At 28.3% G+C, this 144,179-nt stretch overlaps 2 protein-coding genes across 3 annotated transcripts; one reads left to right on the forward strand and one right to left on the reverse strand.

The window, feature by feature from the left end:
- The first annotated feature begins 13,324 nt into the window (after positions 1-13,324).
- On the forward strand, positions 13,325-68,663 carry LOC136978186 (endoplasmic reticulum transmembrane helix translocase). Its single transcript, XM_067273833.1, has 25 exons — positions 13,325-13,763; positions 21,487-21,576; positions 26,938-27,122; positions 27,776-28,004; positions 28,088-28,157; positions 41,089-41,195; positions 41,276-41,405; positions 41,481-41,663; positions 41,727-41,864; positions 41,935-42,055; positions 42,334-42,488; positions 44,191-44,366; positions 44,437-44,547; positions 45,354-45,479; positions 46,498-46,606; positions 47,647-47,753; positions 47,828-47,920; positions 50,509-50,605; positions 54,490-54,686; positions 57,310-57,427; positions 61,324-61,520; positions 63,875-64,017; positions 64,103-64,214; positions 67,976-68,119; positions 68,196-68,663. Exons 1-25 carry the CDS (start codon positions 13,521-13,523, stop codon positions 68,301-68,303), a joined length of 3,489 nt encoding a protein of 1,162 aa, XP_067129934.1. The 5' UTR covers positions 13,325-13,520; the 3' UTR covers positions 68,304-68,663.
- Positions 68,664-69,777: 1,114 nt separating this feature from the next.
- Positions 69,778-88,884, reverse strand: Fdx1 (Ferredoxin 1). 2 transcript variants are annotated; one of them, XM_067273815.1, is made up of 6 exons: positions 88,730-88,884; positions 88,554-88,608; positions 80,540-80,646; positions 80,373-80,460; positions 70,038-70,090; positions 69,778-69,971 (listed from the first exon to the last, which is right to left on the reverse strand). In XM_067273815.1, the coding sequence occupies exons 1-6, from the start codon at positions 88,866-88,868 to the stop codon at positions 69,868-69,870; spliced, it is 546 nt and encodes a 181-aa protein (XP_067129916.1). In that variant the 5' UTR covers positions 88,869-88,884; the 3' UTR covers positions 69,778-69,867. The 2 variants fall into 2 exon arrangements, with proteins under 2 accessions (XP_067129916.1, XP_067129917.1); XM_067273816.1 differs by having other exon boundaries at positions 69,778-69,914; positions 70,037-70,090.
- Positions 88,885-144,179: the final 55,295 nt, after the last annotated feature.

Here is a 144,179-nt window from a genome sequence, read left to right on the forward strand (position 1 = left end):
GGTTTCCTTGATTTTCGAAAATCTGTCTACGACACATAATCCATTAGCTTACAATGGTCTGCCTTGGTTTCTGAGTTATTAACAGGAATATTTTATCTCCCGCATGTGATTTCCTACGCGACAAGGTACTGACAATACTCAAACCAGGAGCAAGCGAATATACATTTTAAAGTGCATATCTGCTTGCTTTTCAGTTTAAAATTTTTGGACTCGGGAGACCTTGAAACCTCGAGAAATGAAAAAAGTTCGATTTTTTTTTCCTGTATGTATAAATATTAGCGTTTATGTGTGGAAGGGCATGATTTTTCACTCAATTGAAATGTTAATAACTTCTTTTGTCGAAAGTTTCTGGAATTTCGCAGGGAGGTTTGAGTATTAGGGAAAATGTTTCTATAAATTTTCAGGAAATCGTGCAATTGGTTCGAAAGACATTAAGGAGGTGGAGGCCAAACTCAAAAAGCTTTTAAGTTACGAAATTTATTTACTCTTACAAATGTTTAGTTTACCAAAACTAAACGTATATGTTTCGAAATTTTTAAAAAAATTTATTTTAATGAATATAAAAGATATTTTAAAATACTCTCATAAAAAATGGCGCCATACACAATTTTGAACGTTGCTAACGTGCTTCTTAAGTGTAAATATTTTTCAATGGGAAAGTTAGGCAAATTGTTGCTGGATTTATAATATTGTTTTCGCAGTTAAATAACTGTCAGGTTTATCTAATTCAACTCATTCTAATAAATATTATTCACTTTATTATTTAAAAATAATTTCAGTTTGTGTGAAATTGCGTGAAACTAGTAAATGAGAACCTTGGTGGAACAGAGAAAAAAGGAAGCAGAAGTGGATGTAGCGAAAGAACCTGTTGTTTCTTAAGCAGAAAACCAATGATTAATTGATAGGTTTATCATCTACATAAAAAATCATTCTCAAAGCAAATTTTCTTGTCTAAACATATTTTATTCTAGACAGTTCATGCGAAAGACTTGTATCTTTCTTAGAAATTTTTACATTTTTCTGCTTAATTGATTAAAAATTTAAAAACGACAACATACGCTACTCAAATCCACAGTAGAAATTAAAAAATAAACACTTTGATTACAATAATGTGGTTTTGGTAAGATTACCGATTACAGGAATTTTATTTTAATCTTTTATGTATTAAATTGCATCCGGATAAACACAATATCCGATGGCAAATTTTTTAAAATAATACGAATCTAATTTTCGTTTAAGTTATCTCGAAAGTTGATTCTAATGTTTGAATTATATTTGGATGGTTTTAATTTAATGACAATTGTTGGAAACAATATCATTTGAATTTAAGAACGTCAGCAGAAAACACAAAATATTTAAAAAATATTACAATACTCCATCTATCGGACTAACGGGGCGATATAGCCGTATAGCTTCTGCCCAACCGTAACCCGTACTCTCGTACAGATATTAAATTTTAAAAAGCTATTTTAATACAATACATAATGTGTCGAAATCAGTATTTTTTTTAATCGAATCCGGTTTCCCATAGCCCAAGGTAAACAAACCGCTGCAGTTATCTGAACCACTATCAAGATTCTACTACAAATTTTTAAAAGTAATAAAATGTTTCTGACAGATACGAGATCAGTGATGAAGCATTATAACAAAATTTTTTGTTATGTAAGTAATTACCGGTAATTAGTGCATTTAAAAAATTCTTCGTATGATTAAACTGTTTTATTTTGTACTTAGACTAAATAATAATCTCAAATCCGTAGTCATTAGATAGGGGTTTCTGAAGAAGAATTTCACGTTTGTTTTCCAGGATGTCGATACCACATAAACTAATATTGACTTTGGAAGGGTTTGTATAGTCCTGCTGTATTTCAAGGAATGAAGAATTATAAATTTATTGCGTACATTAAATAAAAGTCAACGGCTCATGTGTTTAGAAAATAACAAAAGATATTATTTAATAAGACTTTCGATACAAATATTTCAAATTCCACAATGATTGACTTTAAGAAAAATACAAAGATCAAAATCGAGCTTTCGTGATTTTCGTGAGAAATTCGGATTACCCATTATTATCATTAATCGTATTTATGTTATTCAATTTAATTAAAAGTCAGTCTTCCGTTATAGACAAAATAGTTGTTGGCATTATATATCATAGAAATTAATAATAATTTTTGTTTGTTAAAGCAAATTAATAATAATTTAATGTTAGAAAAGAATTTACCAATATTTTCCTATTCATTTTCTAAATATTATTTTATTGTCTGTTTGAAATGATAAAATAATACTGAAATGATACTTTATTTTTTTAAACGATTTATATTATTTAACCGATCACCCAGTTTATTTAATTTACAACTTCACCCCTGTTTCGAGGCCATATGAAATGGGTATTAGTACATATACTAAGGCCTATTTTAGGTACTTTAAGCCATTGGCTAATGATTCTATTACCAAAATAGTCTTATTTCAATAACATACAATTAAAAAACTGCATCGATTCTGTTGAAAAATTCATGCATTAAAAGGAAGTTGTTTCAGGGTCTCAATTTCTTTCGGGATTATGAGCCTTGAAACTTAAGCTTCATTAATTTCTTAATAGATCTGCCACTGTATACGTTTCCATAATCTAAAAATAATTTTGAAGAACCGTATTTTTGTAATAAATATCATTGTCAAATCTATAACTTTAAAAATTCTAAGTATTTAAAAATGCTTACAATTAGAGGTGGACAATTATTTCCATTCTTTGATAATTGAATGCAATTATTATTTGAGGGTGATCTATTAAAGAAATAAATTTTTTAACTTTATTATCACTTTGACTCTCAGCACATTCACAGTTATTTTAGTATACTATAAGTAGGGTCGAATCTTGGTTTTTCGGGGCGTAAAGCATATTGAAGTCCAATGAAGCCCCATTTTTTGTTAGATACAGAATCTTTAAACTGGGTTTAAAATTCATTTTTAATAACATTAAAATCAAAGTTGAGATAAATTTATTTATGAAATGGCGTTGAATGACAAACTTTACATCTTATATAAAAAAAAACATGAGAAATAAATAAATATTATTAACAAAAACGTATAAATAAACAAAATTTATAAATAAAATAAAATAAATTAAAATTATTAACATTAACTATTTTTTACTGTACGATAAGTGAAAATATATTAAAAATTTATGATAATAATTCAATTTTTGTGGGCCCATGACACTCGGGGGTCCAGGGCTTAAGTTCTATTAGTCCCTATGTACTAACAGCAGGCCCCTGACTGTAAGAGTAACAGCACTAAATAGAATGTTCAATTTTTCATTTTAAAATAAGCCTGTCTTCCTCCGTAAACCACGTGCTTTCTGTTAGAGGGAGCTGTCTATAATTTTGTTTATTATGCGGCTGCGCTGTTTATTAGAATAAATACGGTGTATATAAAACGCGAACGCCCAAAACATTTTATTTTATATTTTATCTTCGCTTCAGCTTCTCAATTCATCTGCTATTACTAAAGCCAATAATTTTCCTACGCTTAAAATGAAAATCGCTGCTTTGTTGGTAATTTTATTTATAATATGTTTGATACCAAGTTCAAAGTAAGTATTTATATATGCAAGATAGTTTATATTACAAAGAAGTTTGTTTTAATTTAATGGATTTTTAATTTCAAAGCGGAAGACGAAGACCGGGTAAAGGTAATTATAATTACACCTATTTCATAGATTTGTATAGTGTTTGTTGCTTAATATCGTCTTAATATTCTATTCCATTAACAACTTTTTTCACAACTTGATAGTTCCCCGTAAAGCATGACGGGGTACGTTGTAATTGATAATCCCGCCTTTTGTTCCAGTCAAATATTTTTCCCATCCCCTTTCCCTAGTTAATACATTATGTTTTGATCGAACTCTTCACTTTTCATACTGACCCGACAGGGACAACGTGATGGATCGTGACGATATTTACGCTTCCACCGTTTTCATTCCAGATACGGAACACCAACATCTCTATTACACAGATTACAGTCACGGCTATAGAATTTTTGGTGTACCAAAAATTCTATAGCCGTGAAAAAGATTTTCTTACTATTTTTTCTGTTTAATAGAGCTGTTGGTGTCCTTTTGATTTCTTAAATGTGATAACGCAAATTCTAGATTACAAAAATCTAGCAATGAGTTGCATAACTTTTCAGACAGTTAAACATCCACACTATATTTTTAATTATAATATTTATATTGACACTTAGAGAATTGTGTTCGTTCTCAAAAACTATTCAATCGATTTTGATTAAACTTTGTTATTTTCTATTAATTGCGACGAAATATTAATTGAAACATGCAATAAAAAATGGATTCCATGACTTCGTTTTTGAGATATGAGGTCGTTTCACGAACACGCGCGTCAAAGCGATATCAGTTCTATAGTTTCGCTATAGAGACGAGTTCGTTCTCAAAATTTAATGGGCCGATTTTGATAAAACTTTGCCATTTTCGTTATTTGAGACGAAAAATCCAGACATGTAAGGAGGGTCCACTTAAATTTAAAATTTACGGTTTGAGGGTTTTCGAGTGGAGTTAAACTGACAATGCCCATTTTCCATGATGGACTGAGCGAGCTAGTGGAATTTATTCCTAAGGGTAAAATATAATAACAGCATTCTGTGAGCCTAACGGAAAATAGGCGCGAAAAATGTACAAAATACGAAAACAAAGCAATTGATGAGGATTGCTTTGTTCTTGGATCACTCTCCTTGTCGGCAAGTTTAAGGGTCGTTTCTCTGTATCCTGCCAGTGCAAGGATCGTGTCTCCCGTAGCTGACAGGTACAAGCATCACCTCTTCTCTGCAACAAGTGCCGGAATTGCTTCTTTCTTTCCGGCTCCGTTTCAATTTTATCGCGATAATACAATGTCGCGCGATTTCATAGTATTTTTAATTATTATAAAATTGCAAAAGGGCATTTGAGGGCATTTTTATGAGTTTCATAAAAAAAAAAAAAAAATTGTAAACGTTACTAACAAATAACATCTTCATTAAGTCCGATCCCTGTCGAGATATAACTCGTGCACTCCTTTATACATAATTCCTTTGCGTTTCATCATCAATATTAATTAGCAGCAATGCCCTTGCACACTTACTGCCATGCTAAATTTTGTTTCTTAATCATTACCGCATTTTGAGATATTAAACGAAATAGACGTCAACACGCGCAAGATTTGCAAAAAATTCGGAGATAAAATTTGACACGATTTTAACACTTTCCCTGGTTACGTATACATGACGGCAGAGAAACTAAAAAGCGCATTTGAAAAATATCCCTCTTGGAAAGGATAATTTCACGGATATTTCAATATGATATAGTTCGGCTAAAAATCTTGATATTTTTAATGAGGTTTAACTCAATATCAACGTAACGTAGAAACTTTTGGGTTGGAAAATCAGATAGAGCATCAAAAACTACTACTAGTGGAAACTTGACTAGAATGCCGGATAAATATTTTTTGTTATAATCGCGCTCCTCGTCGAACAAAAATTTTCATCGAGACTGGCTAAGTAGAAATTGCTAAAAGTGAGATCGAAAGCTTTTCAGGAAACGAGATATATGGATAAAACATATACGAAATGTGGCTGCACTGCCTATGATAAATAAACCTAACCAAACGTTTTCTTTATTGTTATTTGTCTTTGCCTCCTTTTCCAACGTTAAGTTTAAAATGAAAATAAACTTTCTTCCGGAAAACAGTGCCAGAGCTATATTTAAGGAGCTATAGTATATAATTGGAGCTGCTGCAACAGAGCGCTGCAACTGCTGTTAGACAAGGAAATCTTCGTTAGTTCGAATTTCAGGGGTCTAAATATTCTCGACTTCGAACTATCCGAGATTTACATATTTCTGTACAATGTGCCTAAGTAACTGAAGTAATTTATTAAGCAAACGGAATACAGTTACTTATACAGAACGCTGTTTTTGTTAATTAATAAATATTAATAATAATAATATAAATAAACTGCAGATAAACAGCACATGTCTAGTGAGAACCTCACAGGTTGCCAGATAGGTTTTATAAAAAGTAAAGCTGAATTGTTCGAAATGTTTCCCAAATTATTTTTAAAGTTGCCCAAAAATAGTCTAGAGCCTAGAGTCCTACCAATCTACTTGTGGCCCAATCTCGCAATCTATAGCCTAGTCATATTTTATGAAATAAGAGAATAAAAGGGTAGTCCATATGTAATGTGACACCCGAAAATATGTTACTGTAAAAGCAAAGTCATGTTGACTGGATTAGGGGTTTTCTTTGTCTATTGTAATTTTGTAGCATGGAGGCAATTCGATCTAAACGAACGAGTTAATAATAATAATAATGATATAATAAAAAATAATCATAAATAATAAATATTATTGATACAATGTATTATGAAATATTTCCATCTGTTTAGAAAGAAAGGCGATAAATGAAGCCACAAACAGACGTTGGATAATATATTAAAAATTGTTAACTTTGACAAACTTCAGTTTTTGGAATTATTGTAGAATTAATAGATAAGAAAATCCTATGAAATGCTTATGATAAATAAACCTAACCCAACGTTTTCTTTAACGTTTATTCTATAATCTCATTGTATTTTTATCGCGTTTTGTATTGCTTATAAAGTATCTGTTTTATATATTGAGAAATATGGAATTTTGCAGTATAAAGTTTTATATTATATTATCTGATTATGGCAGGAAAAAAACCTGGACCTCACCCTGACACAAATAAGCCTCGACCAACTTACCCACCTCGTCCACCCAAAGCCACTCGTCCACCTCGTCCAACCAATGTCACTCACCCAGTACGCCCTCGTCCACCCAATGTTACTCACCCAGTACGCCCTCGTCCACCCAATGTCACTCACCCAGTACGCCCTGGTCCAATAACAAAAGGTTCTGCCAAGCACGAGGTAGAAATTGTCATTAACGATCATCCAAGCTCTTATGATCCTAATGTAGAAAAGTATCCTAAACCTGATGAAATACCAGAAGAAAGCTCGGATTCTCAGCCTACTATTGACGATGATAATGAATCAGGTGAGACAATGATTAATATTAGAGTACATTAGAGAAAGGCCAATTCACTCAAATGTTTAACTGAGTGAATTGGCTTAATATTTTATTACACAAATCAATAAGATCGAATCGTTCTGATTCTTTAATGGTTAATGATAATTTTCGAATGGTACGTTTAATATCGATTTAAACACAAAGTGGAATTTAATACCGAAACTAATCTCTAAGTGCTGGATACACGAACGCTTTTTTATATAAGGTATAACGACGTTCGAGCATACTTGTTAATCCGTGTCGTTGTTTTAAGACAATAACAATGGCATAATTATCTATCATTTCAATATGACTAATGAGACAGCTCACAGTCAACGTCGAGAATAAACATTCATGCCAAATCTTTCTGCTTTTATACTTATTAGATATTACTGATTGTAAAATAATAATTTTTAAATTAATTGAAAAAGAGCAATTTCATATATAAAGATGTATCCTAATGTAGAGATGTATCCTGAACCTGATGAAATAACAGAAGAAAGATCGGAATCTCAGTTTACTACTGACGATAACAATGAATCAAGTGAGACAATGTTTAATATTAAAGTAATTAGAAAAAGGCCAATTCACTTAAATGATTAAAATGCATAACTGAGTGAATTGGCTTAATGTTTTAGGATACAAATTAATAAGATCGAATCGGAAATTTAATGATTAATGTAAGAATCTGGAGACAGGATAATTTTAGTTTAGTAAGAAAAATTTTCAGTATTAAATCGATGTTAAAAACAACACATTTATATAATTTTTGTGAGAAAAGGGAAATCAAACTTCTTTTCTCGAATTACGATTTCTAGTGGCGAGATGGTATCGCACATCTTTCCGACGAACATTTGTCCATATGAGTCAGGACGAATATCCCGTCAGATGATACAAATCCTAAACACCCGATTGGAAGGGAATTTAGAATAAAAAGGGGAGAACTCGCAATTTCGGCACGGACATTTTCCGAAAAGAGGAATTCTACCACAGCTGAAGGTGACCCCCTCAGACTTCTGTCCCGACATGCTCCTCTTACCGCTGTGAGGATCGTCTTCCCGACTTTCATATTACTCGGATCTAGAGCATAGCATAGAGATATTTTACCCAGATTTGTTGTAAACTCTCTCTCAGTATTTAGAGATGTACAGGTACATAGGTTCGATTTAGCGATAGATTATTTCTTCATGTAGTTAATTCTTATATACATTAAACTCTCACTTGTTATCTCTTAACCTGTCTATTCATATTAATTTTTTACGGACATCCCAGCTTACCCACCGCTCTCCCCACTCAAACGCTAAAACCCTCCTATTTAAAGCCATCTACTGATAGAGTGAGCGGATCCTAGCGATTCGACCACTTGAGGGTTAAACACTCACTCGTATTCTCACAGTTAATGATAATTTATAGAATATTCGAATGGCATGTTTAATATCGATTTAAACATAGAGTTTAATTTAATACCAAAACTAATCAATAAGAGCTGGACACACCAACATTTTTTAACAAGGTATAACGACGTTCGAACCTTGTTAATCCGTGTCGTTATTTTAAGACAGAGGTCACCAAACTTTTTTCACAGCGGGCCAGATAGCTGAGAAAACGACGAGCGCGTGCCGCATAACCATTTTGTTCAATACAACCAACATATTTATTTACCAATACACGAACACGATGGCTGCAGCAAGCTCGTAATGGCATTTCTTAGAAACTTCATTGCAGATACTGCGCTCTGATATCCAAAGTCGCAAAACGTCGCCGAATTTTTTATTTCACCGATTTTCCTAAAAATTATATTGTCAGATGCAAAAATTAGATTAGACCACTTCTGGCATTTATACTTACACTTATTTTAATTTTTTATACATAGTTCTACAGACTATAATATTTCCATAGAAATAATTATATTTTACCTCATTTGTTACACAGTGTGGTGGCGGGTCGGATGAACTGACCTCGCGGGCCGTAGTTTCATAACCCCTGTTTTAAGACAACAACAGTGGTATAATTATCCATCATTTCAATATGGCTGATGAGACAGCTCACGGTCAACGTCGAGGATAAATATTAATGCCAAATCTGTCTGTTTTTATACTAATTAGATATTACTGATTGTAAAATAATAATTTTTAGATTAATTGAAAAGGAGCAATTTCATATATAAACATGTAAGAGACGACATACTATACTAGAAGATAGTCATTGTATATAGTGTTTTAAATTTTTCGTAGCGGCAGTTAATCCGTTATCGGAGATGCTCGTATCAATCAATTAGCATTATCTAGAATAATTAAACACATATTGTATATTATTGCTTACTAATATTAAAATTTATTTTATTTAAATTTTTAACAATTTTAAGGAGAACAACAACAATCGGACGATGAAGAACTTGAAAGAGCAAAAAGAAATTTTGACATTTGTAAGGAAATTATACAATTTTGAATTTGAATTAATATAAATTAATGTTAGTATTCAAAGTAAATGAAACATAAAGTAAATTAAACCTGTAAATTATTTTTAATCACTAAAATGTTAAAATAGTTTTTAAATAAAAATTATGACAAGAAATTGATTTGAGATAATAAATTAAGCTCATTAAGTATCCTTTTATTGTAAAATCGAACTAACACGATCTGATTTAATTTATTTTTATCAATTATTTTAGTATTAAAAATGATTTGTATATTATTTTTCGTTTTTACAACATATAAAAAGTTTCAATGTAATAATAACGACTATATTATTATTTATTTTTTAGCGTTTCATTTATCGAAAAATAATAAACGAGGGCAGAAATAAATCGATTCTGCATTAATTCTGAAAAATAGCAATTCATAGAGAGTCAAGAGAATATAAACGTGTTAACATAGAAATGTATTTGGAATAAATGTATTAATTTTCTTTTGTTAAGAAATTTTGTAAATTAATTTATCTTAAATGAATAAAAGTTAGGTTTGGTACGTATATTTATCTGATTGGAAGTTTGTAACGTAACGTTTGTAATGCAACGTACTCGATTGTACGAAACAACACATCCATCATTGCGCTCCATCGATTTTACATTTCTATTTCTAAAGTGATAAGTATTAATTCTGATAATTCAAGAATATTAAACGTTTCTGCAAAAACCAAAATAACAAGAACCAGCCAACACACAGAAAACCAAATTTGGATTTTTATATGACATTTAATCGAATGCATACAAATGCATTACAACGCAATGGTTCATTTTTCAGAATATTGCAGTATCCCAATTTTTTGGATTAGCGACACACTTTGAATTTAAGACGCAATGTAATTTTTAAAATAAAAATGTTTAAAATTTAAAATATATTACGGTTGATTTGTAAAAATTTTGATGATAGGTTAAGGGTTACGTAAACAAAAACTCATAATTTTACAAATGTACGGTGCTATAGAAACAAAAATACTATTTGAATCAATGCACAAAGAGCTCGGTCTCTAAGCTGGTAACCCGCAACGTTTATACAAGCTCCACAGAGTTGGTACGACACCGGTTGGGAAATACTAGTATACTTTATAGAATTAAAATTATTGTGAAAAAAATTTTTAGATACTAAAAGTTATACAAGAGTCAAAAGTTCAGAATACGCATTCCGATTATGAAAACACAATTAAACTGAATAAAGAAATTTTAGGAAATTTTATATTTACAATAAAGATACTCACATGATAACACGAATAATCATTAATCAAACAACAAAAAACACTTATTAAATTGAAATATTACACTTTGTAACAACTATAAAGGTACCTTTTCTCATTATATTGTGTGAGGTATATTGTGAAATATTACATCATTATTAAATAAATAAATATCTAATAATAGTATTTCATGAAATATAATATTACCCCTTACGACTGTAATTTCGCATTTTAATGATAAATCATTTTCTATAAATTAAAGATTTTCATTAAAGATTTTCAGATAACTCGAACGGAAAGAACTATCGTGATTTCCGGTATACTGTATATCCCATAGTGGCTTCTGCTTCCGAAATAATTTTCAAACACAGATAACCCCCGGATTTTTTGCTGGCAATTCTTCTAATTTTTATATATATTTCTCCATTCTTATATATAATTAAGTAAAATTTGATTATTTGATTACATAGGTGAAAACAAAATACAGTGTAACCTCGCTTAACGAGCATCTATTATAACGAGGATTTTGTATAACGAGCAAATCACTTTTTAAATGTTTCGTTTAACGAGAGAAGTTTCGCATAACGAGTGACGAGGAGAAAGAAAGTCCCATATTGTGCGCATGCTTTATCATGCTATTATCTCTGATATTTTTTTGCAAATCGAATTCGCATTCCAGGTTGGTTCATTCTGTGTTAGAAGAAAAGATAATGATGATTCATGCTCCTTAACAATGTATATTGTATAATAATTTTCTTTGGATAAACATTATATGTAAAATACCATATTCACTCGCGTATGAGACGATCTTGCATATAGGAAGAAGTGTAACTTTAAAGATCAAAATAAATAAAATTAAATTTATTAATACAGTTTTAATTTTATTTCGTTTAATTACAAATAAATTATCATCAAATGCACGTATTAAGGCAAACAACCATGTCTTCTTGACGCTATCAACTTTTGTCTACTGGGACTCGCCCTCCGAAGCTTTGTTACAATTCTCCTCTTTTTCCCTATTAGTCCACAAAGCATCGTCCTCTGATCCGTCGAGTGAATTTAAAATGCAGTATTTACTGAATGACTTTGGTATCAGCTCTTGAGGAATGCTTTTCCACGCATCTGATATCCATGTATCAAAACCAAAACATTATAATGCACGTGACAGGAAAAAGTTTATTTTTAATGATTCAGAATGTACAAATATTCACGATAGTTCTTTATTCATTATCGTAAAATACCTATTTAACAAATGTAAAATAGCTATATTTATAATCACTGCTAAGTGACCAGCTATTTTCGAATCATCTCTTTAAAAGTGACATTCACCTTGACCTCGATAGCACTCTGTTATAATGACAGCATGAACTATATATGGTTCACAAAAATTATTGCAAAAACACAAAGGATCCTTCGCTCGCACGTATAGGACGACCTGCGTTTTTGAAGCAGTGAAAAATGAATAAAAACCTCGTCTTATAAGCGAGTAAATACGGTATTTGAGTATTTTTCGGCATGGAACGCATTATCATATTTTACATTAATTTCTATGAGAAAAATTGTTTCGCTTAACGAGTGTTTTACGTCACGAGTAAGGTTCTGGAACGAATTATGCACGTTAAGCGAGGTTTCACTGTACTTATTATATATTAAAGAAACAAAATATTTTTCTTTCGTTAGCAAGTATGAATATAAATGCAAAAAAAAATTTAAGTACATGTTTTAAATAAAACATTTTTATGTTTTAGAGAATTTTTATTCTTACGAGCATTCAAAATGAAAAAAAAAGAAAGAATGAAAGAAAGAAAATAATACTTATACATTAAGACATGAAGTAATGTTTAACATTATGTTACTAGGACACGCACGACTTTGTCGTATCGCGATAGAATTGAGCCAGAGCCGAAAAGAAAGAAGCGAAACCTGAACTTGTTAGGCACAGAAGAGGCGATCCTTGTACCTGACGGACGTGGACAAGTCAACTTTTTATTTTCCGCTATAAAAAAAGCTTATTCTTGTACCTGCCAACCACGGAGATGATTCTTGTAACTACCGACAATGGAAGACACTGCCGGCCGAATGGCCGAGTGGCTACGGTGGCAGCCTACTGCTCTGAAGGACCAGGGGACCTATTCTGAGCTCTTCTCATAACTCAACGAGAGCGATACGCGGAACATTCCATAAGTCCCCTTAGCAAAAGGCAGTTAACGAACCTTACACAAATCGTTATTCTGTGCTCCACGTTAAGTGGGTTTCGCTACAGGTAGTCGGTCGAGGTGCGTTTGGGTTTCTTGTAGGCTTGACCTAATCCACTATGGATATGGAAAAATGCCCTCTCAGTCCCAGAGGACATAAAGAGTAGAAAATGAATAAAAAATGTGTTTAAGCATCACAATGTGAAATGGGATTTTCATATATTTATTCAATATTTAATTAGTGTAATTTAAATTATTTATAATTTAAAATTTGATTGAGTACGGTATTAAAATGCTTTTAAACAAATTAAAATTTCTTTTTTTTATTTCAAAAAAAAAAAAAATAATATTAATAATAAATAAAACCATAAAAAGTTGGCAACCTGATTTTAAATTATATTTCCTTTTTATTTTTAAAAGTTTTTAGTATTTTATTAAGAAATGGATAAAATTACACTTGAAATTTAGCTCTTTGTTTTCTTATTAACATTTCAGTTTAAATTATTAACGTTTCCGAAGATATTAATAAGCAAATGAAAGAAATCGACGTGTTAGATGCGGTCCTGTAATGTTTCAAGATGGACGAACTGATTGCAAGTGTGACTTTGTATAAACCAAGAAATGTCTTATTACACGGTTATATTGGACCTTTTATTCTTCTCTATTTCTCTTGGTTATATTTATGGGTATCTATTTACGGTGTGCAAGAGTATTACGAAGCTGGACTGATTGTTTTCTCATTCATCGGTTTCCTGCAGATTCTGGCATGTTTATTCTGTCATTGGTCTGTCAATATAAAATCTCTATTTTGCTGTAATAAGGTTAGTATATAATGAAAATAATGCTAAAAGTTTACTGATAAAAATAACTTTACTTTAATGTTCTTTCCATAAACATTCATTCATTATAATATGTTATGAAATGGCAATTTGATCATTCATTCACCTTTGGATCATTTTCAAGTTTTTGAATTTTAAGCAAGCTGTTAAATTTATTTACAATTCGTCATGATTGAGTCTCGTTTCATTACTCAAAAAGATGCCTAAGTTAAAATTTTTCTTTTATTCCATATCTAAATTATTTTATTTAACCATAAACTTTATTTTAATCTTCCTCTATATATGGAAATAAAACTCAAGTTTGAATTGACTTGAAGCATATTATTTGTATTATTATTATGCTCAATAATTACAGTAATTAAAATCATCAAAACTATAATTTCTTATTTTGAGTCTTTAGAGGTATTTATAACAAATTAATTTAAATAAATTCTTCCAGACCATATACCATATGTTATATAAAAATTTTAGGTAATATGTTTTGTTTACCTATCACAGCCTAGAAAAATTTAGAAGAAAACAATATTTTTTCACCGTATAATCATTGTTTATAAATCTAATTAAAATGTTGAATTTAAAAACTAAAATTCATCATCATAGAGGTTTTTTGATTCGGTTCTGGAACTTAATAATGTTGACAGCCAGATAGCTGAGATGATGACACAATTAGCCTACCATTCTGGGGACTGGGATCAAATCCAGGCAAGCATTTAGGAATTATTCACGGGCAATAAATCCTGGATATGTTGGGCTGTATATCTCACCACTCAGCTGTTATCATTATGGGACTTGCCAGACCTACGATGCTGCAATACAATAATTTGTAATACAAGTACAATCATTTGTATTAAATGCAGTACAAATATATATATATAAAGTTTTTCAAATATAATAAATGCATAATTGGTACTATTCTATAGAACTGTATTAGCATTTCTTTCTAAGTTTGAATAGAGATTGTAGTGATGGTGAAATGGATTAATTGATCAATGTATATGACATTATATTTAAAAATTTGTTTCTGTGATAAATCAAGTCCTAAGCTTGCACTTTAAAGTTATATTTGTTAGTTTCCATGAAAGTTAAGAACAGGATGGCAGTTATTGCTTTATGTTTAAGTTTGATGATATGGTATTTCTTTAATTTATAAGTGCTTCCAGAATTCAAAAAATAAAATTTATTACAAGTTTTTATATAAACTAAGTACTAGGGTAGATGTACCAGTTTTGGCCAGAAAACAAATTTAACTTAAAAATATAATCACAAATGAAACAAACTTTTATTGTTAACTGTGTGAACAGTTAACAATAAAAGTTTGTTTCATTAGACAGATTTGAATATGTGGTGATTATATTTTTAAGTTAAATTTGTTTTCTGGCCAGAACTGGTACACTGGTCAAAACTGGTACATCTATCCTATATGTAGAAGTACTTAGGTACTGTACAAGATCAGTTGATGTTACACTGTGAATGTATGGATATATAAATTGAGATTATTATTGATTAAATTTGAAAAGTAGTTATATAAAATGTACAGTTTATTACAAAATTGAAAGTTTTTATTTTTATAGATATCTTTATATTTACAAGTATTAAAGTATAAAAAAAATGTTTATATTTACACATATTAATGTATAAATATTTAAAAAATTATTATTATTTTTCTTTTATCGATAAATATTTATTGATTACAATATTAATCCTTCCTGTATGATTTCATTTATGATTAGTTTTAATTATTTAATGTATAATTGGAAGTAAAAAAAAAATGTTATACATACATGAATCATTCTCAGATTCTTTTTCAACTTTAAAATTGTTCAGAAATGCAATGTTGTGAAATTTTCACAACATTGTGTTTCTGATATATGATCTATAAGAATAGCTAGATCAAAGTGTAGATTTACAAAATTTCCTTTTGAGATTTAGGGGATACTATAGATTACCATCTATGGAATTTCGAGTCTTTGGGTATATATCTGAACTCAGGAGACCGAGACGAGTTCAACGATAACCTACTTTTGGACCGGAGATGAAAAATAAAAAAGTCATCATACTTTTTTCCAGCGATCGTGCGATGATAGGGAGTTGCGTTGCTCTCTCTGCTAAGTTGGTCTCACTATCGCGATCAGGAGTCGCGTCGCTTGCCATTAAAATTGCCTTTAGTAGACGTTTTCCCCCCTTTTTTTTACTTTGTTCAAGAACTACCGTGAATCAATAACTAGTGACGTTTAGCACATGGCGGCCTGCCGGCAGCTCCCCTCCGGGAGGTCAGTCAGGAGCACGAACAGTGGGAACGGCCGCCATGTTCACTGCCATAAGTAACATTAACCGAAATGGCGATTGCGCGATGATCGGAAGTCGCGTTGCTTTCTCCACTCTCGTATTGCGTGTTTAACCCTCCTGGAGATGACCGTAGTCTGACGTCATGGTTTGCAGACTTTATCGCAAGATGGCAGTACTAGCAACTATGGTGCTGTCTTCGTGAAAGCATTAAAAATGTATAACAACTTTTTTATTTTTCGTCTCCGGTCCAAAAATAGGGTACCGTTGAACTCGTCTCGGTCCCGAGTTTAAATATATAATCAAAGTTCTGAAATTCCATAGGTGGTAATCTATAGTACACCCGAGATTTTTTTAAAAACAAGTTGGAACAAGAAAATCTATATTTGTTTGGAACTCCTGCTCTTGTATATTTCTTGTACTGATCGATTGGAAAAAGAAAATGTGCATTGTAAGGAATTGAATGTATCTGTAAAGCGTGTGTGTTGCTGAGATAGAATTATTTTATCATTAATTGACTATCTTTCCAATTAATTGTGACATAAATTTACATTTTATATTCAATATTTACATTCTTTTTGCCTTGAATCAACTTGTAGACCAAATGTGCATTTTCTGTAACAATTATCTTTTTCATATTAAAACTAAGAAATTTCATTAAACAGCATTATTCATTTACAATTAGATCTAGGTATATGTTGATATATCTAGTTCATTTATAACTTGTATATGTAAGATGTAATATTAATTAATTACTAGAAATATTTACTTATTTATTTATTTACTACATCTGGAAATGTCAGAGATGATTCTATTACATACATAACAAGAAATAAAAGATCCCCAATAAAATATTAACAAAGTATAAAAGACATAATAAAAATTATAAACATAGAAAAACAACAATTACATTATGTGTTATACAAAATGGATTTACACTTAATTTTAAAAAAGTTAAAATCACAATATAGATACTGTTCCACAGGCTATGTGAGAGGCTATTTGGTAAAAAAAAATCTTTGTGAGAGAGAAAAGCGAAAGTATGGGATGAAGAAGCATGATGTATTGCAGGTTCTTACTGTTGAAATGCAGAGACCTAACCAGTACTTTAAGATTTGACCATTGAAATATTTAAAACAGAGAATGTGATCAAAGTATTTTAAGCAATCTGTAAGATTAGGGAGACCAAGTCAAACTCTTCCTACATTGTGGTTATCAGTATAGGGTAGGTTGCAGAATTTATATATTAGTAAATAAACTTTATCTAATTCAGATTGTACTTTATGAAACAAGTAAGGGGCAGCCATTGCCCAGACATGTAAACAGTAGTCAACTATTGATTGAAAATTAGTAAAGAAAATTGTTCTGAGTATGGATTTTGAAGAAATATTTTTACAAAAATGCCAGATGAAGCCACGTCTAATGGCAAGTGATATGTTTGTGAAAGATTAATTTTTTGTCAAATATGATACCAAGGTCACGATAGACTGAACATAATTTATTTTAGTGGAGTCAATATATATTCAAGGGAAAAGCGCACACTAACAGTTTTATGAATATTGATTTTTAGATTATAACTGTTAAATGTGGAACATAAAGAATTGATATTAGCTTGAAGGAAGGAGGGATCATTGGATAAAATTTTAATGTCATTGGCATGTTCAGTTATTTTAGAGTATGGATTGATTAGTAATTTATCTATGTAAGCTGAGAAAAAAAAGCATGCTTAATACAGAACCCTGTGGTATGTTGCAGATAGGGGAGAAAGGCAGAAATTCAAAATCACCAAATAAAACATAAATGTAATGTTTAAATGAGCTTTTTAAATATTTTGTTTGCAATTCATTTTGCCATTTATATTCTTCTTTGAGTTTTATACAGAGCAAAGGAACAAATCAAAAAATGACTAATGTCATTTTTATGTGAAATGTTTCATTTTTACTCAATTGAACAGAAATACATATTTTTGTAAATGTAGTTTTTTTATCCTTAATGATATTTGTCTTAACTACTATATTTATATTATGCTTTGCACAAATGTCTAAGTATGACTGTTATTTCAATTAATGCAAAATAAACAATAATGTTTAACTTTTTAATTTTAAGCCATTAATGATTTATCTATCTATATTCGGTTTATGGCGTCTGATGCCTTCCAACCCTAACTTTACTCCATCATACCAAGTTTGTCTGGGTTTTTGTCTTTTTCTTTTTTTGTGGAATGTATTCCATTGACATTTTCAGGAATCTCTCATGACTCATTCTTTTCACATGTCCAAACCAAATAAGTTGTTTCCTCTATTTCTTCCAAAACCATCTCCTTCAATCCCATTTCATTAGTTATTCTTTCTCTTTTTGAGATTCTGTACGATCTTCTCAATGCATCCATTTCAACTGTTGTTACTTTTCTCTTCTCTTCCCCTGCCATTCTCCATGCCTCCACCCCATATAATGCTTTTAACAATAGCATTATATATTCTTCTTTTTCTTAATCTAGTTATTTCTCCACTCCACCATATTCCATTTAATCTTTTGATTGCTCTCTTATCTTGTGCTAATCTTGTAAGGACGTATTTGGTTTCCTGGCTTGTGCATCTTGGCAAATGCAAAAATTCTTGGTGTTTTTGGTGCTTGGACCGTGGAGCTATGCATATGTAAAAGCCTTGCTATCTTGGAGGTGAATCTCTTAACTTTGTTGTACTGATTCTAAAAAGTTGATGGGTGCCAACTGGCATTCTGTGGTTGTAACATATTCTCATAATTTCTCATTTTAGGTAAATCGTTTGAGTAACACCACTCCTTTTGATTTATCCTTTGGATTTATTTTCATCAAAACAATGTTATTATGTTCCAACCATTGGTGTGGTTTGTTAGTAAAATGCTTTTACTAGTAAAAATTTTTTTTTGCTGTATTTTTAAAGGTGTTTTTTTCTTATTGTCATGTGACATCTATGTAATAGTAGGTATATAAAAACATGTGCATATTCGAATGCAACGTTCTGTCAAAATTTCAAAGCAATCGGTGAAGAACTTTCGGAGATTTAAGATTTTGAACAAACGAACATTTACATTTTTATTTATATAGATTATAGTATAACCCTGATTAACTGAGATTTACATTATCTGAGGTGAATCTTTAAATGAATATACTGTACTACTATTCATATAATTTATATAATTTTTTCTAAAATTATTATTAAACTTTTTGAAACTGAATTAATATTAAAAATACTGTAATACTGATGTTAAAATTTTTAAAAACACTTTTAAAAATCCAATAGGTACAGCAAACAAGCAGCAAATTAAATATGTGCAAGTTAGAAGTTGCATTTCTACCTTGGTTTCTATTGGATTTACTGCTTGTTGTTATTACGGGATTGTTGTCATTAATGGTTGAGTAGTTGAGACTTGTACCTCAGCCTTGTACTTGTTTCTGCACTTGCATTTTTACAGTGTTGAACATTTCTTTTAATTTTCTCATTTTTCACTTCTCATGTTTGATATTCAATAATTTTCACTCTCTCTTTAATTAGATGTCAGTGATTTACATACATCCTTATTGACACACACAGATTCTTTTTCAACTTGGAAATTGTGTTCTATTTCACAACAAACATCAACTTTTTATTTTTATTTTTAGTTTTTAGACTTGATTTGAGTTCATTGTAACCACAAACTCCAAACAAGGAGATTGACTCAGTGATAAAATACTACATTTATTAAGAGAGATTTAGAATATCAACTTTATTATATTTCACATGTCTGTATCAATAACAGATAGTATCTGCCAGAAAGTTTTGAAAATTAGGTTTTAACCTTCCAATAAAACCACAGTTGTCCTTACAAAGAATACTATATATTGAAAGAGATTGTTTATCTACTTTAGAAAAATCAGGCATTTACTTAGTTCCCTTACAAGATGAAAACAGTGGTGCAATGATGATTTATATCAGGGATGCAACAAGAAAATTACAAAGCCAACAATAGAGTACTGCCAAATATCAGTTATGGTAGCTGTCTTTTTCCTGTTCTGTAAATGTATGTCTCTTTAAATTGAATTAAAAATTAATTTTGGTAGACTATCCACACAGCTTTCAGGTTAGGTACTTCTTTTATTTTTACAGAAATTTTATCAGCATGTGCTGGTGAAAAATATAAAAGTTGGTGTACCCTAGAGCAGTGATTCTCAACCTTTTTTTCGTCACGGTACACTTCTAATAATTTTAAAATTTGGCAGCGCACACAGTTACTTCGATAAGTCCGCAGGTTGCCATAACAGTGATTTTTAAACGCAGTTGGTTATTTAGGTCACATTGTCTAAACGCTTTGGTAACTACCGGCAACACTGGTTACAATTTCCAAATGCGCCTTAGGAAGGTAGAACCTATTGAACTACTTGTCTGACGTCGCTTATGTACGAGTATTCTCAGTGGCGGCACATTTCAAAAATCTCGTGGCACTTTAGTGTGCCGTGGCACAGTGGTTGAGAATCACTGCCCTAGAGGATATACATGTCAAATGGAAATAATTTCATTTCAATGTTATCTGTTATATGTACTGTATAAGTGTAACAAAAATTAAGAAAGCAGTAACACCTTCTTTGTATTGCACTGAGGAGGGGCTTAGTGATTTAGATAAGCCCGAAATGCATATGAAACAATAAAAGAAGTACCTAACCTGAAAGCCGTGTGGATAGTCTATTGAAATTAATTTTTAATTGATTAAAGAGACATACATTTACAGAATAGAGTATTGAGATGACATTTGTAATAATAAACTTTCTGTAGAAATATCTAGGAGGGTACTTGGTGTCCTTATGGAATGAGTCTTGCTTCATTGTACAGTGTGTGGACTGTAACTAGTTATTTATCTGGGAAGTATTTATTGAGAAAATACTCTTGTAATAGACCCACCCTAGAGTTCCTAAAAATATAGGCGTTGCTATTAAATAATTTAAAAAATTAATTCCTGGCTGAGAATAATTTTGTTCTGTTTGATGTTAACATTAAATTTAAGATTTTATATCAATGTTCTAAAATTTATTTCTTTTCACCTGAAGATGACATTCTATAAATGTTGAAAGTATTTGCGTGCTTGGTTTTGTGTGTTTTAATTAATAAAGTTTATTAATGCCAATAGACAGTAGTCTTAATTTTTATCTGTTAAGAGAGTATACATTTAAGAGAAGTTAATTGTAATGAGGTTATATACTTTTTTATACTGTATCATGAAAATTGCTTATTTATAAAGAAGTCTCTATTAAGAGAGGTTTCACTGTACTGTTCTTCTAAAATTCATGATTAATATTTTAAAAATTCAGTTTTATTTATTCATTTACTTTAATGTAAATGAGATAAATTTATTAAATTGATTTTATTGTAATATTAATCTAAAGAATTTTATTCTTTATTAAAAAATTTAGGTTATTGATCCAAAGAAAGCTGTATTAGTCAAAGTGAAACCAACTCCAAATAATGGATCTGCTGAATTGGTTAAACTTCATCATTCAAAAGTAAGTTTAGTAATGTTTCAAAACATAACAAATTATATTTTTATATGTTATAGTGATAAAATAATACTGTTGTTATAATATATATATATATATATTATTTTAATTAGCATTTTATTTTGTACAAATCAAGTTGAATATTTTGCATCAAGTTTCATAAAGCCAATTTCCTCAAAATTTATAAAGATTATCCTACTTAAAACTTTGTCATCCAATGATCAGTCATACATTTAGTACATTCATCTTAATTAGTCTTATTAGTGCACCAATATTATATTATAAACAAAGTAAAGTTAGCATAAAAAAAATAGGACAAAACAGACCTATAGATTTTAGCATTTAAGCTTGTTAACACATCGCTTTGGTTATTATATTATGTAGTAATTTGACTTATGATCATATTGATTTACTGTAGGATTATCAGAATGGAGCTTCTTCATCAATTGAGAACTGTCCATGTCTAACTAAAATAAAATTGCAAATTTTTATTTACTATAATAATCAAAAAATTGGACAAATCAATTAGGACCAGCTTGATGATCTTGATTAAAATATTGAAGCCATCACTCTCGTAATTTTCACTGTTTGTGTTTAAAAAACTTCCAATCAAAATTTATTTTATGTTTGATTTACTTTTTCAACAATTTTTGCACTGTATATTTAAGACTAAGTGCAAACTAGTCAATATTGCAGCAAACCTGTTGGATTCAACATCAAACTAAATTTGTATAATCGTGAAAGGTTCAATTATTGATCATGTAGTCATCAATTCATCACTCTACATCATACCCTTTGATGGAAAGTAGGCAGTTTCTTCAAATACTCTCAGATCTAACATGTTGGATTTTTTGTGCAATGGTTGTGAGAAGCAGTGAAATATTAATGCCACTCATTTCAACTACAAATTGTGATTTCAAGACAAAAAGTTTCTTGACTGATTATCATTCATATAAGAACATCATAATTATTTCATTAAATTATTGAAACTAAAATATATATATATATATAAATGTATAAAATATCTTTAGCGATACATTGGTTGTTTATTTATTAATTATTTGCTAATAAAAAACTCACAAGATGATCTATAAGTAACACATTTTAATTACTGAATTTCATCATTTTATCAGCAAATTCTTCCAAGCAGTAGTTCGTAGGATAGTAGAGGAAATGTTTGTTGATTTTTTAAAACTACATCATGAGTGACAAGCTGTTGGCATTGCAAAATTGCTGAAGGAAAGTAGTCACATGGCTGTAGAAATATCATCTGATATCAAGTCAACAGTGATGGTATTGACTAGTTTGCAGCAGGCTTAATACTATATTATGAAATTTTAAATGTAAAATGAGCCTAAACATAAAAATAATAATGAAGTATTGTCACAATATTTATCATTATTATGACATTTTTACAAGTCATATTCAGTTTTACTTTCTTTATATTTTTAAAATCTGATTTGAAATAATTAGTATAATCTGCCTAAATTATCCTAGTTGATGAGACTTCATCTTTAGAACATTTCAGGTATGATGTATTAGAATTTGAATGCAAAAAACAAAAATTCAAGTTGTTGACTTTTCAAAATTGTTGAATTAGTAAATCCAAGCAGTTATTTAAACTTATAATGCACTGTTTTGATTAAACAAACAAGTTTACCCAGATTTACCTGATGGGCAGTGATATATATAAAAATAAGAGGAGTTTAACTGATTGCCAGGCTTGGACTTTCAGACACACAGGCAAGAGAAAATTGTGAGCACTCTTGTCCACAAATAAAACAAAAAAGTAATTCACAACTTGTCAAAACTCAATAAATATATTTAATAAATACTTAGTAAAAATTTGAATGTAATAATTCCATGAGCCAAGAAAAAATTCACAAAAGCAATACTAATTTGCACTAAAAATATTATATTTTAGTAATTCAACAAACAATAATTTATAAAATTTTTAAACTATAATTAGTCAAAATCATCAAAAAACAAAACAAAATTACAAATGTTCCTGACAATTAGAAATCTTAAACTAATCTTCACAAAAACCAACAATAACGTCATATCACTTACAAAACATTTTACAAGTTAACTACCTGTCACTACAAGGAACACAAAAAAAATCCAATCACTCTACCTTGCACCTGGAAGCTTCACCTCTCACTCTACAGTTGTTTCATACACATTGAGGGTGATGTCACAATATTCTGTGCCATTCCATCCTATTTACATACATACTAGCATTGTAAAATTAATTCTCAGCAATCTTTTTCTGACAAAGTCAGTCCCAATCTTTTCATTAATTTATTGAATTTTAAAACCTGCAACAATGTGATTAAGTGACCACCATTATATATTATACAGTATATACAAATTGAGTGATGATGAATAGTTATTAAATACGTCTTTTAAAAACCTTACTTTAAATGATATTTTAGTGTATTTAGAGAGAAACACTGTTTTATTGGAGAAGAAGCCATACTTGATAAAAAAATTTAATTGTGTGGACTGTGATTCCATACAGAGGAATATGTCATAGATGAATGCTTGTGTTTTAGACTTAAAAAGACATTTTATTAACCATATGTTATTAGAACTAATATATTAGAATTTATTGGTGCTTTGTTACTTTCTGGGTTCATTTGTGTTATAAAATAATTTAATTTATTTACATAAAGATACAAATTAAATAATAGCAGTGACATTAAACCACCTGTTATAAGTGCTGTTTAAATAATAATAATACATTTGTACAATACCATACTATACTTTTTAAAATGAATCAATTTGAGGGAATAAAGAGAAAAACAATATTTTTACATGGCATTATATAAATATGTAATAATGCAAAGAGCTTAACAAGAGCTGATCAAAAATATCTGGGACAGAATTTATTGTAGGAAGATAAAAGTAATTACCACTTATCAGGCATTATCTTTTTCAAAGTACATTTCTCTAGATTGTTTGGAGAATTTCCAGCAATTTTTCCATTTTTCTGTGTCTGTCTGTTAGGGTGCATTTGAGTCTGGATACAGAAGAATTTGCAGGATCCCAAGTCTGGTTTGGTGTATGGAACTATGGAGATGAAAGATGAAACTCAGGGCTGTGTAGTATGGTGCATTTTCATGGTACAGAAGTCAGTTACCAGAGGACCATTTGTGAGGGCATTTCCCCAAACTACATTTTGAAGGCCCTGTGGAATTGATCACCAAATTGTATGTAGTTAGTATCATGGTCAATGGTCTCATAGATTTGTACCATTGATGGATGACCTGTGTGTGTGTCATCATCAGTTGAAGTACAGCCAACTTGAAATGTGATTACACTGAAATGTTCTGTAGAAAATTTTGATAGTCTATGTATAAACTTTTAAACTGAAAAAATTATTGATTTAAAATTATATTTGGCAGCAATTACAGATTTTTTTCCACACACTAGGTTGGGAAATACTGTTCTAATATCTCATAAATCACATTTTCAAATTAGAACAATTAATCATAAAATTATAAAATATGTAAATAAAAGTTTTTCCAAGCATTAATTTAATTATATGTATAGAAAGTTTTGAATTTTTGTTGTGATTTGAAATATTTAATGAATTATTGAAAAGGAAGTAGATTTTTAAATTAAATTTAAAATATTCAAAATCTGTGCTATGATTTTCTATAATTGATACATTTAATCACTTATTAATAGAATGAAAAGAAAACATTTATATATACTTGATGCATAAATATAATTCTTAAAAATAGTAAATGTTAAAATAAAGTAAAAATTGAATAAATATTTTATATTTTTTATAGTTCAGTATAAAAGTACTGAATTTATATTATTGTGTTAAATAAAAAATTTAAGACATTTTCAACATTTTTAGGTTATTTTTAATGAAGTTTTAATCACATTATTAATTTAATTACATACATTTCTTTTTATTAATTTATTTTCTTTAATTACATACATAATTGTGGATAAGCTATATATATATATATATATAACATCCAAAGAATAGATAAAAATACAGAAGTTTAACTCAGACATAATCTAAAATATCATTTTTTGACAATATTTAAAAAATTATCTACCAGAACAAACTTATTTAATGGAATTCCTAATTTTACTTTAGGAATAAATATGAATGTGAAATTTTTTCTGCATTTTCTTAGCTTATTTTTTTTTTTTTTTACTTTGTTAGGGCTAGCCATTTTGGATATTATTTTTTTGTTTTTATAATGCTATGTTGTATTTTTCTAATCTATTTTTAAAAAAAATTTATTACACATTTAGTATGATGCTTCATTATCTTGTTTTATTGGAATCATATACCTCTGCCTTTTTTTCCTGGTTATCAAATTAAGTTGTTTTTAATTAGGTTGAAGGTTATTGAAAGTAAAAATTGTACATTTCCTTGTTAACCATGCATTGTATTAACCAGTCTTATATCTTATTTCTTTACCCAATTAAGTTTACCATGTGAAAGTTTTTAGTTTTGTTTTACTTTTCTATTGATAAACTTTACTTGTATTTTAATTTATTTCTTTTTTGTACAGGATATGCTAATGGAATTAATTTTTTTTTGTTTATGCACATAAAGTACATAGTTAATACAGCAGACTGAAAAAATCTCTTCCCTTTTCAATATAAAGCATAAAATAATTGCAATTAAAACCTGACAAAAGATATACATGGAATAATAATTAGAAAATACTAAAACCTTATTAAATATAGACATTTTCCAATGATTTTATAAAACTTAATATACACATACATAAAAATTTTTAACATTAGTTAAATTAAAGAAATCAAGAGAAAAAGATTCTTGTATAAATAAATACTTAAAAGGTTGTTTAACTAAATAAGAAAGTAGAAATAGGAGAGTGAAAATAGGAATACAAATTATGACATTACATGTCATAACATTCCCTTGAAATAAAGTAGTAATTCTTCAAAAATAAATTATATGGTATTTTAAATAAGAAAGAATTTTGTAAATTTATAAAGATTTTAAAATTAATTTTATTATTAATACATAAAAAGCCTTACTGCTTTGAATTTCAGAATTATTTAAATCTGTAAATAATGAACTTTATGTAATAATTCAATATTCTATGTACAGTACATCAAAACTTAGATGCTCTTGATTCATTATTATTTATTGTTTTCTTTATCAGAAAACCAAATAATTTTTTATGACTTGCTTACGAGATTTACTTATCAAATAATGATATAATTTAATGAATTCAAATTTTATATGCATAATTTAATGAATCAAGCATTTGAATATGAATGCAAATCCATATACAGTATATCTAAAACAATAGAAAATATATAAGGAAAAGTATATTTCTATTAATAATAAACTTTTTATTTTAGGATCATGGTATATGGGATATTTGGTTTATGTTTCAAAAAACAAAGTATGTTTATAATGATGAAAAGAAAACATTTGTTGGATTAGAATTTCCTGTTGATTTGTCTTTTGGCTATTATCAACAATGGAAGGGATATGCAGATGAAGAAGAAGTTAAAGCAGCAGATAGGAAATATGGAAAAAATGAGTAAGATTACTTGTTTTTTTTTAAATTATAAACATAAGGTAAAACAAACTGTGTAATAATTACAAATGATTAATTGCCTGCATATTCTTGAGTAACTAGGATCAATGAATTAGTGTTATGAATGAAACATTACTAAGTTATTTATCCTCATAGTATATATACTCACAACAAATATAAATATATCTAGCATACATATTTATAAACTATTATTAACCTAATAATAAATTATCATATTTATAAGAAAAGCCATTGTTGTTGAAACTTTTATCTTAAAGTTTAAAGTTAAAGTAAAAAATCTTTCAAGTAATAATTTATGATGCATTGTTATAAAATAATGAAATGGAAAGTGTGTGATAAATTGTAATTTATGATTTACAGGATTTCATTGTAGATGAATAAAATTAAGAATGAATTATTGTTTACTATAACTAAAATTTATTAATTCATACTATCCTAGTATTAAAATAAAATTCTTTAAAATCAATATAAACTGAATTTTAAAATGATTTTATACACTTGTCCTTTTAGTTTAAATTATTAATATTTTTAATTTATAAATAATAATTAAATTGATAAATATTCATGAAATTACGTAATTTATTACTTATTTAAAATTAAAGTATGTAATCCATAAAGTTACATTTTAAATTTAGATTGGAAATGGTAGTTCCTGAATTTATCGAATTATTTAAAGAAAGAGCAACAGCTCCATTTTTTGTCTTTCAAGTGTTTTGTGTTTTACTTTGGTGTCTGGATGAATTTTGGTATTACAGTGTATTTACCTTAGTTATGCTCATAGCATTTGAATGTACATTAGTTCATCAACAACTTCGTAATCTCTCAGAAATTCGTAAGATGGGAAATAAGCCATATATGATACAGGTATTGATATATATATATTTTTTTCTAAGAATCACATATATAAAGAAATTTTTAAATGGGAAAAAATAATGTTCTGCTTACAGGTGTATAGAAATCGTAAATGGAGACAGATTGTTAGTAGTGATCTTATTCCTGGTGATGTTGTATCTGTAGGTGAGTAAAATTCAACTTTTCATTTTATTAAAAATTTTATTTCAGAATAAAGGCTATGAGCATTGTAACTAACTCAAAATAAATCTATTAATGGCAATAGGATTAATATTGTTTGAGCAATATAGAAATTATCTGATCCAATTTGATACCATTTTTTTTTCTATGTGTTCAGATCCAATATGTATTTAATATATCTTGACAATCTAAAGATTTATTTATTATATTTGAATTTCTAATTTGCCATACAACATTAAACTGATAATAATAATAATATAATTTTTTAAAATAAGTGAATATTTTACTTTAAGCATGTATTATCATTGTAGGATAGCATAAACAGGTGTAAGTATAAACTTGATATAATACTATGATTAATTAATAAAAATAAAATAGAAAATAACTAAAATTAAATGAAACAGGCATTCTCATCAATACCATGATCCAGATGATCTATTTTTAGCATGTTGCACTTCTTTATAGTAACAATGATCATGCATATTTTCTGAAAAATTATTTCAAAAATGCACAAATATTTCTTCTGAATACCAATGAATCTAAATTTTTGCAAATGTTTTACTTTTTGCAATACATTTTTCTTTCAATAATGTAACTATATTTGAGGTTTTAAATTTATTAGAAAGTAAAAATATTAATACATTAAAATATATCTATGAAAAAAATATGAGAAACAAAGAAAAATATGTTTGCAAAAAAGATAATAAAAACTTCTATTTAGTTATTTTATCAAGACATTTCAGAAAAATTTTTAAATGCAATTCATGAATATGCAAATTTTCTGTGGGGTGAATGAGTGAAAATTTTATTTTATTCCAACAATTAACTATTGTTGAAAAGAATTTTGAAATAAAAATAATTTTTTTTTCATGCTTTTTAAAGCTCTGTTTTGTATTTTATATACAAACCAAAAATTTAGGTCAATAATCAAAACAATCTTATTCCTAAAAAATATTCCACATTTTGTCTGCTGGCGAGCCAGACAGTTTGGCACTTGTTTCTTTTGCTAAAGGAAGTATTGAGGAGGCCTAATTAGCAATGTACATGAGAATATAAAAACTTAAAATATCAGTAAAATGAGCTGTTACACAAGATGTATTCAGCCATCCCTATAATATTGGAAATATTAGATATTGATTTTAAAAAGAAAACCAATTGATTATGTGATATCCCAATACTGATATTAAAATTGGTCAGTCATTAAAGATTGACAATAATAATGTGTATGATTTCAGTAATGATTATTTTAAATTCAAATTATTTTGAGTATGATTTAATATTCACTAAATTAAAAACAATTGTTTATTTTAATAATTCAATTTAAGTTTATTAGCAAAAGGGAAAGATTTCCCTGTTACGGGGGGGGGGGTGATACATAGAAATGAAATTAATTAACAATTTTTGTTTACAAAGGTATTATTTATATTAAATAACAAACAATCATAATTTAAGAAAACCGTACAGTTATTTTGCCTTGTATCTTATAGACACGAACATAATAAGTAAAAGATACTGTATTAGGACATTGAAGTTTTATAATAGTTTTTATTTACTATTAATAACATTTATTTAATTTTTTAAAATTTTTCCGTGATTTTAACAAAGTAATTATACATTTTATATAGATCCTTTTTATTGAGAAAGTTTAAGTTTATTTTGAGTTCAAGTGAACTACAGTTACATATTCATATGATATCATATTGTTCACACAAAGTTGTAATTTCTTCACAGTTTTTTAGAAGATGGAATACTGAGAAGTCTTTGGATTGACATAAGCAACAATGGGTATTTGAAAAATTTATGGTTATGTTTTTGTCTTGAATAAGTTGTTGTAGGATTGTTTGACTTTCTTGTAATTATCAAAGTTAGTATCATTGGAGTTTAGTCTGAAAATTTTTAGTTTAGATTACTTTTCCATTTTCATTTTATGACAATCAAAATCTTACCAGATTTGTCGGAATCTATTATGAAAGTTTCTTTTTTCATTATTATCGTATATATAATCATTCATTATATTTGTCACTAATTTATAAATTTCTTCACTATTGTTTTCTGTTATTATTGGAATGTCAGTAAATCGATTTTCAATTTCTGTTGAATATCTTGAGGTTTTGTACTTTCTTTGACTTTTAATTGATAAGTTGTCTGATTTCTTAGGTGAAAATAGTAAAAATTTTGCTACTGTAGGTAGGTGATCAGAGATGTCAAAAGTAGTTGTGGTGAAGTCCAGACAGCAATACAGTAGTAAGTCTGAGCAGATTGTATAATCAATAGTGGATTTTCCGGCATATGTTAAACAGGTGTATTCTGCAGGAATATCAGGTCTGATGTGTCCATTTATTATATACATTTTAAGATCCGTTATTATTTTTATTAGTTTTTTACCCAGTCTATTCAGCTGTTTTCTTTCAACTTACAAGTATTTTGTATTGAAGAATTAGGTCCATCATATTTTGAGTCCATTGTTTCACCAATTCTTGAATTAAAGTCTCCTAGTATAATAGAGTATGGAGTCATATGTTGCCAAATATCAATTAGTTTGGAGGTTTCATTTAGATTTGTTAAATCATCAGGCAGGATGTAAACGAGCATTAAGGTCATTAATTTATTAGTTATATTTGTAAGTATAGGTTTGTTGATTGAAATAAGAAGGATGTAGTTGTTGGATTTTTTTGTTTGTATTATTTTACAAAAATCTTTTTTTATTAATATACAGAGACCACCGCTCGGATGACCTGGACCTATTGGTTTATGTGCCATTACTGATTCAATTGTAAATTTATCAAAAAAATTTGACTTATAAGTCAGTTCAGAAGTTATCCATGTTTCTATTATAGCGAAGATATCGGGTTCGTGCTTGGAGTAAAAAGAATTGATTAGTGGAATTTTATTTTTAAGCCCTTGGCTATTCGAGTTGACAACAGTAAATAATTAGTTGTTCAAGTAAGTTTTATTGTATTGAATTTTACTTTGCTTCTTAGTATATCAGCTTGTTGTATTTGTTAATCTAGAAGACGGAAGAAAGGTATCCACATAGACTAATTTCCCAGTATTTAGACTGTAAGTTAATTTTTCGCATTCAATTATTAAAGTGTTATTATGTAGTTTGACCAAGGGGTTATGTTTGCGCAATTCATAGAAAGTTGGGAGCAGGGCCGGATTTACCAATCCAGGGGCCCTGGGCACAAATTCGATGGGGGGACAAATTCGAATTGTTCCCCCTTTAAGAGTAGGCAAATTTGATGATTTAGAAAGTTTACACAATATACTGTACTTTCAATTAGATTTGAACTAGGAAGTTGTAAATTTTATTTAAAAATAAGGTTATTGTAAACATACATATATTTTATAGCGTAAAACTAATTATTTTAATTTAACTGAAAAATACCTATGTGAAATTTTTTCCCGAAATTTTCCGATGTTTCATAGGTTTTTTCCCAGGTTTGGTTTTCTCTGCCTCTTGCCCTCATGATTAGGCTACACTAGGCTGTCACGGTAATAGAAAAAAAATTATGTTTAAACATAATCTTTTTTTAGTTTTGTGGGGGCCCTGGGCACAGGCCCCAAATGCCCTTATGTAAATCCGGCCCTGGTTGGGAGTAAGTATTTACGTCTAATCCTTGAATTTTTTGTTCAGTCCATTGATATTTGCATATTTTTCCATTCTTCTAGCAAATTCTGTTGTTTCTTCTGTATAAAGGTAGAAAAGATGCAATCACAAATATAATTATTGCCAAGGGTTAGTCTTATAGTTGAGTTTGGTGGTTTAGTTAATTGGACTATTTCCAGGATGTCTTCTTCAGCTATATTTTGCAATTTTAATGAGGTAGTGATGAAATTATGAATTTCTGGGTCTAGAAATAGTTTTAGAATTGGGACAATTGTATATAATTATATTATTGCAGTGATGATCATTAATTAAAGAGTCCATTCTAAATTGAATACAGTTCTTTTCTGCTTGTAATTTGTCGACCTGTTGTTTTAGGTTATTTATTTATTCTTCCATTTTTTTCTGCTATTCTTTAGTTTCATGGATGTTTCATGTATAAGGTCAAGATCTTTTATAATAATCATTTGGCTAAAAAGTTTATTGTTAGAAGTGTTAATCAAGTTGGAGATTTTGTTCCATAGAACTGTTGTAGAAGTGTCTGGTGGATTGTCCGGATTATTAAGTAAAGTAGGAACGAAGTTAGTTGACTCACCTGAAAGACTGTGAGTGCTAAGGTGACAAATTCAGGTTAGGATTCATGTCTTCTATAAAGTCTTTGTGAGAGTTTTTTTTTTCTGAAGTTAAGTTAAAATCTGTTATTAGTCTAAAGTTTGACGAGATTGGTTGATTTCTTTTGGCTTCTGGTTTAGAACGATTCATTGGTGGTCTTCCCCACTTTGGTGGCAAACGGTGCATTTTTACTGAAATTATTATTACCTCTAGTGATATTAGTTAAAATAAATATAAATTTTTTGAACAATTTGAGTTAGTCAGAAGCAATCAACACTTAAACTTTATACAGATAACGAGGTGCTTAGAAATAGTTACCAGCAGCCTTGACTGTTGGAACACGCCTCCCAATGATTAATTTTAATAATTGGGTATATTTAAATTGACATAATGGAGTATTTTATCCTTAAGTTAAATATATATAATAATGAAATATTTGTTTATTATTATGAATACTGAATGATGTTTGCAGAAAAGAATTTTTTATGTTGTATAATTTAATTTTTTATTAATTTAAAAAATATATTAAATTTTTTATTAATTTAAAAATATATTTTTTAAATATATTTTTAATATATTTAAAAAATATATATTAACAGTATATTAAAAAAATAGTAATAATTTTTGCATAATAACTCTTGGATGTCTTCTGTTTTGAAGTTTAATGACGATACAAAAATACTACATTTTTGAGTCCATCCTTTCATCCAATTTTACACTGACCACAGAAGGAACAGTTCACAGAAGTAACTGTTACTTCTGTGGTTGGTGTGAAATTGGATGAAAGGATGGACTCAAAAATGTGATATTTTTGTATTGTCATTAAACTCAAAAAAAAAAAAAAGTGATAATTTTATGCTCAGCAAAAATTCAGATGTGTTGATATAATTAATAAAAGTTTAATATTTATATCTGATTTTATACATTTATACGAGGAGTGTTCAAAAAGTATCAGACCTTTATTTTTCCTGCGTAAACCAATGACATGAGGGAGGCCTCCTTCAGTGGAGATGTGGAGGGAACAGTCATGCACAGTCCTGAATTTTTTCCTTCCTGCAGGAAGCATCAGTCGCTGGCAGTCGGCCTATGAGTGAGGACGTGTAGTGAGCGCTCGTCGGATTCCATTAAGTTGGAAAATGACTGAACAACATGAGCAGCAATATTGCATCAAATTTTGCCAAAAGCTTGGCGTATCGCCAAGCTTTCGGCCAAGTGGAAACCATTCGCAAGATTCAACAGGCTTTTAGGGGACAATGCCATGAGCAACACATGAATAAAGGAATGGTACAACTGCTTCAAAGATGGCCGCACATCAGTGGACAGCAAACTGCATTCAGGCAGACCCTCAACAAGCCGAAATGAGACTGTCATTGAGCAAGTGCGGACTTTGGTCATGGTGGACTGTCATATCACAGTCAGAAAACTTGTGAACGAGACAGGAGCACATCAGTGGACAGCGAACCACCTGAACGCGATTCTCTGTCCACTGATGTGCAGCCATCTTTGAAGCAGTTGTACCATTCCTTTATCCATGTGTTGCTCATGGCATTGTCCCCCGAAAGCCTGTTGAATCTTGCAAATGGGTTCCGCTTGGGTATCGTCAAGATTTTGACAAAATATGATGCAATATCGCTGCTCATGTTGTTCAGTCATTTTCCAACTTAATGGAATCCGACGAGCGCTCACTACACGTCCTAACTCATAGGTCGACTGCCAGCAACTGATACTTCCTGCAGGAGGGAAAAAATTCAGGACTGTGCATGACTGTCCCCTCCACATCTCCACTGAAGGAGGCCTCCTTCATGTCATTGGTTTACGCAGGAAAAATAAAGGTCTGATACTTTTTTGAACACCCCTCATATGTAAGTTATAATTCAAAGCTAATGAAGACCCTCTTAGAATATATCTATGGTCAAACCTGTTAATATATTTTTCAAGGGAACTGAGGAAAACATACAGTTCTTAACAAAGTTTCAATTTACTGTATGTACTGTACAACACATTTGAGCAAATAAAAGTAAAACAATTTGAAATTAAGTCATACACTTTTAAAAAATTGATCAAGGTTTGTTTGTTGTTTTAGTTGATGGACTTGTCCTATACTGGTATATAGACATTAGTTGTCTCCTGCCAAAAATCCAGTCATATGAAAGAGTGTAGAATCATTCTAAATGTTAGCTCACATTGACAGTGAATATTGAAAATGAATGAGAAACTGGAAAAAGCTATTTTTATTGGCTTTACACTTGAAATATGGAAAATAAACATTCTTAACACATTGAACTAATTAAGAAATTTGCTAAATAGGAAAATTCATCAAAAATGGTATATGTTACGTATTAGTCAACAGAATGAAACATTACATAGTATGTATATTATTTTAAATATATAATGTATTATCAAAATTAATTTCTAAACTAGAAACTTTTTTCATTTCTACAACTAGAATTATAAATGTTAAATCATGTATTTTAATTAATCAGTTTCATTGATGATTAAACATCAATGAAACTGATTAACTGCTTATCAAAAATTATTTTGAAAAGGTTCATCTTTCATTGAATAAACTAAAAATATAATAATTTAAATGCTCAAAAATTAAGTAAAAAAATATTTTAATAAAAATAATATCTGTGGTATACTTTGGACAAGACAATCACATTTTTGTGGCAACATGACAACAACATGACTGGTGTGACTTTTGCTGGGAATGATTGTATGTCAGATTTAGAGTAAGTGGTAAATAAAATAATTTTGCTAAGAAAATTGTATAGACTATATAGTATCTAACAACATGAATTCAAGAGTTTATTGCATAGCTTTTCTTCACAAGAAAGAATTAAGAGATGCTAAAATTGACAGACAGCTTTTAAATAGTTCTCTGAATGTCATTGTATGGAAAGGGGATATTGCCAGAAATTTATTAGCTTTCAAAATACAGGTTTAAGTAGAAGTATCAAATAATATCAATTAAAATGTGGATTAACTTACAGAAAAAAGGAGATAATTAAATTGAAGCATATGTATGTGTGTGTGATAATTTCCAGAAAAATTATGATGGCAAATGAATCTGTCTTCATTAAGAATTTTTATGATATAGACAGTATTAGCATGTTTAGAAAAGGAAAAGCTGTTTGGTGAAGTTGTAGTTGCAAAATTGACAGATAACCTACTCCTGCTTTAAAATTGATTTTAAAACACACACAACCTGTGGGTTATTCACAAGATAAAGCTTAATTATTACATAATTACCATAAAGTTATGCATTTTTAGTTTTAACATTTCTTTTTAATGTTAGAGTGAATAAAATTAAAATCAGGATTTACACTAATTGCAGTCTTATTATATTATGCCACTTGATGTTGGTTAAGATCATCATTCATGAACTGAAAATGAAAAGCTATTTTGTTTTTATTATTATGAATTTAATTAAGAATTGAATTATTCATTGTTGAAGCTTGATTTTATTGTTTTCACAATAAATAAATAAAACATTTTTGAATAAGAAAATAAAATCAGAAATTAAACAGTTACAAATTTTATTATAATAATTATTTATATATAATATTACACAATATTTATAATTATATTATAACATATATTTATAATATTACACAAATACAAATATTAGAAATGCAAATGAGTTAAGAGTGTGTTAATGTTGTTGTTATGTATTTAAACGAGATACAAAATATTTCTTGGTAATAATTTGAAAATTAATAAACAAACTTACATGATCATATACTTACAAACACCATCTACCTAATTTAATTTAGATATTTAAGAATAGATCAAGAATAAAATGTGCATTTGAAGTATGTAAAAAAATATTTATCAGTAAATATTGATTATGTAATTTAAGCTTTATTGTATTTTGAATACATAATTTGTTAGTTTATATAACTAGGAGGCTCTTTTCACTAATAGATAAACAAATAGTTTATTTTTATTTAATCTGTCAATTTATATGTTTAATTAATAATTAGGATTAAAAAAAATTAAATTCTTACAAGTAATTTATTATTTTATTTTTAAATTAAAGAATAAATTTTAGTACTTCACTTTTTTCTAGCATTCTTATTTCCAGTACAAAAGTAACAATTTATTACTAAAAAGACGTTTCTGAACATCTTTAATGACCATCTTTACGTTTTTAGAATTAGATATATTTAAATTTTGTATTTTAGCTTCTGTTCTATTTATAATTCTAAAAACCCAAAAATGGTTGTTAAAAATGATCAGAAACATTTGTTTTTGTGATAGTGTGTTACTTTTGTACTGGTTATTTTTGCTTGTTTATTCTTATTGATGATTTTACATTGATCTGTTTTCACTCTCTTGGATATTGATTTTATAAACATGTATTATTTTTGTGTATTATTATTATTATGTTGGGTTAAGTTAGATATACTCGGTTAACACCGGTGGCTGTGTACTATGCCGGACCAAAGTCAAGGCATAGTAACCAAAACAGAAATTAAAGAAGTGTATCAGTGTGTGTGTCTGTATTCAGGAATTTTCTCACAATATGACATGTATTCAATATAGTGGCTTTCTGCAGTGTGATGTATGTGTTTCTATTCAATTCCAATGTGCCCAGGCTTTTGTGTAGTATGTGTGGTATGACACCTGTAGAGGAGAGAACAACAGGTACAATAAGCACCCTATCCATCCTCCACAGATGCCTTATTTCCTGGGCGAGTTCTGTGTACTTGCTAATTTTTTCAGTGCATGCGTTTTGTATATTGTGAGTGTTTGGAATGGATATGTCTATAATGTATGTGATTTTATTGTGTTTGTCAATGAGTGTGATGTCTGGTCTGTTGTGGTAAATTGTTTTATCTGTGATTATGGCTCTGTCGTAGTACATTTTGTGCGTGTTGTTTTCCAATACTGTCTGTGGAATGTATTTGTAGTATGGTTCGTGGATGTCTACTAATTTGTGTTTCTTTGCAAGCTCTTGGTGTATTATATTTGCTACTTGATTATGTCTGTGTAAATAATCTGTTTGTGCCAAGAGCTTGCAACCAGAGGTGATGTGTTGTATAGTTTCTGGCATGACGTGACATTTTCTGCATGTGTCATTTGTGAGTGTTGCATCTTTGAGTATGTGTTTTCTGTAGTTTTTAGTATTTATGACCTGATCCTGTATGGCAATCATGAATCCTTCCGTCTCCCCAAAGAGGCATCCCCGAGCTAACCAGCTGTTTGACGCAGTTTTGTCAACAAAATCCTGGGCCAGGTCGTAAGGATGCCTGCCATGGAGTGCCTTTCGAGCCCACGATTGCTTAATGGTGTCTGTGCTTTTTATATGTTGCGTTGTGTCCATATGATGTGAGTGTAAGTTTAATGGTGTGTTATTTGAATCTGCTAGAGTTACTGCTTTATGTAATTGTGATGTTTCTTGTTTTTTGTAGAAAAACTCTCGCAGTGACTGTATTTGTTTGTAGTGAAGGTTAACTATGTCAATCAGGCCACGTCCGCCATCTTTACGTGGAAGGGTTAATCTTTCTGTGGCGGATTTAGGATGATGTTGTTTATGCTTAGTAAGTGTAGTTCTTGTTTTCCTTTGGAGTTGCTCGAGATCTGTGTGAGTCCAATGTATAACTCCAAAAGAATATGTGAGTACTGGGATGACATATGTGTTTATTGCTTTAACTGTGTGTTTTGCATTTAACTCTGTTCTGAGAATAGCATTTAACCTACTTTGGTATTCTTTAATTAATCTTTGCTTTATTTGTGCATGTTCTGTTAGTTTGGCCTGTTGGAATCCTAAATACTTGTAGAACTCGCCCTCTTCCATGGATTCAATAACGTCTCCATTTCCAAGTGCAAAATCTTCTTTCTTCAGGATTCCTTTTTCTATGTGAAGTGTTTTGCATTTATCTAGGCCAAATTCCATTTGTATGTCCTTGGTGTATGAATGTGTGATTTGTAGGAGTTGATGAAGTTGTTTTTGTGTGGATGCATAAAGTTTTATGTCATCCATGTACATGAGATGTGACAGTGTATACTGTGTTGTTTTTTCATGCCTGATATTGTAGCCATATTGTGTGTTGTTTAACATGTTGGATAATGGATTCAAGGCTAGGCAGAACCAGAGAGGACTCAAGGAATCTCCTTGAAAAATTCCTCGCCTAATAAAAATTTGGTTTGTTTGTATGAAAGTGTTATGAACCCTGAGATGTAGTGTTGTTCTCCAGTGCTGCATAGTGTTTTGAAAGAATGCAATGAGTGATGGATGTATTTTGTACATGTGTAGGATATGTAGCAGCCAACTGTGTGGAACACTGTCGAATGCTTTTCTGTAGTCTATATATGCCATGTGTATGTTTCTGTGTTGTCTGTGTGCTTGCCGTAGAATGACTGAATCTATGAGTAACTGTTCTTTGCATCCCCTGTGGTTTCTACGACAACCTTTTTGTTGTTCTGTTAGAATGTCGTGTTCTTCAATATGTTTGTATATTTTGTTTGCGATACAGGATGTCAATAATTTGTAGAGTGTTGGAAGACATGTAATTGGTCTGTATTGTGTGGGGTCTGTGGTATTGTTGTTTTTAGGTTTCATGTAGGTGATGCCCTGAGTAAGAAAATTTGGCATGTCTTGTGGATTGATGATGATGTGTGTTAGATGTTTAGCTAGTTCCTGGTGCAGTGATGTAAACTTTTTGTACCAGAAATTGTGAATGTTGTCTACACCAGGTGTCTTCCAGTTGTGTGTTCTGTTAACAGTGTATTGGAAATCATGTATGTTTATTTCAACACAGGGCATAGTTGGTATGTTGTGCAAGTTTCTGTTCTCCTCCTCGATCCAGCCTGCATCAGCATTGTGCGTGACAGCACTGGACCAAAGAGAAGACCAATATGTTGTGAGTTCTTCTTCTGTTGGTGTGCCACTGTGCTGTGTATCAGTGTTTGCTTTGTTATTAATTTGTCTGTAAAAGAGTTTTTCATTGTTTGTAAATAATTTATTTTGTTGTTTTCGTAGTGTACATGTTTTGTATCGTTTGAGTCTACGTGCTTTGGCAGCAAGTTTTTGTTTTAGTGTATCAATGTATTCTGTAATGCGTGTGTTGTGATGTTCATGTTTTGTGTGTGTTTTTATTTTCTTGAAAATGTTTTTGAGCTGTTTCCTTAATTTGGGTGTTATGTTGTTTTTAGTGTATTGTGTCAGCCTGCCTAATTGCTGTCTAATGTCATTTATTTGTGTTTCTATTCTTCTCTGCCAGGCAGGCTTTGTGATAAGAATTGTGTTTTCTGTGTATTTGTCTGTGATTGTATTTTCAGTGCATGGTGTGTCACTACTGTGACTGCCCCAGCATAAACTAATGTATGAATGTCTGCGAGTGTAGAAATTGAATGAATGTAGTGTGGTAGTGAGTGTTTACATAATTTAGTGTTTTTCCTACTTCCTTCGACGTGTTGATTTTTGGTATTCGTGGTCTTTGTGTGGGATCTGTGCCTGTATATTTAGTGAGTGTTTCCTGAAATATAAGTGAGAGCGTATTAACTAAATCTATGTCTATGTTATCAGTGATGGATGAGGAAGTGTCTGTAGTATCATTAGTGGTAATTGTTGTATGTGTGTTATTATCAATGCTTGTTGCTGGATTATCCTGACAGGTTACATGATCTTCATTAATGTTAGATGTTTCTGTCTGTTGACGTATTTGATCAGCAACCTGTTGTTTGATAAGTTCAAGTGTTGTTTGTGGAATAAGGTTGTTGTGTATAATTGTTCTTTTTTGATCAACAACCCTTTGTTCGGTGACAGTGAGATGAGGATACTGTTGCGTGAATCTATGGTGTAGTTGTTGTCTGTATGCTGTCATGTTTGTTTCGAGTTTTGTGATGGTGTAATAAGTACGGATGATAAACTCGTTCATTTCTACTGTCCATTTCATCCGTTGGCGTGGTTTTCCAGCCTTTGTGGTCTGTGGATGCATTACCACAGAAACACCAAGGCTGGGTTGGTTCCTCACATCTGTTGAGGGCATTGCAGTAGCCATGCTTGGGCCGGTGCTGCTTTCGCCACCGGTAACCAAGGGAGACTGTGGCCTATTTTTCGAACGTGAGCCTCTGCCTAACCCACGAACGCGGACCTTGTTAACCCGGGCGACGTCCGAGCCGGTATCACACTTTGATCTAGTTATTACCATGATGAATATCTCCACAGAATGTGGGTGTGGTCACTCTTAGCTTCATTTCTCCCCATAGACCTTACTGGCATGGGTGTCCCTACCAGGAGCTTATGCTCCAGCCTGCATTGCCCTATGGATCAGTAAAATTACTGGGCTCTCCCACCACGACCAGGTGGTGACCACGGGAGAGTTATTATTATTATTATTATTATTATTATTATTTTGATCTGTTGTATTTTCTTGACTAACTATTATAATTATATGAAAGTTTCTCAAATAATAAAATATTCTTATTTGAACAATACACATATTTTAAGGGCTATACCCATTTTTAGCAAGTAGCTTTAAATAAATAAAAATTTGTTTATTATGTTCTCTTTATTAATACAAATTTTGTACTAACTCCAGTTTTTATGTAATACTTTAACCCCCTTGTAACAAACTAAGATTCATATAATAATGAATTGAATTGAATTAATATAAATTTAACTTTTAAATTTTGAAGAATCATTTATTTTAAATATTGAATTTGATATTGATGACAATTTTATAATAGGTAGATCACAACATGATCACTTAGTACCCTGTGATATGTTACTTATTAGAGGTCCATGTATTGTTGATGAGTCAATGTTAACTGGTGAATCTGTTCCTCAAATGAAGGTATGTTTTTTTAAATTCTAACAAATAACTATTATTGTTATAATTGTTTTTTAAAGTTTACATATTATTTTGCATTATAGGAACCTATTGAAAATACTGAATCTGACAGATATTTAGATTTAGAAGTGGATGGAAGATTACATATTTTATATGGAGGAACTAGAATCTTACAACATACTTCCCCTTCTAAAGCAAATCCTGGATTGAGAGGTATTAAATTAGGAATATAAATTAAAACATACAAATACTTTGATGTTTATAATTGATGATTTGTTTATTTTACAGCAACAGATAATGGCTGTATTGCTTATGTGTTAAGAACAAGTTTCAATACCTCTCAGGGAAAATTATTAAGAACAATTTTGTTTGGTGTAAAGCGTGTAACAGCTAATAACCTAGAAACATTTTGTTTCATCTTATTTTTACTAATATTTGCCATTGCAGCTGCTGCTTATGTTTGGATTAAAGGTAACTTGTTGAAATAATAAAATGTTTTAGTAATCATAAATAAACTTTATTTTAAAATTACAGGCACAGAAGATCCAACAAGAAATAGATACAAGTTATTTTTAGAATGTGCTCTCATTTTAACATCTGTAGTGCCTCCAGAACTACCGATTGAATTATCGTTAGCTGTTAACTCTTCATTATTAGCTCTTTCAAAGTTATGTAAGTTATAATATAAAATAAATATAGTATTATTGTATATAATTTGTTAAATTATAAAATATCTTTTCAGCTGTATATTGTACAGAACCTTTCAGAATTCCATTTGCAGGAAAAGTAGAAATCTGTTGTTTTGACAAAACTGGGACACTTACTAGTGATAATTTTATAGTTGAAGGAGTAGCAGCATTAAAGTAAGGATAATTTCAAATTAATTTGTTTCTGTTATAGTAAATGTAAATAAATTTACATTTTATTTCAAATATTTTTATATTTAGATTCTTCGTGTTCATTTCTTAGGTTTATTAAATAAACAAATTATAATGCTTAACAATCTTTTATAATAAATAATTTATTGTATTTCATAAACTACAAGATATTTTTATTTATTTAATCTCTGAGATTTTAATCCAAATCTTTTTTTGTTTATAGTATAATACAAAAGTTACATTTAAGAATTATTTTATTACAGAGATAAACCTAAAGTATGTCCAATATCTGAAATACCTGTTGAAAGTGTTCAAGTTTTAGCAACATGCCATTCATTAGTTCAGATGGAAGATGGAATGGTAGGAGATCCTTTAGAGAAAGCCACACTAATGGCAATTGACTGGAACTTAACAAAAGGTTTTTATTATTATTTTTTAAAATATATTTTTATCACAGTTTTATTTGGCTGGTAAGAATTAATATATATAAAGTTTAAATTTAAAATAAAATTTGAATGGATATGAAAAAAATTGGACCATAATGTTAACAATTCCCAAATAAAAGGTATAAACTTGAATTTTTAATTATTTTTAAAAATAGAGTTTTGTGCTGTGATTATTTATTCTGCAGTGAGAATGATAATTTAAATTTTATTTTTCTAAATTCAATAATTTTTATCATCTTTGTCCTAAGAATTGATACTGTACTAATGCCAATATTAATTGTTCAGAATTTTGAAATAATTTTTGAAGAATATATCAATAATTATATGAATATCTAATATACAAAAAGAATTTCAGTTAATTTAGAACAATAAAAAATATATAGAACATTTTCAAATAATTGTAATAAATATGAATTTGTTTTTTCTTCTCTTTTTGACATAATTAAGATGTTTAAAAATAAAATGTATTTGCTTGCTTCAGAATCGTTAATAAATTAAGCATATTTATTTAACATAGCATTTTATGGTATAATTTAATAAGGTGTCATATTTATTGATGATAATTTTATATCTTTATGTATTTATCTAAAATTAAAATATTAATCAATTTATTGTATTTAAATTCAGTACATTTTATCAAAAAGTTTCAAAATTTAAAAACTTTATCTTAGTTCTTGGAAATTTGAAAAATGATAAATATACATACTCTATTAATTAGACTAATCTAATTTAATATAAAAAGGTTAAGCTTACAGTTTTATATCCAGAAAGCTTTCATAAATTCTAAAACAGGAGTGTGAAACTCAATTTAAGTGCCAATTTTTTGTCTGGAGTATGACAGCAGGCCAGATGCTTTTAGCTTTTGTAGCCAAAAATTTTCTAAAATGTAGCCTAAAAGTAGCTGACTCAAAAAACTCTTTTTTAATAACCCAGTTTTTGACAATAAATTAAAAAAACACCATTTGTAATTTTCCAGCAATAACTTTAATCACAGAGCAAACATTTATAGCCAATTTACAGGCCTGAAGCAGGTCTGTAAACTGATCCGAAAATAAGGATTGCAAAACTCAAAGTGTAAGAATAAACTGTAATTTACTAATATTTCGAAAACACTCATTTTATATGCAAAATAGTGTGAATTATGTAATAAATGATCTTGTGAAGACTGACTTTAATTTGAATTTCAAAAGATGAAATAGAGAAAACATAATGTAAACAAAAAATTAAACATAAAAATAAATCAAATAAAGTAAATAACTCTAAGTAATATGAATAAATAAAAACAAAAACAATAATTGAGTTCAACAATTTTGTTTATTATGTATTATTTGTTTAAGTACAAAACATCACATTTTCTTTAGTATCAAGATATTAAAATATAAACAAATAGCATTATTGAATTCATGTTGCAGGCTGCAAGTAATTGTTTTGTGGGCTGTATCTTTGATATGCCTGTCCTAAAGTCAGTTTTATCAGCTTTTATGTAACTTTAATTGTTAAATTAATAAAATTATATTTAAGTTATTTTGAAATATTTTTATTAGAACTGTAAAATCATTTTTTTTTAATTTAAATTGAAACTTAAAAAAATTTTTGATTTGAATAATTTTTAAATGTTTTATTATCTAATTTAAAGAAATTAAAATTATCAAGTTAGTAAATTTTATTTTTTAGGTGATGCTGTGATTCCTAAAAGAGGAAAACTGTTAGCATTGAAAATTTTTCAACGATACCATTTCTCAAGTGCATTAAAACGAATGTCTGTTATTGCTGGGTATAGTCTTCCAGGTTCTTCAGAGACCAATTACATTGGTACTGTTAAAGGAGCCCCAGAAACTTTAAAAGGAATGGTAAGTAAAAACTGTGCTTATGAACATATTTATTTTAATTTATATAAATATATTTCAATATTTCGTATAGTTCGTAAATATTCCAGAAAACTATGACAGAATTTACATGGAAATGTCAAGAAGGGGAGCCAGAGTTCTTGCATTGGGTAGAAAATCACTTGGAGTTCTCTCTCATCAACAGGTAAGCAATTATTTAATATATAAATATATAACTATGCTGAAATCATTTGATAAATAATTTTATAAAAAAGTCATTTATCAAATATTAATAAAATGAACTGATTTAGTGTATATATATATCATATCTAATATGTCTAATAAATAAATCATACAATATATATATATTTTATGTTTTATTTTACAATATTTATTGATTTTATTATGGATATTACTATCTCATATTAATTTTAAATAATGTTTTCATGATCTACATCAGGGATTTTCAATCTAAGGTGGTTACTAGCAGCTCTCAAGAGGTCAATTGATTTATCTGAAGGATTAATATATTACTAGAGATTGTTTGGGAATTGATGGACAAATTTATTATATTTAAAAGTGTATAGTAATAATGATAATAATTGATATATCTAAATTTTAGTAAAGTAAAAAACACAATTTTGAATTACATTTAATAAAAGAATAAAAAGCTCCTATTTGAATTTTAATTTATTGTTGTTTCGTATCAATATAGAAAGGGGTTGGTAAATTAAATCTAAGTTTACTAAGGGGTTGACAAACAAACAAAAGTTTTTTGGTGCAGCACAAAACTAAATTTATTTACAAAGGTTGTAGTATTTAGTGCTGCTACTTAATTAAATTTGTATTTCTTCAAAGTATATTTAGTTTATTTATTATTATTTAAATTTCTTTGAAAGGGAAAATTTACATTATATTCTATTATTAAAACAAAAACTGATTTGATTACTCTGTTTTCATATCAGATATTTATAATACAAAATATTTAATAATTAATATGTTATATTTTAGATTCGAGATTTAACAAGAGAGTCTATAGAATGTAATTTGGAATTTGTAGGGTTTGTTGTTATATCATGCCCTTTGAAACCAGATTCAAAACTTGTCATTAAAGAAATCCAACAAGCCAGTCATCATGTATGTAATGTTCTGTTATTTTATAAATTAAATTTATATAAACTTTGTTCATTTTTGTTATAACTCATGAGAAATTTAGATTAATTCTAATTAATGTTTTCTTAATATTTTCTATACTTTGTGCACAGTTAATCGAAATCTTCAAAGTTTAGAATATAGGTTGAAAAAATTTGTATTTTATAGACTAGACATATGATCTTAGAAGATAAATTTAAGAATAATTGTTTTATTCACACTTGAATTTCAGATATTCATAGAACAATGGTATCTAATATAAACTGTCACAAAATTCAGGATACCCATTTGCTCTTTAGCCATATGACTAATTATGAAAAGTGTTAGGATTGTGCAAAAGTTTTCTGGATTTTACTATTTTTTCGAAATATTTTCTTTGTATTCAGCACATTATGAGGGACATCAAAAAGTCTGCTAAGTAAACTGGTATTTTTCACAAAAAACATTCAAACTAAACTTGATCAATGAGAACAAACTAGATATTAGTGTTTGCATATATTATTTTAGTACATAGTGTACTGGTGATTATGGAGCATGCTGCCCACTCACAGCCTGTAAAGTTCTTGTTGGGACATCACTTTGGGACAGCTGAGACACTTCTTGTTGTAGCCAGCATCAAGAAAAGGTTGCTCATCACTGCTATAAACAATACTTTCAAGAAATTTATAATTATAAGAAAGAGCAAAAATTTTCAAATTTTCCTAATTAATTAATGCAGTTTTGCTTCACACAAGATTTGATTAATGTGCAGAATTAATTGTGGCAATCCCTTTATAGACATGGCAGAACTTTTAATTAATGTGGCTTTACCAACTTTCATTACTTAACATAGATACCATATTTAATTAATGCAGTTTTGATATACACAATAACATCAAGGGATTAATTAATCATGTTAATCAAGGGATACCTATATTTTAAAAAGATGATGTATTTTACTATAATATTTCTATTAGAATTTTAACACAATATTTTAATTTTGATCATCTATATTATATTTTAGGTTGTCATGATTACTGGTGATGCTCCATTAACAGCTTGTCATGTTGCAAGAGAACTGAAATTCACTAAAAGGGAATTCACAATGATATTAACAATGTCACCAAACAACAGTAAGTGCTGTACTTCTGATAATGCTGTAGTGATTTTCACTTTAAACTTGATCAAAAACATGTATTTTTAATGCTATATAAATTTAATTATGTTGAATAATTTTTTTATTGTATCAAGTAAATATGAGGCTTTATCTTGATGTGGTTTATTATGATACATGAAACAGTTTACAAACTAAACTAAATAAAACTCAAAATGTGCAAAATAAGAATGCAGCCATTAATGTCTTTAAGAATGAAATGTTCTAAATTATAAATTTTCCTCGGAATGAGTTCTACTGTACTTTTTTGTTATCATCATTACTATTCTTATAATGAAAAGAGAATTATCAAATTGCAAAAACTTATATACAAAGTCTCTTAAAAGTCAGCAATCATTTCAAAAGTGATGAAAGTTCTCATTTGCAGAATGTGTTCTATTGTAATTGATATACAGCTACAGATGAGATATTCAATTAACAGTCTCAAAATAAATGGTTTCATTATATAATATTGAAACACACAATGTTGATAGTATGTTTTCACAAATATGAGGGGACAAAATTTTCTTCATAGTAATTTTAAACATCTTTAAGTATTAAAAATTCAATAGAATTCATATCAGTTCTTTGCCAGCAATAAGACAAGATTATTATGAATTATTTGATTTATTTTTTCCAGTCTTATGGGACACTAAGCTTATAGAATTTTGTTTTAAAATTGCTGAAATAGTATCCTGATGGGGTTTATTATGACAAAGTAATTAAACTAATTATGATGATAAATTAGTTTAATTAATTATAACAGTAGTAATTATTGTTATAATTAATTAATACTAATTATAGTAATATTGCAATAATTAGCAACACTACTATACTTACAATAACATGTCTTCTATAGATTTTAGATTTTTAAAACACTTTTGCATATTCTAGAAGTTAGACAATACATGATCACAGAAAACTTGGTCATTACATCATTATTGCTATAATCGTTATAAACATTGATTAATTTATTCTAAAATAGGCTAATATTTATATGCAAATTTTAAAACATTTCAGATTCTACTTGGCAGTGGATTTCAATTGACGAAAGCATCATATTACCTATAGAGAAGAATAGTATTGAAGAACAAATATTATCTTATGATTTGTGTATAACAGGAGAAGTAAGATGCGGTCAGTCATAATTTTTTTATATAAATATGAATAATAGTTTTGTAAATTATATAAATACTTTTAGGGAATGTATTATTTGATTTCTACAAATGAAGAATATTTTAAGAGAATCTTACCCCATGTAAAAATTTTTGCTAGAGTAGCTCCAAAACAAAAGGTATGATATATTAGTTTGTCATAATAATTTTTTTAATATGACAAGATTTTAAGCAATTCCTGATTATGTATAATCTAATAACTAAATTTTTTTATTTAAAATGTAAGTGTGTAGATTAAGTTTATTTGATATAAACCTACATAATTAATAAATATGTGTACAGTGGGTGATCTATTCAGACTATGAACAAATTGGATAACGAACACTTTCGCGAAAGATTTTTATGTTTGTACAACAAACATTTTCGGATAACAAACACATATTTGGATAATGAATACCTCACAAAACAAACACAAGAAGGTGTGACATAAAATAATGAATACCAATTAGTCTTTCCTTGTCTTCAGGCAACAATTCGGAACTTTTTGGAGTGCAGGAGATGTCGACATCGACACTCAATCCGGTATATACTGATCGGATAGTATTTCTCTGAACTTTGAAACTCTCCCTTGTAATTCTAGCCTTTTATTTTTCTGACAGAAAGAATTTTTTTATAGTATTCATGAGACTGTTGGGCGGGCACTCGTTAAGTTTTGTGTCAGTTTTTATTTTCGAAAGGTGAGTGTATAGTAGCAAAGCTAGAGAGTGGGCAGAAAATTCTGATGTTGCTGGGCAGGTCTATAGTAGGGTGCAGTTCAATTTTATCTAAGATACTGTATAATCAAGAAGACTCAAGCAGCTAAAGGAGTAACAAAAATCACATCTGAGAAATAAAGAACATTGAAGAGCTCGTAATGGAACTCGAAGCTGTTCTGATGACAGAAGAACGCCAAAAACTCTTGAGGATCTCTACAACTACAATGCTATTAATTACTTCAGAAAAATCCTGAAGAAGAAAGAAAAGCAATAAACATTAGACAGATTCTTTAATCCCCACAAATGGAAAAAACATGAATAATAAAAATGCAAGACTTTGTATATATGTATTTTTGTTATTACATGTAAATAAATTTAGTAAAAAAGTATATAATTTTTTATTTATTTTTTCAGTCTCCAGAACAGATTAATCAAGTTCCCCTAAAAATCTATGGTAAATCAATAATTGATTAATGAACAATTTGGATAGCGAACACAGTCTTGGAACAGATTATGTTCATTAACCGATCATCCACTGTATATGCTAAAAGTTTTAGATATGATATCAAATCATTTTTTTTTTATTTTTACTTGTTTTACAAAGCTCTTTATTCAGTTATTTCAAATTATTTGTATATATTATGCTGAATTTGGAAATGTTACTCATTTCATGAAATAGGAAAAATTTGTGAAATTGTTCATTAATTGCTGATTCATGAATTGGATAAATTTTTTGCATATTTCATGAAATTGGTATATTATATTTTTCAATAAGATGCCATCTTTCCACTCATTGAATTATGGCATAGAAAACATTAGTCAAAGATTTATTTTAGTATTGTCTTCATATTTGAAAATTACTTAATGATATTTTATATTTACTAAAAACATTTATTGCATACATATTGCATTAAATTCTGGTTTAAATCTTAAGTGTACAGGAGGGTCTAATGATGTGTTCACTTGTTTATAATCGATCAGCGCAAATCGCAACCGTCAATCTCGTAACGGTCAAATCGTAACGGTCAACTCTTTGATAACAGGTGCGTGTCTGGGAATTGTAACGGATAAGTTACGGCGGCGCTGATCGATTATAAACAAGTGAACACATCATTAGACCCTCCTGTATATATTGAAACGAAAGTACCCTCAGCAAAACCTCCAAAATTAGAAACTCCAAAACAATAGTAAACAAAATGAAAATTCTCCAAAATATTCAGTTTCATACATTTACAGTACTACAGTACAGGCATCCCTTGCTTAACATAGGATTTGATTAACATGGGAAATTAATTGCAGTAATCCCTTTATATATGTGACAGACATTTTAATTTACTGGATGTCTTAACATTGATACCATATTTGATTAATGCATTTTTGATATATGCAGTAGCATCGAGGGATTAATTAACCACATTAATGAAGGGATACCTGTACTGCCCTAATATCACTTGATGTGATTTCCAATTTTGTGAATTTGGCAATATTCCTGTTAAATTCACATTGAAATAAACAATATTTCTGGATTAGCGTAATGTATACATTACGTATTTAAAAATTATTATCATAAATTTTTTTTAAATAGCTGTACCAGAAAATATCATCATCATCAATTAATTTTTTTCTCACTTATAATAATAGAAAGTTTAAATAAATCCACTTGAAAATAATTTTAAAAAGTTTAACAAGTAGTTTTTTTCCATCATTTGATTAATTAAAAACTTTTAATATGAAATTTATAATATTCTAAATTTAAAAAAAATTTAATTATTGTACATACTGACGTATGAACTTAAGTGAATTCAAATAAATTATATATCTTTTTTAAAAATATCTTTTTATGATATATATTGAATGATGATCATGGTAATCTGATAAGCAAGATTTAATCTCCTAATTGAAACTTTATTTATAAAATTTTTAGTAATAAAAATTATGCTTTAAATAATTTTTGATTTCTGTATTTATTTCATTACTTCAACATTTGAATTATTAATATTTTAAATCTGCAGGAATATGTGATTACAGCAATGAAAAGTTTAGGATATGTCACATTAATGTGTGGTGATGGAACAAATGATGTTGGTGCATTAAAACATGCTCAAGTTGGTAAGTCAAAAATTCTGTAGTTTGACTCAGAAAAACTAAATTGCACATAAGATCAAACTATCACAGACATTAATAACAGTCACTTACAGGAAAGTATAACAACATAATATGTATCAATGAAAATATGAACACAATAATCACATCCAATGACACTACAGACACAGTATCCATTCATACAAATATGAATTTATTCCAAAAAACACAGGTGAAATATATGGGATGCACAAAATACACACACATTACCAAAATATAGGGAATCCTCACCAGGTCACCTTTGGTATACATAATTTCTGACCATGTAAATAAGATGGTTTTCTAGATTGAATTATGAAAAAATCAGCATACAGAACTGTAATTAGAGAGTCTGTATTGGATCTTACTAAGAGTTTAATACAGTTTATAAAAGTTAACAAAAATAAATAAAATATTCAAATTATACTGTACATTCTTTGCAATATACAGAAATTTAAACTTTTATACAAGGTACATGAACAGTGAATGCAAGTTGTTTGCAGTAGGGTTCATTCAAGTATTATACAATACAGGAACAGTTTTATACCCATAGACAGAATTAATATGTTTGATGGTAGAATAAATATGTTGAGATGGTAGTAAAAGTTTTATTTAAGTAGTGTATTTTAACAGGAAAATTCAGAAAAATATTGTTAATGGAAATCACTAACTGTGCAGAAGTGTCCAAGTGTTAGAAAAAAGTGTTAACTATTAAATTGCATCAGACTTATCAATATTTTTTTTTGTTGAATGTTGCAAGTAATACATCAGTGACATTTACAAGGTATCTCTGATTTACATACTTATATTTTTACAAACTACAGTCAGATTTTGTATAAAACTTGAAAAAAATATATAATTGTTTTTCTTCTTATTAAATTCTGAAGATACATTTAATTTGTCTAGTGTAAATGAAGATTTGAATTGATAATCATCTATTGGAGAGATCTCAGCAAACTATTCCTATAGCAATAAAGCTCAATTTCATTTAAAATGCTTTAAACACTACATTGAATTTAGTAATATGGTCTTTTCATGTTCTGTTAGTTACATAAATGGGGAATTATGTTACTGACAGAACAGGAAAGACAAGTGTCCTAAGGGTTAGTCATTGCAATTACATACCATAACTTTAAAATACAATTAAAAACAGACAAATTATAAGCCTGTCTGTCAGAGAAGACTAGAGGTACAAATAACATTAGGTATCAGTTAGGCAGGCTGACACAATATATTAAAAACAACATGATGCCAAGCTTGTTGACACAGGTTAGGAGAATATTCAGGAAAATTAAAACACAAACACAGCATGAACAACATAAAACACACACAAAGGAATATGTTGATTAAACAAAAACTAGCAGCCAAGTTGCAAAAAACTCAAATGATATACACTCTGAATGCTATGAAAACAAAATAAATTATTCATGAACAATGAAGAACTTTCTGACAACTACATACCAAATTCACTAAACAATCACAGCACAGTTGCATCCAACAGGAAAAGTACAGTTTTCCTTTGTTGAAATAAACTTATACAACATCCATGATGATGTACAAAAAATGCACAGTGGAAAAACATCTGGTGCAGACAATATTTACAATTTCTACACATCCTTGCAGTAGGATTTAGCCAAACATTTTACACACACAATAATCCACAAGACATACCAAAATTTCTTACATGGGGTATCATATACATGAAACCAAAAAGCAACAATAAGAAAGATCCTACACAGTAGAGACCAATCGTGTCCTTTCCTATGCTGTAGAAAATACTTCATACCTTTCATAGAACAACAAAACTGCTCTTTCAGAATTCACATGGGACATGCAAAGAACAGTTAATTATAGATTCAGTCATTCTATGGCAAGCACAAATAATGCAGAAACCATACATGTAGCATAAGTAGGAAGGCATTTGACAGCATCATAGTTATTGTATACACTACATCTGTACAAAATACATTCAACACACACAACACTTTTAGAAAAAACAATGCAGCACTGACAACAACACTACACTTCAAACTTCACAATAACAGCAAAACACATAAAAGTAAGGTATTTTCCAGGAGATGCATTAAATCCATTTTGGTTTTGTTTGGTCTTGAACCCACTGATCAGTAGATTAAACAACACTAAATATGAATACAACAAGATACTATATACACACAATATGAATACTACATTGCATATTATTTCATCTCATGGATGACACAAATCTTTATGTATCCACATCTAAATTATAGCTACAGTAGAACCCCTCTAATCCGTCACCTTTGGGACTGGGGATATAGTCGGAACGCAAAAAAGGTCGGATTATCAGAAAAAAGTAAAATAAACAATCTTTCAACTCAAGAATGACTGTATTGTTCTCTACAGTAAAAACATTGCAATGAATCACACAAAAGCTGTTATTATTAATGAAAAAGAGCAATACTGTATGTGTTTACTACATACGGTACACTGTACACTGTAACAAACACAGAAGAACGCAACGGGCAGTGAGTCACCGACAAGTCAGGACAAGTTTCTCGACTCCAACCATGGTCAGATTAGCCGAGGGCGTATTAGAGGGGTTCTATTGTAAATTCTTTATTAAGAATTACACTTACTTGATTGACATAGCCTTAAAAGTGGAGTTTGATACAGACAATACAAAACATTTCACATTAGAAAAGGAAGATTTTATGCTCAGAAATGGAGATGTTATTGAATCTATGAGTGAGGGTAATGTCTATACATTTAATTTCCCAACAGATCAAACTCACAGAACATGTACAAATCAAGCAGAAACTAATGAAAGAATACTAATTACATGGTGCCTGAAGCTGAGAAATATAATTCTATTAATACTTTTCTGAATCATTTTGTGATAATTTCTGTATATTTAAATTTTTCATGTTTTAATATTTTCAATTAAAACCACATACAGTAAAATCTTGTTATTTTGATATTTGATAATTCGAAGTCAAGTCTAGTCCCTGACCAGTAGAATAGGATTTTGCATATATTTTAGTTTAGATAATTCAAAATACATGTACTGTACAATGAAATTCAGTCATTATCTGGTTTATTGACCCACAAAAATATTATTTAATTTGAAAGTTTTTATAATATCACATGTTTATAAGGAAAGTTTCCATGCTTAAGTGGTATTTTAAGTTTTGGTTTTACCAATTATGCATTTTTGATTTATTGGACATTTGTTTAACATTTTTCAGACATCATACATCATTGCCAATGAAGAAAGAATTTTTTAATGGAAGAAATCTGTTTAGCATTTAATTATTTTGGACATTTTTCACAAAAATCTATTGTTTCAATAATTCTAAAGTCAATTAAATACATGTGTATATTCATGATAGAATGCATCCTTACAGCTTTAGCCATTAATAGAGCTTGTTTATATCAGATCAAACAAATTTCATAATCTTGAACTCAAGACTGTGAATTCTTCATAGAACTAGCCATTGATTTTCTAGATGAAATTTGTGGGTAATTCTTATTGAAGCACTTAAGCTTCTTTTGTACATTATTTTCAAGTATTGGTTTGAACGTGGTTCGGTTATGTTTTCATTAAGTATATGCCAACTGACAGGCTTTCCAAAATAGCATAAATTAATAAGTAATAACTTGAAATATTAAAGCATTTGTAACTGAGTGGGTGAAATTATATAAGATGTCATAATTTTATTTGAGAATTAAAAAAAATTTGAATTTAAAAAGTTTGGATAATTCGAAATGTCGAAGTCATGTTTTTTGGTCTCTCAAGTTCCAAAATAATGAGGTTTTACTGTTTTGTATAAATGAATTTAAAATTTAATTAAGCAAGATATATTTTAAAACAAATTATTATTATTTTTTAGGTGTTGCTCTTTTATCCAATGTTCCAGAATTCTTACTTCAGAAATCTTCAAAACATGCCATAGAAGATTCTACAGTAAATGAAACTCACCCCTCTCAATCTTCTAATAATGTCATTCATAAACTTGAAGCTATGGCAGCAAAAGGAAAATTAGGAAGGAGATCTGAAAATAAGGGAAGAACTTCAAGAAATGCAGAGGTAGTTTTCTTAAATTATATGAGGTGTGTTCAGTAAGTTTCTGAATTAGGGCCATGTTTCTTAAAATATATATTTATTCTGAAAAATTTTAATTGTATTTTCAGTCTTTCTCAAAACAGTTAAAAAGTATAACTAAAAAAACAAAACAAATTTGATTAATTTATGTTTGAATTGAATCTGGAAAAATTAATCATCTTTTATGACTGTCTTTTATTCAGATTGAAAAATCTAATATGAAAAGAGATTTAATGAATAGAATATGAAACAGTGTTATGCTTGGCTAAAAATAATTCAATTTTTGTCATTCTAGTTAGTTAATCTTTACTGAACAGTAGATAATTTAGTATTGAAATATACTACTTATTGTAAAATTTTAAATTATTTACATTATTCATTTTGTGGGATTGGGGACCATTAAAAATTGGATTATGGGAGTTTAAAGTAGGATCCTGTCACTAAGTGTGTTTACCAGACACACCTCAGGTTAAAAAAAAAAAAAAACAAAAAGGCAGATAGTTAAAGCGTGAGAGTAAAAGTCACTCTAAAGTCCAGAAATGAGCCTCTCAGGAGGATGAATTCAAGTAAGCTAATTTAAGAATAACAGAAAATTTATTATGGAAAAACTTTGGTATTATATTTAATAGGCTGTTAGATGATTTTTTAAATCTGTAAAAGCTTGATTAGCTTTTCAGCATATTTTAAAGTTTTTTCTCAATTTTCAAAATTAGAAGAGTTTGTTACTTTTACATGTGATGCCATTTTGACTGGTTTTAAAGCACAGCCAAATAACAATCCCCATTAAAATCCAACAAATATAAATATGCATGTCTGAAGCAGGATTTTAACACACGATCTGACTAACCGAAAACAATTCCCTAACATATTCATCCACTAGATTAGGATTGTCCAAAAACTATTATACAAATTCCAATTTTGAAATTTTGTCATTTACATAATGATTAATAATTGATAAGTTACAACATAAACTATTTTAAATACCTGTAACAAAATTAATTTGAAAATTCATTCTGAACGGTTGTACCTTTTACCTACTTTTTGGTTAGATCCAAAAATCAGAATTTTATGTTTAATTTTAAAATTTTATAAAATTTACCTATTTTACATAGAAAATTGAGTGACTAAAATAAGTAATCTGCTTAATAAATTTTTTTATTTGTTGGAAAATAAATGTAAAATTCAATTAAAAATTGATATGGCTTGTAAGAAAACTTCATGGTCTTTTTTTTGTTTTTAATTAACTTTTTGATAACTTTAATCTTTTTTTATATCACTTAATGCATTTTAATATTTTTTAATCTAACTTTGTTTTTTTTTTATAAGTCATTACCAAGGTGAGTTTTCATTTGTAATGATTTTTTATATTTGAAAATTCGAAATTTATTGATAATACCTTGTAATAAATGAATGATTTTATTAATTTAATTTTCTATTAAAAATTATTTATTTAACTTCAAATACAAAATATATTGTAATTAAATATTTTAAATGAAATACTTAAAAATACATAAAAATAGTTAGACAGATTTTTCACATCTCAAAAAGTAACAATTTTAAGAACACAACAATGATTAGTCAATTAGCTATGTCACATAAAATGTACACTTAATTATTAAACATAATTTTATTATTTATTAAAAAGTGCATTATCAGATTAAAAAACAAACTATATCAATTCACATAAATGCAGTTTTTATTTTTTATGAGATTTATTGTAGCCATATTACTCATAGTTTTTATTCAAAAATTATCATTTCTGCATTAATGTAAATTTTGATTACATATCTTATGCATATGTTAAATATTTATTTAAAATTTCTTTTGTGATGATAAATAACCTTTTTCATCTAATACTTCGTAGATCTTTCAGTATAGATATTCATAATTTGGCTTGTTTAGTAGCTCTTTGCCTATTTATAAAATGCAGAACTGTTCTAAAATATTCTTTGTTCTTAAAGTAAGTGAGATCACTAAATATGAGAGAAGTATCAGCCATAGCTTATTCTACTTTATCATTATCCAATTTTAAATCTCTTGTTTTTTTTAATTACTTGTCATAAAGACAAGTAATTAAAAAAAGTCAAGAGATTTAAAATTGACTTTTCAGGAATCTTAATTGACCTTTTAAGAAATCAAAATAGTTTATAATAAAGTAAAATGTTCACATAAATGAAATATATGTCGTAATGAAACTGATGAAAACTAAAACACAATGTTGACATTTCATGTATTTTATGTTACATCCATTGTCTGTAATGTTTGAAATGCTACAATGGTAATTTATGGGAGAATGATCAGAAGTATGTAATGTTTGTAAATCAGAGTATCTGTACTTTGAATAATTCCAACATCTCAATGATTTGCTTTACATAACTGTAAGTAATATGTAAAATTTAAAGAATTCAAAAATTGCATTTAAGATGTGGTAATGTTTTTTCTTTTACTTTGCTTTAAATTAATTGAAATAAGTGATTACACATTTTTTAATTGTATTAATTATGTACACAAGATTTTGACAGATTATGTCGAGTAATATTAAATTAAAACAGATTTAAGATTTTTTATAGACTATATAATAATGAAATTAATATTTTTCAATTTGTAGAAACAGTTGCAGAAATTCTTGAAAGAGCTGGAAGAACAGGATCAACCTCAGATAGTTAAACTTGGTGATGCAAGTATTGCAGCACCTTTCACATCTAAGACTTCATCCATCCAATGCAGTAAGCAATTCGATAAAAATTTTATTTCTTGAATTACTTTGTTAAGAAGATTTGAAAAGTGTTATATAATAGAATAAAACCATAGGATGGTTTTCCCTGTGATTTATTTGAAATCTATATTAACATTTATTTACAGATTTTGAATAATTTGATTTAAATTGTAAAGAATTCATTTTAAGAAGGGTTTAATGGTAACTTTTAAACTTACAAAATAATTATATTACATGCAAATGAAACAAAAAGATGCAACAATTCAATTCTAAACATTATATTTTTTGCTTAATCTTAAGAGGTGAATATTTAGTTACACAATAAGTGAAAGAAGATGCATACATAAAATAACATAAATTAAACAAAAAAGATTATGTAATCAAGTGTCACTGAAATAATCATATAGATAGCTTATTGCAAATTAATTATGAATTACAGAACTATGTTGCTTTTAAGGAACTTGCAATATAGAGATATGTCATAACTATTTTGTTTATGATAGTTACAATTTATCAAATTACAATAATTTGCTTGAAAAACAAATGGGTACTTTTTACATATATACATACTATCCAGGCTTCTAAAGCTTTTACTGCTATTCCTTTTATAAAGAGTTTACTTTTTATGCTTTTGTTATTTGATGTGCCACTTTTATATGTGATTAGGTATTTAAGCATTTTAAAAGGCTTCTGCTTATAACATATAGCATTGATTTATCTTAAAAATATTAAATTGAATTTATATAGCATTTTAATTCTTTTTTTGAATATTCTAATTGTAGAATAAGTGCTGATTACAAATTGACTAGAAAACAAATGTATGATTAAGAAGACAATGAAAACTGAAATATATATTCTTTAAGTACATTTTTAGATTTTTCTCCCCAAAAACATTTTCAAATTTAGAGATAAATATATATCATCAAATATATTGTTTTATTTTTTATTTTTTTTCTTAGAATAACCAAACTGAAAATGTAGTTAACATATATAATTTTTCTATAAATGTTTATTTTTTTTGTTTAGAAAATTTTTGAAATTCTTATTTTTCTTATGTATGACTTTTCATTTCTTGACAATGTGGAATTTTGTGTAAAATATTTGAATGTCTTTTATAGAAATCTAATGTTTTTAGATTCCTTTTACTGTTATAATTTTAACTTCTTTTCTTTTTTATTATTTCTTATAAGGAAAATTACTGTAAATACATACAAAATCAAATTATATTCTCAGAATATTTTCAAAAGAAACTTAATTTGAGTTTAAGTCTTTTACACCTTAAAATACTTTTAAGTTTCTTTTACTTTATCTGTGAAATTTCAGCTACTTGACTGTTTTTACAAATTTGATACTTTTATTCCTTTATTTATGAAATTTTAGAAATACTCACGTAAAACTTCAACCCTCTTAATTGCTGAAATTATACTATATTAAATATCAGCATATTTAAAATAGCTAAAAAAAATATTGCAAATGAAGTGTTTGTTATGGAACATTTTGTTAAATATTTCTTTTAGCAATAAAGAAAAATGTGTGTATTAAAAAAATTTGCATCTAAGCTTAGGTTTTGTCAGATAATTTTTGAATGATTTATTTTTAGCTCTCTCCCAGATATCAGGATTGTTGTGATTTGTGATTTTATATTCAGCCGTTAAGCATAATATATGCATGTGTGTATATAAATATATTTCTGAATGTGTGTCTGTCTGCTTGCAAAAGAAATTAAAGGGGAATTGTCTACAGGGCTGAAAAGGAGTCCAATAGATGTAACTTTTCATAAGGTATCTAATGGTACAATTTAAAATTATTAAATGACATTTCTGCATAGTCATTAATTAAAATGTACTGATATGGGCCAAAAGTCACAAAGGGGTTTTCTATATTTAACATCTTTTATTTTTTACAATTTACAACACTATTGCATCATATATGGTATATACAGGAAATAAGTTTATACTAAGTGTAAAAATAAAATCTCATAAATGATGTCCATTTTCTACTTTGCACAAATGTGCCTTTTCGAAAGCATTTTCCATAACACATCTTAGTGTTTCAGGTTCCATTGCTGTTTCAGCTTGAATATAGGCTTCAGCTGTTAGAGTGTCTGAGGCTTGTTAAATAAACATTTTCTTTGAGATAGCTTCATAGAAAGGAATCAGGAATCATCAGATCTAGAGAATGCAATGGCCAGCTTATGTTACTTCTGCAGGAAATTATTCCTTTCTTGGAAATTTTCCTGAGCAGTTGGATTCTGGCCCTTACTATCAAGGTTGCAGCCAAAGTTTTCATCTCTAAAACATGAACTTGAGTGCCGCTATCTTGTAAGTGGCACTCAACGTTCGACATTCACGTTTTAAAGATGAAAACTTTGGCCACAACCTTGCTATTGTACAAGATGTTGCTTTACCTAAATATCTAATTATTGATTTGCTTGGATTCTTATGCCATAACAGTGACAATATACTTACTGGATCAGAATTATTGATCTTGGTTTTGATAATAAAATTTCACAATTTATGTTCACTGTTTGATTGTGAATTTTTCCATGGGTAATCTCCAAGGCTGTCTTTATAAAATGTGTAAAGAAAAATTTTAGAAAAGTTATTAAAATTTCAGACCCCTTTGTGGTTTTTGGCCCATCTGTATAATCAGTGAAACTGTCCAATTTCCATTCTAATATAGATACACTGCTGTCCATAAGCTTGGGGCATTAGGGAGCTGAGCATCTGATAATTTGTTCTGCTTACTTGGAATTAAAATTGTTTGATGTTTCTATGATTATTGTGCATTACTCTAAAAGTAGAAAAGTTAAATAATTATTTTAGAGGAATATTAATGAGTTAATTCAATTCAAATCATTTTTTTTACCACATTACACATCTGATTTTTTTAGCTATTTTTTGTCAAATTAGTTCCCTTATAAACATTTTATTGCAATTTTGGTTTCAGTTCACATCTTATTTAGTTGTTATTTTAAAAAAAATTTTTTCGAATATAAATATGTTCATTGGTGTCAAAATCAAGGGATGTTATAGTTCAATTCAACTTCTAATTTGTTTTATTTAAGAAGATTCTTTCAATGTTCAGGTCAGGAATAGAATTTCTACTATCATTTTGATTGTACCTCCAGCTTGAAATGAATCTTGCACCTGGTGCAAATTAGTGCAGTCATGTAAATATTAACAGTAGCAAGTTTGACAATGGCATTTGGAATGTCGAGCATGATTCCACTGACTTTCCAAACACCATTGTCAAACTTCTAGGCTTACAGGAAAGCGGCACTGTACGTCCGACGTACACGTTTTCACATTTAAACCTTCAGCCTCAACCTCGCTAATCATTGTAATATAACTCTGTTTATTCATACAGTTGCTTTTCATAATAAATAATTTTTAAATACAAGATTAATAATGCTGTAAAAATAAAACTATTTAGACAATCTTTGTTTATTGATATTATATACCAATGGGAAATTAACCAATATGAAAAGTTTACTTGCTTTTTAACCCAGGCAAGGCTGGGTGTGTGTGTGTGGGCTGTTCTAAATGTCAGTTAACTAAGACTAAATTGCTATCATATTCAAATGCTTTATTAGTAGCAAACTTTACAAAAGTTGTTTGAATTACAAATTATAATGCTTTAACATATTCACTAGTATATTTAGAACACAAAAACATGGCTAACAGAGCAAAGGTTACCTTGTGTATGACTAATGAGCTAACAGAAAGAACACTTTCATTTGAATTATAAAGTTAGACTATAATAATCAAACTTCTTCAGATTTGATAACAATTTTATAAATTTAAATTAATCTAATAAAATATACTTTGTTTAAAAACCTAACATTTTTATTATTATGCTAAAACAGTTATTAATTTAAATAAATTTAATTTTCACTTTTTTTAGTTTGTCATGTTATCAAGCAAGGACGCTGCACTCTAGTTACAACCCTCCAGATGTTCAAAATATTGGCTCTTAATGCACTTATCCTTGCTTACAGTCAAAGTGTTCTGTATTTAGAAGGAATAAAATTCAGTGATGTTCAAGCAACATTACAAGGATTGTTATTAGCTGGATGTTTTCTATTCATTTCCAGGTCAAAGGTGGGTACTAGAATTGTTTTTGTATGATAGATATATTGCATAAATAATTGATTCATGAGAAATGTTGAATTAATACTAATATGAATAACTGATTTTGATGTATACTAAATACTTATCACATTTTACTCAGGATAAATAAAGTTTTAATGTAATTTTAGCATTCTTAATTTTATTTTTCTACATATAAAAATAATGAGAGAGACATTTTAGTAAAAGAAAAAGAGTATCAAAACTCATCACTATGGCACTTTTGATATTGCAAGCAATAAACATTTTATTTGTACAAGACATTCGTGCTATACAGAGATCTTAGCAAGTCAGCAAATACTGCTCAATGTAATCTGTATTCTAAAGTGATGAACAGTGTAGTGTGTTCAATAGCCAATTGTAATTCCTTATAAGACAGTATCAAACTGTCTTTGATACTGTCTTTCAAGGCTTCCAAATTCAGAGCATGTTTTTGATAAATCAAATTTTTTAAGTATTCCCCACAAAAAAATTATATGGATTAAGATCTGGAGAATGAGATGGCTAGGCAGTAGGAAATACATGGCTAATCACTATTATCAGTTAGATGTTGCAGAAATTGTGTTATGCAGTGTTTGATATGTGCAGTGCTCTATCTTGCATGAAAGTAGTTGACTCAGAACATTGTTGCTGTTGTAGTTGAGGTACAATAAGTGTTGAGCATCTCTTGATATCTCTAGGCCAGGGGGCGGGAAACTTTTTTAGCCATTACCCCAAAATATATTTGTGTAAGTCGACATTACCCCCTTCATTTTGAAAAGGAGAAAATCAATACAAATTTAAATTGAACACTATTTATTGAATCATTTTACACTGAAAATAATAAATAATAGACAAATCAAATAAAATTATCATTTTGGAACACACTAATTTCATTGGAAACTTTTACTCTTTAGGTTTTGGAGAAATTCCTTATTACCCCCAATAATTTCATTTTTACCCCATATGGGGTAATTTAACCCGGTTCTCTGACTGCTGCTCTAGGCCATCACAAATCATGTCACAGATCCATTGGAACTAGCTTCTTTGAAAAAGAATGGTTTAGAGATAAATGTGGCTGCAAATCCACACCAGACTATAAACTTCAGGCAAGTTCCAGGGGTGAAAATGTGTCTTGTTACTCCACAGGGTATTTGAGACCACAATATATCCATTTTGACAATGAATATCAATGCAAAAGACATTATTTTTTATAAAACAACTTTATAAGCAATGTGTGTTCATTTAGACAGCTGAGCGGTCAAGGTGGCAGCTTACCGTTCTGGGGACCCAGGATTGAATAATCCTCAGGAATTTTTCGGGGGGTGGTCCGTTCGGATATGTCAGGCCCCGTCCCTCACCACCCGGTTGCCCCATTGTGGGCCTACTAAAAGAGGCCCTCTTAGTGCCCACAGGGCAGAAAGAGTTAAAAAAAAAATTGTGTGTTCATCATAGCTGATAAGAATGACATTCAATAGTTATGGCCACTTGTGTTCTCAGAACTTCATTAAAACACATGCTTATGCAAAGGAAAATTTTTTAATAAAAATGTTTTCTGCTTGTGCCGTATCAAATTTGGTTGTATTTGAACTGTTAAATATCTTTCTAGACAGCGTACTTTAATTATGATCTCTCAATTCTTACTTCATATACTGGGTGATAATTTTTAAAGTTAACATCAAACAGAATTTATAAGTTTCAATAAGCAAAATATGAATTTTTCAAAAATAAACCTTTACTGTTATTAATTAAAATGAAGCTAAAATAATCTTTGTTTCAGAATCTTAATGATTATTATAACAACAGAATCTGAGATTCAAATACATAAATTTTCAATTATATAGCCCAGATATTTTTAACTGATTTTATTGAAATACTCCTGTGATGTAACTAACCCCAAATCTTTTATTAATAAATATAGTGATTAAATGAAAGTAAAACTCATGAAAAATATCGTGAAGAATTTAATTGGTGATGAGAGTCAGGCTTGGCACAATACCATAAGCTCATAGTGCTTGTACTATCAGAGTTTGATAATTAATTAATTTGTAAATTATCATATAGTCCAAAAATAATTTAGTCAGTAAACTCTGTATAGTTTTGGAATATTTCTTTAGCAGGGAAAAAGTAATAAGAGCAATTATCATTAAAAAGCAGATTTTTAATTTTTATATTCTTGAATAGTAAACAAGAATGATAATTATTAAGTACTTAGATTTAATAAAATAAAATTACTTTCATTAGAAATAATAGGGGAGAAAACTCCAAATTTTTAGTATAAAGCATTTTTGAAATTATTTATAGTAATTGTTTTCAAAAATAATTAAATTAATCTTGTATTTTTTCAGCCTCTTAAAGTTTTGTCCAAAGAAAGGCCACTTCCAAATATATTTAATGTTTATACCATATTAACAGTTTTATTACAATTTGCTGTTCACTTTTCCTGTCTTGTATTTTTAGTGCAAGAAGCCTTATCTATGTCACCTGCAAGGTAAAGTGATTGTTATTATGTTAAAATATAACATGATTTCAATGAAAATAATAATTGACTCAAAATTTCATTCTGAAATTATTAGGACAGAGAAATTTGTAGATTTGGAAGCAGAGTTCAAGCCATCAATCTTAAATAGTACAGTCTACATAATGTCAATGGCTTTGCAGATCTCTACATTTGCCATAAATTATAGGGTAAGTGTTAATAATACACATAAGAAAATTATGGTCTAATTATCAGAATTATAATTTTTATATATTAAATATTTAATCAATTTTCTAAGCAATTCCTTTTGCACAGTGTACACCAAGTATAGTAGGCTTTCCTTACAGGAGTCTAAATTCAATAAATCAAAACTTAACTAATGTTTTAAAGATTTGCAAAACTTTTCACGTTAGTTGAATAAATAAATATTAACTATGATTACCATCTTCAATTAAGAACAGTTTAAATCAAAATAGAACATAGAACAACAGGCTTTTGAACTAACAAGGGGAGGGCACGACCTGGGAAATTCACTTTGGGATGAGACTTGGTATATAGGTAGTACTCCTTTAGGATGTTCAATCCTCAAAACAAGAAAATGCAATGGCCAGCCAATTTTAAGAAAAAGGCCTTTAAAAATTAGAGCTCAGCTTATGTACTAATAAGTTTCGCTAGATCAACATCTGCTGAGCAGCTCAGTTGACATCGTTCTCGGCTACCGCCAAGTCGTTCAGGGTTCAAATCTCGGTCTCTATAATTTTTTTTTCTTTCTAAAAATTTTTTAAAATAAGTATTTTGAATATATATAAATATTAAAATTTTATTATAATAAATAATTTCATTTAAAAAATGTTTAACACTTATTATGTGTCATTTTAATTATAATAATACAAAATTATTAATAAGTACAGTAGAGCGTCGATAAGTGGAACCAATTGGGGACTGGGGTCCTTCCAGTTAATGATTTGTTCCAGTTTCCGACTTTGTACGAAAAAATACATTAACCTGTCCGATGTTCAAATTTTTCTCCGTTGCGTATCGCTTCCTGTTGAATTTTTCTCCGTTGCGTGTCGCTTCGTGTTGAATTTTCGTCGATTTTAAGCCTAACGAAAATTTTTATAATAATCATCGAGGCTATCGTATCGTTAAAAATTATTTCTGCATTTTGTACAAACAAAATAAATATATTAAAGAATATAAAAAACATGAAAATTATACTTTAGAAGTAAATTTAGTATCAAAAACATTCGATTCAGCACGACACAGTCCGACTGAAAATCGTTCCACTTTCCGGCCATTCCACTTACCGACGTTACACTTATCGACGCTCTACTGTATATTAATAATCATCATCATCAACTGTTGGTAAACTGATAGTATCTTCATTCACAGACATTTTATTGTAAAATATTGAAACTATTTGTATTATTTTTTTTTAACAAATATAAAATATAATTACGACTATACAAAGTTGAAGACTTTGTCTTGTCTTTTAATCCGCCGTTCGCACCATCAGCAATCCTTTTAAATTTCACAAACTCCTGGAGGCGACCTTTCCTTAGAGGCTTCAATCTCCATAAAAGAATGTAAAACAGGTAAAAAGCGTCCTCTAGTGCTATTGCCACAAGACAAAGACAGACAAGACAAGACAAAGTCTTCAACTTTGTATAGTCGTAATTATATTTCATATTTGTTAAATGTAAATAAACGCCGGCCATGTTACGTATTTAATTTTTTACTTTATTTGTATTATGGTGTGATATATTATGGAACACTATGATCTCTTCGAAATCCAAAAGTAAACTTACACTCCAAATATCAGGTCAGTCCATAAGTCCAAGCGCATTTTTATGACCTTGAGAAAAATCTTGTTTTGCTGTTGAAAATATCAGTCTAATGTGATACTTTTCACACTGAAGTGTTAAATTGGATCTCATTTATATAATACTGTTGGAATTGGAAACATTTTAGTTGTTTATTTTTGTTAAAATGGAAGTAAAGGATGAATATAAAAGACATGTTTTATACTTATTAATTCTCACCACTTAAAAATAAAAAGTGTAGTAACCATCGAAAAATTTGATACAATAGAATAATAAATGAAAACTGTTGTTTCATAACTATTATTATTATTTTGTTTTATTATAATTAAAATGACACGTAATATGTGTTAAACATCTTTTTAAATGAAATTATTTATTATAATAAAATTTTAATATTTATATATATTCAAAATACTTATTTTAAAAAATTTTTAGAAAGAAAAAAAAAATACTAATAGAGACCGAGATTTGAACCCTGAACGACTTGGCGGTAGCCAAGAACGATGTCAACTGAGCTGCTCAGCAGGTGTTGATATAGCGAAACTATAATCAACACCTGCTGTTGATATAGTTATTAGTACATAAGCTGAGCTCGAATTTTTAAAGGCCTTTTTCTTAAAATTGGCTGGCCATTGCGCTTTCTTGTTTTGAGGATTGAACATCCTAAAGGAGTACTACCTATATACCAAGTCTCATCCCAAAGTGAATTTTCCAGGTCATGCCCTCCCCTTGTAAGAGGAACAAATTGTTTAAATTATGTTATAGAACAAGCTTTAATCAGAACAAAAACATTTAATTTAAGTTTTAGAACATAATCTACTTTATTATTATTACAGTATTCTAATATGTAAATCAAATTTTAGTTGTGTAAAATTTCAAAATTTTTAAGCTTTAACAATTAAAAGTAACATTGGAAATTAAGCTAATATACTGTATTTGTTAATAATTAAGCTAAAAACTTAGAAGTTTAAATTTGACAGGCAAGCAGTTTTAATGTTTCTAACTTACTAGTTTTATTCTGTTTCCTTTAAGAATCTGCTTGACACAGTCTTAGATATAAAGAAATGACTTTCAGCTATTTTGTCTATCATAATTTTTGCTTCTTTGGATGGCCTTGATCTTTTTAAATAGAATATAAATACTGTATATATTTGCTCCGAGATTCTGATGGTACTTTTTTGATCTACTTTCTTCAGTAAGGGCTGGCTTGTTTCAGTGCACTGTAACCTTTTTGCCAAGCCCATTCCATGAGAGAGGTAATTGTATTATTATGCTTCTTTAAAACTTTTCCCCACTGTTTGATTGTTGAACCAAGGTAAAAGTAGCATTCATTGTACTGTACCTAGAGAGTCTTAAATATGCTATCTACATCAGAAGTGTACACTTTGTTTTTTCTTTGTCATTTCTTAATATGCACATAATGGATGGATATCTTTTAGCTTCTAACATGTAACCTGCTTTTCTGACACAAGAAGCAACCATTGCTGCTACTGATATACCTGTACCCTGTTCTAGGGCTTTTGCTTATTCTGAATGTTATCCATTTTAATATGCTTGCTTGATGAAGCCTTAGTAATGCCATTTACTACATTATTTGGGGAACCATGTTTAATAGTAGTCTTTCTATTAGCTTAAACTCTTTATTTCTGTCCTGTTTTGCTGAAGAATGAGAAATTGCTTTTGAAAAGTAATGGTTAAGATTAGTTAATTATTACTCTTTAGAAGGATCACATACATCAACCTATAACAGATTTAAAATAATGAAAATTATACAAAATTGTTAAAATCAAATGTCAAGAACATCTTTAGACTTCATTCTTAATGTTTAAACAGCCTTGCCAATCTCAGTATATCAACAATTTATTGGCAATAATATTAACAAGAGTTTTAAGTTTGAAATATCTTAAACATCATCAAACAGTCATTTTTTTTATTGAGATTTCTCTGTTAATAGTCAGGTATTTTCAAACAAAGACAACATATTTACTTCTAAAAAGAATTTTGACTCCTGTAAGAAAGTCTGTTATGTTAAAAAATTTAATATTTTTAATGCATTTCTTAATGTTTTTACCTTTGAGGAATCAGTTGAAATGTTCTTGTCTATTTTTAATACTAAGTTTCATTAAAATTAAAATATTTAAACCTAGGGCCATCCATTCATGGAAAGTTTAGTGGAAAATCGACCACTTTTGTACAGTCTTATTGGCTCGGGTTTAGCCATTGTTACATTGGTAATAGGGTTATTTCCAGATTTTGCCAATAAATTTGAAATAGTTGAATTCCCTCCCGACGTAAGTATTTAATATTTGTTACTTAAATAACAGAAAATGAAAAATTTAGATACTAAAAATAATTTCTCTCCCCCAGTTCCAGAGGATCATATTACGAACTTTAGCCATAGATTTATTTTTATCCTTGATTGTTGACAGGGTGTGCCTATTCCTGTTTGGTAAAGGAAAATTACGTGAACCTTGATATTCGTCATCACATAAGAAGAAATATATAAACATCTATATATTTCTAAATTTATGCTGGGAACAGAGTTATAAATATATGTATATTGTTGGGATTGTAAATAGTTTCCATTTCATGGAGAAGTTTCGAGATATATTGTCAGTGTTATAGTTGTCTTTTGTTGTGTATATACATTGAGTGTATACTGTATATTGCATCTGTGATGCAAGGTAAAAAAAGAAAAGACCAAAGCACTGATAGTTGATGGAATATATTAAGTTTATAGCACTGATATTTCGCTGATTTCTTTTGTAAAACATTGCTTTTTTGACTTGTAAGACAGAAAGTAATTTAAATAAAAAAAAATTTTGTTTTATACAAGATAGTTTGTATTTTTAAAGTTTTCTAGCTTGTAAAATTTATATTAATTATTAATAGAGGTTTGAAATGATAGTTACAGTGAAAACATCATGGAACATTTCTCTTCATTACCTGATATATGCAGATTCTAAATTACCTCTAGAATCAAAAACAAAAGATGGAGAGTAGCTCAGGCTAATAGCTTCCCATCTTTTGTGTGAGGATGGCGTAGAATCACAAAATTTGGATATTAGTATGAAATCTAACAAACAAGAGAAAATTTGTAAGTTGTGTTTATGGCAGTATTCTGTTTGGGTGTCATTGAATTTTGTCTTTTTTTAAATATACTTTCCTACCAAACCTGTTCCATTATATTTTGTATAGATTTTCATGAATTTTCTATATTTCTTTGAAATAACCATAAAACTTAGTAATGTCAAATTGTTTGCTAAAACAAAGAACACGTGTTCTAAATAATGTGCAACTGGTTAATTTAACAAAGCTTTTCTCTATATGTAAGCTATTCAGTTATTTCAAATGATATCATTGATCTTGTTGAAAATATATCTAAACCAGGGTATTCACCACAGTGAATAGAATTTAGTACTGTGAATAGAATCACTTGGAATGTCAGAAGCTAGAGGACTTGAATCAGATTTTAATTCAGAGGCATAAGGAGTCAGTACACCTAAGCATTCTCCATTCACAAAACCATGGCAAATGGTTCTGAATATAACAAGAACCTACTATACAGTACCTAAACCTGAAAAATATTTTATTTTAACTTGAACAATATTAATTTGATTTTCAGATCAATAGTTTAGAACTTTTGGCCACCACTGTGACTAATCCTCCAAATAGATAAATAAAGGATTATATCTGCAGAATGGAGATTCAAACTTTTTGTGAAACCAAATTTGTCAACATTACTTTTATATGCATTTTTTCAAATTTAAATTCTGAAGAATTTTTTTTTTTTATATAATTATACACAGTCAGATTAGTAGTAATATATTTATCATCATCATCATGATCTGTTTGATCAGATTTATAGTTATGGTCCTTTGTTCATTCACTTACTCAAATAATAAATGTGACAAAAATAATTTAATTACCATCAACAATAACATCAAACTTAACAAAAATAAAACAAAGTTTTATTTAATAACATTTTATTTACAATATAATTTATTTGGTCTAGAAATATAATACTAAATACTCTGTTTTAATGAGGTTGTGGTTTATGGCCATCAACATAAAAATTTCTTGTTGCCAGTGGAAGAGTAAAGATTATTCCTTCTAGTTCTTTTTTTAATATTATCTGGCAACCTATAAATTATTTTGAGTAGCATTTAGTAAAATTTTTGACATATTAAGAATTATTGCTGTACTTACCAAGTCTTGAATTTGTTTTAAGGAATGGTGCCATATCCAATAAATCCTCTTCTCTATATAAAATTAAAACAGAAAGCCAGATTTGATTAGTATTATAATATACAAAAAAGTATTGTTTTAGTGCATATTTGAATGATTGAAAATACAGTGATACCTCGGTTTTTGTCAATAATCCATCTGAAAACAATTGGCAAAATCTGAGGCAATTATTTCCATATGAATCAATGTAAATCCAATTAATTCATTCTAGACACTCCAAAATACATACCAAAAACACATTTTATAGAGAACAAATATAGTGTTTAATATAAAAGACAAATGTTCATTTATTCTTTACATTAAATATGGCATTCGAAGGGCTGCTAGCTCTGGAAACTTTCTTTGGTCCCACAATGGAGCTGGAAGGAAAGTTAAGCAATGGAATTGACTAGACACGTGGGATAATGCTCACAATGCCACACTGAGATGAGAAACAAAAAACAGTACAATGAAAAACAACGCCACACCGAGCAGGAAAACATGTGGGTCGCCCTTCATTTTTGCAAAATTAGCAGCAAGGTCACACGGGCATGCTGACAAAATCCAAGGCAACAGACAAAAACATCAACGAAAATCAAGGTATTACTGTATAAACGTATATAATATGTCCACGGAAACTGCTTTAAAACAAGAAACTTAAATTTTCTGTAATGATTTATGAAATCATTACAGAAAATTTAAATGATATGAAATGGTTTGCCATTTCATATCATTTGTCTCAATAAAAATATAAGAAAACATCATGAATTTCTATTCTTAAAACTGTTGTACCTGTACATGTAAGCTATATAACAAATGATTTAATATGTAAGAACATTACTTTTAAAATATGACTAAATTACCATATAAATTTATCACAATCATTTATAACTTATTTCAGAATGGCTGTGGCCATACATTTCATCTGAGGTAGAACTGGTCTACATTACCTCAGGTAATTGGGATTCTACTGTGATAGAAAATACTGTAAAATTCCATAATAAATAATATTCTCCATTGCAAATCTAAACATCTGGAATATTCCTAATATATACATTGCTTTATACTAGGAATTTGTAATTTGGAGGTCACAAGAATTTTAAGGGTTTAGGATTATTTCTAAAGGCAAATGCACAGTCGGGTGGACAGACAGTTTATCATTGGTTTGCTTATCCAGCTGTATTAGTCTTTTTCAAATGTAATAGGCTTTCTCATTTCCTGGTCTTTTGCTTGTCCCAGGATTCCGGGACAAAATGAATAATTTTTAAGATTAATTATTTTTCATCATTTGATTTCATGGTTATCTGTATATCTTTAAAAGTAATTTAATACATTCCACAACCTCCAAAATCATATTAATAACACTATGTAAGATATATATTAAAAATTTCCTTTGAATTAGGTAGAAATTTTCACAAATAGAAAAAATTTATTAAAGTTTGCTGGAAACTGCATACAACAACAACAACAAAATGCTTTGAATTGAGTTAAAAATAAAAAAAAATGAACTTAGATCAAACTTCTAACTTAGAAAATAATTTTCATTTTTTAAATAAAATATAATTCAAAATATTGTAAATTTTTCTAAGATTTTAAAAAGCAAAGAAATACTCTGATCACTCAATCTAATTCTTATTTTAGTAATGAAAAGTCTTGCTACCGAGAATGCTTTTACCAATTCAATTGATGTGACTGGAATTGTGTTTAATGCATTTAAGAGAAGAGAGACCTGTAGCCTGGAAAATTTCTAGTTCGTTTTCGAGATTGTAGTACTTCTTTTGTTCTCTAGTATTGATTTGTCTACCTCGACTGCTTTAATAGAAACATCATAGCCCAATAATTTGGCAGTTCATTTGTCTTTAATACACTCAATCAGGTTTATGAAGAAAAACTTCACACTTGCACACTTTGTACTTGTTTGTATCCTGGCCCAATTTGCACAACTTGGCATTATGCAGTTATTGAAGCTACTAAGCATGGTTAAAAATTAAGACATCATAAGCACAATTATTACTGGTAAAGAATTTTGAGAGTCCTGCCACAAATAAGCTACGTATTGATTATTGACCATTTGTGACATGCCATAATGAGTAAAAATTAAAAATCTAATAAGTAGGTTTAAAATTAATAAATACAAATGTATTCTGACAGTTTATGAGTTAATTATACTTTCTATTTGCAAAATTTCCTCAACCTTAACACACAATAAGAAAAAAGTGAATTTTTAAGAAATTTGCAGGATTTCCTGGGATATAAAAAAAAACAACTGGGGTCCCGTGATCCCGTTTCAGAAACCCTATAATAGGCTATATCATTGGTTTGCTTATCCAGTTATTAACATCCATCTAAGTGTGTATTTGACTTAACTTTCCTGATTAGAAAGGGTCATGAGGTATAGTTTCTAAATTTATTAGTGCCACATTTCTTACTTTGACATCTCTGTGTATATTATTTTATATATTGGCCAAGCTATTTAAGTTGCATTTATAGATTTGCTATCTTTGAATATAATTTTTACTTTTCAAAGAAATATTTGCAAAAAAAGTGTGTGTATTGTACTTATCCATTAAACATAAATTTACTTATATTACTGTTATCAGTGTCTATGCTTGTTTTAAGTGTGAAAGATAAAGGTAAGAAAGAAAGGGATTATTTCTTAGAGCAAAAAGATACAAGGAACATATCAGAGCATTGAAAACCTCTTTAAGATGACAGTACGTTCAACTAATATTTAGTATTGATTCCAAGAAGGCTATTTCTAATGCAGCTGCCATTTGTACGAAAATTAAGTCTAGATTAGATGACAAGAGCCTAAATGTATTATGTTTTTTAAGAGCCTCCTTTCAAAGTAAAGAAAAACATAATTAATAATCAGCATTATTTCAATGTCTGTTATGTCATAATAATTGCTATTACAAGAATGTTGTTTGTCTAAACCAGAGGTTCTCAAACTTTTTCAATCCATCGTCCCCTTTGTTCCATAAAGTTATATACAACGCCCCCTAACCCATCAGTGACCCCAACTTTTGCCTTTCGTCACCGTTCAGTACCCTGCCTCCAGCATCTCCCTAGATTTACTCACCACCCATAAGGGGGCAATATTGCCCACTTTGAGAACCCCTGGTCTAAACTGATGAACAACTATTTATTTTCAAGTTTTCTAATAATTCTATCAGTAATTCAGTTTCGTTTTAAATCATTTGTTAATATGAATTTACCAGTAATGTAATACCAAATGAATTTGCAATCACTATTGTAGACTAACTAAAACAAGGCAATAATAGGGAGCGCTTAAGATGGTAAAAAAAGACCATCTTAAGCGCTCCCTATTATTGGCTTGTTTTAGTTTTTTCTATGCCCATCAGTGCACACTTAATGACTGCAGGACAGAATGAATTAAGTTCTAAGTCCTGGGATTTCATTTTCAACTTACAGCAATTAATTTTGTTAAATTTATCAAAGAGAACTTGGTCCCATGTAATTTTCTTTGTAAGATCAACATAAAAATATCACTGCAAGTTAAATTTTGTATCATCTATAATTCTCATGCAGTCTTTTGAATAAATTTCATTTCCATACACTATCTATCAATTACAATTATTGGAAAAGTGGTTATATTAATCGGCATCCAATTTAAATTTCTTAAAATTCAGACAAATAAACAATACACTTTTAAAAGTATTAATAATTTGGGGTACCATAATGCACAATAGGAAAGATGGAGTAGAATTAACAGGTAGGTAGATAGTGTGAAAGATTAATGAGGAATTGCCATGCACGGGAAAAGGTATCCTTATCCCTGTTGTTTAGACATATGTAGTAATGTCTAAACAATCTAAATTTAATAATAAATAACACTTCAAGCCCCCTGACTTTAATTTATATTAAATTATTTATCCTAATAGATAGGGTTTTAATAAATTGGAGGACTTATCTCATCAGGGCAGACTGGAATAAATAGACTAGACAAATATTTTCAATTTGGTCTATTTTAAACTACATCAAATCGCAACCAATACAAACATGCCACTTAAAAAACTTTGTGCATCTATGGAAGCTTAGTACCAATCTTTACCTTGCGATAACCACATTATCTCAGTATGTAAAAGTAAAGTGCTAAACAGAATTTTGGAACTTAAGGATGAATTGTCGACGTTTTTCAAAATGAAGGGAACGATATTTGTTGTATTGAAATGGCATATTTAGCTGATATCTTCAATTATTTAAATAACATGAATACTGATATGCAAGGTAAAAACGAAAATATTTAAACAACCACTGACAAACTGTCAGCATTTCAAAAAAACAAATATCACTTTGGAGAACACGCATAATTAAAAAAAACACTAGATATGTTTCTTTCAGTCCAAAATAACAATATTTATAAAATAATTCCTATAATAACACAACATTTAGCATTATTAAAAGAAAAAATTGTGAAATACTTTCCCGCATTGAATATTGAAAATCGTGATTGGATACGAAATCCATTTTTTGCGGTCAACACGTCAAGTTGGGTTTTCATTACAAGAGAAAGAATTCATTATGTTGTCAACACATTGCACTCTCAAAATGAAATTTTCTGAAATAATAGTTGAAGAATTTTGGATTTCTGTTCAAACTGAGTTTAAAACTATTTCTGAAAAAGCAATTAAAATTTTATTACAATTTTCAGCATCATACTTATGCAAGCTTGGTTTTTCAACATTAACGAATATTAAGACAAAGAAATGTGAAAGGCTGACAAATATAGAAGAGCAAATGAGAGTAGTTATTTCACACATAAGACTAGATATTGAAAACATTTGTAAGTCATTAGGCCCAAATATCCCATTAAAAAATTGGCAATTTTTTAAAAAATTTTCAGTCAATAGCAAATAAAAAACTGTTATGTATGTGATTTTTAATGTATTATCAATATAAAAAACATATACTGTTTTATTTTACAACTTGTTCTGCATGAATCTTGTAAAAGTGTAAGTTTTCTATGATTCTGAGAAGGTTAAGAACCACTGTCCTAGAACCTTATTGCTAAAATGGTTAAAAAGAAATAAAATAAAAAATGTAATAATAAACAGACAACTGGGAGAAGTTAAAACATCGTATCTTAAAATGGAATATGTATCAGTTTTATTGAAAAATTAGAAAAATAATTTTAAAATTTAGACATTATTTTAGTATCAAACCATACAAGAACCATAGCAAAAATGATTAACAGTAAATATAAAAATAATGAACATAATGATTTAGAGCAAGATAATGTAGTTTATTCATTGGATTGCAGTTGTTCACATAAAATAAAAAAAAAAAAGATAATGGTGAACCCAGAAGAAAGTTAAAGACAAGAATTAAAAAACATGTATATCCCATCAAAACAATTTAATCTCATCTGTGGCACAACACTGCAACAACAAAGGTTGTGAAATTATAAAAGATATTGTCAAATTTATTCTGACAGAAAACAACCAAATAAAAAGACTACAAGAACACACAGAAATTCTGAAAGTACATGAAGACATTAGAATTAATAACAACATGGGACTGAAGCTACATGAGGGGTGGAGTGACATCATTTTACATAACCTTGAAATGAGGCAAAACAGATGTAGGAGTAAAAGTCTCATCACATTGTAAAATGGAAATTGTAACAAAGCTGTTGGCTTCCTATTGTCTTATGAATTTATTTTGTCTAAAGGTCTTATTACTTTAATAACAGTGTGAAAAGATTGAATTGACACATCATCATAATGTAATGATAATTTAAAGAAAAACAATATTTTTAATAATGTAAGTTCAGTTTTACTTACGCTTCTCTTTTGGTTTATAATGTATTGACAATATTTTATTATTAATAGTGGAACTGTCTATCAGAATTTTAAAAATATAAGAAAGAGAAATTTACTGGTCCTGGATAAAAGATATAAATTTTTTTAATTGACAAATTATATTTTATGCTCGGTAATTTTTTAGTTTTTTAGAATATTGTGACGAATTAACTATATCGTGAATACAGTGCACTGTATATATCAAACAATCCTTTTGTCTTGTTTTACTACTTGTGTTAGGATTGTATTAATGTATGCTAGGGTGCATGATGAGGGGTCTTTGTACCCAAAATGCATTCTTACCTAAATTTCATTGTGGTTATTAAAGACTATTTTTTGTAAAATCTAGTCTATTTATTCCAGTCTGCCCTGATGTGATAAACCCTCCAATTTATTAAAACCCTATCTATTAGGATAACTAATTTAATCTAAATTAAAGTCTAAATTTCTTAGACACTGTTTTACAAATAAAAAAAAAAAAAAAAAAAAAAAAAAAACAGGAACACAGACCCCATGCATAGTAGATTCTTCTTAATCCTTCATATCATCTGTTGATGTCAGTATACATGTATGTAATGAATTATTTAAATGCAATAGTAGTCAAGAAGAAAGAATGTATCTGAATATATTATTATATGACTAATTCAATTAACTTCTTTCACATAATGTAATTTATGTGATGTATATATTATTCAAGATGTTTCAGAAGACTTGGGAACTGTTTACTAAACACACACAAAATGTCATTTAATTTCATTTTGTATAGGATACAGATGAGAAATGAAGTGAAATATTAAAAAACTAGCTGTTACCCGTGGCTTTGCCCACGAGGATTTTGCAATTTGATAGAAATAGCCCTCATTCGGTACTTCACTAAGATTCTCAATCATTAGTTGTTGCTAATTTTGGTAAAATTACTGATTTTTGTTTGTTTCAAAAATGCATCTAAATTCGAGTTCCAAATATTATGGGATTCCGAGATACGATAAATCTGAGTTTAATTCTTTTTCGAAACATAAATGACGTTATCTGAAAATTCCTAAATTTAAATAAATAAATAAATTTATAAATACAGAAAAATAGAGTTTCAATTACCCCAGTACCTCTTTGTAAACCACATTTGTGGTACAGCCTTTCGGGGCTAAGATGACCAGACTACTCGCAGAGCGTACTCTGGAACATGAGACATAGAACTGTCCATGAGAAAAACAGTCTTCACTCAAGTCGCAGAACTGCCATAATTATTTCTATCACTATCATGTGACATAATTGAAAAATCATCACAGTGACTCATCACATAAGCCACTTCTGCACGTACTTCTTTGGCCATCACTTGAGTGTCATACAAAACAAAGAATATTGCTTTAAACAGGCAAGCTCCATCGCTTATAATTGGAATGATGGTGTGGGGCATCATAACACCATTTATATTTAGTATTTCAACAACCATAGTTATTATGTAATTTATAACAATCTAAATATCTAAAATTACTTGCGTTACACATACCCCTTATTCCTGAGAATCTTCTAACGCAATCGAGTGTTTTCAATTTCATCAATTTTCTAGAACGTCTGCAATCATTCTATAATCGAACGAATATGTAGTAACAAATTCAAATTTAAAACGGTTCAAACATTTGGTTAAAAAATTGTAATACGTAAATATTGTATGTTTGGAAATTAAGTTATTACCACCAGAAACAAAAAATCGCATCTAAAATAGTAAAGTAGAAGCCATTCTTTGGGTTAAGCCTTAATGCTCTCCCTCTTCCCCACAGGGAAATTTTGAAAAATCTCTTTTTAGTGTGCGTTTTCATGACGTACCCTAACTGTGTATCAAATTTCACCTCTTTTGGTTCGGCGGTTTGCTCTGGGCGATGATGAATCAATCAGTGACTCAGTCAGTCAGTCACGACAAGTAATTTTATATATTTAGATAGATAAATAACATAAATAAGATCAGTCTAAAATATAAAAATTCAAAGAATCTAATAAGTTTATTAGTAAAATATGACCTATAGCTAGTTTATGGGGGGTTAAGTACCAAAAAAAGTTATAATTATTAAATATTTATCTGACAGTACAAAAAAACTGTCCAATTGAATCATTATACATATAAGTATGATATTAATTACTTAACAAAATAATTATATATCCAATCAACTTCCATTGTATTCAAAAACTGAAACTGATGTACTTTATTAAAACTACTGATATATTCCAGATTAATGAGAGATCAGGTTAGAATATATTTATTACAAATATAATGTATATGACAAATATCCCAAACCATATCACAATTTTCACAAATTACATTTTCAAACTGTAGCATTGTAAATCTGACACAAATATGCTTACTATTCAACCTCAACTGAATAAAAATTGTTTTCCTTTAAATCTAAGTGATGAAAGTAAACAATATGATCTTGAGAGAAAGCCTACCTTATTGAGAAATTATTTATTCTGACACTGTCATAATAAATACTTACTCAATATACTTAAACAATATGATCTTGAAAAAAAAGCCTATTTCTGATTTTAGTAGCATCTTGCCCCTGTATATCATACTTGTCATACTTTTTGAATTGAAATAACACGACTTCCAGTCCAAAACAGTAGTAGTTTGAATATAGTTAATGTGGGCTTCCTGCTCTTAAGCTTTCCATATCTGGTCTTGACTTTCATCTGTCTAACTCCATTTTCAAGATAAAGGAAGGATGGACAGACATACACTAGTGGGAATTTATAAGTTTGCAAGTTTTGAAAATTGAAATGCAATTTTAACAATCTAAGTCTAGTAGAATTAGTAAAAAAATAATATATATATAGTAGTCTATTTTATTATGAGTATTAAACACATTACTCAATAGAAGTTAAAACTGACTTGCCACTCTTCCTTATCATTCAAAACAGCCAATCCAGATAAACCAAATTCATTCAATGTTAATTCATCTTAAATCTTCAATCTCTTCAGGTAATTTGGTTTTCTTTTTTTAACATCCACCAGTCAAATTGGATTCTTTATGTTTGTTTGTTTAGTTATGGCAATGCAACACTTGGGCGATATGCCTAGGGGGATGCCTTCCAAGAGGTCTTTTCAAGGGAAACTGGCCCTTATTTAGGTGTTACAGACATGGAGAAAACCTGGAAAACTCCACGTTGCCAGCCTGTCCAAGTGAGGCAAGAATCCATGACCGAACTCCCAGTGTTCAGAGAATGAAGACTGCTTGGCCACTGGTGGGCCCAGGATTCTTTATACATCAAAAAATAAACTTTATACTCTTTTTAACAATAAGGTTTAACAAATTAGACTGATTCTATTAGATTCAAATTGAACAGCATAACTTGGGATATAACAGTTCAGCCTAAACAATTTATGAGTAAATATATTCTGAATCACGTCAATTTTAAATTAAAAGTCCAATAACCAAAATGATAAAAATGTGAACAGTTCTAGTATGCACTGTAGATTGTTCTATTTTCTGTATTGCTACTCCATATGTATACCCAGAAACAAACTTGGAACAAGTTGAAAAGTCCCAGAAATTTTTAGGTGGTGGCCAAACCCACAATAGGCTTCATAAAAAGATCCTCTTAGTGCCCTCAGAGCAGAAACTTGTTTTCTTTTTGAACTCTATACTATATATAGGTAATTTGAACAGAATGAACACTTTTAAATACTTTTTTAATTGAATTTATTTAATATATGTTAGTAAAAATACATGTGTTTATGTTATTTTATCCAGAATATAGATTGATAGAAAGAATAAATTTTCAGAGCTTAAAGAATAATCTATGTACCTGGAGACAATTGTTTTTACCCCTCAGACTATGACAAGAATTTGTGTAGCAAAACTATCAAACAACTTTCCCTTCAGCTGATTTCATTAAACAAATTAAGGCACTGTTAGCCAATTTTGTTTGTTCTGTGTTTAAAGAGTTAAGAAAAACTCAGCAGAATTGGAAAGTTGTACCAATCACATAAACAATAAAACCAAAATAATGCAGAAAAATACAATAACTAAAAAAACAAAAATATGTTGTGTGTTGAAGAATTTCTAAATTATAAATTTTCCATATTAAAAAGAAACAAATGATGAGCATTGACTATTTTGTATAATCTGTAGTGAAGTTTTAACAAACTATAACTTAAAACCTCATACTTTTTAACTTTGCAGGCTTCAAGCTCTTGAAAATGCTTCAAACAAATCATCAAATGTACATTAAAAAAAAACCTATTACATATTTTGAAAGAAATCCAGCCAACTATCTTGAAAATTAAACCTTGATTTATCTACATTTCAATTTCAATAATTTTTCACATTAATTATTTTTTGAAGGAAAAGGTTATAAATAAAATGTTAAAAAATTAATTTTATCAAATAAATTCTTTTGTGTATAAATTTGATTTAATTTACATTCATTTAAAAATCAAGAAACTTTAAAATCATTCAATATGCAATACAAAAACCTCACTTAAACTTATGCTTACTTTTCTTCAGCAGGAGTTAACTTTTCTAAATACTTGTCATCAACATAAACATGGCAAGTAGTACAAGCTAAAGAAGCTTCACAAGCACCTGAAAATAAATTCGTTTTTGTAAAAATAAATTTAGTCTTAAATAAAATAAAATAAAATTTTTTTAAAAATTGGTATACCTTCTATCTCAATACCATGTCTCTGTGCAAGATACATAACATTGTCTCCAATTTTTCCATTAACTGTTACTTGTTTTCCATCTTTCAATATAAAGTTTACAGTGACACTGAAATTTTAAATATATTGTAATGAGAAATAAAGAAAACCTTATTGTATAAATTATCTTTATGGTACTGTTATGTTCAACTCCTGTATGATGTGTCAAATGTCACATTCCAATGTTGCATTGCATTGCAAATGGTAAAGTAAAAAAGATATGCTGTTTGACAATTCAAAATCAAAATTTCTTTGAACTTTTCAAAAATGAATTTACTAAAATACTACAGATAAGTACTATTTTGTTAACCTTCCAACATTACAGCATATTGCTTTCAGATTCAAAAGTCTAAAAGCAGTATTTATCTGAATATAACCATAACCAAGTTTTTGTAAACTTACAATTAAGTACATTTTTTGTTAATTTTTTACATTAAAGCAAATGTTGCAGACAAAACTTAATGACAATTCTTCAACCCTACAAAACTCAAATCTAGAATAAATGATAAAAACTAACCTTTGATCTGTGCATTTATATATTAATCCACATTACAAAAAACACCTATGCATTACTATGTTGCAACTCCATTTTGTCTTCTTAAAATAACTTCATTATCTTTTTTCAAAACACAATGAACAAGTAAAAAACTATATTCTTGCAGAATACAAACAGCATCTTTCATAAACAAAATGGAAATAGATAACAAGAAATTCATTCTCCTCAAAAGCACATCTAACCAAAAAAGCTAAAATGATGGATAAATTTGCATAGTGAGAGGTAATTGATTAATTGCAAAATAAAACTTTTAAGATTAAAGTAAGATTTAATGATAGAGTAGATTAAACAAATGTAGTGATATCCAATGAAGAAAATAATTTTTTATATAGTACTTCGTATAAAATTTCAACTGCAAGTTGTATGACTTGCAGTTGAAAAGGTCTATTAATATTTTTATGAGTTGACTTACTGTGATATGCATATTTTCTGAAAATGGACTTGCTGGATTTACATATTACATATACTCATTCAATGATTGTATGATATTACCATCATCATATTAATATGTTAAAAGAGTGACATGTAGGTAATGTTGACAGATAAAACACGCTAATGCACAAATTTCATTTCAACTTTAAGAAATCACAAAAACTGATAATGGTAACACTGTAACAAGTCAATGCTTTTGATGGACCAAGATAGCAACTGTTGACTTCACAATTAGACCTCTAAGGCACCTCCTACTCTTACTTCCAGGCACTGGTTATAATTTTACCTATTACAAATGAGTATTGTTATGTTATCAAGACTTATTGTCAAGTATTTATTGTTCTTAATATACTATTTTAATAAACTGACATTAAATACATACTTCTATCAATGTGTACTTATCCTCAAAAAATAGTGAGTACATGTGATTATCATATTGATGTCACTATCATATACAAGGTGTGGCTATTAAATAACAAGACTGATGCTGTAAAACATTTTATTTTAATTTCATACATATTTACTTATTATCACCTTCAATATACTTCCCTCCTCTATCCTTACAACGCTCCATGCAAATCTTCCATTGTACGAACAGTGCTGGAAGTCTTCTTCTGTCAGTTCCTTCAAGACACATGCCACTTTCTCTTTCACAGCTTCAACAGACTCAAATTTTGTTTCTTTTAATGCAGATTTCACCTTAGAAAACAGAAGTTGCATGGCACAAAATCCGGCAAATAAGGCAGATGGTGTAACGCTGGGATGCTGCACTTGGCTAGAAACCTCTTGACAGACAATGCAGAATGAGCCTGCACATTGTCTTGATGGAGAACCCATGACTTGTCCTTCCACAATTCGGGTCGTTTTTTCCTTCTTTCATGGAGTTCAGCAAGAACATGAAGGTAGTAATGTTGATTAATAGTTTGACCTTCAGAAACCCAGTGAAGGTACATGATCCCATGAATATCGAAAAAAAAAACAATCATCATTGCTTTGAATTTTGATTTGCTCATTCAAGCTTTTTTGGCTCTTGGCAAGGTTGGGCTCTACCAGTGCATGGATTGGTGCTTCGTTTCAGGATCATAAGTAAAAATACCATGATTTGTCACATGTTATTATCCTTTCCAATAAGTTTAGGTCACCAGACTTGCCCTTCATTAGGCACCATTTTGGCACACTTTTTGCATGTTAAAATTGTTATGTAAAATTTGCCATATGCATTCTTTGTCTATTCCTACAGTTTCGGCAATCGCACAAATACTTAACCGATGATCAGATCAAACCAGATTACCGATTTTTTCGATATTGTCATCCATTTTTGATATGGAGGGCAACCCGGGCGTGAATCATCTTCGTCTTCTCGGCCATCTTGAAAACATGCTTAAACCACTCAAAAACATGTGCATGCAATAAACATTCATTGCCATACACTTATTTCAATAAATTATAAGTTTCAGTAACGGTTTTTCCAAGTTTCATGTGAAATTTCACAACAATTCGTTGCTCTATTGTTACACTTAATGTTTTTCTGGTGAAACAAAAACACAACTCTAATGCAAACGAAGGCTATAGCTATACGGATTTGTTTACAAAAGCAAGAGGTATTGCATTTGAATGAGAAGGCTTCATGCTAAACAGCTGTCGGTCACTGGCGTTTGGCGCATGCGTACTTCTTCTGTAGCAGCATCAGTCTTGTTATTTAATAGCCACACCTTATAAATTAAAGTAATTTAAACAAAGAAAATTCTCAGAAGTCAAAAATAAAATATATAACAAAACAAAATGGGATGATAGACAACACAAGAGATGGAATACAATACTTTGATTTGTACTGCCAATCTTGAAGTCCAGGGGCCGTATTCTGGTCACTTATCACTCATCTCTTCTTTCACCAGTGTATGACCTCAAAGCAAGAGACGAAATTCATCTTTCATACACAGTGATGATTCTGGTCATTCATAACAATCTTGACTCACGATCCTATTCAGTTGATTATACATGTTCAGGTTATCTGCGTACGTGACACAGTATAGAATTTTAACCAATGAAATTGTAAAATTTTAGAAAATGCAGAGTATGTAATCATAGATCACGTGGGCAAGAAAAGAATGTGTTCAAATAAAGGATGTAATTTCAAGGAAGTTATGTTTTTTGTTTTATAACGTTTTTACAGATTGTAATGTCAATTTGTCTCTTAACAAATAAAAATTTTAATAACCTAAGTTAGAAAAGCATGTGTACTTAAATATTTTTTGAAATATTACCATCTAATTTCTCCTTAACTATCTTAAGTAAGATTATCATCATATTCGATAGTTCAGTAGTTGATGTAGGATAATTAAAACAAAATGGAATCAGTGTAGGTACTGGAAAAAAATCAGAAGCATTTTCTCTCTCAAAATATTTTTTGCTGAGATCGGGAATGTTTTGTAATGCGATCATACATAACGTGACCATTTATTTTTTGACTCAAAACGGGACATTGGTTTATTTAGGTTAATTAACAGGTAGTCAATAAAAGAAAACACTTTTTTTAAAGTTATTTATTCAGAAAAAGTCAGTCAGCTTAAAAGTTACGAATTAAAAAATATTTAGTTATATTTTATAGAAACGTTTAGTTATATTTATATTTATCAGAGGAACAAATTTGCTTTAATATAGCTGGTGATGATTTTAAGTAAGAATGAAACTCTTGGCACGTTTTTTTTATATTCACCTTAATTATCAACATCGCCTTTAGAACTGAAATTTGTAACTGGGTCTTCTCAGATGGCCACAATTTGTTCATCATAGAAAATACTCTTTCTACTGGAGCTTTTGTAGCAGGCAAACATAAAATATATTCAATTAAAATAGAAATGTTTTCATGCTGAAGATTGTTGGCTCGAAAGTGTTTGAATACTTCCATCCAACGAGTTTCCGTGGAAACATTTAGATTATGCTATTCGGTTACTTTATTCGATGTAATGTAGTTACAAATTAACGAAAATTCGTCAAAAACTTCTGCATCTTTATTACAGTCAATATATTCCTTTTCAATTAATACATCCAGAGATTTTTGAACGTCTTCCCATGCGGGGACCTTTTTTAAATCTGCCCAATAAAATATCTTCATTTCTTTGGTAAGAAAGCAAGTCCACTGCTCCAGATATTCACGGCTTGTTTGATAAAATTCTGTAGTCGCCCTTTTCACAAACTCTTCATTTATGTCAGTAACATTATCTTTCGATTTCCCTATTAATTGACGGACCATAAATGGAAGAGGTTAATGTTACCTATGGTATCCAAGATGGCGATGGGGAAATTTTTCTACCCTGCAATCTAGACGGCGGCAGGGATTTTTCCCCCGCCCGTATATTGCACGCGGCGACCGCGAAATTTTTTCTTTCTACCGTACATTTAAACGGCGACGTGAAGGTTATTTCTACCCGACGGTCTATATTAAGAATACTAAAAAACACACGAACGAAAAAACAAGAGCACTTACTTTGTTACTGAGCCTTTCCTCTTTTTCTTCGTTTCCCGTCGACTGAACTTGATTCTCCGGCATGAGAAGAGGATCTCTTTTGCGCTTTTCTTTTAACAATGTTCTCGTTTTTTTCCACCTTTTTCTTCTTGGCAATAGGTGCGGGAGCGGCCGGAATGGTCTCCGGTTCTTTCCAACTAGGTACTTTTCCGCGACCGGGAAATATCATTCTGACGTGTTTGATAAAGGTGTGGAATTTTTCGCCGGGATTTTTTAACGTCCAATTGTGATACTTCTTATACATGAATGCGTACATATACGAATCCGACAAATCTTCTGTGTAATGTTTCGGCAAATTCTTCTTGTTTTTTAAGTGACCCCACAATCTTTCGATATTCTGAGTATGAACGCCTGTAATCGGATTGACAAAATTTTCAGAGTGGTTTACTGTTTTATGAGAAATTTCTATACCTTCTAAATCGTCGATGTGGTTATATCCCTTCCATTCGTCTGTGAACACTGAGCTGCCGGAGTTAACGTATTTCGAAATGATCCAATTGAGAGTTATTTCAGATCTGTCATTAACCTGGCATATAAAACAAGTCTTGTCCTCCCGGCACAAACCTCCGACGACCCATTTAGTGCTTTTCATCTTTCTTCCTTTCTCGTATTTTCGTTTACATATCACTGTTTCGTCTATTTCCACTGTTTTGCCGACGCCTCCTATTTTAAACGATGTCAGATTGTGTAAGGACACTAACATAACGAAACGTACGTGGTTAGCCCAGTCTATTCCTGCCTTTTTAGAAACGCCCGAGGATATTGCCGAATTACTCGTCGTGCACTCTAAACCAATATAGTGCCATATGAATGCCAACAGATTGGCCCACGAAACATTGCCGCATTTCCCTTTGAACGTTCCATCGAAAGCCGAACTATTCCGCCTGCATTTTCGGCAACGCATCGCGCAAGAATTCCGGTCGCTGCGATAAATCAATTTGCATGTTTGGCCGCATTCCTCGCAAACTTCCTCGGCGTGTTGGAGGCCTAATTTCACGGCGAATTTCAGTCCGCCACCAATTCTTTCGTCTAATCCCAACTCGGAATACTCCGCTTCGATTAACTGATAAAAACGTCGTCCAGTACACTGTTTCCAAAATCCGTCCGATTCTAAATCACAATCCGCCATGACTCGGTTGCGAAATATCTATTCCAAAAATCACAGAAAACGCTTAGCCTACTTTTCAATATAAACAACTTTTCCAACAGCCTAAATTCGCAAATAAAATTAAGAACATTACAAATTACCTCGTAATAGAAAAATTCCAGAAGTAAGAAAAAACCAACGAAATCTCTCGGCACGACAAGACGCCCACTCATACTCGGAGGAAAAATTTGCATAATTCCGATAACACGCAATTCGAAGAATCAAAGCGCCCTCTACGGATATCTTCAGTTGATGACGAAATCATGACGTAATCCCGGTCGCAATCTCGAACGGAGAGTGAAAAAATTTCCCCACCGCGGTCTAGAATTTCCCCGTCGGCCTCTAGAATTTCCCCGTCGGCCTCTAGAATTTCCCCGTCGCCATCTTGGCTACCATAGGTAACATTAACCATGGAAGAAACTGATTGGTCTGTTTCTGAGTCAAATTGTCTTTTAGTTGATTGATTTCTTTTGCAGCTTCAATTGCCGATACAGTCTGACCTTCCAGTTTCAATACAGCTTGATGAAAACTTGCTGACAGAGCATGTAAAAAATAAAGCCACAATTCGGATGTGGGATCTTCAAAAAAGTTTTTTAGTAACAGGGGACATTTTTCAATACTCAAAAAGTAGTTTTTTAATGGCTGATACATTTTTAAAACCCTTTCCAAGGCAGGCATAAGAGCAAGCCATCTAGTTTTGCTATAGCCGAGCATTTGTTGATATTCCGTTTCAGTTTCGGCGCAAAACTCCTTTAGAGCTTCGAACTCGAATCGTGTAAATATAAAAAAATGAAAATATCTTCACAATAATGCTTTCGTAATCTAAGGGTAGCCTGTCTGCAGCAGATTTTATTGCATTGTGAATTACATGGGCTCCACATCCAATACCTATCAGTGGCTTTTTCAGTGATGATTGCAATTTCGTTAACACATTGTTAGTTCCTCGCCTAGCCGCTCCTCCAAAATTGATGTTGGCATTGTCTCCGCAAAATGCCACGACTTTTGCTGTCAAATTATTATCTGTCAACACTTGGTTTAAATAATCGACAATGATGTCAGAAGTCTCACCTGGTTGGTCTTGGAGATCTAAAATTTTTACTTGCACACCTACGTAAGGTTGAAAAAAGCGCACTAGAATAGGGTATATTTTCTTGTTACCGTGGTTTGAAGCGTCGTTTAGTATTGTAATACAATTGGTCTTATCAAGATCATCTTTTAATTCTTTCATTGCTGTAGGCGTCAAAACATTTACTACAATAGCTTCTGATTTCGTACGCGCGCATGTAAATTTGGGATCAAAACATGATTGAATTAATTTCGACGCACAATCATTAGAGCGAAAACTGTGGTTTTCTTGTATCATGTGATAAGCCCAGACGCCTTCTGCCGCGGCGATATCCAAATCCTTTAAAGTTGGTGCGTCCGATTTCTTGAAAAAGGTTAACATCGAAGAACTCGATGCGGCGGTACGATCGGCATTTTTATGATTCCAAAACAAAAGAAGTTTAAGTTATTTACTAGGTACACGAGCATCAAACAACAACAAAACAAATATCGAGAAGTGGGGTGAACAAAAAATCTGCCAAACAATTAGTCAACAAAGCGCGAGCGATGACGTCTTTGCCACTCTCGACTATCACCGCGTCAACCGACGACGCGGTTTGCTCTCGCACACCGATCGCGTCCGGCCGCAGGCGCGACGGCCGTCCGGCTGGCTCAACTACTCAAATTTTCGCGTGGTTTCAGAAAACGGGACAATTTTGCGTCCCAGAGTTCATTTCGGGGACACCGGAACTCGTAACTCTAAAAAGGGACAGTCCCATTCAAAACGGGACGTCTGGTCACGTTAATCATACAGCACAAGTAGCATCGAGTCGTCCATATTGGATATAACGAAATTGAGGCAAAAGACAAAAGACCGGTCGAAAGACAACTATCTGCTCATCTGATAAATGAGAGAAAAAGCTGTCCAGAATCGCATTTAGAGAAACGCGATGATCTCTCGAGATGTAAACAAATAATTAGCCAATCAGCGACTGGTTTATGAGAGACGAGAGACGATGACCAGAATAGGGCCCCAGACCAGATTTGAAATTGAATTGCCACATGCTTGACTGTGCAGCCTACAAAATTAAATGCTTCTTTGAAGTTTCAAATCTCACAGGATATTTATACGAGCTGAAGTCATTTACTTGTCAACTATTATAGCAGTTTTAAAAGATCTGAAATGTGTTTATTTTCCATTTTCTTTTTTTCCTTTTTAAATTCAAACACTTTCAATTTAGAACAAAGTGATAGTAATTCATAAACGCTTACATTTCATCTTCAGACTTCGGATCTTCCCATTCGAATCTTTTATCAAAGCAATGAGCTAAAGAAAATAAAATTCAATAAATATTATACACTAAATTACTGTATTATTATTAATAATATTACTAATTAGAATGAATGGTTATTTAATGTTCATATCATATATATTTATATTAACGTACAAGACGTCTGAAAGTTTCTCCAATTTTCATTAATATTTCTCTGAAATAAGCTATCTAAACAAAAAAAGAACTTTCTTGCAAATCTCGTGTTGACAAAACGAGTTAATCGTAAACACTGTAAACCATGCTGTACCACCATATTTGCTTTTCAACGCCCCCTGCCGACAATAGTTAAACAGTAATAAATTGTTATTTTGTAATTAAAATAATCAGTGTTTGAAATTTATTAACGGTTATCAGTTAAAAAATAATAATAATACATAAAACAAAAGAAAGCTTTTGTGATAAATTAATACAGTAAGTTACTACTTTTACGATTTAATTTATTATTCGTTTTTGACTCGGTGTCGCGGGGACAAAGGAGGCTTTTTTCAAGCCTATCGTTGTTTGAAAAAAACTACTCAGGCTCACAATGGAGCGATCGGATAGGAAAGACGGGGCTAATGTATCCGGGACAGACCACTTCAAAAATTTCTGAGGTTTTTCGATCTGCCCGGAATCACTACCGTCTCTCAGAGCGATAGGCTGACTGTTTAACCGCTTCGGCCATCTGGCCGGCAGTTTAAAGTCTCATTTTATTAGAAAATCATAGTTAACGAGCCAATATAAATCTATAATTTTCCATATTTTCAGTGTCACACTATCATCAATTGAAAGTGTCTCTAGAAGTGGATTTCTATTTCGAATTGTGTATCGTCAAATAGAAATTATCAGCAGAAAAAAAAAACATGCAATTAAAGATGGCGTTTCATACAATCATAAAAGCAAATTTATTTTTATATTTTAGCTTTTTCCTTAATATGGAATGCATTGAACATTCTATTGTATACGAGTATATTTCTATACTATACTCTACTGTATATAAACAAATAATGCACTGTAATCGCTGCAACGAACCATAGCCGTATTTTATTTAGACCAACGAGGCCAAAGCCTACGGTTCGGATAACCCACAGGATAGGAAAACGAGTAATTATTTATTGTGACATCTTTACAATGGGCTGCAATTTTTTGTCACAATGCTCCTAATTTTAGTAGTCTTGCCCCTGTACATGATTCTTTTCCTGTTAACAATAGAGTCGTGCCGTTCATCTCCCTAACTTTAGGAGAACATTTTGAATTGAAATAATGTGACTTCCAGTTCAAACCGGAACTTAATCGGGGGCTCCTGCCCGTAAGCTTTTCGTTCCTGGGAAATTGTAAGTCAGCTGTGTAAATAGAATTCAGTGTATATAATTAATCTTGAATTACGAACCTGTAATGTTTTAATAATACATTTTATGGCTCCCATGCCCGAATTTCTCATATGCATGTTTTACCCCGAACTTTCTGTTTCATATGCATGTTTTACCCGAAATTAATAATTTCATTTATTAAATTTTTACTGATTTAGTATTAAACTGTAACTAAACTACTTAGGGACAAAAATTTGTTATAATTTTTTTCTAAACTTTTATTCAATATGTTTTTCCCTTGTAATAGCAGCGATTCAAACTGTATACATACAGCAATCTTAAAAAGTAATATATAGAATAAGAATATTTTTTATTCATTCTACTTGAATCTAAGTTTCGACGAACCACATCAAGAAGGCCAACAATAACAATATGGAGCGTAAAATATAACACTTTATAAATCATAATAGAAAATACATACCTGATTATTCGTATATTATCTGTATGAAATCTGTACGTAAGAATATTTAATTAGATTTTGAAAATAAATAAATAAATAATAAAAGGTATGTTGATGCAATCTTGATATAGGAATCAATAATGTGTCCAAATGAAAAAGCGTATGACCTTGTTACAGTTCTGTGGTTCTATAGAAGTAGTCTTTCTCGGAATAACTGAAGATCGTATTGCAATAAAAATAAAATAAATAATAGCATCTATAATTTTATATTGATTGCTTCCTTCTACAATCAAGAAAATAATCGAATTTTTATACTTACACGCAAGTAAAAAATAAATAGGTCTTTATATATATATATATAAATTGATACATTGTGTATCGATAAGCCATTCTTATTATAATAATTAGTTTAAATATTGGAAAAATATATCAGAAACAATTATACGAATTTTATATCAATAGAACTTTAACGATTAAAGTCATAAATTTATTAAAAATATTCATTAAATCAATAGAAAGATGATAATAAATGTTTGAATATTTTTCAAAATTTTAAATAATTTAATTGGAATAATTCGAAGTAAATATTTAAACAATTAATTTTATCTATAACGAATATTTCTATAGTCAGATAATGTCGCAGTTATTAGAAAAAATCATACTTTTTATTGAATGAAAGGCCTTATGATCATAGTCTTAGAAGAATGCGTAATGATAACTTTTGTGGAAAAGAACAATTGAGATTTTTATATCGAAGAGGTGGACAGTTTATAGTTTCATCTCGAATAAAATCGGATAAATTGTAGAGAAATCGAAGCGTGATGTGTGCTCTGGGATCCATAACAATTGTACATTACGCTTCGTATCATTTTGCTCGTCCTGTTTTAATTTAAGAATTATATTTTCTATTCAATAATTCAAAATAGTCTACGAGAATTTACGGAGTAAGACAAGAGAAAACATTGAATCTGAGACAGATACAAAATCACTATTTTTTCGATCACTTAAAACTATGAACATCAAAGTCTCTTCTGATGTTCGTAGTTTGAAGTTTCAAGAGATAATTAATAATTTCATTGATCTCCATATCAAACAAACGAAAGGAAAGGAAAGGCAGAAAGGAATAATTTCATTAAGATAAAATTTTTATTGATTTATTATGGAATTGTAAATAATCAAGTTAGATATAATAGAAATTTGTCCCACTCTACTACTTGCATAAATTTTCTTATTATGATTTGTAAAATACCTTATTTAAGTGTGTCTTTTTTCCTTTTCTTTTCTTCGCCATTTTAATGTGATATTACGTACTTAAATTGCATTTCTGAAAATGGAACCCCAAATAATCACAGTAAACCTATCGGAAACCAGAATTTGAATTACGACGGCTCGTTTATCGACGGTTTTCCAAGAACCAATTTGGTCGTAAATGCGGTGTTTACTGTATATTTTATGATAAAATTAAAAATTAAATAAATGTATTCAGTGCTTTTCTATGCCTTTAAGGATGGACGATCCGGTTTAGCAAATAATGTTCTGTAATATCTGCAATGAACCATAGACGTGTTTTATCGTCTAGTCCAGGGGTGGCCAACAAGTCGATCGCGGGATCGACCGGTCGATCGCGATGCCAATTTTGGTCGATCGCTCGCGATGTCTTTGACTTAATGTGTTACACTTGTAACTGAACGCAACGCGTGAACGTAACGCGCAAAAGCAACAATATGCATGCAGTTATGACTGGACTCGTAGAAAACAGCCATTTAATATTTGATACTGTCATGCGGTACCTTCTTTTCTTTAGTATTAACAATATTATTCTATTAATCAATATTGTTTATCCAATATTGTTTATCAATATTGTTTGACAACGATGAGTTTCAATTTGTCATTTGTTTAAAATGTAAGTACCTGTTCTTTATGTTTTAAATTAAATTATAGCTTTTCTTACCTATCTATTTACTTGATAAGTGAGCGTTTTCGGCAACAGACCTCTATATTTTTGGATTTTTGGAAATACGTCAATTGAGAAAAATATCCCAGTATCACCAAATGTAGCAAATATATTTATTCCTGTTTCGGAACTACATACCTGTGTGAATTGGCATTTTCATACTTAAAGTTAACGAAGATTAAACATTCTGTCCAGACTGATTCCCATACTGAAGAATCATTATTATTATCTTTGTCAGGATATACACCTAATTATGTTTCCTTGGTAAGAGACGTGCAAACTCAGTCCTCCCATTAATGTAACGTAATAAAATAAATTCTAAATCTGTCTTTATCAGTAGCTAATTTGAATTAATAAATATTGTTAATAATTACTCATGTTGTTTTAATTCCCCCGGACGTGAGTATTTTGGCCCGTTAAATAATTACGTTGTTTTTTACGTAGGTAAATATACAGGGTGTTTCAGTACAAAGAGCACGCCCCCGAGCTATTGATAGGTTAGCAAAAAATAAGTCTAAAAGTCTTATATCATTCTTCCATAATAAATTTTCCTCGCCCCAAAAAAAATCGCGAAAGTAAAATCTTATAAATAAAATTATCAGCCGTACTGTGCAGTTTTATAACAACTTTTTCAAGTTTACGAACAAATAGTACTACAATTTATACATTGTAATTGATTAAAAAAAATTAAATTATATTTTAAGTAAATAAAAATCTATCTTGAAAGTGTCGAAAAATCGATTTTTTAGGTGCCGCCTGTACGGAATGAACTCGTAACTGCAAATATCAAAAGTTGGGTCTGGAAATTTATTTTCTTTATGAGCCTATATCTTGAAAACTTAATAAGTGATTTAAAAAATAAAAAATAGTTTTGAACATATATTTTCCTTATCTACCCATAGCTCGCGGGAGTGCACCTCGTACTGAAGCACAGTGTATAAACATAGTATGTATTTCACACCCCTTTCGCCACTTAGACTATGCCTACGACAACAAGTCGATCGCGACACATTTTTACGATAAAAAGTAGATCTTATGTACACAAAAGTTGGCCACCCCTGGTCTAGTCTAATGTTGAGCGACTTTTCCTTTTGCATAAGAGTTGCAAGAGAACTTCGTAGACTTCTATTGGGCCTCATACATTTTTTTAAATGGAATTGCTTTAAGCTTGCTGAATACCGACATACTCCATAATCGCCAGTACACTAGGTACTAAAAATACAGAATATAATATATTCTAATGATACGCAAACTAGTAATAGAATTGTAGTTTACTCTCATTTTTTGACTAGTCACATTTATATTGAATGTTCGTCGTGACGAATATCAGTTTAATTAATAGCAAAAGACAGAAAATATGTATATAAAATTATGTTGCCGAAGCATATTAGGACCTTGTGGCATCATGACTGGTTTAGCCTCGTGAGGTCGAAGCCTATGGTTCGGAATTTACAAAAATCTAGCCCACCAGTGGCATAGTGGATAAAACCACTGAACTCTGGTGGTTGGTCGTGGGTCCGCTTCTCACCAACGGGATGGCCATGCGAAGTTTTTCGGGATTTACTTCATTTAGTAACACCTAAATAGAGGCAGTTTCTCATAAAAGACCTTCCGGGAGGCATTGCCCCTTTGGAAGTTCGTTCATGTCACGTTGCCGTATACGAATAAAACCAAACCAAACAGTTTAACAATTCGTTTTCTTAAAAAATTAAATAAATAATGTAATCCCTGTAATAAGCAGGTTATTCTGATACTATTCACTACAGGTTGCACTGAACACAATTGGAGTGATCGATTATTATGTTCCATACATGGGTCTCCGCTGGGGTAAAATCCCCAGTCGAGGATAAAATCTTTTTGTGCAAAATTCTGTACCGGTTTGGTTTTGGTTTATCTGTTTACGGCAAGGCGACGAGTGAAGTGTGTAGACATCGTTAATGCTCTATAATTCGGTTTAGCGCCACACTTGATTTATTCCAATTTCAGAAGTGAATAAACAGAGACGCCGATTCGAGGTTTGACTCCATCTCTCAAAATAAGACGAATTTAGCAAATAGAAAACGAGTTCTTATGCGCAGACAAGTCTTTGATAAACACAACAAGTACGAAGGAAAATTAAGCTCTACGAGGAACGTCAGTATTATTTGTTTGAGAAGATATCCTGTATAATAAAACTTTTATAAAATTATCTTCCATTAACAGGAAAATAGTTCCAAAATTCTGTAAATTGAATGTATTGTAATATTTCACAACGTTCTGTAATTGTTATTTATGGCTGATTAGACGTTTGTGATTTCTATATGATCGATATAATCCTTTAAGAATTCTATTGTTTAAGCGGATTCCTAAAATTCCTAACACGAAAAAGCTTTTTTATATTGTGGATAAGTAAATTTTAAGAAATGTTCACAAAATGCCCAGATTTAAAAACAATTTGAAAATATTTTTATATGTATATCTTTTTTTACTGAATTTGACTTCAATAAAAGGAATATTTCACCATTTTTCTTCATAAAAACTCTTGAAATATCATTAAATGTTTTATACTGATATCCAACTTTTAATAAATAAATATATTTTTTAAAAATTATTATATTATTGTACGAAGCTTGAAGCCATTATATCATATTCTTATCGGTTTTTTAAGCCACGAAACAGTACATTATTTTTACTGAAACGGGTTCTACCAAAGAGAAAGGAAATAAATTAATATAAATTTTATAAATATTGATACAAAGCGCGTCACACTTACGGAAATTCATTTATGTCACTTACAGACAATCAGAATTGTTTCGTCTATGACACGTGATCCATATTCTGCCAATCAAACAAGTTTTCTCACTCCAGTGTACGGGAAAGGCTGTTGTTATTTCACTCTCGCTTCGAAGATTTAATCTACGATTTCAAATACAATACGTTTTGATTTAAAAGTTTGTCCTAATCTGCATATACAGTCAAACCTGTTTTTGTGCGGTGGATAGGGACCGCATAAAAGAAAATGCATAAAAAATCGCGCAAAACTTCACGAGTGGCTATAAAAAATTGTTTTCGCAACACAATTAAAAAAATATTTTTTTATGCGGTGAATAGGGACCGCATAAAAAAGTCTCACGTAGAAAATAACTCGAAACCGTACTAAATAACTAGGAATTGCTTTTTTAACTCCTTGGGCCTTTTTCTGCAACACCTAATGGGGAAAAAAAATCCTCTAAGAATTTTAATTTTTATATTAATTAATTATTTCCACTTAAATACGAATCTAACATTAAAAAGTTAAAAATAATCGTTAAATAATGATTTTATTTGATAAATATAGCTGCAGGAAGTGTTATTTCATTTAACAAGGCGTGAAATTTCACACCTGCAGTCTAAAGCTGGAGGGAAGCTAACTTACCGCATCTGTTCAAATATAACATAATATTTATGGTTTTTATGCTATTAAAATAAGAGGGGACCGAAATAAACGTATGAGAAAAAAATTTTATTGAATAAAAAATGAAAAAACCTGCTAATGTCATAGAAAACAACCAATAGAGTTTTTAAAAATTTTACATGAGTCAATTATGTTCCAATTTGAAATTTTCATATACCGCACAAAAAAAATCGCACAAATAAAAATCGCACAGAAAAAGACCGCACAAAAACAGGTTTGATTGTATTTTGATGGTAGTTTTATACGTATTAAATACTTTCCTGTTACTTTTCTGTTTATAATTGTTTCAGATAAAAAGGATTCCTATTCTAGACAATAATAATGGCGGAGCATCTGGTTTCATCACAGTGCAGTTCTAATTTTACCATTTAAAATTTCTTAATTATTATGTAACTACGTCTGTATGGAAGGATACACTATACAGACTGTGAGCAGAAGTCGCTAAATCTTTCTTTAAACACATTTAAACTTATAAGATTTATATCAATATATTACAATTTATTTACTTGCTTTTAAATAGAAGCTTTTAAATGAAATCAATGAATTGTTCCTTGTTTAAAAATGTCGATAAAAAATAATTTAACGGTTTTAAGCTTTGTTCAATAATGTTAGAAATTTTTTATAAAGATTTCTCTATTAAAAAGTCGATAATAGTATAAAACAATTAATGATATTTCAAGCGTTTTTATTAAGAAAAATAGTGAAATATCGTGTTTATTTAAGTCAAATTCAGTAAAAAAGATAGGCCTATACATATAAAAACATTTAGAAACATGTTTACAAAATGCTTAGATTTAAAAACATTCTAAAAATTTACTTATTCACAATATAAAAGAGCTTTTTCATGTTAGGAATTTCAGGAATCAGCTTAAACAATAAAATTCTTAATCCCTCGATCCTACCGCGTATATCAAAATACGGTATCTATGTTAAGTAAAGACAGCTGATAAAAAGCCGCGTAAATTAAAACTTTAACAATACAGTCGTACTAGTCATCTATCTAACACTTTTAGGAGAGAATTTTGAATTGAAATAACATGACTTCAGGTTTGTATTGGGAGTTTGTGTATAGTTAATTTGCCTCTAATATTTCTATATCTGGTCTCGACTTTCATCTATCTAACTCCGTTCTCGAGGTTAAGGAAAGACAGTGGGAATTATAGATGTACAATCTTTTTCAAATTGCAGTCCAAAAAGTAACACTATAAATAGGAAATTTACACTTCTTATCGAGTTTTACTATCCTATTCGAATAATTTTAATACTAAATTAACAGCGTTTTAAGTATTTTTTCTAATAATACACGAAAATTCGTCTAGTACTCTTGAATTGTTAATAGTATTGATCAAAAAATACTTTTAGTTGCCCGAAAATGCGTCGAATTTGAGTTAGAAATGTCGAATTCCGAGACAGGTATCAACGAATTCATATCATGTGACATTTTCAATATAAACGTATCGAGATCATCATCATTATTTGGTAGGATTTCATTCAATAAATGGTCATACTTATGATTGATTAAGCAGCAGTTCAATCCGAAATTTGCGTGTAGTCCAACTCGGTACAGAACCAATAAGGGAAAAGAGCTTAAAGAAAAAGAATCAATCAGAATCAATAAGGGAAAAGATAAGAAATAAAGAGCTAACAATGGATATAGAATAAAGAATAAAGTGTCTCGAGTTGGACTACACACGAATTTTGAAGTGCCCCCTTATAAAATAATTATAATTAACTTTAATGGAACGATGAAAAAAATATCACGCTTAAATGGTTATTCTTTTTATCAAAAAATACAAATTTTTCAAATTTAAATTTAATGGTATATGATTTAATACCGGAATGTCAAAAGGATATTAAATTAATCGAACTCTGAATATTTATAAATAATTATAGATTAAATTATGTTCATTATTAAATAAATTTGAATTCGAATTATCTATTTTAAGACATAAAATATTAATTTTGTATGAATCAAAAATATAAATTTTATATAGAAATGACAGTAAAAACCCTGTATAATCTCAATTACATGTTTTTAATAGAATTGTATTTATTTGTTATAAATATGTAGGTTCAGACAGAGGGAAGTCAGTAGAATCATTTGGTCCGTGTCACAGATATAGAAGAATTCCAAAATTTACTCTTTGATGCAAAAAGAATGATTTGGTAAATGGTGAAAAATTGTTTTTATTTGTTTTAATGATTTTGTTCGTTTATTTTTATGGATTCTTCAACAGGTGTGTTTTTACATTTATGAATGGCGGGCCTCTATCTTCTCTCTTTCAGATCTATAAATATAGGTAATATGAGAACTGTAAGTTAATTTCTTATATTATTACAGATCTCGCTAAACAGTTATAGTTTGAAGGAGTCAGAAAAGATACTTTGCTCTAATCTTAAGCTTGAATGCGATTCAAATTTTGTGAAGAGCAGGGCCGTCGAGAGGGGGGATAGTTGGGAATTTTTTTCTTTATTCAGAGAAAACTTAGAGACCCACAATAAAAAATAAAAAAAACAAAGGCAAAAGAGTCCACTCTACCACCGGACTCCATATAAGTTCCCGACAGCTCTGGTTAAGAACACCGAAATGTAAATGCTCCAATAATCAATTATAGGATAATTATAGTTAATGATGTGATTCTTATTCCATTTTACCATAAATTTTATCTTCGATCCTAATCGAAATCTATCTTCACTCATATCCAAAGTTGAAAGACTTCTAAATCTGAAGATATCAAGATTTCTCCGAGATTCTCGTAGAGCTAATTGCCAATTTTTAATAATTTTGCATCATTTGAGATGTACTCATACGATTTAATAATCAAAACAATAATATTAACAAAGATTTACTTTAAGATCAGAGCCAAATAGGTGTCTACCTGATCTTTTCGTTAAATCAGAGGAACAAGAAGAGTTCGGTTCTAATCATAATGGGCGATGTGAAGGAAAAGTCGTTACGATTTTTATGTAAATAGAATCTGCACGAAGGGTCATCGCATCTATCGATGAAAAGTGTTTCCAAATATGAAAGAACTACAATGATAACGACGATTCGCTTCACGATAAAAGTTTGTATGATCGAGTACCGATGGCTTGACCTTCGACCTTCTGCATCTTTTCAAGTGTGGGAGAGGACGAAAGGAAGACCGGACCGGATCGGAAAAGAAAACAAGACAGTTAAGCTCGAGCTTTCAAACCGAGCGGAATTCAAGATGAAGACCGCATCGGTAATCCCGAAATTCGCCGGAGGTTGGCTAAGATCAAAGATCAGATACTCATCAGAAAGCAGAATACGTCGGACAATCCGGCCGTTTCTGTTATGGAGGCGGCCATAATGGGGAAAAAGAAGAATTACTCAGAAATAGCTCTTTATTTTTTCTATAAATTAACATTTTCTGTTATCATTTTCAAATTTATTTCGAAAATGCAGATTTATAGAAGAGATTTTTAATGTTGTCATGGTGTACGCTTAAATTTATACGTCGTAAAAACATGACGTGATTTAATAGTAATGGTACGGATTCCATTCTCATGTTAGACAGACTCTACAACTTCTCTTCACTACATGGGTTCAGTACTAGGAACAAGAAAGCCAATTGATTGAAGTAGCTAGAGCGCATAAGAATTGAATTCCTCTGAGGAATCCAATTCTTATGAATCAACACAAACGTATTAATAGTGTTACATGATTCAAATTCAGCATGACCATTCATTGAATAAATTCCTCTGAGGAATCCAATTTCGAAGTGGATCGGATCATCGGGATATTTTGAAAATCCCGATGATTGAAGAGATTGAGATATTCACAAACTCACTAAATTTTTAACAATGTTACCACTTTCAGAACATAAGATATGTGTAATTTGATAATTAAAACCATAAATTAAGTAAAATTGGTAATGAGCATTCTAATTAATCTTCAAAATAATTAAAATTAATTAGGTTTAATTATAGTAATTTTAGAATTGATTTTATATATTTTTATTGTAAAATCAACGCTTATAAGATGTTATTAATGTTAGCACTTCGCTGTAATAAGTATTACCATTTATAAGATCATAATAAATGATTAATGATGCCATTGAATCTAATTAACGAGTGTTCCACATTCTCTGTTTTATCTCCAAATTTTTGTCGATAGTTCCCATCATTTCTTATTGTTTACTATTTATATGATTTTATTTAAGCAAAAGTGTTACTAAAAATCATTTATCACATTTATCACACTTAATAAATGTTTATAACATTATATAGACTATAATAAATCAATAGAGTTACTAAATTCTTCATAAAATAAGCTTTTTATAAGAATTTTATTATTTAATATTCTCGAAATATCTAATTTTTAACATTTAATTATTTTATGTAAATTAAATATTATATATAGCCTATGTATTTTATATTTTTAAAAACAATTTATAGTTTTTATTTATTTCAGCATAAATTTAAGCACATATTTTAAGTCCTTTTAATCATTTATAAATAAATATACTTTATATCCTATCGTATATTTTAAATTCAAATTCAAAATATATGATGGATATTGAGAGTTATAAAATTGAATATTTGTTTCTTACTGTATCTTGCTTCTTACTGTACCTGGAATCAAATTTAGAAGTTGGATAAACAAGTAGGGCCTATTCTGTGATCAGGTATAATATATAATTTTATTATCTCTCTTTGAGAAATATATTATTAGTTTATAATATATGATCCAAAATTGAATTGTTTTAGATTTAATAAATAAATTTTAATAGTTTTTTAGACGAAAATCTATTAAAGAACAGAGAATTATAAAAGAACCCAGATAAAAGACCCCTAGCTCTAAGCTATGTTTAAAATGGTGTACAATTATTATATAAAATACTTTTATAGAGGGGGTTTGTAGTTAAATATTAATATAATTATAGAGAGCCCAACTCTAACTAGTTTCTATAATTAGGTATCTGATTTAGAGCCCCAAAATTTAGACCTTTGTGTGAAAAACTGAATACGAAAGTGATTTCAAGAATGTTTTTATTTGTTTTATCGATTTTATTTATACATTTTCTTAGCTTTCGGCGAGACTCACTCGAATCCGGAGTCCGGATTTCGGTGAGTGGCCCGAGGTTCATCTCATTCTCATTCAAGTTGGGTTTAAACAAAAAAAAAGAAAAAAAATTAACAAAACAAAACAAATAATTACAAAAATTGAAGAAATTATTACAAAATTCTAATTTGATATTGAAAAATAAATTTTTTATACAAAAATTATTAAATACGAACAAATTATTTATTGTCATATCGTCACAATGCCGGGCTGCAATTTTTTAATCATATTTTAATAATTTTTTGATTTAAACTATACACTCTCCGCCTATTAGTAGTGTCTTGCTCCTGTACATCATACTTTTCCTTCAACAATAAAGTCGTGCTGAGCATCTATCTTTTTTTTTTTTTTTTTTTTTTTTTTTTTTTTTTAACTCTTTCCGCCCTGTGGGCACCAAGAGGGCCTCTTTTAGTAGGCCCATTATGGGTTCGGCCAGGCCCACAATGGGGCGACCGGGTGGTGAGGGACGGGGCCCGACATATCCGAACGGACCACCCCCCGAAAAATTCCTGGGGATTATTCGACCCGTTCGGATTCGATCCCGGGTCCCCCAGAGCGGTAGGCTGCCACCTTTACCGCTCGGCCATCCGGCCGTCGAGCATCTATCTAACACCTTTCGGGAAAAAAAAATTTTTGAATTGAAACAACACAACTTCAGTTTAAACCGAATGTTTGTATATAGTTATTAGGGGACTCCTGCGCTTAATATTTCGTATCTAATCTTGTTTTTCATCTATCTAACTTCATTCTCGATATTAAGACAGGACAGACACATACGGATGACAGTGGTAATCTATAGGTCTACAATTTTTTTTTCAAATTGCAGCCCAATTAGCATAAAAATTACATAAATTTAGCAAACAAATTTTCCAATTGCCATAGATAAGAAGCCTTACTAGATGACTAAATGATAAAATCATAAATATGACTCCTACATGTTTTAAAACTCATTTAAATCTCGAATTTTAATGTTAAAAAGAAAGTATTAAACTATTATTTATCATTAAACATTTTATATTGTTTGTAAAAGATCGTCAGAACTGAGACCAAAAAGACTCTCTGTACAAGGATCGACAGTAATTTAAAATGAGGAGACTGAATATAGACACCGTGCTCAGTTAAGTACTTAATCTTGAATTATTGTTGAGCGAACGTATCGAGAGTATCACGTGGTACTAATTCAGTTAATGAGACTGTTCACTCAAGCTTTGTGCTACAGCTACGTTCGAGACTAGGTACTCTAAATATCTATGGAGTAATAGCAACTTCAACCGAATCCAGCATCCACCATTAAGCTTAAATATTGCTATCATTTTTTAAGATGTTTTATTTTACAACGGTACATAAACTACCGTATGTTTCTGGTGTAATCTCCTCCTTCATCCCTCCATATCTCTCTCTCCCATCTTTTTTTTTTTTTTTTTTTTTTTTTTTTTTTGATGTAGCAGCTTGAGAAGTTACTATACACGTATATGTCAATAATTCACCATTACTTGATTGTTTTATTTGTAGCAACTAATGCTCGAACTCTGTTCGAATTTAGTACATTAACGTGAGTAAATCCATTTATCAAATACGTCTCTTTGTTATATATTACTGCTCTGATGATTTGATTCTGCTATAATATCTTTCCTCAAATTATTATTATATATAATAATGTGTTAATTATAAATTGTCTTAGAAACGTTTTAATCATTTGAGATTTATCAAGCGATATTTTAACCTTTAATTTTTAAATTTATTTGACATTTTTTTTCAAAAATATGGTAAAATAAAAGCATAAATGCTCTTAATTCGTTTATTAATCCTATATTTTGTTACCGGGACAAGAGAGAGACTCCTTACCAAATTTTAATGGTTTTGGAGTCCTAAAAAAGAATTTTAACTAAAAACAACGTTAAAATATATTTTTAAATGGGCCTAATAAAATTTGACCAAAAGAAGAAGCTTTCCTAATAGAATGTAATGGAATGAGGTAACAAAAGTCATTGAGGCCCCTTAAAAATGATCTTAATAAACTTACTACTGTACGGTAGTAAAAATTCAGCAACACATTTCGAGGCCTGAGTTAAATAATTTTATTGACCTCTTATGACAAGCCTGTTCATTGTATTTGTTAGTGTGTGTAGGTGCGTGTATGTTACTGAATCTTTGCGTGAGAGTTGAAATGCTGTTGATGGCAACCACTATCCATCCTTAATAATATAAAATTCGGGAAATGCTTCTTATATAGAGCTAGAAAAAACACTAAAACTATTAAATTAAAACATGTTAAACAATTTAAAAAGATTCTTCTTTCAATATTTATAGTTCTCTTAGGTTTATTCGAAATTCGTTTAATGCGACTTTATTTTTAGAAGTTTAGTGATGTCGTGTGATCGATGTAATCCTGTAAGAATTCGATTATTCAAGCAAATTTCCGAAATTCCTTACAGGGAAAAGTTTCTTTACATTATGAATAAAGTAACTTTTAAGAATATTGGTAAGAATATTCTTAATTCTAAGTATTTTGTAACCTATTTTCTAAACAATTAACGATAAAAATATTAATATTATTTAACAAAAGTGTATTTTAATATATAAAAATATCAAATATTTAATAAAATTTTATAAAATCTATAAAATAATTTTATATGTATATTTTTTTCCTGAATTGACTTAAATAAACAAGCGTTGTTCACTATTTTTCTTAGTAAAACTCTTGAAATATTACTAAATATTTTTATACTGATATCGACTTTTTAATAAAGAAATGTTGATAAAAATTTCCTATATTATTGAACGAAGCTTGAAACCATTAAATTATTTTCTTATCGGTTTTTTAAGCCACGAAACAATTCATTATTTTTACTTAAAACGTTCTAAGAGGAAGTAAATAAATTGATATAAATCTTATAAATGTGAAACACGCTTCAATAGCCTGAAACCGGAAGGTAAACAGACTTAAATTCTAGTTTATTGCTGTTAATAACGACGAAATATAATCATAATTTATTTAATTTCTAATTTTATCACAAAATATATAGTAAATCCCAACAGTTACCACAAAATTTGTTATTGGAAAACCGTAATTCACCGAGACATCGTAAATCGAATTTTGTTTTGTCGTAGATTTAATGTCATAAACGGAAGTTCTGTTCTCCAAACTACAGTTTTTCATTATATAATATTATACCAAATAAATCATAAGGAGAAAATTTATTCTTGTGATAGAAAATATACAGTTGACTTCTGCTCTACGAGATTATTTTATCAGTATAAACTTTGAATTGCTATTGTCAGGAAGCAAAAACTTTACAAGTATCATAGACTGAATAAAAGTCTAGAGGAAAAATATAAAAGAAATTCATACCCTAACTTATCTTAGTCTTATTTATCTATTACAGAATTACTATAAATTAACTTATTAATTTCCACTTAAAATTATCAACGACAAAATCTCTTCTCATACATCATATATTCTCGTAGATCGATTATTCTGAAATATTGGATAGAAAATATAATTCTTAAATTAAAACAGGATGAGCAAAATGATACGAAGCGTAATGTACAATTGTTATGGATTTCAGAGCACACATCACGCTTCGATTTCTCTACAATTTATCCGATTTTATTCGAGATGAAAGTACAGTGTAAACCTTCGACATAAAAATCCCAATTGTCCTTTTACAGAAAAGTTATCATCTTTATTCTTACTTTTCTAACATTACGATCGTGTTTAAAGCTTTTCATTCAATAAAACGTGCAATTTTTTTTTATAATTGAAACATTATCCGATATGAATATTCAGTTCTATAATCTTCTAACTAAAATTAATTTTAAGCTGATCAGAACACATATTTAAAACAGATCTTAGTCAAAAGGTCAAGAAGCAATATATTTAAAATCAACTTCTTGAATATTTACTTTGAATTATTCCAATTAAATTATTTAAAATTTTGAAAAATATTCAAACATTTATTCTTATCTTTTTATTGATTTAATGAATATTTTTAATAAATTTATGACTTTAATCGTTAAAGTTCTATTGATATAAAATTCGTATAATTGTTTCTGATATATTTTTCCAATATTTAAACTAATTATTATAATAAGAATGGCTTATCGATACACAATGTATCAATTTATATATATATATATATAAAGACCTATTTATTTTTTACTTGCGTGTAAGTATAAAAATTCGATTATTTTCTTGATTGTAGAAGGAAGCAATCAATATAAAATTATAGATGCTATTATTTATTTTATTTTTATTGCAATACGATCTTCGGTTATTCCGAGAAAGACTACTTCTATAGAACCACAGAACTGTAACAAGGCCACACGCTTTTTCATTTGGACACATTATTGATTCCTATATCAAGATTGATGCATCAACATATTTTTTTTTTCTTTTCTAAACGATCCTTTTTATTACTTTTGTTAATATGTTTTGCTATAATTTTCTATAAAAACATATTAAAAACTATTTTATTTTTGTCCGGAACACTAATATTGTATTTGGAGTGAAAACTAAACTTAGAATGATGATATTTTAGATACATGACCGGCACGACTCCATTGCTAACAGGAAAAGTATGATGTACAGGGGCAAGACACCACTAAAAGAATTGAGAACATTGCTACGAAAAGTTGTAGCCCGGCATTGTGACAATGTCACAATAAATAATCGCTCGTTAGAATTCGTTTGGTCTATTTGTTTATGGCAACGCGACAAGTGAGTGGTCTGCCGAGGGGGATGCATCGTGAGAAGAGTTTTATGGGAATTAGGCTCCTATTTAGCTGTTACTAACGTGAAGAAAATCTGAAAAATTTCCCTTGGCCAGCCCGTTAGCCATGCTCGAACCCAAGACTAACTACTAGAGTTCGGTGGTTTTATGCACTCGGCTACTGAAAGCGTTTATTATAATTAAGAAAGTACCGTTCAGAAATGAAAACATCGGAGTGGACATTTTCAGGGAGTAACACTTTCGATTGCACACAGGCAAGCGCTATATGCTACCTGTCGCAGTAATTAAGTGAATATAATATATACATTTTAAAATTACATCATTTTTATAAGAATTATATTTAGTTTATTTTTAAAATTTTTGCCAATAGATGGCGCTACGTTTAAATCAGCAAATCAAATGTAAACAGAAATTAATCGATGTATAAAAATTCAATAGATATTCTGAGATGAAATGTACGACATTATCTAAGCTAGTAGTATGTAAACGTAACTGCCGAGTTTCGTAGCAATTGGTCGGACTCTCTAGGAGTGTATAGCGAACAAACGAACAAACATCTTCATTTATATATAGATTTTTATATAGCGTTTTTATTCAATTAAAATAAAAAAATCGGTATAAATTATTTTTAACCGTAAAAAAATCTACGTAAAAATCCGTGTAAGTGCACAATATTTTATTGTATACAGTTTGTTAAATTATTGTGATTTTTACGTATTTTTTATACAGTTTACTTTGTATTCTTTATTTCTATATTAAATCTACTCTCTTAAATCTATTCTTAAATTCTACATATATAAAATACGCAGCTTAAAATCGTCAGGGACAAAATAAAAACTAAAAAATAGAAACATGGTACGAGAAAAGTAATCGATAAATCGTAACGAAATTAAAACAGAATTTTATAATTTTTAAGCTTTATAAATTCTTTATATTGGAAATTTTCATGAAGTATGCGAACTCCGCTATGTTCCTATAGTTACACAGAACCTTTGACGTATCAGTCGTACCTCAACAGGACTCGGCAGAGATGGGCTACATATCTTGTTGGATTCAGATTGTTGTAACACGATTTTCTGTCAAAAAAATAACAATAAATCCACGCTACATTTGAAAAAGATTTCATAAATCTGGAACGGGCATCCGCAAAAAATTTTCCAGGGGCATCAATAAATTTCAAATTATTTTGAGTTTTTTTCACAAGTAGATTATGGTCGAGGGTGTAAGATCTTAATAACTTTTACGATTATAATTTGTATAGCTTTGTACTCGATCCATGGAGGGCAAATTCCTCGTTTGTTCTCCCTTGTCCTGAAAGATGTTGGACCAAAAATCCATATTCTGAATCACTTCTTATCCAGGTGTAAGAAATGATCAAAACCTTAAAATTTTCTAAAACTTTTCATTTTTTTTACATTAAAAACATTTATAAAATTTAATTTGTTAATTGATAACATAAAAATAGTTTAAAACAATTAAAAATTAATTACTAAAATATAGCATGTTACATGATAAAATTGGTATTATTTATGCTATAGATATATCAAAAAGATTATTTATTTAAAAAATTAGACTTTCCATACAAATGAAATCAATACAAGTTATAATTTAATCTGGCAAAACGTTTTCATTTGTGCATTGAACAAAAATATCTCATTTTAAATTATTTTTATAAAGTTTGTAATTGTAAAATATAGTAATTTAGTCTTTATAATGGTTAACTGACTCGGTCCACCCTGTATTATATATACAAGATTTACAGTAAACATTGAAATATACAAAATAAAACAATACATTTATCTTTTTTAAATTAAATTTATTAAAATTAAACCCATTTAATAATTAATTAATTTTATTTACTTGAATTTATTCTTGTAACAGATAAGTAAGTTACTATGCATGAAGTGATCAAATATTAATGTTTAAATCTCTATTATTGGTAAATTGTTGTTTTTGTTTCTCGTCAAGTTCTCTTATCTTTATAAATATAATTAAACTAATGCATTTGATACAATATTTATAATCCCTTTAGCTATATTTACTTGTTTGTAACTGGAGTAAAGAATTGATGTAATTTATGTTAATCCAAAGATTATAAATTTATCTCAAGTGCAAAGTATTTCTTAATTATAATTAAATTTTTAAATTATTATAAGTAAGCATTGTCTTATAATGTAGTAGGATAGTAGGACTAAAGTCAATTAACAAAGTTATGTACAGTATAATGGCTCAAAATCACTTTTGTTTTGTTTTATACTTTTGTAAGTCTGAAATGAAAACTGAGTTACTAAAAACATAATGAAAAACGTAATTAAGTATTTAAGTAAATGAATAAGATAGCAATTTATTCTTTACAGTATTAACTTACTATTGGATCATCCTGTATTAATTATATTAAAGTAAACTATATAAATATAAATTAATTTTAAAAATTATTCATTTATAATAATGATAACCAAATAAAATAGAAAATCTTTTTAAATTAAAAAAATATATATAATAATTGTTTATAACTCAGTTAAAATAATAATAAACTAAATAATTTAATTTGTTTTATTTTATTTAATTAGTATTTAAGAAATTTTTAAATTTTATTAACTTTTATTTATAAAAATAATTTATTATTTTTTTATTTATTTAATATAAAATCTAATAAAGTTTGTCTTTAAAAAAATATATATTTTAGTCAAAAATGATTTATATTTATTTTTTAAAATAAATAAATAAATTATAAAATATCTAAAATTAAAATTGTATGAATTTTATTATGATTTTCAATCTAAAATCTCATTTAAAAAAGTCAATATTTTATATAAAAAATTCAAATAATTTAAAGTAATATTTATTGCTTATCTGTATTTAATTCAATTAAATAATGTAAAGTTGAGTTATTTGTAATTTTGGTATTCACATGGCCCATTTTAATTTTTTATAAAAGCAATAAACATGTAAACAGTATAAAATATCTACAATTTTCAGTCTAGCTCAATATTTTTCTTATAAAATTATATATAAAATAGTAATTGGTAGTTTATTTTATATACTTATAGTTTTGTAAATACTTTTATAAAAATAAAACTGAAGACATTTTTTATTGTTTAAAAGAACAATTGTAATTTTGTATAAAAGCCATAATAATTTGTAAAGATTAACTTGTAAAGTATACAAAATCTCTTCAGCTTTATCTTAAGGTTAAATGCAAAGTATTATTGCAGAAAATGAATAATCACTTACAGTTTTGCATGTAATTTTATTAAAAAATAATAATAACAATAATAATAATCTACTTGTTCTTGTAATATGTTAACACAAGAAACATACATTTATATTTTTATAATATCTTCAGCTTTATCTTATAAGATTCCATGCAAAATTATAAGAAAATTAACTATTACTTACAATTTTATAAGAAAAACTAAAGATATTTTGTATTGTTTACAGATATTTTTTTCTTTGCTTTTAACAAAATTACAATTAATCTTGCAAATATTAAATTTTAAAATAATTCGTCTTTCCTTTCCATTGTTTTATTAAATTAAATAATAAAAGCTATAAATGTTAAATTTATAAACATAAAAAAGTTAACTTAAATTTGTATGTTTTTGTTTAAAAAAGTATTGAATTTTTAAAATAAATTTGGTTCAGTGACTTAAAGCTTTGCTTATTGTTTTTACGAGATAAACCAGAAGATTTTTATATTGTTTACAAGGTTATTTGCTTATATATAAAATTATAATTGCCTTGTAAATATCAGATTTACAAATAACTCATCTTTCGTTTACATTATTTTATTGACTTGAACTGTAAATATTATTTTAAACTTTTCTAGTTTGTAATAAAAATATTTTTCAATAAAATTTACATTGGAAATCACTACAAAATTTATACAAAATATATAAAAATTAAAATTACAATAAATCTATTTATTTTTAAAGTAAACATATATAACATTTCTACTTAAAATACTCATTTCTCTCTTTATGTATTGACTTTATTTTCCTTTAGAAAAAAAAATAGAAAAAATTATTATTATTCATACATTTAATCTGATTGAAAAAGTGATTTAGATAAATAATTATTCTGGAAAATATATTTATTAAATCTTACACTGTTTATGTAAGCAAATTTAGAAAAGTAAAGCCATTTCTTATGATAATTGATCTTTTCTATGGGAAAAAAACTCATTTTTCTGCTTAATAATTGAATTATGAATGTATTTTTCTTTAGATACATCATCTCACCAAACAGATTATTTAACAAATCCCTGTTTAAATATTCAGTATTTTCTAGAGTAACTATTTATTAAATGTTGTAATGTTTAAATAGGAAAATTATAGAGTATTAAGATAATACTGATTATGATAAATCACTTTTCTAGAAAATGCAGAAACTAATTTAGTAAGTATAATAAATCTTTATTTATTATTTTATTATTTTTTAATTTTTTTAATGCTTTTATCTTGATTGATTTATGAGGTACTGGTAGATATACCAATTCCTTCAATAGTGAACATATTTACACGATTCTTGGAAACTGTTGTCATGACAACGATTGATGCTGTAATATATCAAGAAGTGTTGAATGCCTTTCTAAAATAAACTGTAGAAATTATTTCTTTTCCTATTATAAGCTTGCATCTTGATTCAGAACATTATAAATAACTTTTAACTGTAAAAGATGCATTATGAATCCTTATATTATTTACATTTATACTACATTCCTTTAGGCTTTAAAGATGCCGAAATATATTTAATATTTTTTTTATAAGTTAATTACATTTATATTTAATTAAGTTACATAATTTTATGAAATTTTATATCCAATTACTTCAATATTTTTAAATATAATTAAGTAAATCTTGAATCAAAATATAGACATTTCAAGGATTCTCTTTCAAATTTATGGAGAATATCGTGTTATCATAGGCGGATTAAAGGGTGGTGCACAGTGCCCATCTGTATCTCCCTCCCAATATTTTGTAAAGCATATTGTTTCCTTTCTACATCCCTCTCTAAAGATTTTTGCAACCCCGATTACATAATATAGATATTTATTTCCTAAAATATAAAATTAATTTTTAAAAAAGTATAGCACGAAAGTTAGTTTAAAATATATTTTAATTAAATTATTTATAATCAATTAATAAAAATATGCAAATTTTGAATGATTCTTGCCTATTTAATATATATGGAGCCTCATTCAAAACCATGGAGAATATTATTATATGCTAGAAAATAAAAATCTGCTATTTAATTTTATAAAATGTAAGGAAAAGATATTTTTATAAATATAAATTAATTAATTAAAAAATAAAAAGTGAAAATCTTAAATGATTCTTAAAATTAAGTGATTTTTACCTATTAAAGATACAAAAACTTGAAGGATTCTCACACAAACTTACGGAAATTATGTCACAGATATTTATTTTCTACAATACAACTTCATTAAAATCAACACACATAAAATTCAGTTTGTTTATTGACTTAAGAAATTCTTATTCTGAGAAGAACACAAAGGAAACAAAAATAAGTATAATTGAGTTAAAATAATAATATTTAAGATACTAAAATAGAATTTACAAATTTTACAAATCATTAAATGAGAAAACATAATAATTTATTTTAATTAGTAGAAGAATTTAACTAAGTATTTTGAAAGAAAAGAGATAAATACTGATCCAATTTACTTATTTAAATACATTTATTTTGCTTAAATATTTGTCTGTAACCTAAATTTAAAATATTTTGTTATAAGTTTTCGAACTTCTTTACATTTCATAATGAAAAAAAAATTAAAACATTAAAATGAAGTGTACTTTTTGACATTTATAATGTAAATCTATTTAATGTGATTTGTAATCGAGATTGCCTCTTAGGGAAGATTGTAATGATAGATCTAAAGTAAAGCAGTATTTTACTCCTTTACTTTAAAGGGAGAGATAAAAAAAAACCACTGAAGTCAGTTATCTCAAGATCAAGTTTTAAGAACTGCTGAGTCTACCAAACGGCTAGACTTTAATAGTCCGTATCAGATATTAAAGTTAGATTGAAACCTGCTGAGGTAATGATCAAAGTAAGAGCTTTAGAGTTTAAACCATTATGTGTTTTCCTATGGAAAGCAGATTTTTCCATTATTAACTACAATAAAATGTGTTCAAGAGAATTAGGAAAATTAGAAAATTTTTAATTATATTAATTTTTAATTGGGAATCTTCCTGTTTTGATTCCGATAGCATAATTAGGAACTGAACGATCCAGTTTTAGTAAAGGTTTAATAATCTGTAGTTGAAGAGACTCCAATTTGTTTAAAATTAGATATTAAGCGCCCAAATTTGTGTAAATAAACAGTAAGGTTTCCTTCTCGGAATCCTGGGGTTTTGTCCTTATTTAATTACCGGTAGTTAAAAATTCCAGAATAAAGTAAAATTGCAATAGTATCTGATGGTCAAAAGTACTAAATCTTTTGAAAGAATTATTATTATGACAAATTACGATAATTTTAATCAATTAAATTATATTGATTATGCTATGAAATGAGATTATACATTATTACTTTGCTGGTCTACTAGTAAATTAATTCAGCATTGAGGAATCAGCACTTTTGTACACTTGCCAACCGCCTTTTATTTGGGAGGACAATCCTTCATTAAACTGTATTGTCTTCTCATCCTTCTTTTCAGCTCAATTTTAATAATTTGTTTTTAATTTTACTTTATCTAAAATATTACTGGCAGACGACTTTCCGATATTTTATTTTCTTATTTCAAAATAATAGTTTTGTCTTTATCACTCACTAAAGTAACAGAAAGAGGAAGACATTACTATTAAGCAGAGTCAGAGGAGAAAATAAAGTTTAGTGACTCAATTAGGATGGTGTTGTGAACAGTTGGCAATAATTCTAAGATTGAGTTTAAAACCTTATTTGTTGCATATTTAATGTTTTGTAATTAAAGTTAGCCAGTATGTATTTATAACAAACTACTAGCTATTTTGTTATAAATATTTCCCATTGTACAATGTGCAAAGTCCTATTTTGTACAGTAGCCTACAAGAAAGTTGGCAACCTACTCTATCGGTAAATCGAACGTGGATCCAAATCATTCAGCACATGCTGGATACAAAATAATCGATGATTGTAAAGCGAGTACTTCAAATAGTAAGTGAAAACAAAATTTACTAACGTTGTCAGAAAATGATAGAGAAACTCTCGGAGAAATTGTTGTTAAACTTGTCGCTGCTGATGGGTTTACTGTGAATGCAGTTACGAAAAGTACCTTCGTTAGACAGTGATAAGAGGAAGAAGGTTATTCACTTTCTGTTAACTCCATTGCTGTTGTAAATATAATGCACTACAATATAATATAGTTACCGTACAACTGATGTAAGAGTGAAATTTTATCAAAACTGGATGAAGGACTTGGGTTAAGACTACCTCTTGATGAGAATTTACCACTAGAAAACAGGATACCGGTACCTCGATATAAATTGGATAGAGGTAAATGAACCGTGTGCGTAAAGGTAAATTTTTAAATGTACAACATGAATGGAGGTAAATTCTAGGATTTAGGAATGGTAAGAATTATTGGATCTTTTTCTGCAGCATATATCGAGAATGTAATATCGGCAAATTAGAAAAATTTGACTTGAATATTCAGAAATTTAATAATGCATGTATTACAGATGGTGCTAACACAATGGTCAAGTTTGGTAAATTAGTCAAAAGCGAACGTCACTTACTCTAAGCACTATATAACGGCATACACCTTGCTGTGTATTGTCTTTTATAAACAAGTAATGCATTCAAGCACAAACATAACTGCAAAAAACGAGTTGAACTCGGATAAAAAAAAAATCCGTGAAGATGAAGACAAGAAGAATGAGAATATGAACACAACAATAATAATTGAAAATTTGACAACAATTAATGAAATTTAAACTATCAAGAAGATAAGAAGCATTGCAAAATTGTTTAGAAAGTCGCCTTTAAAGAATTGAATGTTACAAAATTATGTAAAAGCCGAGCACGGCAGTGTTAAAAATGATTATTTTGGATTCAAGAACTCGATAAAACGGTTCGTTGGCAATGCTTGGGCGATTCTTAGAATTAAGATCTGCAATTTCAAGTGTTGATCGATATACAGCACTCATAGATCATAAACAATCTTTAACGGATGAAGGATTTGATGACATTAAGGAAATTGCGTCCAGCTTGATTCTGTAAAAATTGACACAGAAAAATTATGCAATTTTCAGAGAGAGTATTTATTTTTATGATAGAACAGCTAAATCAATGCTGAGAAATTGAAGAATTTCCTAATATAAAGAGTTAACGAAAGAAGGAATATTACTTTGGTTAGACTCATTATTTCTTTCTTGTAAATAATATTTTTCAGGTAGCAAATATACAAATAAGTCCAAATGACAAATATTTTCCCAATATAAGTGATAAACAAATAATTAAACTAAAAAATTGGTTTCTTTCTTTCATTGTAAGAATATGCCGGGAACAGGAAATTCCGGGATGAAATAGACCGGAAATTCGAGAAACATAGTACAGACACTTGATTAAATAGGTGACTTTAAACAATCAAAAATTATTTTTAAATTATTTATTTCTATTCAAGAAAACAACTTATACTTTTTTATTTATAAACAAATTTTTATTTATTTGTTCAGTAATTTGCTTTAAATTTTTTTTCTATAAAGTAATCGTAAAACTTATTTATTTATTATTTAAAGGACTATTTTCATGTTTTTTTAAGAATAACTGTCATCTACATGGATTAAGCGAAAAATTCCATATGTATGAAAGCTAATATTATCCGAAGAATAACGAGAAAAGAAGGTTTGAAGATCACTTATATACAAAATGAGTATGTGGAGCATTCAAGCCATCCACCGCCTTTGACAACTCACTTCGTAGACGGATTATTGCCGTAAACGTGAAAAATAACCCATAAATAATAAATAAATTTAAAGGATAATCCTTATTACATTATAAATAAATATTAAATTAATTTATAATCATAAATTATTTAATTAAAGAGTAAGAAATACAGCTCAAACTTTTTATATAAGATGCGGCGTACGAGACAAAACAGTAAACTACAAATTAAATGATAAAATATTAATTTCCAAAGATTAATATTTTAAATATAATAAAGACAATGTTAATTATAAAAGTGATGATAATAATTAACAAAGATTTTTATTTTATTATAAATTATATTTAAAATAAAGATATAGGATTACAAGAAAGTTGAGCTTTAAAACTTTAGCTTCATCATTATCAGAATTAAACCTTATAATTAGTATTCTCCATTTAATTAATATTAAATCAATAAATCTTTCTCCAAGAAACTTTCTGTAATTTTTGAATTAAAATTTAAAAAAGAAAAAAACAACTTAATTGAAGCAGTTTAATTAATGCATTTAACACACAATCGAATTTTTCGATTGTAAAATACTCTCAAAAATTTTTATTTTCAATTTAATTCTTATTTTATAAATGCAATTATAAAATCAATTTTTCTTATTTTATTTCTAGAAAATTCACCAACTTTAGAAAAATAATTTAAAAAATTTGTATAGAATTAAAACATTATTCTAAACAATTAATATGTTTAAATAAATTTCATGATATATAAAAACATAATTGTTATTTAATATTTTTTAAATTACAATTAACTAAATTTCGAATTAATTATTAATAAAATACGCATATAATCTATGAAATTTCTCAATTATTTTTATTAAGAAGTTTCATAGATTTAATTGAAATTATTATTATTTGATAATTAATTAAATCGTGAGTTAATTATTTAAAATAATGCGCATTAATTAATTTAATAAACAATTTTAAAACGTGTTAATTAAGAAGTTTCGCATAACTTTAATAAAAACGTTTTAAAGGATAATAAATAAAATTTAACATAAAATTAAATTTAGAATTCGACGTTTTAATCCGATTTATTCAGATTACTTTAAACCTGTCTTGAATTTTAATTTGTACACGCAACTGTAACATAGGCGTTATACTATTTAAAACCGAAATAAAGAATAAACGGCAGTTTCTTTTATAAAATATATACTTTTTATAAGAAAAAATGTTATTTTAAACCTTCAAAAATAGAAAAATAATAAAAAATAGATTCAAAATCAAGTAGCTGGAACGTCCTTTCAAAATGAATTTACATAAGAAGCAGAGAAAAAAGTTTTCTATCATCTTCCACTTTTATCTTATTTAAATACTGGAAAAATGTTTATCATAGAGTATAAATGTAAATACATATATTTACTTAAGTTAATTACTATCATAGACGAGAATGTACTAATTAAAATGCAAAAAAAAGGAAAGAAAAATATTATAGTAAAACTACCCTTTAAATAATAATTACTTTCAGGTACGTGTAAACACTCCGTAGAGGATGCTGTAAATAATAAAATTAAATAACATTTACAACGTTTATAAAACGTCAAAATGACTTAATAACTTATTCATATATTAAAATAAACACGGATGGATTAACTTAATCCATGTTTAAAGTTTATATTTTGATTATTTGGGAGATTATTTGCATGCCAGTAAGTGGAGTGTGTAGTATATTTACAGGGGGGGGTTGCTTAATTATATGATCTTATATGAATAAATTTATACTATTTTTGATATAAAGATATATCTTATTGGTAGTATAGTGGAGAAGAGGCGTTCGGAAGTTGTTACCATGGCGACAGATGACAGTGTGGTTCAAACGTAGAGGTAAGTTAGATCGAAAGCAAACTCGGAACGAAACATGGCTGATAGGAAGCACTTCATATTATTTCCAATTAAATGCTGTCTTAGAAATTATAATACATAATTTGCACATGTAAAGGTAAGTCGAGGGATATTTAAAATTATTTATAGGTTTAATGTTAAAAATTTCACACTCAATACTTAGTGAAAAATTGTGATTAGGTAAAGAATTTACAAGTGCAAAGTTGTTGTTATTCTTTAAGAAAAACAATGTATATAAAAGCATTAAAAATGTATAATTAATTATGTTTCAAGTATAAATATATTCGATATTTTAAAAGTTAGATTACGAAAAACATTTCGACTTTAAATAATTTATCAGTTTGCATGTGCACTCAGGAGTAAAATTTAGTTTTTTTTTTTGTATGTAATATAAGAAATTATAATAAAAATTTATTATAGAAATATTTAAAATTTTTAATTTTAAACTTCAGAAAGTTATTTATAATTTTAAAACAGTTAAAATTCATTATGAATATTACAAACAAGTTGCATATATACGTGTTACATTTAAGGACTTCATATAAAACATGTTCATATATCTTTTAAAAAATCTATAAAATTTTATTGAAAATATTCAAATATTAATAAATACGAAGTACTATTAAAAGAAAGTTATTTATCCATAAAACTGTTGCTTGTTTTTATACATTTTTACAAAATTCTGAATGCATATCAGCAATAAATAAGACTATTGATAAGTAGTCAAGTGCTATATATATACGTATATATAATTGTTTTTCGCTTATGTGATATTTATCTTCTAGCAATATCAACATTATTATTACTGGGTAATAAAACTGTGCAAATAAACTTTATACATGCGTTTAGTTAAAAGATTAACACGTAATATCTTAATCTCGATTAAAAATTTTTGTAATATTGCAATGTATTTTTTTCTTATTTATTATTATATTAAATTATATTTTTCTCTGTAAATCAATGTAAAAATTATTTTATTTTATTTTTATAAATATAGTTTATATTTGTGCTTAGTTAAAACTAAATATATACGACATAAATCATGATTAATTAATTTCAGTAACATTACAATAAGTTTTTTCCCATTTTTAAATTAACTTTTGCTTTGATTTATATAGAAAATTATTATAATTTTACTTTAATTGATTTATAAATTAATATGTTTAGGTAAAGATTAAATATATGAGATATTTGTTTTTTTTGTAATGTTTTATTGTATTAAATTGTATTAAATTATTTAATTATAATTAATATATTATATAAAATAATTTTAAAAAATTCATATTTTAATCAAAAGTCTTTTTATAATCTGTTATAAAAAGTAATCTATTTAAAAAAAATCTTTAAAAATTAGAAAATCTATTTAAAATCTTCATTTGAACATATAAAATTAATTAGTAATTAATCTAACTGATTATTTAAATATATGATAAAATGAATTAATAAATAATATAAAATAAATTGAATTTACCTATTCACTAACCATAATAAATAAAACAAATAAAATTAATTTAGTAAAACAAGATAATGGAAATTAATATTTAATTTCATTATCATAGAAAAGAGATAATTTGGATTAAAAATTTAGGATGATGTAAGAAACATCATCATCATGGTACAAGCTTATTTCCTTGACTGATTAAAGTATTCTGTAAGATGGCAAGTAATTTTCTAGCAAATTTGATACAGGATACTAAAAAAAAATTACTTTTTACAACCACATAAAAAATGCTGTAAACATGATATTTAATTACATTAAATCTTATACAGATGAATAACATGATCAATTTCAATTTAATACGCTTCATTTTGTTATAAAAGTTTCATAAAAATTTATTATAATTAATAGAATCTGTGAATTATTTTCCTCGTTGTAAAATTATTTTATTGATTTTATAGAATGTATTTTTTTTGTATATAAATGTGTGTTTGATAGACGAATAACTCAATTAATTAATTATATATTCATATACGAGAAATCAAAATAACTCATATTTAATCCGATATTTCATGTTTTATGCGTATCATGTGTGTATAAAGTCTGATAATTTTTGTTAGTTTTGTAAAATATCGAATAAATTTGACTCTTAAAGAAAAAAGTTAAAAAAAATAATTATTATTCTGCAATAATGAAAGTTGTTATCATCTTACTTATCATGTTACTCATCATCTTAATAACTATAACGAGAACTATCTTAGACGTCAACTTAATCTCGTCTTACAAGTTTGTAGTCATCTTAATCATCTTCTAGTTCTCATCTTAATTATCATCATTAAATGCATTTCATTTTTCAGAATGGTGTACACTTCTCCATTAGTTTAGTCATTTCTCCTTTTATTTTTCTGGTTGTTAAGTATAAGACCGGAAAGTATTGCAGTCGTGTCAAATTTGATCCTTCGGGTTTTTTTCAAATCGTGACGTTTTGAAATTCCCTGAACCCAAAAACGTGAAAAGGGAGGAAATTCCGAGTGTATTGGCGTCTTTTTCGTTTAATATTTCAGGATGAGATAAGATTGAGAAAGGAAATTTGACATGGTAACTTGTATACAACGTCCATTGATACTATTAAATTTTGGAGGTTAAAAGTCGAGAGGCAGATAGAGGAAATGATGTGTCATATAATAAAAATTTTACTTATTGTTGGCATTTATAATTTTTTTAAAAAAACACATCTCTATCCTCAAAATTTAGTCTTTTGACTTTTTGTAATAATTAATAATATAAAAGTTATTTTTATTATTATCTAATAACAAATGATACCACGCACAATTTTGACTTTGTGCCAATGTGTCTTAGTGTTTCTTAAATTTGTTATCGAAAACTATAAAATGACGTTAAATTAATGTAATAGCCTACACTTTTCTGACCAAACCAATGCATGTTTAGTTTATCATCATAGTTACTATCATAATTACTTTTACAATTATAAGTATGTCACAATTATAATCAGTCTACCCCAAATTTTAAATTTGCTTTTATCATCCTATCTAAATACTTCTTACATTAATAAATCCAATAGAAATCAGTCATTATTTATTCACTGATTGATTTTATTTTCTCGAATTAGTTTATATTCTTTTAATCTAAAAAAGTATTAAATTTTTAGAAAATGAATTTTAAAATTTATCAAAAAATAATTTAAATTTTAAATCATTATGAAATAATATTTACAATAATTTTAACTATCACCAAGTGTTGTTAAGAAAAGAAATATGAAGAATTATTTAAAAAAACATGAATTTTTTTCTAGTTTTGATATTTGAATTTGAAGTTTGTTTATATATATGTATAGTTGTATATATTAATTAATTTAATTTTATTATATATTAAAAATAAATATTAAATAAAAAATGAAGTCAACATAAAAACATGTTTACAAAAGTATGTAGGTAAGCTGCGTTAAACTCTTGAAAACAGAAAAAAAAAATATTCAAATCTTTAAAAAATATATTTATTATAATAACATAAAACTATTCTTATACATAAAGCAATATTAATTTACATTTCTTCTAAATTTACTATTAAAACAGTTATAATGAATCTGTAAGCAGATGCTAGAATAAGTATAGAATGAAAAATTTGGACTTAATTCAACATCTAAGTAGTTTTTAATTAAAAAATTACCAAAATAATTATATTTTCTTTATATAAATAAAATGTTTCAATTTATTAACTTTAAATCATTTATATTAATTCAAACAAACACATTAAATTTTAAGAAAATGTAAACATAAGACCTGAAAGTTCATGTGGATTTTAAAGTGCTTCATATATTTTTCAGAAAAATGGTGTTTATTTTTGAAATGGACTATTTGCTGCCTAGATAAAGTGAGACTATATATATATATATATATATATATATATATATATACTGTTTCCTTATGTTTAAAAATATAGAAGATATATAAGTTAGATAGAGTAAAGCGAAATCTCTTGCCACTTATCCTGTTAAGAACCTTTAAGTGAAGACTTAACAAGACGAGTGGTAAAATGAACTTACATTTTCTTTTGTCAGTAAAAGCATAAATAAATGGTAAGTTGTTGTTGTTATGGAATTGTTAAAGTCACGAAATGTCCGTAGAAGTGAAATCTTAATTTAATGTGACACTTTGTTTTCGAAGAATACGTTTCTAAATGTGCTTTTACTATAAAAATAATATTTTATTTCTTTATTTTTTAAAATATAGGTAGATAAATTATTAAAAATATCTGTTGTTCTTTTAATTTAAAGTTTGGAAATAAAACTATATTTTAATCCCTAAAATATGAATTTAAATTAAACAAATGAAATTAAGCGTTTAAAATAGCATAAAATATGCATAAAATAAAAATCTTTAATGAAGTTTAAAATGTTTTATATCAGGAAATTGTTTTAAACTTTATATTCTTGCTGAAAAATAAAAAGAAATTTATATTTTGCCTTTTAAGACATTTTACGTTTCGTTCATTGTTACAGCAATATTTCATTTTATAGCTTAATTAATAAAAACAGCCTATATAAATGTAAGTAATTTGAATGAGATTAATGTATAAGTTAAAATGTTGTTGTTGTTATAAATAAATAATGAATAGTTTTTGTTTCCATAGGTAAAGCTGAAACGGATAAAACATGATCGATCGTTTTTCTTGCCATGAATGCTATCTGCACAGACATGAGTAATGCTAGTGCAGAACTTCCAGTAGGAAATGCCTACATCACTATTCATTGTCACAATATAACAAGATATCTGAACGATTACCTAGCTTCACTAGCTTCGAACGTCTCAAACAATTCTGGTATACAAAACGAAGAAGAAAAATCGGATCCGAATTCACCAGAAAATCAAAAAAACGCCGTTATATATATAGTAGTGGTGCTGTTTTTCTATTCGTTTGGTATAGGCATTATGATGATTAAATATATGAGAAAAGAAGCTAAAGAACAGCAAGAGTGTAAAATGTACCGTCAATATATAAATGCCGCTCATGAACAGTATCTACATTCTACAAATAGAGCACGTTTAGCAAACAGATTGGCCCTCCAAGCTTTAAATACAGTTAATGCTATACCTCAGACTACTCAATTAGGGAGTAAAGTGACGTTTGTTTAATTGGTGCATTTCTACAGCTTTAAATGGCAAGATTTAAAGCCCTCTATATAGGGAGCAATATTAATTTTTCACGCTATATAGAATAATGCTGATCCATTGTGGATCATACATTTAATATAGCCTTTATTATGCCTTAATGCACTTTATCATCAATTTTTACTGTTTAAAATTTATGAATTCGGAATAAAATGTATTTAGTATATACTGTACTTTGCTTCAGTGTATACACAACTAATGTAATTTATCATTATACTTAAAAGATAAAAATTTCTCAGTAAAACTAATTTTACTAATTGAAATTTTTAGTAATGACCTTAAAAATAAGAATTTTAAATTGCAATTTTATATATAAATGTTTTATTTATACAAAAAGTTCATTAATTAATATTAAAAAATATGTATACAATTAAATTTATTCTATAAAAATATATATTACTAAAGTTATTAAATTTATATCCATTTTTACATATCTTATATTGATTTTTAACAAAATTAAGAAAATATATAAACATAATAAAAACAATTATTTTAATAAAAAATAAATTATTTTCAAGAACAGAATATTTTAAATATTGATATATTATATATTATGGTTCGTCAGATTTAATTTGTCAAACGAAGCAAGTAATTTAGAAGTTAGTCACAGTAGATAATGCATCCATTGCAGGAAAGTTTAATCAAACTAAAATTAAATATAGTTAAATAACAAAGAGAAATTATTAATCTTACTAAATGTAAAATGTTAATGTTTGATATAATTTCAATCTTATGATAAATAAAGAGTTTGTGTATTAACCTTGTTTTACTTCATCATAAAAGCACAGTTGGAAAAATCTTACATTAATGATCATTTACTTTATTTTTATTTTTATTATTTTAAATTTTTAATGCATAATTTTCTTTTTTTTTTAATGATAATTTAAAACGATTTATCATTTCAAATTCCTTTTATAATTTCAGTAAGAATATTTTCTAAATTAAGAGTAAATCCTTTAAAATTTTCCAATTAAAAATGCAATTATTATGCGTTGAATATTCATGTTTACGTAAATTTTAATTTTATTTTTTAAAGATTTATTAATGAAAATTTACATAAAAGATTTAGTTATATTTTAACAATAGAATATAATTGATTCTTATGTAAGTAAATCTGTAATCATTAAATCACTTAACTGTTTAAGGATCATTTAAACCAATGCTTAACACGACAACTTACTTTACTTCTTGTGATATTTTTACAAAAGAAAATCGATATTTTTATATATACTTTTTCGTTTTTTCAGCAATAAACTTTGTCAAGATTTATCTATGCCCCAGGAAACCATCACCTAAAACTCTGTTACCGCCTACTCTCAGTTAAGAGAGGTGATATGATTTCTAAATTTAATTTATACAATATCCTTCTAATTTTAATAATTGAGTATAATCTGCAACAACAACAACAAAAAAATCTTTCTAGAAAATGGTTAAAATTAAATTCATTCAATCTTCTCATATATAAAACCACCAATCTGTTACATCCAGATGCTGCAGATGTTAGTGTCATATTGAAATGGAGATCGGACGGATCTACTGTAAAAACTATCCAGCATTGACAGCACCTAAAGCAATGTCAATCTTTTGCTCGATTTATCCAATCGATCGACCTTTAAAATATAAAGAATCCACTTTATCTTTTTTCCTCTACAAAAACATTATTTCAAAGAAATTTCCAAATGTTCACATTAAGCAAGTTTCGACTCGTGTTGCGTGTTATCGTATTTATTTTCTGTAAAATTACTGAAAAATATCTTCAAAATTTCTCATTCTACTAATGTGTAATTATGAAGTCGAATGTCTTCTTTAAAGATGTTTACTAAAAAGAAAGAATTAATGAGACGACATCGAACAAACAATCGATTTTTAAGATCATGCGTATAAAGTTTTGTATATTATGATATATTTCAAAAATAAACTATTTATAATTCATTATTTTAAAACTTTTCAAATGTTAGTGGACTTTTAAATAATTTGTTGATTGAATATTACATGGAAGAGAAATATGAATAACGAAACTAATATTAAAAATTGATTTTTGAATTTTTAAGTATCTGCAACTAATTATATTACTTTTTTTGATAAAATAAATTTTTAATATCTAGAAAAACGAATAACTAACTTTTAAATCTTATTGTAATATTTTAAAATTCCAATTGAACGTTTCAATAATTCATGCTTCAATTACTATACTTAAATAAGATTGATATTCGAAATTTTACTTACAAATAAATCTTTAAAAAAAGAATAATATTCAATAATAATAAAGAAAGAAAGAAAGAAAATATATTCGTTTGTTATCTGATAGTTCGGTTTTCTTTCTTGCTCAGGAAATCAAAAGGAAAACTTGCATGATATATTTTCAAATTTCTGTATTGAATTTTCAGTCTTTTATTGACAATTTAAAAATAATAATATAAAATATGATATTTAGTGATTGTACACAGTCAAAACTTAGTTATCGGTATCGAAACTTAAAGTTCGTCTGTTTGTCAGTGCTTGAAAATACGTCGCACAAGATTCTGTTTGGATTTATCAACAATTTAAGATAAAAATCATGTAGAATGTAGTATTTAATTATTTGGTTAATGTTACCTTAGGTAACCAAGATGGCGGCTCGTCTCTGAAACAGTGGGGACGCACGTACAGTACTAACCTAACCTAACCTATTCTAATAAATTACCATAATTATTGCCAACCAAAATATTAGAATAGGCGTAATTTATTAGAATAGGTTTTTTTTTTTATTTAATAATGCAGAAAAGGCCTCTTTCCGCTCAGAGAGCACTAAGAGGCCCAGGGAAGCCTAGGCTACCTAAGGTAACATTAACCAATCATTTAAATACTTATTCTGGCGCTAAATTTTTCAGGTTTTTTTCAATCAGTTACTGTTCCATAAATTTGTCAAAAACGGATATAAACTTAAAAATATATAAATAGATTTTTTCTAAATTTTAAATCGATTTTTGTTAATAATTTTGAATAAAATTTGGTATTTAACGATTTTGGAATGTAGAATTTAACAGTGTTCGTCCGTTTGTCGATTAGTAAAAGTTTATTAAATATGTTTAAAAATGAGATTATACTTGATTTTTTTTCCATTAAAGTTTGAAATTTAAAAAAAAAAAAAAAATTTAAACTCTCTTGAAAATTTAACTGATAAAGAAACGAAACTCAACGTTTCTTCATATAAAATTTGGTGAATATTAAATTGAAATGCAGAGTATTTTATTCAGAAAGGTATTAAAAATTGAATATAAATTTGAAAATTGAATAAATATGAATATTTAATATAGATTTGAACTTTTTATTTTGACTGTAAGTAGAATATAAATAAAATTTAAATTTAAACTTGAAATGTCTAGAGGCAAAATCACTGAAACTTTTTAAGCTTCCAGCTAAGATAAATTATTTAATTATTGATTAAAACTCATCAGTATTAATAATCTTTTGATTTTTTTAAATAACTAAAAAGTACTTTTAAACAACTAACTATTTCAGCTTATTTCTTTTCTGTTCATGGGCTAATATAAATAATACCCATTCATTCTTCTAGATTAGTGATATGACAAAGCACATCAAAAGTTTTCTTTGGAGGAAAAAGTCTCTGATCTACCAATTCCCTTAAGCTATTATTATTTAATAACTTCTTATCTTAAATATTTGTAGAAAATGTTCTGTTCAGTTTTTGTAATTTATCATTCTGCCGTATTATATATAAGTTTTTGCTCATTCTTTTCCACAATTTAAAAAATTATTGATGTTTAAAACACAAAAACGATTAAAAAAATCTATACAATATGATGATTAGACAATGTAGTGTAGTCATTAATGTTCTGAAAATATTAATTAAAACAGAAAAAAAAACTTTAAACTTTAAATCTAATTTTCTTTTTTATTGATTTTTATTTATAAATTATAAATAATCTTATTTAAAAAGTTGTATGATGTAATTATTAATAAAATGAAGTCACATATTAAATACAGGGTGGTCCAAAAGTGTTAATGACTAAACGAAAGAAGCAGTACACTTCCTATAATTCCAGCAATATATTTAATTAAACAAATCAAAAGACCAACTGCTGTAGATTATCTGAAGAAGGCCTATAGTAGTTGGTCTTTTGTTTGGTTACTTCTCCAGTTGTGTCATAATTATGTTGTAATGAGTGTTGTCTTATTTAAATACAGTAGATTCTTGATATAGAGACCATCCGATATAGTAAACTTTCATTGTAGTGAACAATTTTGTTAGTCCTTTTGATACATACATAAAGAATAGCATGACAGTACAGTCCATTGAGAGTTTTCGCTACAGTATATCGACAGTTCTCTGTTCTTTATTACAGTTTTAATTTTAAAAAAATTTAATAAATTTAATAAAAGTAAATAAATTTACTTTTAGTTCAATACACAAATTATAATGTTCTTATAATACTTTCAGAAATTATTGAATTGTTTATAAACACAGTTACTTGAAATTTGGACCATGCTGGATTATGAAAATATAATATTTTTGCCTTTATATTTTACATTCTTTTTATTTAATTATTGTTGAAATTTGTTTAATGTTTTATTACATAAAATTTAATTCAGAACCTTTGTTGATTGGGGAGAATCTCTTCCTAAGTAACGAACACCCTACATTAAATTATGTCACTTGATATAATTGTATTGGGAGCTTGACACGTATCATCGTGTAAACGTAAAATAAATGTATGATAAATAAAGAAAATGTTTATATTTAAATTAATAATAATAAAATTTAATTTATTTAAAAATTCTTTTCATAAAATAAATTGTTACTCTGTAGATAAATTTTATCATAATTTATTCACTTATATTATAATTTGTTGTTATAATATATAAAATTTCTAAAACTACTTAAACATTTTTATTAAATAGTCATCAATTTATATTTTAAAAATATATATTTTATATAAATTATTTAATAATTTAATTTTCATTCAGTTTTTTTTAATAATTATATTTAAAAATTTTTAAACCTATTTTTATTCTAAATATAATTTTAATGGAATTATAAAACAATTAAATAAAAATAAATTACTTGTATTACAAAACATGAATCTTAAAATTCTCTTATTTAAAAAATTCATTATCATCGTTTAATAAATATTAATCAATTTAAAATGTTATTAAATTATTAAAATAAATAATTTTTATTTAAGAAGTAAAAATTATCATATTTATAATCTTAAGAAAAATATTTTAAATTATTTGCATACAATTATTCAAGTAAGTATTAGACTATTTTCTATGTCGTTATTTATTATTACAGCAAATATTTGTTTAATTGTAATTTAAAAGCAATTTAATAATAAACAATACCATGAATAGAATAATTTTTGATAGAATTAATGCAAAATAAATACAGTTCATTGTCATACCTTTTTGTGGAACTGACTGTACAATGAACATGCAGAAATATTCAAATTTGTAAATAAGTCTTTCATTTGCAAATTAAGAGCAAATTGCCTGGTAAAACTGCTTTAATTCAGCCGGATAAGCAAGCCCGTTTAATTTGAAACGGACGTTGTCATTGGCTTGCTTATCCGGTTGTATTAAAGCCACTTTATCAAACAATGTGCTTTATTGTAATATGTATTGATTATAATATAATTGCTTTAATTAAACTGTAATAATTATTAAATAAAAAGTTTTTAGTTCTCATTAAAATATGTTATTTAATACAATTAATAAGTGAAATATTGAAACTCATATCGTATCTTACCTGTTTTAGGAATATACAGTAGGGTAACCCGACAGTACGGTAAGCCGATATAGGTCTATATACCGTATTTAAGGTCATTCTAAGAATGGTTAGAACTAGTTTAATTCTTATATTATTATATTTGTTTGAATAATATGTGTATATTATTTTTTAAGCACTTGTTCATTTTTTATAATTGTAAAATGCCTAATAAAATAAATTATGAATTCAATAGAAATGTTTCATTTTTAAGATTCAAATATAAAGTAAAGAATTATTCTAATAACTAAAGCATATTATTTAATACGTTATAATTACCAACTTCAAAACGAATAATTTTTATATTGAGAAATTTTTGTATTGTTTGAAAATAAATATATTAGTAAAAACTGATTTGCCATTTTTCTCTAAGTACTGTTTTATTGAAGAATTGAATTTTAAACGCAATATTTTCTGCTGGAAATAAATATTTTGGCGATAGCATTGTAAGTGGCTGTATTTTTAGGTTGAATTTATGTCAAGACATAACGTTTGAAGCACCAAAGTGCAAGTCACGTGACTTTTGACGCTTAAAGTGTTACAACTTATATTTACATAATTTTGATATTCCAGAGAATTTGTAACCTAGTGAGTTTTTACCATTTTATTGTAAAATTGAAATGAATTCATTCCCTAGAAAAAAATATTTTTACCTCTTCTGAAAAGTTTTTTTTTTTATTTATAACATTATGGCATTGCATGCGCGCTTCATTTCAATATTAATAATGATATCACTTTCATTGGCTAAGTCCAGCAGAATCAACAGTTTCGGAGATGTTGAGTATTTTTCTGCCGAACGTTCTCTAGTAGCGCTGTTTCGGAACATCTTTGGTGTTTTGACGTCACATTTAGTAGCAATAGCGAAGTTGAGGCCGAAGTTTTCAACGCGAAAACGTGTACGTCAGACGTTCAGCGCCGCTTTCCTGTAAGCCTAGAAGTTTGGCAATGGCGTTTGGAAAGTCAGTGGAATAATGCTCGACATTCCAAAGGCTATTGCCAAACTTCTAGGCTTACAGGAAAGCGGCGCCGAACGTCCGACGTACACGTTTTCTCGTTTAAAACTTCGGCCTCAACCTCGCTAATATTTCATTTACGCTACCTTTCGCTAGCTGCAACTGACCAATTATGGCTGCTTCCTGTTCATAACGCATACCTCACTCATCGTTCAGCAGATGTAACTACGTAACAGCTACCGATTGAAATACCTTTGCTTAGTTACAACTGTTGACTCTTCTGAACGCAGCCAATGTTAGTTAAAAACCGATTTTGAACAGGCTATTACAATACATTAATATTATTTTTACTAAAAAAATCTTTGAGTTCATTTTATCAATAAAGAAACATTCTACGTATTTCATTTATTATAAAATAGTAAAAGAGTCCGCTAAGGAGCAAAAGGGCTCCAACCATGCCTACATTTTGCTCCTTATAAGCGCTCAGCGGCCCTGCTATAGTCATTAACTGTTGTGAGATATTACTTTGTTTTATAACTTTCACAAATTATACGATTCTGTATTTTAAAATGAAGTAAAGTTATTGTTGTACGGTACTTGTGTGTATAATTTTAAATCAGTTGCCTAAGTAATATAATAACGGTTTAATAAATAATCAATAAATTAATATAATAAAGAATATACAGTCAAACCTTGGTTTCGAACATAAAAGTTGTTCGAAAACGGTGGTCGGATCTTGCTGAGTACTTGTTTGGTAACCGAGGCGTTCGAAATCCGAGGTTTGATTGTATTTAGTCGGTCCACATTTCACGAACGAACATAATACACTTAAACACAATGTGTTATGTATTTACTGTATATATATATATATATATATATACAGTAGATTCTCATTAGAATCAACCTCTGTGGATCATCTTTAAGGATCAAAGTTGATTTTAACAAGCATTATGCAATTTTAGCCTGAAAGGTATGTTGCTTATATTGTATAGATATGGTAATATTAAACTATCACTGTAAGACTGCAATTTCTATTTGGGCTGCAATTTGAAAAAATATACCGGTATATACAGTAAAAGCTATCTATGGCGACCACCCACGGTTCTTTCAAAAAGTGGTCATTTAGACAGGTAGTCGCCCAATACAGGTGGTGCTGTAATACCGTATTTCCGAACGCATTTTGCGCCCTTTTTAGCCATTGTACTAAGCAAAACTCGAGGTGAGAAAAAATAAGCGAATTTTTTAACGATAGAGCTATATTGGTATGTATCGATATTTTATTCTTATCGGATACGGGTAACTCGGTTTACAGGAGTCGTCGTGATTTTATAAGACATTTAATACCAATATTTTAAAGATTAATACAGTGCTCGCATTTTCTCGATTATAATGCACACTTTCTTTTTTCCGACTTAATTAATTCAACTTGGTTCTTTTCGTTCGCTCCTCAGTTACGTGTATTACGTCATCGATATACAAGCGCGTCGTATCTCTCCATTACATTGGTTTTGGTTTTCGTTAGTTTAATCTTATTTTAACTTTAAAACTACTGTATTTTTTAAAATTTAATATTTCTTAAGTACTGTACAATGAAAAAAATTATTAATTAATAATAATTATTATTATTTCCATCCGGATATGTCGGCCCCATCCCTCACCACCCAGCCGCCCCATTCTGGGCCTGGCTGAAGCCATAATGGGCTTGCAGAAAAAAGCCTTCTTTGTGCCCACAAGGTGAAAAGAGTTTTTAAAAAGTATATAAAGCATTAGAATCGTCGATTAACTTTTGATTAATATGAAAGGGAATACTTATGAATTTACATGTTGACAATGACAGAAATCCTGATACAATTGTACAATATAAAAGAGTACAGAATTTTCATGTATTTCGCATGTAGTTAAAAGTTTGAAATGGAAATCAGCTAAATTTTCAAAAAGTTTCAACGAAATATAAGTGAACATTAATATTAATTCTGCCAGATAAGCGAAGGAATGTTGACGTTAACTAATGTTTTGTATTAGGGCCCATACTAATTATATATTTTGAACTAGAAAAAAGCTTGACAGTAAATATTAATCTGATTTTCCTGAACCGGAATTAAGTGTAGATTTCTGTTGGGACGTCGTAAACTAATGACATTGATAGTTGACACTAAATGGGATTCACGCTAACCAGGACTTCTGTGTATATAATGACTAAACATTTCATTGAAAACATATGAAAGAAATATGAGTTTTAAAATCAATAACTTGAGGTCGAATAAAATCGATTCTAAATTCCTAAATATTTAATGAGGAAGAATTTCGCTTTAATATAATCAATGTGAAATTCAACATTGAACATTGACATGAATTTTATATAACATCTTATACATATAAATTTTTTAGAAATACTATATTATTAATATCGAAAAAAAAATTTTATAGAAAATTCTACAACTTATTTTTTAAATAAAAGTTTCTATTAAATAAAAATTTGGCAGATTTTAGCGTATCAGAATTTCATGCCAGAATGTTCGGTAATTGTATTCACTAAATGAAGCTGTTTTCAAAGAGATTAATGATAAAAAATATCTACCACAAAACATTTACAGGCAACATTTAATAAAATTTGCAATAATAGGGTTATCATACCTCTTCATATATGCGGACACATTCCCATTTTGGGAATAAAAATTACTATCCGTTCGCAATTTTGTGAACATTTCTTCTTCATTCTGGCGGTATCACATTCAAAAATTGGAGATTTTCTTATTGATAACTGCATGAAGCTAAATTTACATTTTAGAGGTTGACATATTCGAGGCTTTTTTTTTTTTAAACTCCTTCCGCCCTGTGGGCACTAAGAGGGCCTCCTTTTGCAAGCCATTATGGTTGCGGCCAGGCCCACAATGAGGCGACCGGGTGGTGAGGCATATCCCGACATATCCAGACGGACCACCCCCGACAAATTCCTGGGGATTTTTCGACCCGTCGGGATTCGAACCCAGGTCCCCCAGAGCGGTAAGCTGCCACCTTAACCGCTCGGCCATGCGGCCTTGACATATCCGAGGCAATTGAATAGCATTCCACTTCTGATATTAAATTTTTAGCGTATTTTTCTTCGCTTTGCATTTCCGGTTTTAATTCCGATTTCAGTTTCGTTCCTACCTTCATTAGCAGGTAGCTTTATTTTTCGGCCGCGTGTGGCAACTTATGCTATTTACGATGATCTATAGATTCATCAAATCAATTACTTACTTGATACACAATAGTAAAGTGTTAAAAATAATTAAGACCAGTGAGATATGTGCACAGGCTCAACAGTAATTAAAAAGTGGGTGATCATGTGTGGATGGTCATGTTTTTTCACATTCCCTACTTCTAGGCATTTTGTTAACGCCCCAGAAAACATTTTAAACGAAATAGCTTAATATAATTTATTAAAAGCCCGGAAAAAATTCTCTGTTTTAGCTGAAGAATTTTTTTCGGGGTTTCATGTTCAACTCAACACCGAGTTGGTTGGGTTTGTCTTCATTCTGGGGTTTGACAATATGTTAACCATATGCAATAAAGAATTTTACTTTTGCAACATCTTATTATTACTATTATCAATCTATCTCGATTACATTATAAGTGCAGAGCCCAAACGGTTAACAGTTAAAAGTTGAAATTTGGTACACAGTTAGGGTACTGTACATCATGAGAATGCACACTGAGGTATTTTTCGAAATTTTCTCCCACGTTGAAAAAGGAAGGTAGTTAAGATTACTCTGAAGAATTCTGCTTCTACTGTACTGTTTTAGATACGGTTTTTGAGTTTTTGTGGGAAAATCGAACATATTTTTAGACCCATCCAAAAATTCTCTAATTAGCCTCGGAAGAGGGGGGAACTTAATTCTTCAACCCGGTGAAAACAAGTAAGATCGGCTATGTAAGATAACTTTTGTAGTTATATAAACCAAATTCTATAATATAATACAATATAAAGGTTAGAAGTACAATATTAGCTAAACTTAATGTTTGTTCTTATTTTTTGCGCGGACAACGCCGGTCTTGCCTGCTAGTTTATATATAAAAGATAAAATTTTAAAAAAGTTATCGTTCAATAACGTTTCGTTATAATATCAGTCTTAGTTTTCCATAAAATACGTTATTTATTGTGATATTTATATAATCGATGAAATATTAGGCTATTTTTCAAACTGGTATTAAGATATCGGTTTGATATCGTCAGATATTGTCTTAAATATTAATGCAATAAATTTGCAACATCAAACTGATATTAAGTTTGATATCGCCAATGTCTAAAGTTTTTATTTAAAAAAATATCTTGTCAATATCTAAGGTTTTTATAAATAAATTATTTACTGCAATTCAGTAGAATATAAGGGCTTTTAGGTTAGTATGTTTTAAATTTCTTCAATATAACTTCCTTCTTGTTACTAACAAGATTAGACAGTAGCAAGAATTATTCAGTTTAAATAACAGGATTTTCAACTTATACAAGGATTCATTGTTGCTGTATTATAAGAAAATCGATACTTTTCCGCTAATATAAAATATTTTTAAAACTTCATAAATATATAATTAAAATTCATGGAATTAAAAGAAACATTCCTAAATGATTTTGGAATGCTTCTTTTAATTCGGCTACGATTTTTATAGCATACTGTACAATAAAAAGTAAAAAGAAAGCAAGATATTAATGTGTCATAAAATTTCATGCTTATAAGTATTCTTTTTGGTCATTCAAAGCTAAAAACTAAAAAGGTCTTATTTTATATTATTATTATTTTCTTATATCTCTCCACGGATTTTTCTTTTTTGAATGTAAATTTTGTAAAGACAGTGATAAACAACAGGAATTTAATATTCAAGCAGTTCTAATAAGAAAGTTTTCTATTTTTCCCATGAGAAACTAGAGTAGGCCTATATAGCCTAATTTATTTTTTACTTGGATGATCTGTATACTTATCTAACTTGTGAGTTATGGAAAGTAGAACTTTACCGACAAACTAAAATAACTTGAAAATTGAAATATTCAGATATTGATATTGAAAATTTGTCATCCAGTAATTGCACATTAAATCTCGTTTTCATTTTGTGTTATTTTCATTTATAATACTGACAGCATTTTATTATTAAAACTGTCCGGTTAAAACCAAACATTGCTTTTAAAGACAACGGCTTCCAAATTTTCTAAAATTTGCTTAAATATAAAACTATGCAAGAGTGATTATTAAATGATAATATATTTTTAAAAACAACAGAATTTTCCATTAGGATACAAATACAGAAAAAATATAGAAAATTTTTTACTCCATACAAATATATTCCATACAAATGTAAGAATGTCCGGTTAAAACCGGACATTCTTACATTTGTATGAAGTAGTGCCGTAGCTACGGGGCTAGGAGATGGCTAAGCTCCTAAAAAATTTAAAAGTCCTCCATATGTAGTATGTACTCGTATAATATACACTTTCGATTAGGTAAACTTAGGCTACTGTTACTTTTTTTACGTGTGAACTATAGATAATAATGGTGGCTGGGAAAAGAGAAAAATACCAGTCATTCGCCACAACCTTGTTCTCTTTGTGTCACGTTTCCGTTTTAATTTTTAATCGTGCGTCCAACACATGCACTATCAGATAATGTAAACCTATTTTTAACACATTAAATTAATAATAATCACCCACACCAAGCTTGGAAAAGCGAGCAAATTAAACTGATAAAGCTTAAAGCGTAGGCAGTTCTACTAATACCAGACCTATTTATAGGTCTATACGATTTTTTCAGCTTGCTTTTCATTTATAAATCTAATCACAATGATTTATTTCTAGCTACTGGACTGGTATCAAGATATTCTTGTACTTTTTTTTGTTCTGACAGATTTTCTTATTTTTTCTATGTTTTCAAAACATTTTACCAAAATTAGATATCTTAAAGATAGTAGGACTGGCATTTGATACAAGAGAGATCTTGCTTTCGTATACTATCCATATGTAAGTCTTAAAATATACTGTAGCTCACAGCTACTATACACGGTTTTATATTTTAACTTCGTTGTTTTGATCGTCCTTATCATCAGTGGAAGAAGATATTTATAGATATAAAATGTATTTAGTTAGGAATTCATTTTTCACCGATGAAAATAAATACAATCTAAATAAAACTGTTTCTAATAACAAATTCTTTACTATGAATATAGCCTATTAAATATATACAGCTTTATTTGCAAATCATTATATTGCTTACATACATTAATTTATAACAATTTATTTTTAAACTTTAAGTTTTATTCTAAATATAAACATAATTTCAGAAAATTTCTATAATTTACATATTTAAAAATAATATTTCTGAATATAATGGATTATTTTAACGATTATATAAAAATAGTCATGTTTTTATACAAAAAATCGTGATATCAAGTCATTAAGGCAATTTTTAAATTACAGTATTAATCTAAAAATAAAAGTTAAAAAATAATACGATAAAAACATTGATAAAAAAATATATAATATTAAAAGCCAAAAATACTTTCATTATAATTAAGTAGCATAAAAACATGAAATATTCGAGTCATTAAAATTCGTTATAGGTAATTATCATTTATTATAGACGAATAATTTGATGAAAAATTATATTTTAGTGGTTTTTTTTCAAATTCAATTAGAATTAAATAAAATATTCAGAAATTCTAACGTAGAAATAAATTGTAAATTGTAGAAATAAATGTAACATCACCTCTTCAGGAATGAATTGGAATAAATCAGTATGACGATCCAGATTCAATATTCAATTACAAATTAATTTTTCAGTTTTCCAATGAATAAATAATATTTCGATAAATAAATATATACAGTATATTTATTTATCGAAATATATTATATTTATATATATAAATATTTATAAATAAAATAGTAATACACACATACGCACACCTGATTCTGTTTTTACACGATTTGTTTTGATGTGACACGTTTCAATAAATTGCCTTTTTAGAAATCTCCATTTCATTTAATTCGTTTAATTTTAAGAAAAAAAATATTCATTCTCTTTATCTAGAGAATTGATCTTTATTTTAAAAATTCTTAGAATTTGCCTTTAACGTACGCTCAAGTAAATTTTAAGATTTGGCTGTTTTTTACGATTTATTTGAACGTGTTTCGTGACAATCAGTCTTTCATTCCGAATTTACTCGCGATTGAAGCAGTCAGAAAAAATTTAATTCAAGCTTTGACGATTTGTTTGCCCGTTTTTTCCGATTTCTTTCAATACAAAATAGTTATTGTGTCATTTGGTGTTGAAAGCTAGAGGGTTTTTTTGACATTTAATTGAAAAAGTCGAATAAAAAATAAAAGTAAAATAAAATTTGTACTAATAATACAAACTAATTAAATTTTGCTGATAAATAAGTACCAATTGTCCCTCCTCTCATTTATTAACTAAAATTAAACTATTTTATTATTTATTTATTTATGTTTTTTTGTAGAAGCAGTTCCGGATAGGTCATAGACCTCTTTCCGCTCAGCGAGTACTAAGAGGTTATTAATTGGTTTATCGTATTACTTTTACTAGTTTCTAAGATTCAGCCGAACCAATCTTACAGTTTTTCATACGGATAATATCTTTACACGAATTTTTCGAGAACGTATCTACGTATAAAAACAAACCTGAATTTATATATATATATATTTATCTTTCCGCCTTGTTAGTCTTTTTCAAGCCCATCTTGGGTATGCCCAGGTCCCAATGGGACTCCCGGATGGTGACGGACGGAGCTCGACAAATCTGGAACAGATTAGCCCCGAAAAATTCTTGATGTTTTTCTGACCGCCCTGATTCGATGCCGGGTCCCCCATAGTGATATCTGGCACTTTAATTGCCTCAGCCAGTTGCCAAATATACATACAGTATATGTTATATATTTTTCGTACTGCTTGTGTTATGTATCATTTAATACTTGTCAGTAATTTAAGAGAATATTTTGGAAAAAAAGAAAAAATATATCCTTTTCCATTAAAATGAGTTGCATTAAATGAGTGCATTCCATTAAAATGCAAACCAAATAAGTTGTGATAAATATCGATCGAGAAATCTAAACCAAAGTAGAATTATTTTGCTTTATTTCCAGACTGCTAAACTATTGTTGAATTAAATTACGTAAACGATAAACTTTACTTTTATCATTATTTTTAAATTCTTGTCCTGTTCTTAAAATTAAAAATTATTATAAAAACAAATAAAAATAAAAATCTTTTCAACTTTTTTATGTTTTTATATGTATAAAAACAAATAAATAAATAGAAATCTTGAAAATCTTGTAAAATTAAAAGAATATATTCTATATTATTAGACGAAATAGTAAATTAATAAATGCGAAGCTTATAGAATGCATTTTAGTCTATATAAATTAAAATAAATAATTTCTTTAAATTTATATTTTTATAATAGTTTTAACAGAAAATACTTTTAAAACTTAAAAAATATATTTTAAAGTGTTTATCATAATAATTTTATTTCTAAAATAGTAAAACACAGTAAAGTAGTATATTTATTATGTTAAATACTAAAACATTTAACACAATAATTTTAATTTAACAATAAAAGTGTTGTGATAATGCTATATATAACTTAGTATTTACATCTGATGTAATATGAAAATTTAAATTTAAAATAATAATGTTCATTTATAGAAAATTTATATAAATTAAAAGTAGATATGCTTCTTTATTTAAAATTAATCTCCAAGAATTTTAATTTATTATTAATCTTAATTAAAGAATAATTTATTAATTTTCATTTAGTTTCTGTAAATAAATATTATTTTTCATTTTAATAGTTATATAATGTGATTAATATTGTATATGATTTTTTTTCCTTCATTTTTATCTCTTATTGCTCTGTGGGAACTGAACATCCATATGCTATATAGCATATATCACAATAATTTTATGGTTATAACATTAAAATTATTATGTTAAATGCTATAAATCTTCCTATTTATTAATAACTTTGCTACTGAAGCAATAAAATTATTACAATATTAAATTATGCTAAAATGTTTTTATAACTTTATTGTTAAAACATTAAAAAATAAAGAATTCAACACAATGATTTTATTTATTTTTAATTATTATAAATCAATGCCAAAATGTATGAAGTTTAAAGTTTCCTCCTCTTTAAGGATACATTTAAAATAATAAAGTACAATAAAAACAGAAAAAGTGATGTTTAAAATACATTAAACTCTTGATATAATGAACATCCATAGTATAATGAATAAATAAAAGTGAATGATTTAGCTCAGTTGTTTTGAGAGATTCAACAATATACAAGTACTGTTATAACAATATTGTGATTAATGTTATTTACAATTATAAAATGATTATTGTATAATCATATAATATTTTATAATCTTGAAATCCATTAATTATCTTATATAAGTACTAAGTTTAAAAAAATATATAATCTTTATTTACAGAATGAAGATAAAAATTAATCAATTATTCTGCACTTAAAATTAATCCCTGTCAACAGTTTACATTTATTTTATTTTTTCAAGTATTTACCTGACAGCAATTATTGCTTTTGACAAGTTTATGTAATTCAAACATGTAAGCTCCATTAATTAGAATGTGGCATATTTTAAAATAAATTTAAATACTAAAATTGTATTTATTTGTTTATTTATTTTTCTCCAAATATATTTTTAAAATATAAAAAATAAAAATAAAATTTTAATTAAAAACAAATAAAATTTGAAGTTTTAATAAATAATTTAAAACAAAATAAAAATTTTTAGAAAAATAAATAAAATAATTACATTTTAATGGGGAAAAAAAGAAATAAATTTATTTGTTAAAATTATTTTATTTATATTATCTTTTAAATAAAATTTTAGTAATTTAATAATTTTAGTTTAAAAATCTTTTGTCTTTATCCAAAAGTTATTCGAATAATTTATAAATAAACATTATTATAAAATTTAACACTTACTTTTGTTTAATTCTATCAAATATTTAAAATAGGTAATAAATTTTAACATTTCTTATTTTTGTTTAAATAAATTTAATTAGTAGTAAATAATGTGTAAAATAAATAATTTCGTAAGTAGACTTATTCAATTGTTTATTATTTTTAATGCAAATTAAATTTTTAAAAGCCGAAATAAATAATTTGCCATTTTATGTAAAATACAATGTAATTATTATTAGAAAATGCATTTTTTATAATAATAAATTCAAGTTTTTAATGATTAAAAAGCAAAATTATTCATACGTTTGTTTGTTTAAATTTGATGAATATCTGAAAACATTTAAGATAGACCTAAATTTTTATAAATAATTTTAAAATATCCAAAATAAAAATTTAGTTGGATTATATTTAAAGATTTATGGCAATTAATAAGGATTATATTTAATGATCTTATATTAAATTTCCAAAAAAAAAAACTTGACTAAACTTGTAATAACTTTTATATTTTTTAGATATTTCATTATTTGTCTTAATTTTTAAATTTTGTATACAGAAAAAAAAGAAAAATCTTTCTTTTAATTTAACAAATTGTCTTGACTTAATGAATTGAATATACTTTTGAAACTATAAAGTGATATAAATTCAAATCAAACTGAATAGAATTAAAGAATTCTACCTTCAAAATTAAAGAAGCATAAAAATCAATTGTAATTGCTCAATAAACATTTAAAATTGAACATTTAAACATTAATTTTACGCGCTAATTCCTTTTACAATTGAATATATTTACCAATGCCCACAATACTTGGTTTAACGCGTGAATTGATGACATAATAAGGAAATCTAATCTGATGCTAACATTAATTACAAAATACTAAATTAGGAATTCTGTAGAAGAATTCGTAAGATTAGTATATTTAATTAAATCCTTTTAAAATGATCAAATTTTATTTAAATAATCAGTATTTATAATTTCCAGGAAATCTTTATATAAGAACGGTTTTTAAAATATTTTAAATCCTAAATTTTAATTACGTTTGAAGTTAATTGATTGTTTAAAATGAGATTTTCTAATTTTACAAATGTTTTAATTAAATAATTAAATTTGAAATTACTGGACGTTTCCAAATCTAGTTTAATTGAATGTTAGTTAAAAATTTAGATTTTTATTAAATCAAATAAAAATAATTAATTAAGAATTATTATATTTGATTTATAAACTTTTAAAGTTAAATATTTAATAATTTTGTTTATCATTTTTTTTTTATGTTTGAAGAGAATTTTTAAAAATATTTATATCCTGCAGGTTCTGTTTTTGCCATTTACACATGTTTTCTCTGCCATCTGTTGCCACTAAATCAAATTAAAATAAAAAAATTTCTCAAGATTTCTTTTACTTTTTAAAATTTATCCCAATATTTTTATTTGTTTTAAAATTTTTCTATAAATAGAGAATAAGTATTTAATTATTTTAAGAAATAAAACTCATTTTAAGGTACTTCTCCAGTCTTGTATCAATCGGATGTCTTTATTTAAAATCTGTAATATTGTGATTGATTTCATTTATATTCGGAAATTATATTTCAATCGGATAATTTATCATTAAAGATTAAGATTTTGTTGACATTTTCTCATAAATTATATATTTAAGGAATTTTATTTTTTAATTGAATCTTTAATTATATAGACATATACTTACTAACAATTACTTAAAAAATAATAATCGAAGTCGGAAATAATTTATACATCCCAAAAGATGTTTAGCCAGTGCCGAAATTACTATTTATAAGAATTATTAAAATTGTTTCAAACGTATACTTCTAAAACTTAACATTTTATGCCAGTTACTATATCATATCAAGTAATATCAATTTATTACATATCTCACATGATATCAAGCAAGTCAGATCACTTGATATCAACTGATATCATGTATTCACACATTGTAACTTTGAAAAATGTTTTAAAACCATATATTGACAATTCAAATGATTTCTACTAGGTAATGACTTTGCTGAAAACGTAAATGTCATTTCCTGCTAATTACATGAACTCATCCTTAAAAAGCATTTACTATTAGCAAATTATTTCAAATATTTTTAATAGAGTAACATTCATGCTACAATAATATTCCACCAAAAATTACGTGCAGAAAAACCTGCAGAGTATCACAATTTTTTCAAATTACCTGTAGATAATCTGAAGTACATATTTTAGTAAGTTCCCGGAATTTGTTTAACTGTCTGCAGATTATCCGTAGAATGTATTTGGGTTAAGTTTTTTATTAATACATTCCATAACGCCAAGCAATTTAATACACACACTTTGTTGACGTACAGTACTTCAGATGTTTCATAAAATTTCTCTAAAAATATTGAGAATATGAAGCATTTATTGTATTTTATGTATTTAATTTATCAATCCTTGACATGAAAGTTCTATAATCATGCCAATATATATCATCATTATTATTAATTTAAAGAGAGTTCACTTTTATAAATACTAGGGAAACTCGGGAGTTTCGCAACGCTATGCGAGACTTTAGTTTTTAAATTTCAAACGAACGAAATAAATTTATAAATAATATTGGCTTTATATTTTATTTATACTTATTAGAATGATTGATATGTAGATTAAACAAATATAACCAATGAAAACAGAAAATATTTTACTTTAAAATATTGCGGAACAAATTAACAACTAGCAGGAACCTGTCGAAATCGACGGTTTTATTCAATTAAAATACAATGAGGTCATTTAAAATTTGGTGTTCTAAATTTTGTGTAGAACACCAAATTTTCAAAATTCATCAGTACAGCAAGTGTAGTACAGGAAATTTTGAGTTTTTTCGATTGTTGCCACTGGTTGCTACGTACCGTGGAGGAATCCAATTTAGTTCCTCTGAAACTTGGTATAGTGGTTTAGGCACACTGCTTTTTTTGGAATAGAAATTTGGCATGGTGGCTTGCATATGAGGAGCATTGATGCCATTAAATTTTGGTGGTGAAAGGTCCAGAGAGTGGGGAGATAGAGAGGAGTCGTGTGTTATATCTCGAGAGGGGTAGGACTTAATGAAGATTTTATTCGTTAGTAACTTTTATATTTTCTCATAAAATTCATCTCTACCCTCAAAATTAAGCCTTTTGCCATTTTATAGTAATTAAAAATGTAGCAACTTTTTAGAACAAAACCTGTTACCGATGACGCCACACATTTTATTTATTTTGCTTAATAATATATAAGTTATTTTTTAAATAAAACTCACAATAACCGGGAAAGTTAAGCAGCTCGTTACTGGGTTTTTTAATTATCATGTAAACTTGGTAGATGCAAACATGGCGAACTCATGTCGTTTGTTTTCTTGAGCTTGTCAAGCTTTATGCTTGCTTCTGTTCATTAATTTTTGTTTACAGTTACAGATTCTGTAGATTATGACCAGGCTTATTAAAATAATAACACCGTTCAATATATTTCTTATTCACTTTACTAGACTTTTTTAGATATTGAATTCTGTCTTGTTTGGTATTAAATGCAATTGATTGACTTAATTGTAATGTCTTTATGCCTCATCTTTTCAATTATTAATTGAGCTGTTAAATTATTCGTTGTTTGTCGATAAGTAAGATGCATTCGCCATAAAATTATTTGTTAGCTTGAGGTAAGTACCAACGAACTTCAACAATTTTATGTTATTTAACATCGACTCCGAGATTAACAGTTAACTTTTTTCCACGGCAAATAAAGTCAATTGTGTATGCCTGATTATATTTGCAACGACGCCTTCATTACGAGTTTTAAAACAACGCTACATTTCTAATGATGTTCAACGTACAGAAGATGTGTTTTATGGGAGAATATCTACGTAAACATTGAAGATGTGTTCAACAACATGTCAATGGACGAGTTGACAAGTTGTGGAAGTTAATATGTTCATCTGTTTCTATTCATTTCTGACTTTCACACGTTTTCGATTTTTTTTTTTTTTTTTTTTTTTTTTTTTGAGGGCTTAGGCTTTTCACCATTTATCACATCTAGTACAGTACATTTCCTTTCTTACTATCTACAGTTTATACCTTTAAACTTAGTTACCTGAATTAGTCTATATCGAGACATCTTTATCAGTACCTTAACTAGCTTTACATGTGCCCTGTGCATTGTTTTATTTTTGGCTTCCTCTTTTTTGGAAAAAATATAGAAAAAAACAAATCTGATTGAAACGATTTGTTATTTTTTAACTTTAAATTTTCCGTAAAGATTTTGGTTAAAGTTTATTAAATTTGTATTACTGATCATTTTTTTTGATATCCCATTTCAAGGCCCACTTCGTCTTGCACCCATTGCACCTACCTAGTTACGGTACTGATCTTCTATGACAGATACAGATCAGTAACCAAAGATTTCCGTCGAATCCTTCGTTTAACTACGGTTTTTTGTTTTACACGCACCATTTTATTTCCAAGCAAAGTTATCATTATTCACAATGAAATCTCACCGATAGATCTTCCAATTATTATTAGTGTAAAAGCTTGTGCTCTGCTATAATAAAAAATTTGCGATTATTTTATTGTATAGAAACGTTTTATAATAACGAAAAAGGACAAGGTTATACAGAATACGTCTGATTAACATAATATAAATACTAATAACAGACTTTGTACACGAGGTCTACATCTAGCTGGGTCCGCTACTGGGTTTAACTTCCACTTTTAAGTGCTTACATGTTAAATACAGTATATTATTTTTAAAAAAAGATTGTATACATTAAAAAAAGATTGTCTAATTTTTTAACAAATCAACGAATTTTGGACTGTTGTAAACATTTGAAATTGTTTTAAAAAATTCTATTGTAAAAAACCAGGAGGTTGGTTCTTTATATGTTCACCATGTTAAATTTTAATTAGGGGAAGGTGGGGCAAGATGAGAACGTTAAGGTTTGAAAAGTCATAAGATGGCAACCACTTTAATTAGAACAATAATTTTTTAATTCTCAGCAACTATAACATTTGGTAATATATAATACAAAATTTAATTTTTGAAAAACGTTTTTAAAAACAAATAATTTTAAAATATTAAATTTTTATGTAAATGCACCATCTTGCCCTACCCATGGGATAAGATGGGGATATTATTTTTATATACAAGAAGGACAAATTAAAATGGTTAAACTGTCGTTTTCTTCAATATTGGCACAGGAACAGTGTGCCTATTTATCACAACGGCTACAATTAGCCCAACTCTCTGTAGATACTGAATATAACCCTCTACAATAGAGGCATTCTGTGTCATTTGTCTTTTGTTTCTTATTAGGCCTACCCTTGCTGAAGAGGCCTATTTGTCGTCTCTGCAGCAATAAAGTCTGCCTCCGAAAATACTTCTGGATTTATAGGCCATATTCATGGCCAACCTGGGCTAGACGGGTACACCATCTTGCCCCAACGTAAACTTTTCATACTGACTGCAAACACAGGTAAACTTCATTTCAAAACTAAACAATTACAGTCTTAAAGGTTACTTCGAATACCATAATATCTTCATTTAAAAGATAATGTAAAAGTTTACAATGATACTTGCATTGTAGAAACTTTTTAGCAGGCGTAAAATTAGATAAAGTATTGCTGAAACATGAAAAACGTGTCTTACTTCCAAACAAAGAGAATGATTTGGACGTTCTCTCGCTCCATGATCCCTTTCGAAAGGGATCATGGAGCGAGAGAACAGCTAGATAAAAGCACATTAACCACAAATAAACAGACATCCCCGTCTTACCCCATGACCCCATCTTGCACCATCTTCCCCTACTTTAATATATTATATCTATATAAATTACTTAAATGTATTATTAATTTTATTCAAAATTCAACTTAGAAATCGAATTTTAAATCGCGTTTTAAGTAAACATTGAATGTCTCGTTGCAGCTTATAGGCCTAATAGTACCGTTCATAATGTCTCGAATTCCCTTTAAAGTGTTGAAAGTGTTATAGATAACATGAGCAATCTGAAAATAGAAATAAAACAA

The sequence above is a fragment of the Centruroides vittatus genome, unplaced genomic scaffold (assembly GCF_030686945.1).
Source record: "Centruroides vittatus isolate TY-2023 unplaced genomic scaffold, ASM3068694v2 contig_5, whole genome shotgun sequence".
Lineage (NCBI taxonomy): Eukaryota > Metazoa > Arthropoda > Arachnida > Scorpiones > Buthidae > Centruroides > Centruroides vittatus.

Excerpts from the sequence above, each read along its gene's own strand:
- LOC136978186 (XM_067273833.1), top strand. The coding sequence starts at position 13,521 with ATGGACGAACTGATTGCAAGTGTGACTTTGTATAAACCAAGAAATGTC. Across the intron at positions 13,764-21,486 it reads CTCTATTTTGCTGTAATAAG|GTTATTGATCCAAAGAAAGC; the intron begins GTTAGTATATAA and ends TAAAAAATTTAG. Across the intron at positions 45,480-46,497 it reads TCCAACAAGCCAGTCATCAT|GTTGTCATGATTACTGGTGA; the intron begins GTATGTAATGTT and ends ATTATATTTTAG.
- Fdx1 (XM_067273815.1), bottom strand. The coding sequence starts at position 88,868 with ATGGTGGTACAGCATGGTTTACAGTGTTTACGATTAACTCGTTTTGTC. Across the intron at positions 88,609-88,729 it reads GAGAAACTTTCAGACGTCTT|CTCATTGCTTTGATAAAAGA; the intron begins GTACGTTAATAT and ends TATTTTCTTTAG. Across the intron at positions 69,972-70,037 it reads TAAAACAAATTCAAGACTTG|GTTGCCAGATAATATTAAAA; the intron begins GTAAGTACAGCA and ends AATAATTTATAG.